Genomic DNA, 144,179 nt, shown 5'->3' with positions numbered 1-144,179 from the left:
CTTGGGCGTGCATGACTGCCAGTGGCACTGGGACACAAGTGTTTATCGATGATGTGACACAGGACAGAAGCAGCCGAATTAATTCTGAGGTGTTCAGAGACATACTGTCTGCTCAAATCCAGCTAAATGCAGTCAAATTGATTGGGAGGCGTTTCATAATACAGATGGACAATGACCCAAAACATACAGCCAAAGCAACCCAGGAGTTTATTAAAGCAAAGAAATGGAATATTCTTGAATGGCCAAGTCAGTCACCTGATTTAAACCCAATTGAGCATGCATTTCACTTGTTGAAGACTAAACTTTGGACAGCAAGGCCCACAAACAAACAGCAACTGAAAGCCGCGGCTGTAAAGGCCTGGCAGAGCATTAAAAAGGAGGAAACACAGAATCTGGTGATGTCCATGTGTTCAAGACTTCAGGCTGTCATTGCCAGCAAAGGGTTTTCAACCAAGTATTAGAAATTAACATTTTATTTTCAGTTTTTTAATTGGTCTAATTACTTTTGAGCCCCTGAAATTAAGTGATTGTGTTGAAAAAAAAGGCTTTAGCAGCGCCGGGCCAAGCCGACCGGGCGCCCTAGGCGACTCAGCTGGCCATCCTAGGCGGCTCGGCCGGTCACCACGCTCCCCCTCGACTATCTCCACGTGCATTCGCAGAGCGCGGGAGGGAGCCCAGAGGGGAGAGAGAACTGGAGGGGAGAGGAGAAAGCGTCGGAAGGGGATAGCACGTCGGAAGGGGGGGGAGAGAGAACGGGAGGGGAGAGAGCACCAGAGGGGTGGGAGGAAGGGGAAAGCAGAGATCATGGACTAGGTGTAGGCAGAAGACAGGTACCTGCCAAGCGCCCCCATTTCGTTGCGCCCTAGGCAGGTGCCTCTTCTGCCTACCCTTAGTTCCGACCCTGGGCTTTAGTTCCTCATATTTTTATGCAATCTTTTTGTTCAACCCACTGAATTAAAGATGAAAGTCTGCAGTTCAACTGCATCTGAGTTGTTTCATTTAAAATTCGTTGTGGTTATGTACAGAACCAAAATTAGAAAAAAGTGTCTCTGTCCAAATATTTATGGGCCTAACTGTATTTTGATAATATCATTATTGGGTTTTGCAGTAGCGTAACTAGATGATACTGGGCCCCACAGAAAATGTATTTTAGGGCCCCAAATATAGCCAGAGGCTGGCCTGTTTTACCACAATATGTTGAAATTGCTCATTAATTAGGGCCTCATGGGGCCCCCTATACCTCAGTGAACAAATGATATTGGAGAAGCTGTGTCAGTGACTGTGAATAAAGTTGTTACTGTGTTCATCTGAAAGATCCTGTAGATCTCTAGTTCATTCTTTTGTTTACCTAATGGTTGTTTGTTCCCTAAAGGGTTAATTCATTTTAACACATCGGCCACAGACGCAGCTCCCCCTGTAATTCTGACGCATTTTGTGGAAAAACATAGCGATTGCATCAAAAAATAGAATAAATTAACCGTAAATAGATACTTATATAAATTTTGAGAACCTGCTGCTCTAGGAAATTACCTTGAGTGGCAATTAACAGTTGTCTCACAATTGTCACTAAAGGTAGTTTCTTAGATATAATTAATACAGTAATGGGGTGGCAACATCTTTGGCAAGACTGGAAAACACATTTATACATCAAGAGCAAATGTTTGCTGAAATACACTAATTACGCCCACAAATTTATGGGTGGGGTGTTATTATGTGTGTGTGTGTCTACATTGATACACACTTGCATGTTTATTATGGTAGATTTCCCTAAAAATATACCACTTTAAAGGGGTGGTTCAGATTCAAGTTATCTTATAGTATGTTCTAGAATGGTCAATCCTAAGCAACTTTTTAGTTAGTCGTCATTATTTATTTTTTTATAGTTTTTAAATTATAAGCTTCTTCTTTTGACTCTTCTGAGCTTTCAAATGGGGGTTACTGACCCCATCTAAAAATCAAATGCCCTGCAAGGCTACAAATTCATTGTTATTGCTACTTTTTATTATTTATTATTATAAAGCAATAAGAATGTGTCATCCTCTGATCATATATGAGCCCATAATTCTAAGATGCAGAGTATTGTTGGATGTAGTGGAAAAAATGATATATTCCTTTGGAGAGAAAAGAAGGCTGACAATGACGTTTGTCCTTGTTATAGTGGTACATGCTTAATCCTTCACTACTGTAAAAAATAACATTATGTTTCCTTAACTGAGCAGTATTTACACTACAAGGAGATGTTATTTCCTGTCATGGGTTCACATTATGCAATCGCTGTAGAATTTACCATTAGAATCTTACAAATGCATTTTTGTACTTAAATTGAATCATATCCAGATAGGAACCCAGATAAAACAACAATAAATTGTCTTGTATAAATCATAAAATTGTATGTAACTATATATCTGTATTTACCTAAGATATTCCAAATAGAAATCTTAATTAAAACATAAATAAATTGCCACTTATGAGCATATTTGTACTTTGCAAAAAATTTGTAATAACGGCTCCGGCATTGGCTGGTGTTACCAGCTAAGCCTTGATGATGGTCAAGGAAAACTGATGGGGTGTACCAAAAAAATTCACAAAATAGTGCAATTACGCCAAAATACTTTGGAGTCAATAGGCAAAACCAAACAAATCCTTAAGTTCTCCCTTCCTCTCTAAGTGTAGATGATCCATCAGAATTCTCTTAGAGTTCCAGTGTTCTGACCCCTTAGCTTAAATTGTGCTGATTCACAATGATATTTATTTCATTTGGTTTACATTCCATGGATAAGTTAGTTCCGCATCAGTGTAAACCAGGGCAAAGTCTTACCAAGGTCCTTTATGTGTTTTGTCTTTCTACAAATTAATCAACTTATTGTGTAGCAAGAGGCAATGGGAATGATGTGAATAAGGTGTCATTTGCTATACATAGCATTACGTTAAGACTGAAAATAGCAAACTATTTGTATTGAGATCTGAGTGGGAGAATAAGTCAGGAAGTTTATGAATGCATACAATCAAGATCATAACCTTTGCTACTGGAGGATGACCATGCACTAGCATGACTCTAATCTCTGCTTCTCGTGGAGGTGGATGGGAATGCTATTCAGTTGTATTAGGCATAAAGGCATTTCTCTGAACAATTTTCCTCTACCAAATATTTAGATGTCAGTAGCACGCTTAATAAATAACACTATAAATGACAGTTTAAGGGAAAAGCGTAAAGCACTGAAAAATGTAGTAGAGAATGTAGATACAGTAGAACCCTGCTTTTACATTTTCCCCGCATTAAAACAGCGCAAATTCTGGAAAGAATCTGGAAAGAAAAAAATCTCAGCTTGCCTGAATAGGACAAAATGGCATAAATTCCAAAAAAACATAATATCCGGGATGTAAAATCAGGATTCTACTGTAGCAGATTCTATTTCAATTTACTATGACAAAAACAGCGTTACCGTGTATAAAATAAAGGTAATGGAACTAAAACATGACAGTTTTTAAAAATTATTATACTTCCTAAAATCGCACTTTGAATACATGTACCCTTCATGTCCCATTGGCTAAAATCATTAAAGGCCCCAGAACAAAATTAACTACCAGTGTAGAATAGTACAGTGGCAACATAAAAATGTCATATACTGTATATAGGTGTGTTAGTTTGTCCTTTCAGATAATAATAAAACACATTGCTAGGTGGAACTTAAAACTATATAAATTAGAAAAAAATCTTGTCACCCCTGGGCATTAGAGCTAGGAAGAAAATGTTTTTGGACTGGTTATTTTTCTTCTGGTTATTTTGTAGACCTTGAATGGGCAACATTGTCCTTCTTAACTAAAAATACAATTTTTAATCTGTTATATAGATTGGTTACCGCAAGATGGAAATCATTTATCATTCAAAATGTGTAGCGGAGTCAATCCTGATTTTATTTTATTATTTTTAGGTCTCCCTTTGTATTATATAACAAAGTAAGGATAAAGGAGAAGGCCTGTGTCACAGATACCCTAACTGGTACAACCAATGTTTCCATAGTTTGAGGTAGCATAACCTTTAGAGTGTAAGGGTTCACATATCTTGCTTAGCCCTGCTGGTAAGCAAAAGGCGAACAACATTGCAGTGTCAGTAAGGACCCTTACTCCACCAGCATTATCCTCCGTGAGCAAATAACTCTACAAATTGTAGCTATAGCTTTGACATAACCTCAATTTATAATCTACAAAATAATTTGGTGAGTATATTTTAAACAGACCATTATTATCTCTATGGTAGTGTGGGTAAAATAGTTTGCATATAAGAGGTGAATATATAATTAGTTTCCCAGCTACTGGCGGTCACAACATTCACTATAACAGCCCATACCGTTCCTGTGGTGCCCTAATTGCCTTGCAAAAAGCTAGAAGCAAATGTTGGCTGGAATCATTAAGGGAATTTTCAGCCAGTTGTATTAATTCATAACATCAGGTATTTCTTTCTTGTTCTGTACTCAATTCTACTTTTCCATCTTATTTTTACTTCATGTTATCACTTGCTTGCTTTCTCAGTTGCTTGCTCACTTATTAATCCACCCTTCCATATCAATATCATTAAGAATTCTAAACACAAAAGGGCTATTTATGGATTCCACTATGTCTACAATCTTTGTTTTTAAATGTGGTCCATTGACCACATTTGCTAATTGAGTGGTAGAGCCTAAACAGGTTTCCCAAACAATATGTTGAAACTAATATTGAAGGTAGCCAGTGCTCAAGTATTTTTTTCATGCAGGGTGCCTTCAAATAAGTAAGAGACGTCAAGAAATGACTCAGGGCATGAGCTCAGATGTCTTACTGACTGACAATGCTGAAGAACAAAAGTGAAAAAGATGAGTCGATGTTGACAGCCTAGGAGAGATGTCTGTAGTCTATAAAGAAATTATTCTACCATACATGAATAGGGGAAATATATGCATACCCAAAATTCCCATGTGAATGACCAAACAACATAGGCTTCCTAGCATTCTATACACAGGCTAAAAGAAAATGGGGCATTCAGTCAATGCTTTTATTGATTGCAAGGTGTCTCGGCTGCACCATGTTTAGTTGGAGTTTGCTGCTTTGCTATGATGCAAAACAAGAATAGTGTGAAGAAAATGCTCATTGTATTGAGATGCATTTTAAGACAAAAAGAGGCTCCACAAACCCACAAAGCTTTTTGATTCAGGTTTATATTGTATTTAGAAGCAGGCTGTTAATCCTGAAGCAGAAGGACTTATTATTATTATTTCACTGATTTTACGTCAAGGAGTCTTATTATAGCCATTGGGAATTATGTAGCTAGTGACAAGGATTTACGCTTAACCCATGTGAAAGAATAATGTCTTTAGGGTCGGAGTCAGTCTGGACCCTGTCACTTAGTCTGCAACCTACTATTTAAGGCTATAACAGGATGATGTTCGTGTTAAAGATGCATTCTATTTTAAGTGATGCAGTGCTGGGTAAGAATAATTGCAAAGTATGCTTGGTTATTCCTAATTATACTAATTAATTAGTATAAATCAATGCAAAAGCATATTACCTATGAATACTGAATTGTTTCTGTGGCATATTTAATCTACACTGCACATAAAATGCCAGTAACAGAAATGTCCATTAGCAAAAGCGCTCCTTTGGGGATTAGTTTAGTATGATTAATCTTAGGGATACATTCATTAATAAAAAGTGAAAAATTGGGTCACATTGACTCCAACAACAGAGGCAAAAACTAAACAGCATTTTACATGACTGAACAATTTAAATTTTAGTCAATCATTTGTAACACAAATAAATAGCATATGTTATGAATATTCTTAAATGCAAATAAAAATATTGTTAACTCCTAAATCCCTTGCGGACACAGAGATTGCAGCTGAGAGAGCTGAGAGAGTAAATAATAATCAGATGTACTCATTAGGTTTCATTTGGCGCCACCTGTTGATATTAAAAGGAAAAATGACTACTGGTACAGAACCATTACACCTTACACTACAGGTATGGGATCCGTTATCTGGAAACCAGAAAGTTCCAAATTACAGAAAGGCTATCTCCCATAGACTCCATATTATCCAAATAATCCAAATTTTTTAAAACTATTTCCTTTTTCTCTGTACTAATAAAACAGTTGCTTGTACTTGATCCAAACTAATTATAATTATATTTATATATAATTAATCCTTATTGGAAGCAAAACCAATTTAATTTAATGTTTACATGATTTTCTAGTAGTCTTAAGATATGAATATACAAATTACAGAATGACCCATTAGCCGGAAAGCCCCAGGTCCCGAGCATTCTGGATTATAGGTCCCATACCTGTTCTCTGTTAGAGCTGTACATGCATACATAATTAATGGAGTAATATGATTGTGTATTTGTGATATCCTATATGCATTAAATCTTACCAGCAAGAGAAAGAATTAATAATGAATATCCTGCAGTAAATTAGGCAAGGTAATCTAGAATGACATCCAAAAGATTTTCTTTAATTCTCACAGCTGTAGCTAAATGACTGATAAGTATATTTTTCATTACCGTAACTAGAGGGGGGCGGGCCCTGGTGCGTGACGCGCAGCCAGGCCCCCGCCCCCCTCCGTACAGCCCGATCGAATTGCACGGATTTTAGCGCAACTGCCGGGGGGCCCTGAGGGGGTACGGGCCCTGGCCTGCTCGCACCCCCTGCTCCCCCGGTAGTTCCGCCACTGATATTTTTATATACCAGTCATGGGTAAGTGTTGGACCGCAAGGTGCGATGAGGGTGCATGATGTCAGAAAATCTTATTTAGGCTTGAAATAATAACACTGTCCAATTTTGTTTAAATTTGCATCTAACAGCAAATAGTAAACAGGTTAAGAGAATCCTGTGAACAAAATATTTCTTTATGGCTTTTTTTCTAGCCAAATTATATATCATTTAACAATATGTTTTGTTAAAAAATTCTGCTAAATTTGTTCTCTACATCATTCTCTACTATTTTATATTTATTGTGGGCATCACAATAGTGTTGTTAAATAATAAGTAATGGGTTTTCCTTTACTGGGCCATTTTCTTTAAAATGTAGATAACTCTTTTACTTCAAACCATATAATAGTTATGTCCACACAGTGGCATAGCAACTAGATGTTACTGGGACCCACAGCAAAATAATTTGAGGGGCCCCCAAACTCTCAAGAGGTTGTCAGGTTTTACCAATATATATTAAAATTACTCATTATGGCCTCATGGGGTCCCTATACCTCCTGCCCCCCCCCTGCAGCCACAAGGTAGCCTTCCTCTGTAGTTACGTCCCTGTGTCCACAACTCACCCAGGTGCACTGCCCTGAGCCTTCAGTTAGGGGAGCGGAATCAACTCTTTCCCCATATGTAATAAAATGCACTAAGTTTGCCCAGAAGCAATAACCCATAGCAACCAATCAACTTGTAGCATTTACTGATCACCTCCGACAAGCAAACATCTCATTGAATGCTATGGGTTACTGTTCCTGGGCAAGCTTAGCACCTTTTATTACATATGGGGGTTTTACTTCCCATTTATTATAACGGACAATTTTCAACAATTTCTAGACTGCTCTGGATACTAAGGTGGCTCTGTGTTTTGAATTATAGTTTGTGAGTTTGAGCAAGCCAGGGTACTACCAGCATGCAGTTTTTGTGTTGCATGAGTGAAATCCCACTTTGGACTTCAGGGCCTCTTCACACATTTCAAAGATATTTAATTGGGTTTCCATATGACTAATGGCACATATTGCTTTTTTCCCCCAGCACATTTTAGTGACTGAAGAAACACCCAATAACCCCTGTGCCTCCTCATGGCAGGGGAGCAGTAACACGTTTATATTCCTGTCCTGACATGATATATCAAGCCTCCCTTCACTGTCTGAAATATGCTGGCATGAAATGATATGTGTGCCTTTAAACTAACAAAGAAATGCTGGCAGGGAGGCATGGAAAAAAGTAATCATTATCTGTAAAGCTCTACATAACATATTGGTGCTGTGTAGTAAAATGTAAGTTTAATTACAAACTAGTAAATTACAACCTAATAATTTAACAACAAGAGGTACATTATTTACTATATGTCAAAATGTGCTGAAAAGAATTCAGTATATACTGTATATACTGTAAATTGGGTACTACATGTTGCTGCTTGCTAAAGAGCTTTTGTATAGGGTGATACATGCCTGGTTACATTAGCGATCCTCTTTATTGCACAATTTTATAATTGTGTTACTATGGAAAGGTCTGTGCCAGACAGGTGGATATTGTAACTGAAATTAGTAATAGAATAAGTCAATATGCACAAGGTTGAAGGTCATAAATGACTTTTCAGCTGATTTTGAATTGATCTAGCAAGAAGGATATCCTGTTTTAACAAGCTACATAAAGAAACATAATTAAATCACTAACACAAACTTAAAACAAACATTACAAAGTCCAGGTCATCACTCAAATTATCACACAGCCATGACATTTTTAAAACTATTTTCCAATTTACACCAAATGGCAAAACACTGTGACGAGCACCCTATTTTCACTTTAAAAGATAGTAAATAAAAAAGTAACCTTGTGAAAGTGTTATCCTGAAACCCATTACCCAAAAAGCTCAGAATTACAGGAAGGCCATCTCCCATAAAATCTGTTTTATCCAAATAATCCAATTTTTTTAACAATATTTCCTTTTTCTCTGTAATAATAAAACAGTACCTTGTACTTGATCCCAATTAAAGGGAAAGGTAAGTCTAAAATAGAATAAGGCTAGAAATGCTGTATTTTGTATACTAAACATAAGCATGAACTTACTGCACCACAAAACCTAATCAAACAAATGATTTATGCTTTTAAAATTGGCCACAGGCGGCTGTCATCTTGTAACTTTGTTAAACATCTTTGAAAGACAAGACTGTGCACTTGCTCAGTGTGGTCTGGGCTGCTTAGGGATCATCATAAAAAGAGCACAAGTCAAATAATATCTGCCAGATGCTGATACAACAAGACTGATTAATAATCAGAATATACAGACTGCACTGGGTCCTGTGTTGTCATGTAATCTAATGTGGATTTATAGTTTTTGAATTGTTTAAATGACATGTAAACCCCCCATTAAAATTGAATCAGTGAACGGCCTCTTTCAAATCTTTAGATAACTGCCACTCTGGTTGTTAAAAGATTAACAGTAAGGATGTATGAGCCCACTCACTCATGCATAATCCGCTCACTCATGCATAATCCCACTCACTCATGCATAATCCTGCTCACTCATGCATAATCCCACACACTCATGCATACTCCCGCTCACTCATGCATAATCCCACTCACTCATGCATAATCCCGCTCACTCATGCATAAACCTGCTCACTTGTGCATAATACCACTCACTTATGCATAATCCCACTCACTCATGTATAATCCATCATAATCCCACTCACTCATGCATAATCCCACTCACTCATGCATAATCCCGCTCACTCATGCATAATCCCACTTACTCCCACTCACTCATGCATAATCCCACTCAATCATGTATAATCCGGCATAATACTGCTCACTTATGCATAATCCCGCTCACTCATGCATAATCCCACTCATATGCATAATTCCACTCATATGCATAATCCCACTCATTCCAGTAATCCCACTCATTCCAGTAATCCCACTCACTCACATGCATGATCCCACTCATAGTGGGATTGTGCATATGAGTGATCTGGATTATGCATGAGTGAGTGGGATTATGCATATGAGTGAGTGGGATTACATGTAGGAGTGAGTAGGATTACACATACTTGCTAATAAAGTTACATTACCAAAAAAAACTTCTGAGCAAGGTCATCAGGCGTGGCTGGATATGCAAATATAAATGATGATGTAGCCAATAGAAAATGGCCGCCTGGTTGAAGCACATGTCCTTTAATACAAACTTTCTCCAACTCTCCATAACCAGTGGTTGCAGCAAAGTATCCTCCAAATTGAATCCCAGTTTATTTGTTTAAATCTGGCTCCATGATCTTTGTCCCTGCAGCTGGAGTTGGAAACAGTAAAGGGGATGTAAAGGCAAAAATAAAATCCAATACAAATCTCTACATAGTCGCCAACTGCTCTACAGGGAAAAAAACCAAAGCTGCTTGAGTTCTGCATGGCTGGGAAGTAAGTGGGGGCTCCCCCTGCTGTTCATAATTATGATTGTTTCCCGTCTGACAATTCCTATCCACAGCAGTAAATGAAGGGGGAATTTCACTGCATACAGTCAGGTTTCTTATAAAAAGGGTACACATTTTTTTTATTAAAGTATATTGGAGATAGGTTTCTTTTTTATTAAAGAAAGTAAAAATGGGATTTTATTTTTTTGCCTTTCCTTGTCCTTTAAGATTGGGAATTTTTGAATTATCAAATGAAAACCCCAAATTTTTCAGATTATCCAGCGCAGATCGCAATGTCAAGAAACAACTTCAGGTTCATGTGATAATTCTACTGAACACCTTTCTGATGAAGGAAGGGCCCCCTGAAATGTGATACTGTTGGTAGCAAACTACAGTAAGCTCCCCAAATGCAAACAATTGTGTTTGTGCGTATCCGTTTAAATATGTTTGCTCTTGCTAAGAAACAACTTCAGGGACATCTGCCATTGACATCTACATGACCTAGAGATGGAGTATTTTCAGATTAGGATTTTTAGCAGCTTTGGGGTATGATAAATCTCTACAAATTTGAGGTTTTTTTCCACAAAATTTTTTTTCTCCTGAAAACCTCTACCAGAAAAAAATCAAGGTTTAATAAATGAGCCATTAGATTTTACCTGGTCAGATTTAGTAACCAAAACTTTTGACTAATTCAATAAATTTCTTTATTTTTGTTTTGCAAATCATGAGAGTGTTGTGCTTTTTTAACATGAGTATGAGATCACTTATCTGGAAACCTGTTATCCAGAATGCTCCGAATTATGGGAAAGCCATCGCCATAAAGTCTATTTCAATCAAATAATTATAATCTTAATACATTGTTTCATTTTTCTCCATAATAATAGAGTACCGTGTACTTTATCCTTACTAGTCTGCACGAATCCATATTGGTGGCAAAACAATCCTATTGGTTTTGTTTAATGTTTAAATTATTTTTAGAAGATTTAAAGAGATACTGACACCAGAAAATAAACTTTTTCAAATATCTATCATACCATTAATATAATGCTATTTATAATTTTGCCATAAAAGTATATGCCTAAATAAAACTCACTTGCACTATATACAGTTAGTTATTTACATCTTGTTTTTTAGACTTGGACTTCACAATTAAAATGAGCAGGCAGGTGCCATTTTGTTATTAGGACAAACCTTGCATCATGTCACAATCTTGTTTATGTGAATGGGGACCTGATGCTTATTCCCATGCACAGGCTACACAATTATACAGTGAGAAGGGAGAGAGAATGTGGGAAGGGCAGTGACATCTAGGAATTGCAGAATGGAAAGTGAAAGTAATTGCCTGCCCCGTCCGTACAGAAGGGGGAGCAATATGTGATTGAGAGCATTTGATGAGACAAAATTTAAACAGGCTTCAAAATAATATTTAAAAAGCAAAGTAAAACCCACCAATTAATATAACCATATGTTCTTCTCTTATTATCCTCATCAGACAAACACAATGAGAAATAATAAAAAAACATTTATGTGCCTCAATGGCACATGAACATTTTCTGGTTGTTTCCTATAATTCTGTATCAACTTCTGTATCATTACAGACATATATGTCTCATTATTATAATTTCACATTGCCACCTCTTTGACAACATAGAGATATTTTTGTATTATGCCTATTGCATGCCAGACCTTCATTCAGCTTCATGCAATGCCTTCAGTGGCCAATGTGGTATGGATTTCACATGAATGAAATCCCATGGCGTAGGTTTTGTGAACAGACTCCATAAAAGTATGACGAAATACAAAATACCATGAAAGTGAATGAGGCAGGTGTGGGCTTGCCTAGCTTGGCAAAGGTGTGTTCGATTAAAGGAAAATGCTTGTAGTTTTCATGTCTCCAGCTGACTAATGTGTTGTACTATCTCTCAGTTACAGAGGCAAGTGTTAAACAAACAGGTGAAAGGCACAGGCTTCCCACAAACTGCAAACATTGGATCATGTTCACACCACAAAAATGCAGGAAGAACCTTATATGGAATTTTGCCATTGACAGTTATCCTACCCAGTAATATATCCGTGGAATACTGAAAACACCCAGCTGCCGTGCAAAGTGGTTTTTAAGCTAAACGTCAATAGTAATAGTAAATATTAAATTTTTCCCCTGATACTATGGTGCTGGATTTTCTTTTTCTTTTTTTAAGCGGGTGTTGAACTGCTGTGACTGAAAGCCAACATGCAAATATGTAATGTAAGAAGCTGCATTCAGATTATATATGCTGTAATTTTCTTCTTTCATTCTATTAAGGCTCATTAAGATAATTACAGAACATGCTGTGTACCATTTATGTATCTATGATCTCATCAAAATACATTTATATTATACATATATATTTCTCAAAAGTTTTCTGTGAAAAAACAGTCAAGACAAAGCGAATCACTGTCATTGGTAAAATATGAATCTCTGAAAGCAAACTGGATGGTTTCTTGGAGCATTATTCTTCTACTAGCAATTAGTGCTTCATTTTATGTTTCTAATTATTAGTATCATTAAAGGGATCCTGTCATCGGAAAACGTTTTTTTCAAAACGCATCAGTTAATAGTGCTACTCCAGCACTCAAAAGAGCAAACAGTTTTTTTTATATTCAATTTTGAAATCTGTCTAGACATTTTGTCAATTTCCCAGCTGCCCCTGGTCATGTGACTTGTGCCTGCACTTTAGTAGAAAAATGCTTTCTGGCAGGCTGCTGTTTTTCCTTCTCAATGTAACTGAATGTGTCTCAGTGGGACATGGGTTTTTACTATTGAGTGCTGTTCTTAGATCTACGAGGCAGCTGTTATCTTGTGTTAGGTAGTGATGGGCGAATTTATCCGGCAGGCGCGAATTTGCAGCGAATTTGCGCGATTCGCCGCCAGCGAATAAATTTGCGAAACGCCCGTGAAAATTTGCCTGAAAAAATTTGCTGCCGTCAAAAATGGGTGCTGGCGTCATAAACGAGACACCGGCGCCATTTCGCGAATTTTTCGCCGTTTCGCAAAATTCGCTGATTTTTCGGCCAAACAAAATGGCGCAAATTCGCCCATCACTAGTGTTAGGGAGCTGCTATCTGGTTACCTTCCCATTGTTCTTTTGTTTCAAAATTGAATATAAAAATCTGTTTGCTCTTTTGAGAAATGGATTTCAATGCAGAATTCTGCTGGAGCAGCACTATTAACTGGTTCATTTTGAAATCATTTTGTCATGGGAAAAAAATTTTCCCATGACAGTATCCCTTTAAGGACTAAGGCTATCACTCTGAAAAAAGGAAAAGATGCTAGCATTTTTTGGGACTTAGAAAATGTTTCCACTAAAAATTGAGGAAGTTCTATGCACTCCATTGCACTTCGCCTTGTATGAGCTGGCGAAGGCAAGTCTGGTGAAAGAGGTAACGTTCAGTAAAATCCACATCTTAGTAAATTTGAGTTACGTCCATTCGCCAGAGCGAAAATTCGCCTGGCACTAGAGTGCGAAGCAGCACTAGCAACTATCTACTTCGCTAGCGAAGTGACACCTGTGCCCGTTAGTAAATCTGCAAAGTAATGAAATGACATCACACTGGCAAATCATCACCAGCATTTGTCTCTTCGCCCTTTAGTAAATGTGCATAACTGCTGTAAACTGTTTTACTGGGAAGCTCTCCTTTGCTTTAGCTTGAGAATATTCATATTCAGTTACTGCTTTTTGTTTAGGACCCCTAATCTCAAACATAAAGTGTTGTAAAGGATAGCGATAACTTTTTGACAATAAATCAGGGATAGGGTTTTGCAAAACACATGAATAGCTGCATGAGAAATCCTCCAGATGTGTAAACATATCTCATACATAAAACTTGTTTATACGAGTCCTCTATTCAGCTAAAAGTCTGACCTCTTTACATTTCAGCAGCTGGAAATTTGCAGTTATTATATATGCCTAGTTTCAGTCAGATACACAATAATAATAATGGAGGCCTCCGGCACTCAACTACATGAATGCTTGATCCGGTGTTTGAACTCCCCGAACTTGTAATACGTTCAATGAGATACCTACGTCAGTGAACAATGAAACATGGCTGAATGTTATCCTGCAGGACATTTGGAGTTTTCTGGCTAAAGTTCCCCTTAGAGCTTTAAACTTTGGTTGAACATGTTTACAGATACAGGAACATACTGGTGTATAAGTCATATTTTTGAGAATAACTGGGATAGTGGAAAAATGTACATCCTCACCAATTCACTCCGATAAACCTTCAAGCTGGGTTCTCATTCATTGGTGAGAACATAGAGAACATAGAGCAGTGGCAGGTAGAAGTTCAGTGAGACTTGAGGGAAAAAATTGTTCTTTTAATCCTATATATATAGGATTAAAAGAACAATTTTTCCCCCCAAGTCTCACTGAACTACTACCTGCCACTGCTCTATGTTCTCACCAATGAATGTTTTTGCAACCTCCTTTTTTAGAACTAAAGTTGCTTAGAAATTGCCAACCATAATGAATGTTTCAGACTGGGCTGCATCTTCTTTACATAATACTTCCCTTAATTATTGTGGTGTATAGAGGCTAAGAACATGAAAGTGATTACTACTGTATAATTGAACTTGTCATGTTATTAAGCTGTTTATATTTGTTGATAAGCCATTTATATATAGCCAGGCTTTGTACTCACAGACTTCTTTTGTGCTGTATCAGCATGATTACATTTGATATCCTATTATATCCTGACACCCCTCCTTGCACACATATAGGCATCACCAAAACATAACTTTGTTTATATCCATGCCCTGTTGCTTAGGAATAGATTTTCCAATTGCACAACGTACAAGCCGAAAGTGTATTTCTGATGACTGTATCAATCAAACTCTACAAAATATTTTAATTACTAAACCACAGTCCAATGAGTTGGACAATGACACGATACGTTTAAAAAAAATACTTTGTAAGAAAAAAAAACAGTTTGCTTGTAAAATAAAGAAATACAAATTATTTTATCATAAAAGAAAAAATCATTATAACTTGGGTATTTGGACTAATTTAGAAAACTCCTTTTAATAATTAAATTCAAACTACAACTGATGAAATATTTTTGTCTCCTAACACCTCTTCACTGACACCTTCTTAGGCATATTCAAAACTGCTCTTGTACATTGCCGTGAGCTTACCTTATTGCGCCTGAGGGGGTCTATGGGGGTCCACAAGGGCAGCAGAGAGGGTCAGTACGCTAGCGCAGAGAGACAAATTTCTGGTTTGAAAACTAAAAATTCGGCTCTTAAAGTACCAGGAGCAGCATTTTTGCTGCCCCTGATACCTAGTGGGGTGCTGCCATCTGATGCGACAGCCTCAACTCGCCTCATTGGTGAAGCGCCCCTGGGCATACAACTAATCAAGATCAAATAGCTTTAGCATATATACAAAGTATTAGTTTAGGGCTGAACAATCTCTTTATGTCATTGTCATTGGTTTAAGAAAAACAAATTTTTGATTTTTTCACTGATTAAGAAAAACAAATTTTTAACTCTAACACTTCAATGAGGAACACAATTGTGATTAAGAGCTTTTTGCTCTTTCAGGGAATAGAATTGGTGCATACCACTATGTTAAAAAGATGGGGATTTGAGAATTTTGCAAAGAGAACAACATAGAATTTTTGAAAGTGGTACAAAGTTTCCCTATGGTTTTAATGTGGCCATAGAATTGCACCTTTTTTTAAAAAGGTAAAGGGAAATGTTTTATTTGCTGAGAAATCAAGTATTTTTATAATTCTGTGTGTATATTTATTTAATATGTGTATTAAAAATCTTCCACTATGGAATGAGTTAATAACTTAATAACTAAATGGATTGCTTTTTAACGTGTTGTATTGGTGTAGTACCCCTTGACCTCCTGAGGAAATGCTATTGAGCTGAATGTTGAGGCTGAAGGGAATTTTCAGATGTTGATAAGTTATTTATTGATGAGTCATTTGTTGATGAGTTTTTTATTTATTCGCTTTGATGTGAGTGTATTTGTAACTTTTAATAAACACAATTTAATATTATTACACTTGCAGGCTTCCTCTTTTGCTGCTATAGAAGTTGAATTTCTTAAAATTGTCTGATATTAATCTAATTCAAACTTGAATATATGCCATAGTTTAATATATGTCAAGAAATATTGGCCTTGAACATACTATTTGTACTTGAATAAAAAACTGTAATACAGATTTTAAAGTGGTAAAAAGATAATTTTCTAATTGAACTAGTACTGCTAGTGGAGTACCACAATGGTCTGTTCTTGGTCCTTTTTAATATCTTTATTAATGACCTGGAGGTGGGGATTCTAACCACTATTTCTGTCATTGCATAATTGATGATGATACTAAATTGTGTAACACTATAAGTTTAATGCAGCATTTTTCCATTTTGCAGAATGATTTGACTAAATTGGAAAGTTGGGGAGCACATTGGCAGATGAAGTTCAATGTTTGTAAATGCAAGGTTATTGTCAGGACCCTGAGGTTGAAGTTAGCACCAAGGAGGAAGCTGTAGCTCATATAGGCTGAAATAGTCCAATGTGTGGTATCAGAAGCTCAAAGTCAAATTCCAGGTAAAAGCTAGGGCAGGCAACAATCATCAAACAGAGCTGGAAAGTCAGGAAAGAGGAGATCAAGTAAAAAATAGTAATTTAGAAGCACCCAGGAACTTTACAGAGAAAGAACTACAGTATATTCAGCCATTGAACCCAGGGTCTGTGGCATCTATTTATTAAAACGTTTTTCACCAAACGTAGTCTGTAAACTTTCTCTTCTGTAGAAAATACTACATCCATATAGAAATAACTCATCAAAAAAGGGTGCTAATAGTAGTAGTAGGCAGTACCACACATGAAACATTTATTTGGTGCACAAAACAATCATAGATTTATCCATAATTCAAAAAAATGACCCATACAAATAGGACAGAGGTACCTCAGTGCTCCATGATTCAATGGACAATTCAGCAGAGGGTTCTTTTTTATTGGATAAATCTATGATTGTTTTGTGCATCAAATAAACATTTCATGTGTGAGACTGCCTACTGCTTGTATTACTGTATTGTTTATTCTGGATTTAGGGCAGTTTACTCCTAATTACTTGCAATAATGGATTGATATTTAACCAAATCCAGTATTAACAATGTATGTGTATGCAGAAAAACTACCTGTATGCTACCTAAATACTGAAACATTTGTGTATTAATTGGCTGGAATATTTTGCCATATCAAGAGCACACTAGTGCCAACATTTAGGGGCCAATTCATTAACTTCGAGTGAAGGAATAGAAGAAAAAAAACTTTGAATTTCGAAGTGTTTTTTTGGCTATTTCGACCATCAAATGGGCTACTTCGACCTATGACTTCGAATCGAAGGATTCAAACTAAAAATCGTTCGACTATTCGACCATTCGATAGTCGAAGTACTGTCTCTTTAAGAAAAAACTTCGACCCCCTAGTTCGCCACCTAAAAGCTACCGAACCCAATGTTAGCCTATGGGGAAGGTCCCCATAGGCTTGGCTAAATTTTTTTGGTCGAAGGATAATCCTTCGATCGTTGGATTAAAATCCTTAGAATCGTTCGATTCGAAGGATTTAATTGTTCGATCGAACGATTATTCCTTCGATTGTTCGATCGAACTATTTGCGCAAAATCCTTCGACTTCGATATTCGAAGTCGAAGGATTTTCATTCCCAGTCGCATATCGAGGGTTAATTAACCATCGATATTCGACCCTTGATGCATCTGCCCCTTAATTGTGAAAATGGGGATCATGCACAGAGAATATTTATCATGCACAATAAGGGCAGTAAAAAAACAAAGTTACTGAAAGTCACCGGCGTCCAAACCATTTAGAAAGTGAATTAAAAATATGGTTGACTACCAGCATTCTATGAGGACTGGCTTATTATTTAAATACTTTTAGTGTCTAGCATTTGAGCATATGATCTTTTAGATCTTATTAAAATAACTTGTCATTCTGTGCATGTTTATTGTTAGGCTTTTTTTAAATGGCTGAAAATAGCAAGGCCCCTACTGAAGCATTCATGCACAAAGGAAGGAACATTTGTGATATGCTTGAATGTATGTGAAGAAAAACAGTTGCAGAGAGTATGCCAAGTCAACAGCTTTAAATCTGAGACATTGTTGCTGCTGAATTTCACTGGTGAAGCCTAATACACAGCACTAAGAGATAAATTCATCCACTTAGTATATTTCTGTTTCAATATGTTTATTGACAGAAATAAAAAGAAATTTGCGTAACATACAATGTAAAAGAATTTACATCACCTCTGTGGAAATACAATCAAATACTGGAATCATAATACAACGAGACGATGGTGTAAATAAAAACAAAAGATCAACATAAGTCAAATGACTGTCCATCAGTGAGCGTTAAAACAGAGCAAACTTGCATTACATATATTTATGAACGTGGTACAGAGAAATCAAAGACACTTGTCAACAAAAAAAAATAAGAAAGAAAAGAAAAAAATAAATAAATAAATAAATAAATAAAAAAAAGGGGAAGGGGAGAAAGGAAAATAAAAGGGTAGACCACCAGGTAATCACACAAATCAAACAATCAAGTGTATCAAATGTAAGTTACAGCATATATATGGGGAGTATAAGCAGAATCAAACATCAGCACAGCAGTTCCAAGCAATTGCCATACAAAGGAGCCATGTCAATTCAGTCAGAATATGGTACAAAATACTATGATGGGTCCCATGTTAAAGGGGTTGCCTGCCCAGACCTTATAAGGAAAGAGTAGAAACCGGTAGGGTTCCGTGGAATCTGTAATCTATCCAGGGTTGCCAGACGTCAACAAAGGCCTGATATTTATCTAGGTGGATACTAGTCAACTTTTCATTAATGAGAATCCAATCCAATTTCACTCTAACATTATTGTACTGCAGGGACGAAGATTTCCACGCCTTAGCAATAACCTGTCTGGCGGCCAAGAAAATATGATTAAGTAAGCGGACCTGTTTCCTGGGGACATCACGAGGGACAGCTCCCAATAAGGCAACATATGGGTCCCGTTTTAAGTTAAGATGTAACACAGAAAAAATAAGGGTATAAATCCGTATCCAGAATCTCACAGCTATGGGACATGTCCACCAGATATGGAACAGGGACCCTGATGCAGAACAACCCCTGTAACATGTATCGTTGCAATCGGGATAAAATTTAGCTAATCGTACTGGGGTCAAATACCAGCGAAATAATACCTTATAACCAGCCTCCAGCATAACTGTGTTGATAGAACTTTTGCGCGTATTGTCCCAAAGTCGGAACCAGTCCTGTTCAGGCAATGACTTTCCGATATCCTTTTCCCATTTAGTGATATAAGGTAGATCGAGCAAGCTGGCTGGCGTATTGAATTGCAAGTATAGAATTGAAATGGCTCCTTTAGGGGCTGTACCCTTTGTACACCAACGTTCATAAAACGAGCTAGATAAATCATGAGTTTTGGTAGAATTCCAACATTTCTGTACAAAATGTAAAACCTGATAAGCTCTGAATCTCTCCGAATCTGGAAGTTGATAGTGATCTAAAAGATATTGGATAGTGTAGGGACCTCTGGAGTGTATTAGGGATTTAACAAACACTAGCCCATTTAATATCCACCAATGAAAAAGGTGTTTTTGCAAACCAGCTAAGAAAGCAGGGTTCCCAAATATTGGTGCTGCAGGAGTATGAGGTGTAATAAATGGGTGCTTACGAGATACTATATCCCATACGTGTAAGGAACAAGCCAAGCAAGGGCTCATAGTTTTAGGACGGGATTTCCTGGGCAGCCAAAGCAATGAGGAGGCAGTACAGGGGGTAACAAAGGCATTCTCGATAGCAACCCACTGAGGAGGGTCAGAGGTGCTATGCAAATTCGGGAGTTGACACAATTGTGCTGACCAGTGATAGTATCTAAGATTAGGCAGACCTAAGCCGCCCACTTAGTATATTTCATGTGCTCACTTCATTCTTCGGTGCAATTAATCAATACTGTAGGGTTTTTAAACCATTGACAAATTACTGGCAAAGAAAAAAGGAATTTTATTATTTATGAATAATGTTTTGCGACTTTGCACACAACTCTTGTTGAGTACAAGAATTTGTATTCAATCCTTGAGAAGCACAATCTTCTGCAGACGTGGAAACATGTCATGGCTGTTTTATTGAAACATTATTAAAATATATTAAGACATTCCAGATCAAGTAAATACTATAGCATTATCCCTGTCACTGGTACTCTGTGAAATACAATGACAATATTAATATTATTTAGAGGATAGGGCCCCATTAGTTATTAAAAAATGTATGTCACTTTGGCACACTGCAGAAGAACCATTTGTTCCTATTCACTATGAAAGAATATTTTTAAAATAAATGAAACACCTTTCACCTTTAAGTTAACTTAGTATGTTATAAAATGGCTATTTTTAAGCAACTTTCCAGCAAATGGGGGTCACTGACCCCATCTACAAACAAATGCTGTGTAAGGCTGCACATTTATTGTTAGTGCTACTTTATTACTGATGTTTCTATTCAGTCCCTCTCTTATTCATACCCCAGTCTTTTATTCAAATCAGTGAATGGTTGCTAGGGTAATTTGCACCCTAACAAACAAATAGTTTTTGAGATTCCAAATTGGAGAGCTGCTGAATAAAAAGCTAAATAACTCAAAAACCACAAATATTAAAACATAAAACCCATTTGCAAATTGGCTCAGAATATCACTCTCTATATATATCATACTAAAAGTTAATTTAAAGGGGTAGTTCACCTTTAAATTTACTTTTAGCATGATGTAAACAATGATATGCTGAGTAGGGATGGGCGAATTTGACCCGTTTCGTTTCGACAAAAATTTGCCGCCGGCGTAATGTCGCCAACGCCCATTAAAGTCTATGGGTGTCAAAAAAATGTCCTGTAGATAAAGTACAGGTACATGCATAAACAGGTTTATAATACAGACAGGTTTATTGTTAATTTCATTCATGTCAAAGTGGACAGGTTAGGCGCATAATGCAGTTTATGAGATCTTACCAAATTATTTGCCTTAAATTGATATGCTGTTTAGAAGCCAGTGGTAATTTATTCCCCTGGCAGTCAACTGTGTCTGTATTTACTGAACTAGCAAAACCAAAGTAAAGGAATTGGTAAGCAGGTGGACAAAATCCCGGATATAAATATTGCAGAAAAGTGGTGGCCATTTTAAGTTGAACTCCATCCTATGGCAAAAGAGTAAACATTGCACTAAAGCCAAAACTATTTATCCATAACCAAAGAGTTTTTTTTCTTACTTTTTTACAATAAATGTACGGGAGTAATACATAACTATATAAACACATTTCAAAAATTATGTTTCAATATTGACAGCTATATATAAACCAAGGCTAATGAGTCAATATTTTATCAGATAGTTGTCTTTATAGTTGTTGAACCCTTGTGTAAACACTTATAAAAACATGCATTAGCATCACAAGTTGAACTGGGACCTAACCCTTCATTCTATGCATCTCCTGCTACACTTAACAAGAACAGTTTGTTTTATTCACAACCAGAGGTAGTTAGGTGCCAGAGAGCATAACTAAAATGTCAGAGGGACAAAGCTTTGATCTTTGACGTCACCACCCTTTCAACCCACTACAAAAGAAGTTAACCTGCCATGAATGAGGCTTAAAGGTTTAGTACTGAAGGAATAAATTAAATAATTGGTGTCTGAAGATTAGGTGCCTGCGAATACGTGCATCCATTATGACTTCTTATCCTAAAAGATTTAATGTAAGACTTGTGATATCATGAAACTCATCTATGAGGTCATATCATGGTCTCGATGCATGTTCCCATTTCTCTGCTACAAACAGCTTTCATGTTGTCATGGCAGTAAAGCAGAGTAAGCTCACAGATACCTTGCCCTGTAATCACTGCTAGCAGTTTATCTTTATTACTCATTCATAAGAGCAGAAAAAAAAGGTTTGTGCTTTGCATACACAAGATAATAATAACAGTGTAATGCTGTGGAATAAATGTTTGTGCATTGCAATATTTTTAGATGTTTCTGCAGTATCAGTGCTGTGGTTAAGCGATGGGTTCACATGCAATGTCCTCCAAAAAATGAAAACGTAATAAATGCGGGTTCCCAATGTGAACAGATGAAATGTTTTCAAATGGGCTTATTTTGCACATATTTTAATATTCTATAGGCACTAATTAGAAATAGATCTTTTCCAGTTGCCAATTGCCCCCTCTTTTTTAGAAAACACCATTTATTGCATTTGTCTTTCTCCCAATTCTCACTACTGCATTACTTGCAGATGTGGATATGCTTTAACATGTGTTAAAGGTATGTGTGTTACTATGATGGATGTAAGCTATAAAGAGATATTATTTGTTAGCGATGGACGTCATCCCTTGTTTCTGATTATTCACAACCTTGGAAGCAGATACATGAGGGTGGTAACCCGAAAACACTTTGATCAGCAGGATCAAAAAAACCTTAACCTGGTAATTCATCACTTTTAAAACACAGTCAATTACTTGTCATGATTTGGTTGCCTAAGGCGTAATTTCCTTTAGGGAAAATGATTCATTGTCAAGCAAAGGGTGGGGATTGTGCTCCTTCCATGCCACTGTGGGGCACTTCCTTTGGCTTCTGGTAAGCATTCCAGGGCATAGGAGACACTGGCACAACTACCAGCTGAAGGAATGAAATCAAATTCCAATTTCCTTTTTCTTGTTCCGTTCAAAACTCCACATGAATTAGTCTCATTGCTCACTTTAGAATTCTTAAATAAACAGGGAGAGGTTGACTCCATACCTACTGATCTTTAGTGAGATTATAAGGCTTTCAGGAAGCTTAAGAGAGAAGCAGTTGGCAGGGTCAAGACATTGTGTCTGCCAAAGTAATAATGTAAACAAAAAAACATTAAAGGGGAAGTTTATCCTAAAGGATAGCTCACCTTTGAGTTAGCTATTAGTATGATGTAGAGAGTGATATTCTAGCGCAATTTGCAATTGGTTTTCATTTTCTATTATTTGTGGTTTTTGAATTATTTAGCTTTTTATTCAGCAACTCTCCAGGTTGTCAGAAGAATCAATGGTTGTAATTAATCTGATTATCACTGTTATTAAAACAGATGCGTGAGGTGTAATTACTAATTCACAATTAAACCAATAAAGAGAAAGTAGTAACCCTACACTATCTGTTTACTTTAGTTGTCACAGTTACCGTACTATGAAACTAGGATTAACAAAGTGAAAAGGTGTAAAGTGCTTAGTGCTTAATATAAGTGCAAAAAATATATACTTCATTAATTGCTAATACACAATTTAAATTAATCTTTCAATAGTAGTTTCAATTAATTTGTGAATTCATTTTAACCACTTAATAATTATATTCCAATCAATAATTTCTCAATTCATTAAAGTGCCAGTACTTATAACAATATCAATTAGAATACAAATTCATCCATAAATTGATCAAATTACTAAAGACAAATCAAATGTTATTAGTTAAAAAGAACTTGTTAAAAATATTAAATAGCTAGCATTTCATGAATTAAAAGATTGAAAATGAAAATAGAGTAGAGGTGGAGTTGTCCCAAAATCTACTACCTATGTATTTTCTAGGCCCTGGGACACCACATGGGGAGAAAGACAAGACACTGTGGATGCTGTCTAGATTATTAACTAATTTGTTAAAGAGCTATCTAAAAAACCACAAACCCCCAGTGCCCTAGAGTAAAAGAGATTCGGAGAATGAAATGCTGCTTTTCGTATTAACCCAAGCAATTGCTGCTATCAAATATCGCTTAAGGAAACAGAGGCTTTTAAAATAATTACAAAAGAGCGGAGGTTTGCCAACCTGCGTTTCGCGTTATCTTTTTCAAGGCAGAAATTAAATTTTTTGGTTACTGTTCCTTTAACTGCTTAAGTATATCTGATAATACTTATGTGAAGAAGCACCAGTGAGCATCAAATTGTGGATTTGTTTTCTTTATTTTGGTAGTTATGAATGTATGCTTAAAACAGTTTTGAGATTACGGCATTCCAATGCATTGTTAATATAATTAAATCTTGCAACCATTGTAACTAAGGAACTAAGGCTTGACCCTACCCTCTCCAATCCTCAGGCTTTCTCAAGGTGGCACTAACATATATCATGTATTACCTCGGGAACAGACTGCCATTTCATTTAGCATGTGAAGATTCAGCTATTGAAGTTCAAATCTACAGTATGAATCAGTAAAGTGGCGTTCTTATAAGGTGATTCAACCTACAGTATAACTTCCTCAACCTGTTAAAGCCTGAAAGAAAGGGAAGCGGGTATAATTATGAGTCACTGGGTAAATACACCATTCAGAGTTTAGGTAAAGAACCTGTATTATCTGCCAGCATTTTATAATGTTACCAGTGAGTCCATTTAAGATCATATTAAATGGTTCCAATAAAAAGTGATCAGTGTATCATATTCAAAAAAGGTTTTTATTAGTTCCAAAATGCTCTTTATAGTATTTATTTTGTGTGCGTTTTTTAACCTCTAATACATTTTTCTAAACAGAAAAATAGTTATAAAAATATTCTTCAAGACTAACACTATAGTGGGTGTAAGAGTTAATTAAGATACTTAAGCCTCATTAAAGGGCAAGTCAACCACAAAATAAAAATGTGCCCAATAAAAGAAAACACAATTCAAAGCAATTTTCAAATATCTATTTATAAACATGTTAATTGCTTTTAAAGTTATTAGTAAAAACAACTGTCATGCCAATGTTAGTTCCCCAGCAAAGTCAGGTCTGTCAATCAGTTGGCTTGTCTTTCATTGTATCAACATTGTGAGCCACCAGGACAGAGAATAGAAAGGGACAAATGATGCTTTCAATAGCAATACATATACCAATAAATTAAAAATCATCTAAATTGTTTGAGAGTTATGGCTTCTTTTATTAGGCCAAAAATATTTTTTGGGTTGACCTTCCCTTTAAACAATTCTGTAAAATTATATTGGCTAACTAACTGTAGAAAAAAGTAGGGGTTTAAGGTCGCTCAACTGGGTTTCCCCTTCATGGCATATCAGATCTGTAAGCAGGGGCGGACTGCTTCCCCGATCGGCTGCCCTCTAAGAAAGGATCTTGTACAGCAGCGCATCAGCATTCGCTTGGCACAATGGAGTTTACTCATGCATGTGGCGGAAGTTTAGAAGTCAGGAGGAGGGCCCTTCATGTCACTGCCCCGGTGGGCCCCCAATGCTCCAGTCCAACAAGGGGCATAACAAGGGGCACAACTACAGAGGAAGCAGACCCTGTGGCTGCAAGGGGGCCCAGGAGGTAGAGGGGCCCCATGAGGCCCTAATTCATATTCAATTACAGTAAATATTGGTAAAACAGGTCAACCTGTAGACATTTTGAGGACCTGAAAAATGATTTGCTGTGGGGACCAGTAATATCTAGTTACGCCAACCAGTAGCTCGTGAGTAACATGTTGCTCTCCAACCCCTTGGATGTTGCTCCCAATGGCCTCAAAGCAGGTTCTTATTTTTGAATTCCAGGCTTGGAGGACAGTTTTGGTTTCATAAAAAACAGGTGCACTGCCAACCAGAGCCTCAATGTAGGTTGACAATCCACATAGGGGCTACCAAATGGCCAGTCACAGCACGTATTTGACATCCCAAGAAGATTTATTATGCTAGTGTTGCTCCCTAATAGTGATGGGCGAATTTATTCGCCAGGCGCGAATTCGCGGGGGAATTTGCCCGACTGCCGCCAGCGAATAAATTCGCAAAACAATTCGCCGGCGTCATAAAATGTTTTTTTTTCGAAAAAAACGGACCCCGGCGTCAAAAACGGGCGCCGGCGTCAAAAAACGGGCCGAAGCGAACTGGCACAAATTCGCCCATCACTATTCCCTAACTCATTTTACTTCTGAATGTTGCTCATGGGCTCAAAAGGTTGGGGATCCCTGGTATAGAGGAAGCAGACCCTGTGACTGCAGGGGGGCCCAGGAGGTATAGGGGCCCCACGAGGTCCTATTTCATATACGATTTAATTAAATATTGGTAAAACTAGTCAACCTGGGGGCCTGAAAAATAATCTGTTGGGCCCAGCAATATCCAGTTTCGCCACCCAGTCCGATCCTGTCTCTAAATCCCTCAGGCAGGAAAGCATGGGAAGTTCCATTTCAGATTAACTAGAGACTGCAGAGTAACTGAAACCAGGTGTAAATTTTATTGCATTGAGAATTCCATTTTTACAGCAACTGAAATCTTCTTTTGCAGGAGTTATTAGTCCTGTAAGAATGTAAAAAGGAAGACTGTATTTGCTAATGGCACACAATGCATTTCAGGGTCGAACTGGGCCAGCGGGACACTGGGAAAAAAACCCCAATGGGGCCCCGCCAGCCAAAACCCACTCCCCAAAGCTGGCTAAGCCATCGCTCCTTCCTGACCTCACCGCACAGGGGTGTGAAGGCCCCATGTGGCAGCCTCGATGGTCCCAGACCCCCCCCCAGCAATGTTCCCTCTAATCCCTTCTCCGCTATGAGCCAAAAAGATTCTTTTGTGAGCAAATTTTAAACTTGTGCGCGCAGTTTTAAAAAACTGTGTGTTCATGTGAGAATTAATACAAAATGTTGTGTTTTTTGTGCTGGTCTCAAAATGTGTGTGCACGGACACAATCACAAATTAGAGGGAACAGTGCCCTTCAGTCTCACACTGATGCATGTTCTCTTCCAATGGGAGCAGATACCGACCAGTAGAGAAATCACATTGTGCAACATTACACTTAGATGGGCACTATATCACCTTGATTGACATGAGTTCAGTGGCCAGGACTAGTGCTGAACATACTTTTTGTCTATTGTTTAAATCACAAAAAAGCTATGTTTCTGAGCTACCAATAAAGAGAGCAAACATAATGCTTCTCTGCTGGGTTCTCACAAAGATTATGGGAAGAATAGTTGGTTGCACTAGCAGCCTTTCAAAGGCCTGCTCTGCTGCTTTATTAGGATTAAACAGAAATAACACTGATCACTTTGTCTGTTGGCAGCTTTTTAAAATACAGTAAACCGGCAACCCCTGTTGTATCACCTATGCGGTTTAAGCTTTACAACCTCTGGCACACTCTTGTTTTAGCAAAACAAACAAAAGGCTATCCGCATAATCTACCGGAATTCCTCATTATATTAGTTATTGAGTGGCTGCACCTACTTTTGGGCATTGCTTAATACATGAAATGTGATCGTGCTCTTAGTTATCTGAACAGGTTGAAAAATTTGTGAATGGAAAAAAGAATGTTTATTCACTTCCTGCCCAGACTAGGAATGCACTTCTCCAGATAAGCAAAGAGTTATTTCATAATTCAATTGATTTAATTTCCCAAAACATATAATTTGGTTAAAATTCCATTGTTCAACAAGGAAATTACAGGGGATGTTCTGTCTATTCTGAGACAGTTTGCAATTGGTCTTTTTTATTTATTTATTTTTTAATTATTTAGCTTTTATGTTCTGCAGCTACCCACCCTTTTGGTCAGTGTCTCACCCCCCCCCACCCCCACCAAGCTGGAAATAGACTGAAGAGGACATTGTTGGGTAGAATGAATAAAATAAATAAAATGCATAAGGAAAAGGGGCATAACAGCAAAACAGGAGTTAAAGACAATGGAAAACAAAAACCTGTGACAATTCTGCTACCTTCTGGGTGACACATAAGTTAGGGGTAAGGCAAGGGCAGATACAGTATCTATGTGCCTCCTCCACCTGCCGCTCATGAATACAGTGCTGCCAAACCTAGGCAGCAGTGAATGTATGGGAGAACATAAGTCTACAGTATGTGCTTTAAAAGCGAGCACAGAGACCTGCAGGGAGCAAGTGCAAAAAACATGTCGGATTGCACCAGGCTTTTTTGACCCTGCCCTGCCAGTAGTAAATGTCCCTTATAGCCATGGCATAATCAAACCTCCCAATATTTTGGAAATAGAAAGAAGAACATGCCCATTTTGTGGTCACACCCCCTAATTACCATATTCATTTTACAAATTTGGCAGGTTATAAAAGTTTGAACACATTTCTGTGTTTTTTTCTGTGTTATTACAGTTTTGCTAATGAAGGATAATTACCCTTTAAGATGCAAGTCACACAATTGTTACAATTGTTTCTGGGACTGAGGGTTGAGCTGTCAAAATCAGGACTGTCATGCGAAAAATGGGACATTATGAATTACAGGGTTGAATTGGGGAGTCCAGGGTCCACCAGTAGTGTGGCACATACTTCCCTCCTTCATCATTTAGCTCTGTTATTGGGTCTGGCTTGGGGAGGGGGTTCCGGGTAGGGCATGGATCGACAGGCCCACCAAATTTTTTTCCCAGTGTACCATCAGCCCAGTCCAACACTGGTTAACTTCACTGCTCTATAAGCAGTTTTACAAAAAAACTTAAATACTAAGGGGATGCAATGCACCCTCTTAAGGCCAAAACATGAATCTTTATCAACAGAAAGCTAAAATCCAAAATCAAGTACAAAGCAGGTAAAGAAAAAGTTTATAATTAAAATCCCAACTATAATTAGTATTTCCTGCTGCTTATTAACAGACTGCTAAATAATCACCTTCCGTTTATTTCAGCAGATTAGATACACTCAGTAGAAAATTAAAGAAAACATAAATCCTTCAGTGTTTGTGCACTGTTGTTATTATTTTTTTCTATTCTTTATGAAACAACAGCACCACCTACTGTTAATTTGGAAAGAAAAAAGGAAATATTTGTGCTGTTCAATTTAGAACTAACCAGAGAAATGTCAGGTGACTCACTATCTTAAAGGGGTTGTTCACCTTCCAAACACTTTTTCCAATTCAGTTGTTTTTAGATTGTTCCCCAGAAATAAAGACTTTTTTCAATTACTTTCCATTATTTATTTTTTACTGTTTTTCCAAAATCTAAGTTTAAAGTTGAACGTTCCTGTCTCTGGTGTTTGAGTCTGGCAGCTCAGTAATTCAGTAATTCAGATGCAGACTCTAAACTGTTACAATTTTGCAACATTTAATTGATACATTTCTCAGCAGCATCTCTGGAGTATTAGCAACTATTGTATCAATTCTAACAGCTGCCTGTAATGAAACGCAGAGATTCTGATCAGCAGGGACTAAGATAAGAAATGTATCAACTAGGGTCAGTGACGCCCCGCCCAGAGCTGCTTCAGAAGGTGAAAAACACTTGACACTTCAATATTAGAAAAGCAGTTACACATAGAAAATAGAAAGTCATTGGAAAAAGCCATTATTTCTGGTGATCTATCTGAAACCAACTAGTTGTTTGAAGGTGAACCACCCCTTTAATTCTCTGAGCAGAACATCATCATAACTATTTCTTTTTTCAGTACAGTATTGGTGTAGAAACTGCTATTATCTTCAAAACAGGGTTGCTCAAAACATCACTCTGAGCAATTTTAAATTAATTTGTTCCAAGGGTTTATATTTCCTTTAAAGAGGTGGTTCACCTTCAGGTTAACTTTTGCGCATGCGCCATAATTAGAGAAGGGAGAGTAAAGAAAGGGAAGGGCAGGGAGGGAGGTAGGGGTCAGTGATGGAGGTAAGGGAGAGTGATAGAGGAGAGGGGAGGAGAAAGGGGAGCAGCAGGGGAGCAAACCACCCTGACTAGGTGTAGGCAGAAAACTTTTGTACCTACCCAGGGTCCCCACAACTAGGGGTCTACCCCTAGTTCTGGCCCTGACTAAGGGTGTCCCAAAATAGTCTATGAATTGGTGAGGTCCTCACTCACTCTGGTTTGTTGGCCTAGAAACTCTTGCAACACTATCACCATATATTTGTTTTAATGCATTTGTTACCTGTTTATAAATGAAAGGGGTCCTGAAAATTGCTTGTTAAAATGGGGCTTGAGCCAGAACACTGTGAATACCTCTGCTCTAAGATTCTTTTGCTTAGACTCTGCTGCTGTGAGGTTGCAGAGAATGGCTTTCCTTTGGAAGCTGTCCATTTTGAATTTATTATGAAAGATTTAATTCTGACATAGTACAGTTCCTAGTACAGACCTATACTTGGGCCTAAATAGTTGTCTGCTACTCTTTATCTGCTAGGTACAGGTATGGGACCTGTTATCCAGAATGCTTGGGACCTGGGGTTTTCCGGATAACAGATCTTTCCGTAATTTGGATCTTCATACCTTAAAGGGGACCAGTCACCCAAAAAAATATTCCAAATCCTATATTATCATGTTAGCCAAGCAAAATGAACTTTAATTACACTATAAACATTATTTGAATCTTGTTTCCTTCAGTCTGGGAATTCATAATTATAGCAAGCACATATAGCATATTGTGGACACTGTTATTAAGACAAGGTTTGCATCATCTCAGAATCTTGTTTGTGCACCAGAATGGGGGACCTGATGTCCATTCCCATGCACTGACTACACAATTAAATGGTTAAGAGAACTGGGGGAATGTGGGAAATGGAAAGTGCTGAAGTGCTGAATAGAAAGTGAAAGTAATTGCTTGCCCTAAGGCATAGAGGAGGGGCAGGCAATTTTTTATTGACAGCTGAGATTTTTAACAGCTATTAACACTTTAATTAAAAAAAAAATAATTCTGATTTCATGTTTAATTTGAAAAGGACTTTTATTATACAGCTTTTTACAGTTTGTCTGGGTAACAGGTCCACTTCAAGTCTACTAGAAAATCATTTAAACATTAAATAATCCCAATAGGCTGGTTTTGCTTCCGATAAGAATTAATTATATCTTAGTTTGTATCAAGTACAGGGTACTGTTAATATATTAATACAGAGAAAATGAAACTGATTTTTAAAAATTTGGATTATTTGGAGTCTATGGAAGATGGACCATAATTCAGACCACGCTGGAGAATCATTTTCATGGATCCCATTCCTGTATAGTATAATACTTCATCATGTCAGATTTGGGCTGTATGTATATTTAGATTTTTTATTGTTCCACTTCTGCACACTGTGCTACAATACAGTATAATCATGTTACAGATACTTGGGGTTATGTTTTTCAGTGTATCTACATTTGCAGTAGTAGAAGAGGTATATAAACTTCTGGACTGCCATCTATGGTTGCAAAATGAAACTGCAAAAAACAAAAATGTAAAGACATAAATCTTCTATAGCAGTACTGTTCCAGTTAAATGTTGCTAGACTACAACCAGAATTCTTGACTTTATTATCAAGGGTTTAAGAATGATGGGCCTTGTAATTCAGCAGCAGTATGTATACAGTATATTTTTAAAGCAACAACCATGATAAGTCTCCTTGCTCTTTACACTCTTTAATCTCCCATCCTGCGTTATATGAGGATTGCTGAAAGCAAGAAAAAAGGCTAATGTAGCTTTCGTAGGCATGATTCTCACCAGAAGATTCTCCTGTACCTCTAATTAATTTGGGAATGCTTTCTTGGAAATCTAAGGTTGCAAAAGAGTCAGTGTTAGGGAAGGTGTATAACCCTCTTTACCATACTTTAATGAAATGCATGGGCTACATACCACAGCCTACTCTAACATATTAATAAAAGAACTGTAAACCTACAAAATGTAAAATTGCTCAAAGCACTTTTGCAACTTACATAAAATACTATTTTTTTTGGCAAAAATTGCAAGATATAAGCAAATATATGATTGGTAATATAATAAAGTTTGCACCAACAATGCCACCTGCTGTTCAGTTGGAAGACTATGTCAGAAAGCGAACTGTTCTGATGTTGCCCTGCTAAGGAAAAACATCAAGAACCTTGTATCAATGGCGTAACTATAGAGGAAGCAGATCCCGCAGTTGCAGGGGGGCCCGGACTGCTGCCGGAGGTAGGGATCAGAGTGCGCTGGGCCCCTCTGAAGATTTTTTCAGGGGGGACGGCGCACTCTAGTTATGCCACTGCCTCGTGTTTTTCCTAAAAGATATTTGTTGTTAACATAGAATCTATTTATACAACCTTGGTCCCCTGCAGAGGCCTTCCTGCCTCCTCCCATAGATCAGGAGATGCACCGCAATATAGTTCTGCTCTCTGTACCTCATTATAACTGAGGGGTGTAGTGTGGGTCCAGAATAGGATTCAAAATAGGATTCAATGGCATTTCAAGTACACAGAGGCATCTTACAGCTGCATTTGCCAGAATCCACAGATTGCCAGCTCAGACCAGGTGTAGTGAGATAAATGGTTCCCATCTCTGACCGCTTGACTTTCTCTCCCAGACTTAAGTATACATGCTCCTAGCTGGCAATCTGTGCAAAAGAAGGAGGGAGAGAAAGTCAAGTGGCCAGAGATAGTGGCCTCCAATGCCGCTGCACAACTCCAGTGATCATGAGGTACAGGGGAACAGGGTAGTGATGTACGGGTCGAGGATTTTTCAACCCGCACCCAACCATAACCCGCCCCCTCCCAAACCGCATCCGGGCCGGGCCCGCTGCTGCCCTCTATTTATAGACCCGCACCCACCCTGCAGTGACGTCACAAAAGGGGCGGTCCGTGGAAGTCTATAAATCCAGAACTGCTAGGTCGCAGGCGGGGAGAGCAGGAGAAGAGCTTGACCCGGACATTATGTGCAGGAACCCGCCCGACCCATGGGTAAACTCGCGGGTGATAGAAAAACCTCTCTGGAAGCTAAGCAAAATAAAAGGCAGACAGACAGTCTCTGTGGTGTGGCTTTCTTACACAGCTATCAACAACAACTTTATTATAAAAGAACACAGCAAACACAGGGAACTTGTATGTCACATGACTATCCCTCACAACACTGCCATCTACTGACAATAAAGTATAACAGATGTTACATTGATATGGTTGTTGCTAATACATACAAACCTGTATTCCAACAGCGGGTCCCACAGGTATTGGGCTGGCCCGCAGATCATTAGAACAGGGCCATATTGGGGCATGTCAGTGGTGCAATGCAGGTTATGTAAATGGATTTTATTCGATTCGAAGTCGTAGTCATAGTCAAAGGTCGAAGTAGCCCATTCGATGGTCGAAGTAGCCCAAAAAAACCTTCGAAATTCGAAGTTTTTTTACTTCGAATCCTTCACTCGAAGTTAGTGAATTGGCCCCCTAATAGTCAGTGCTATTAAAACAAACAATTCTAATACATTGTCTATGCCTACAGTGCACATGTAACTAAACAGCACATGATTTATTTTTCAGCAAAATACTACAATACTTTGAACAGAATATTTCAAGTATGTACTGTACATAAACTGGGGTGATGTTTTGACAGATCGTTCTGGGCCTAATGGTTTTTGTGTTGTAAAGCATACATCTAGGTGTGGTCCTTGTGGCATATGCAATAATTTGTTTCAACCTTTGGCAGGAATTCTGTAGTGTTACAGGAAATAACATTGATTAATGCAGAAAATGTATGTACTGTGCATCAGAAAACTCATTTTTTAATGTGTAACTACATTATGTTAGATACTTCTAGCTGAAACAGTGTTCTGTGTGTTTTCCATCTACAGAGGGCAGCCAGTGGCAGATTAATGAGATGTAAAGCCCCTAGGCTACACTTTCCACAGGCCCCCCCTTCTAGGCTTCTCCCACTCTCAAAAGTTTAGAAATTCACAACAATTAATCATAGTTACAGGTGTACCTGGAGACACAAGGGACTCTTGATCTAGCTTTTTTTTATTATTATTTGTATTTTCTTTTCTTATGTATTTATATCTGTGCTGCTGGGCCTGGGTCTGTTCAGGACAGGTGCATGGTCGATACCTGCTGGAAGAAGATTAGTCATCCAGCCTAGGTTATAGCCTAGGGTAGCATATTCACTAATCTGCCCCTGAGAGCAGCTGCTTAGGGCAATGCTATTTTTGGAAAAGTAAGGGGGCACAATTCCAGAAAGTATATTTACTGTCACAGCAGCACACCACAATATTTAAGTGCATCATCATTAAACCAGCTCCTGTGTCCAGCATTAACTCTTCCAGACAGGCCTAGCTGGACTGTGTGGGATTGCACTGGCAATGAATGAAAAAACTAATAGAAGAAAGAGAAGCAGATATTTAGTTTAGTTATTTACAGAATATCATATTTATCTTAAATAAATCTAGCTTTCTGAGCTTAATGCCCCTTAAAGATATTTTAAAGAACTATATTAAAAGTTTTACACAAAACTTGGCTATAGCAGTGCTTTCTTCTTGGCACATAATTTATTTGCTCTGTGGCTGCCCTGGATATACTGTAGATGGAGCTGCTTATCTATGTGTGTAGGGCTAAGGCTTATTTCTCACTTTTATCTGATGACAAATAGTACATTTTCCTAACAGGAACATAGATTAAACCTAGGTAAGGATATGGAAAAATAGGTATCCCTATCAGAAGGTTTCCCTAGAATGTACAGTAGCCCCATCCAGTTTGGACACAGTAAATATTGGGAAAGGGTGATAATACTGTGTCAGAACCATAGAAAATGTAAAATTGTTACTGAGTTCATTTAGATTGTAAAAAAGGTATGCGTAGGCATACAAAGCTTATGTATTTGCCTTTCTGTAAAATCTGGTAACCAGAGAATAGCAAGCTGTGCAAAAAGGTACAGTCAAAAGGAGAATTAATGGAATATTATGCTTGCTTTTAATTGATATCTATCATCTATTGTCAAACAAATTGTGGTGTTCAGTGTGGCCATTACCTAAGGTTTGAAATAGTTACTGTATAAACGGATGTGTTTGTAATGTCAAATTAAATGTTTATCAGCTTGTGTAACAAAACTAAGTTAAGTCAACATGAACAAGGAAATATACAGTGGCGTACCTATAGAGTAAGCAAACTCTGCTGTTGCTGGACCACAGGGTCAGCTTTCTCTATAGTAGCAGAAATACCCCGTCCCCAGCAGCTCTTCTGAAAGGCAGAAGGCAGTGCAAGTTGGCGGGGAGAGGGGGGTTGCAAGCGACATGAGGCCACTGGAAATACGAGCCTGCATGTTTAAACAAAATAATAAAATAATTACATTCACAGAACATTCTTTGTAAATAAAATGTTTAATAAAATATTTTTAAAATATGTTCTACAAAAGTATCTTACAGAAATACACATTTAACAACATAGGAAATAGTAATCTTAGACCACATAAACATCTGGGTATTTGTTTCCATTTTGACTAGACAGACTATAATTGGATCAAACTGGTTCTGTATAATCAGGATTGCATAGTTAGAACTCACATGAGACAGCATAGCATATTAGTGTTACTAGTTTGATCCAATTTCACGTAGCGAGAATGAAATCAGATGAAACCAGTTGATAACAGATGGCCTCTGAGTAGAACTACATGGGGATATTTGTTGAATGTTGACAGATCTCCCCCTACAAATCAAATGTAGTAGTATATTTCTTAAAATAATATAACTGATCTGGAAATCTGATCTGTAAACTACATGAAATATTTGCCATGCAACAACTGTCAGAAAGAAATTCTACTTGACAGGCTGTAGGGTGTACAAGATTAAAAAAGAGAGCATCCCTTAAAATATGTGCTCTTGTCTTGATTTGCATGGCAACATTTTGGAGAACAGACAAAGGAGCACTATTATAACAACCAATAAGTAGTGATGGGAGAATAAATTTGGCCAATCAGATCTTTACTTTTGTTTTCTAACATTTAGGTGACTGTTTAAATCTAATTGCTGATTGGTTAGTAACATCGCTGATGATGTTTGTCTCCAATTTCTAATTCGATTTTCAAGATTTTTCATACAGAATTCGAATTCAACAATTCGCCTCCTAAAACTTGAATCGAGTTTGATTAAATTAAAATATGATTTGATTTTTCGGGTTGTTTAAATTTGTCCAAGTTAGAAAAATACTATTTTATTACTACATTTCGATTAGTTGAATTTCTAAGTTTCTAAGTGGGAGTTTAAGGGTCGAAATTCGACCCTTGATAAATGTGCCTCCCCATGTCTGCTCTAATTTTAGTTCTGTGTTATAATCATTATGGATTGCCAATAACTAAATGGAGGTTCAGGACATTTAATCTTCAATAATAATTGTCGTATACTGTGTTTCTATGTAATTATTATAAACCAAACACAAATGTATAAAGAACTACAGTAGCTTATAAAAAAACACAATATGTAGTTATCGGTGTTTCGAAAACAAAGCCTAGTATGAACAAGCCAAGACTGCAATGGTCTATTTAAAACACTCTGAACAATGACAAGTACGACATGCACGACATGCACAATAAAATGACTTGTCCTTCTTGTAGTATGAGAGACTGGAAATTTATATGAGAATAGGAATTAGTTTTAAATGGGTGATTCACCTGTAAGTTAACATTTAGGATGTTATAGAATGGCTAATTCTAAGCAACTTTTCAATTGGCCTTCACTTTTTCTTTTTTATAATTTTTATAATTTTATAATTTTTGAATTGGTTGCTAGGGTAATTTGGACCCTAACAACCATAATGCTGGCATTGCAAACTTGAGAGCTGCTGAATAAAAAGCTAGATAACTCAAAAACCACAAATAATAAAAAATGAAACCCAATTTCAATTAATTTCAGAATACCATTATTTAAATCAAACTAAACATTCATTTAAAGGTGAACAGCCCATTTAAGGCAGAGAAGCATAGTATCACCTATGTATTTATTTTCAAGAGAAGCTTAAAGGGCCACTATACCTTCATATTTTCCTTTGTGTTTTTCTAATGGCAGTACAGGAATGGGTCCTTGGGTTTTCTGGATAATGGATCTTTTCATAATTTGGATCTTTATACCTTAATCATGAATACAATTATGAAAATCCATAGTGATGGTTTTGCTTCCAACGAGGATTGATTATATCTTAGTTTGGATCAAGAACATGGTACTGTTTTATTACTGAGAAAAAGGAAATATTTTGAAAAATTTCATTATTTGGATAAAATGGAGTCTATGGGAAACAGCTTTTCCGTAATTCAGAGCTTTCTGGATAACGGGTTTCCCATACATATAAGAGGAGAATGTTTCTTGTGCTGGCAGTTTCAGACTTGTGTAACCAGCCCCAAGGGCAAAAAGCAAAAGGTCTTTCGCCACAGAAGAAATGGCTGCAGTATGGAAAGGCCAATGCACTATCCCTCAAGTTGCATATGAAACACAGCTCCCTTCCTCTCCATCCCATAGTCAATGAACAAGAAATGAGATGAAGCAACTGTGGTACTGCAGGTTTTTTCACAACTCTATTTGTCAACACAAACTGGTGACATTCCGTTGCAATGCAATAGGTCAAAAATATATTTTGAAAAAAATGACAACTGCATTCCACAAATTACTAAACACTTGTATTCTAATAAAAGACTCTGGCAGTGTTCTATTAAAAAAAGCAATGTAAGGACCTATTTTGCCAATATATCTCTATGATATATGCAACTATGTGGCATGCAGAAATTCTATACCTCTTTGGACATGCCTTGCTTAAAGGGGTTGTACCACCATTTTAATTTAAAATATTATGTTGTAGACATGTTTTTGCTAATTAAACAAAGGTTCTTCCAGTTTTGCCCTGTGCTTAATACAAAGGTTCAGGAGTATGTAATTAAAGATGCAAAGTTTGCACCAGGTCTATGTTATGTTGTGTATGTTATCACACAAGTGCCCAATAAGCACCATCTAGTATTGCAAATAACAAGTGTTTTAATGTTTTCCATAAATTTAAAATGCGAAAACATTATGAAAGTGAATGTGAGAACATGAAACACTTTGTTTTAATCAGCTTAAAGAGCATTACAGCGTGGCCATTTTAAGATTCAAATTAATAGCAGTGGGTAAATGGCTATACAGCTGTATAAGCACTCCTCACATGTTCAACTAAAGTTTAATAATTAATGAGCCTATTACAAGATTTATTGCTCACCACCTGTTTCCAAACAACATATTCTAAGATTCTAATTTTGGCAAGTGAAGTATTGCTTCTCTAAGAAGATTTGTAACAAACATAGCATGCAATGTTCAGGGTTTTGGCTGTTTTTTCAATAACATTCTTTTAAAGACTTCTGCCTATAAACTGAAAAATGTTCTATTTATCATATCTGGTGTATACCAATGTCATCATTAATACTGTTTCTATGCACATAATTTACAAATTGTGGGCTATCCGTAGTGTTTAAAAGCCTTGTACACAAACACATACACAAACATATACTGTACAGACAGACATGACTGGAAGAAGCTGCATCACTCATTAATGAAACAAGCTCTCTGATAGCTCATTCATTTTTCATTCTGAAAGTACAGAATCACTTATAGCCATTGGCCTGTACAACACACAGCATTCAGCAAGATTCAATGGGGATTTGCTCTCATCATTTACTCTATAGCAGCAGCATAAAACCTGCCCGCAGGTATCTTCTTTGTGACCTGTGTAAATATAAAGAATATGGTTTTTTTATTGGTATCCCAAACCAGTGAGGAACATAACAATTAAAATGAGACACTGGGCCACAGAAACATTAAACCTGTTCAAGGAATGGTTTACAGTTTACATTGGTAGACTCACTGAGACTAAGGTTAAAATATCTGTGACAGCAAATGTATTAATGCTTTGTGTTCTTGGGAAGGTCAGTTGATCTGTCAGTATCAGACAATTAAACTAGATTGTAAGATTCACATTCACTATGTCTGGATAACGGTACCCATACATAGGTAGGCACTAAATGCTGGCTCCCCCACCCTTAATATTTGTGTGGGTACCTTTACTTAAGCCCTCTTTAAATGTGACTTGTTTATCTATGATGGGAAGCCAGCACCAGACTATAGACACTGTCCATATTCAACAGGTCTTTACAGGACATTCTAAAGCAATCAAAACTTTGGTTTTGCATTGGTTTCAGGGATGAACAACCGGGTGGCCATATTGAGCAATGATCTACTCACTTCACTAGCCAATGGAGTGGATATTATTGTGTACATCTGCACACTCTGTGTATATGTGATTGATTGTGCTGTTCTAGAATAAAAATACTTTGAAAATATGCCACTTTACATACTGTAGATCTGAATATTGTGCTGGTCAAAAAAGTCATCCAGCAAATGTGAGTTTTGAGACAATACATGACATGAAGTCAGTTGGGCTATTGAGGGTCTGCCTTTTTCTTGGCGCTTTTATGTACTGTATATGACTTAGAAGAATTTGTCATGATAGTTCACAGATTAAATACATCTTCCTGTTATACAGCTCATTGTGTAGATATTTTGAATCGCTATTGCACAATCCCTGTTGCAAAAATTACTATTTTAGCAATTTAGACCAATATGTTTCATCATGCAGAATAAAATGCAATTACGGGTCAGATTTATCAAAAGGTAAGATTAGAGCTCATCACAAAAAAAACTCACCCCCTTTCTATTCATTCCTATTAGATTTTACAAATTTAATTTATCATTGGGCGAAAGAATTTAGCATTTGATAAATACAATTTTAAAAATCCCTTATGAATGAACAGAAAGTGGGTGAGTTTTTCTGTGATGAGGTCTAATCCCATTTTGATAAATCTCTGTCCAATTATGTTCTTCCATTTTACCCCACTAATATTAGCTATGTGGACCTATTCCTTTATTCCACTGATACATTCTATGTTTTTATTGTAAGTATTTACCTATACAAAATTAGTTTCTTCCATTTTGGTTGCAGAATCGTTATTCTGTCCTTCACTTTCTTTTTCTTTCCTTTTTCTCCTTTGAGTTTTTTGCCAATGACTGTCAATTAAAAAATACAAAATAAATCAAGAATGCTCTTAGGACACATTTTCAACATTAGTTTAATGATTAGGGCTTGTCTTGAACATACTTATTTAATGGTTTCAAATAAGAAAAATCAACCCCAGCAGATACAATTTAAATGACAATTTAACCCAGAACAGCACTGCAAAAATGCTTCTTGCAATAAGAAATCATTGCATATAAATTCACTACTTTATTTTGTGCCAGTTAGCACCTTGAATTTGATTGTCAAATGGCATCAAAACTATGAGTTATCCCATGGATATTGCAGGAGATTTTGCAAGAGAAAATAACTATGGAACTTACTGAGTACAGATGCATATGCCAACAATAAGTATGATGAGAGCCATCATAGCAACAATCAGCCCAATCACTATATAGTGCCGTCTATCCCCTTTCAAGTAAAATAAGTCCAAGTATTCACATCTTGCTCCAGTATAACCAAAGTCACATCTGCAAAGGAAAAATAACAAGAAACATTAGATACCCTGGGATTCATGTGAAAGAGGGCAAAGCACCACATGAAGACACATTTCTCCCATGAATAATGCTATTCCATTCCCACCCACAGATGTGAACACTATTTGTTATCCAAAATCTACTGAACTGAGCAAACTGCCCACAAGCCCAGGAGTATCGGTATCAAAAGTTAGGCACCCCCAAGTGATTGCATGTACTTACCTGAAACTCCGGATCAGTGCACTAACTTTAATGAAAAAGTCGGCTATTTTGTTCTACTGCGAATGCGTCTGCCGTGGTAAATTTGAAGATAGAAGAAGTCGGAAGATGATCTCTCCGTGGTGCTCGCTGGAAGAATCCTCGGACTGGTGTAGTTTTCTCCTAATAGGTGCACCAGCCCTGGGTTTCAGATAATTACATGTGACCACTTGGGGGTGCCTAAATTTTGCCACCCCCAAGTTAAAAGACTTTTCCTTTAAAGGGCTCCAGTTAAAACAGTGCCTTTCCACATGGAACACCCAATGCCTGCCTAGCTCCAACCACTTTGGTTATACTGATTAGCCAATCTTTGCATGGCCTACACACTGGGAAACCAAGTGCAGACTAGCTATCACACAAATGCACAGGAAAACCTGTACATATGTATATGCTACAACAAAGGGCTTAATTCTCCAAATTGTGCCCTAACTATATGATTTAATATTCATAAATGATGCAGAAAAAATTGTCACTAAACTTTGCATTTTCTTTCAGTTTTATAATTATATATGACTAAAGTCTAGAGGGCAAAAATATTTGCTAGTTTGCACCTGTTAAAATCACCTGTTAAAATACCATACACAAAGGGCTTTCATTTTCTTGGCACTGCACATGTCCAGTTTGCTCTGGTTTGCTGTTGAGAACATAAGCTCAGTACTGTATACCACTGTATTACAAGCTGATGCTACAGGGTGGATTATTAGTCAGTTAGTCAATTATAAAGCAGCAGTATACCGTATATACTCGAGTATAAGCCGACCCGAGTATAAGCCGAGGTACCTAATTTTACCTATGAAAACTAATTGACTCGAGTATAAGCCTAGACACAACTACAGCCCTGTCTCCCAGCAATGTACATTCCACCAAAGCGACCCCCCCCAGCGATCAACCGGACTTCTTTGCAAAGTTGATGGTGATAGAGAATTGCCAAACGGATTACTGTGTGCATTGTCCCACTGTCCCACTACCATGTGCAGAGGGTGCTGTGTGATATTGCCATCACTGTTAATCTTTCATATAACCAACAGAGGGCGCTGTTTGATATTGCCATCACTGTTAATCCTTCATATAACCAACAGAGGGGGCTGTGTGATATTGCAGTCACTGTTATTCTTTCATATAACCAACAGAGGGCGCTGTGTGATATCGCAGTCACTGTTATTCTTTCATATAACCAACAGAGGGCGCTGTGTGATATTGCAGTCACTGTTAATCTTTCATATAACCAACAGAGGGCGCACTGTTATTCTTTCATATAACCAACAGAGGGCGCACTGTTATTCTTTCATATAACCAACAGAGGGTGCTGTGTGATATTGCAGTCACTGTTATTCTTTCATATAACCAACAGATGGCGTTGTGTAATATTGCAGTCACTGTTATTCTTTCATATAACCAACAGAGGGCGCAATGTTATTCTTTCATATAACCAACAGAGGGTGCTGTGTGATATTGCAGTCACTGTTATTCTTTCATATAACCAACAGATGGCGCTGTGTGATATTGCAGTCTCTCCCCAAGCAAACTGTTGGTATAGGAATGATTAAAAGTGACTGAAATCTCAGCTACTGCCTGCTGACTCGAGTATAAGCCGAGGTAGACTTTTTCAGCACATTTTGGATGCTGAAAAACTCTGCTTATACTCGAGTATATACGGTACCACCTTCTTCAACATCATTTCAGTGAGCAGGGCTTCTGCTGAAGCTATTCCATGTTTGGTCCTTGCAATCCTCAGCATTCAGCTCAGATTCAAAAGCAAGTTATGGGCCATGTGGCCCCCCTCAAGTCACTGATTGGTTACTGCTTGGTCACCAGGGTAACCAGTTAGTGGAAACCAAGAGAGCTGCAAAGCAGGAAGTAGTGTTCTGTTCTGTTATGTTATGTTAGACATCCAGTCACTCCAGCCTTTCTTAATACATTACATTTTTGCCTAACTATATTAGAAACATTTTTTATTTTGCACAGCCTATCCATTTATCCCATTTTTATTTTTATACTGATATACAATTCCTTTTTATTTATTTATTCACTTCAGCTTATTTTTAACCAGCATAGGGGTCATGTATTGGGTTCCCTGAGCAGATCAACTTACATATCTAACCTATACCTTATTCAAAAAATAGAATTTTTAAGCCCCTGAATCAATTGAAAGAGTTGTATAACATTAATTGTTATAACATTAAGGGATTTATTTTGTATAACATTAATTATTGTATAACATTGTAGGGATTTATTTTCTAAAATTCAAATTCATCTAATTTTTTTATTAAACAAAGCTCGACCAAACTCCCATCCACAATTTTACCTTATTTGTCAATAAAAGAACTCAAAAAAGTTGGGTTGGGAAAAAAACTCTATAAAATCGAGCAAAAACTCGAGTTGTACGCATTTTTTGGACTTCACTCCCGAATCGTTTGATATTTTCAGGTTATTGCCTGATAACCCAAAATTTTTCGGATTATTGGGCTAAACCCAGCAAAGACCACAATATCTTCAAATTGGGATAGATATATCTCCCATTGACATTATACAGGTTTGAGTTGCCAGGTTTTTGGATTCGGGCTCTTTGCAGCATTGGGGTATAATAAATCTCGAAAAATTCCCAAAAAGCCCGACCAGAAATAGAGGTTTAGTAAATAAAACCCTAAATGTCTGCACTATCCACATTTTCAATAAAACATGTTTTTGTTGGAATGGAAGCCAATCACTTACATACATGCAGGCATATTTTCCGAAGTAACAAAGCGGCACTTCCCTTTAATGCAGTATTGTCTGTAAGTCTTGGGGCATCGTGAAAAATGACCACTCCATTTTGATTGCGAAGACAGTTCTAAAAAGCAAAAGCCAAAATGGGTTAGCAGATATTTTAAATGCAACTGTTTGTTATATTTTCACCACACATATCGATCTTAAGGATTACAAACAACACAAAAATAGATTTTGCCAATGCCTCAGAGAAGAGGACTCATACATACTCGTTTGTGTATAGCAGCCTTATACATAGCTACAGTTTACTTTACCAGCTAATAATCTTTTTGGGATCATGTTTTACAGGATAAATGTAATAAAATATATCAGACCATAATCAACCACTTAAATATTAAGTGTTACTTGTCCTTTAATTACCACCCCCCCCCCCCATTTGGCTAATTTTGTTACTTCATTTTACCTTAATTTCAAGCAAAACCAAGAGAAAGGGTCTAAACTATATAGCACTGATAAATACACATCATTATATCTGTTATATATATACAATATAAAGAGTGCTTCCATGGAAGAGTCATCGGCTCTATGATTCAGTAATTAAAACACAGTTTCCGAGGTAAATTCATTAATAATGTATAGCCCATTCAAACTTTGTTCAAAGCACCTAGAAATAAACTATTACTGCAAAAAATGCCTTATTTTGTCTTATTTTTCTCGAATGAATGACTTTTGATGCCTGGTTATCTTCCTTACGTTACTTATATTATTGTATTCTGCAAAGCTTATCTGCTATGTAAACATGTGCCATTTTGCTTTATGCAGCTTATAAATATAAAACACTCCCTGTTTTTAACAATGCATGGGAACAATCCATAAGTGCATATAAAACACCATTTTTTTTGTGCTACTGGTCCTTTAATACAGTAGCTTCAGAATTAATGTAAAAATTCCAGGGCTCATTTACCTAGTGCAGGAAATGGTGCAATGTGCCAAAAAACTTTCACAAAACAGCTTGTTTTGCACACGTTTGAACGTTCTCCAACACCTGGTATACCTTTGTATTCCAGAGAGAATATAAATAGCACATATTGCCAATTCACCTGCAAATATGCACAAACAGGGCAGTGGCACAAGATGAGATTTGTTGCTTGTGGGAGATCTGAGATACCCAGCGTAATGGATCGCCTAAAAATGCCTTTCCCTTGACTAACATTCAGATCGTCGTATGGAATATGTTTTTCACATGGCAATCTGAATGTTGGCCATGGGAAAGGCATGTTCACAAGACTGGTTATCTGTGGACTGGTTATCTGTGGACTGCGCTACTGTCTATAAGCTTCAAGTAGGAATCCTAGTTCCACTGTAGAGCAAAATAATGAGAGTTGTGTATCCTAGCACATCTCAACCTACCAGTCTCATGTCCTAATGTAGACTGGTGAGGAGGTTTTGCTGCTAAGAGCTTTCCAAGAAATGTCAGTTGGGAGATGACTATATTGTGAGATGAGTATGAAGGTACGGTGAATACAGAAAGCCTAGGTCATAGCCCCAAAGAATGTCTCCTATTTGGATACACTGTTAATACATTCCTCTAATTAATGGTGTGATAGCAATTCTCATGAAGGGTGGTAATTGCAACCTTCAGATACCATCAGCACATGCATACTGACATTTAGAGCATAAATGTTAACTTAGTTTTAGGTAAGCAGCATGTACCAATAACACTTCAGCTCAGAACTCTCCATACAGGTTTACTGCACATTTCATTTTAACATATTTATGCATAATAATATGTCAAGGCGGGACATATGATATAAAATAAGTTCTTACAAAATAAATTCAGTCATGTAATGTGAACAGGACTGGACTGGGGGTACACTGGCCCCACCCGCCCTCTGGGGCCCCTCCCGCTAACACCCCCCCTCCACTCGTACCTTTTGAGGCCAGGAGGAGAAGCGTCACAGCAGTGGTGGCAGGGAGCAGGTCTGGGCAGATGGGGCCCACAAGAGCCAGGGCCCATGGGGTTTTTTCCCAGATTCCCCCCAGCCCAGTCTGACCCTGAATGTGAATTAACATGTATATCAGTGCTTCTATACCACAGGTCAGACTGTTGTAATACAGAATGCTCAGAACCTGGGGTTTGCTAGGTAAAGAGTCTTTCTGTAATTTGGATCATCATACCTTAAAGGAAAACTATACCCCCAAAATGAACACTTAAGCAACAGATAGCTCATATCGTATTAAGTGGCATATTAAAGAATCTTACCAAACTGGAATATATATTTAAGTAAATATTGCCCTTTTACATCTCTTGCCTTGAACCACCATTTCGTGACTCTATCTGTGCTGCCTCAGAGATCACCTGACCAGAAATACTTCTTCTCTAACTGTAACAGGAAGAAGTGTGGAAGCAAAAGACACAACTCTGTCTGTTAATTGGCTCATTTGACCTAACATGTATGGTTTGTTGGTATGGTTGTGAGTACAGTGAATCCTATGATCCCAGGGGGAGGCCCTTATTTTTTTAAAATGGCAATTTTCTATTTATGATTACCCAATGGCACATACTACTAGAAAAGTATATTATTATGAAAATGGATTATTTACATGAAGATGGATTTTACATATGAGCTGTTTTATGCAATATCTTTTTATAGAGACCTACATTGTTGGGGGGATATAGTTTTCCTTTAAAGGGATACTGTCATGGGAAAAAAAAAATTTTTCAAAATGAATCAGTTAATAGTGCTGCTCCAGCAGAATTCTGCACTGAAATCCATTTCTCAAAAGAGCAAACAGATTTTTTTATATTCAATTTTGAAATCTGACATGGGGCTAGACATTTTGTCAATTTCCCAGCTGCCCCTGGTCATGTGACTTGTGCCTGCACTTTAGGAGAGAAATGCTTTCTGGCAGGCTGCTGTTTTTCCTTCTCAATGTAACTGAATGTGTCTCAGTGGGACATGGGTTTTTGCTATTGAGTGTTGTTCTTAGATCTACCAGGCAGCTGTTATCTTGTGTTAGGGAGCTGTTATCTGGTTACCGTCCCATTGTTCTTTTGTTTGGCTGCTGGGGGGGAATAGGGAGGGGGGTGATATCACTCCAACTTGCAGTACAGCAGTAAAGAGTGATTGAAGTTTATCAGAGCACAAGTCACATGACTTGGGGCAGCTGGGAAATTGACAAAATGTCTAGCCCCATGTCAGATTTCAAAATTGAATATAAAAAAATCTGTTTGCTCTTTTGAGAAATGGATTTCAGTGCAGAATTCTGCTGGAGCAGCACTATTAACTGATTCATTTTGAAAAAAAAAATTTTCCCCATGACAGTATCCCTTTAAGTCTGCTGAAAAATCACTCAAACCTTAAATAAACCTTATAGGCTGGTTCTCCCTCCAACAAAGATGAATTATATCTTAGTTGGGATCAAGTACAATATACTGTTTTATTATAACAGAGAAAAAGAAAATCATTTTTGAAAATGTGAATTAGTTGATTAAATTGAGTCTATGGGAGATGGCCATCCCATAGTTTGTAGCTTTCTGGATTACAGGTTTCCCATATTAGGTGCAAGTTTCACCAGATTTTTGGAAGGTAAATTCATCCATTAAAAACTGAAAAGAGTCTACTTTCCAACACTGGTGTATTGTGGTGAGTTAACATTAAATGGAAAAAGTCATCACCAGGAGAGGATAATATAACTTAGCTGAGCACATAAAGCTTCAAAAATTTGCTGCTCTTTTCCTGTAGAAGGAGGGTTGGCCCAGTGTGCTTTTCGCCTTTTAATATTCTCACCTGCATCCTGCTAGCATGCACAATGCATACATAGCCATTTCAGAACACTTGCAGTACTGTATAACACTAACATATCTATTTTACCTGTGCAGTCTTCTGTATACTGTGGGCAAGGTGGGCTTGTTGTTTCAGGATGTGCAGTGGAATTCCCATTTGGGCTCGTATATGGCAACACAGTAAAACCTAAAAGCAAAACAATGTTGAGATCAAACGTTATTTCCCCTTATATTTAAATGGTGTTTCAATGCTTTGACTTACTTTTCTGTCTATTTCCAGAAGGCAATTACAAAACTATCTGGTTATTGGGTGTCACTGACCACCCCAGAATAATTTTATGAGTGTTTATTTCCACTTCAAGACTACAAAATTCATTGTATTGACCTGTCTAGGGTTAATATTCATAAACATCATGACACTTTATTACCATACAGACTTATCTGGGGCAGGAACATTTGAACACACAGCCCTACCTATCTCATGCCCAGTATGTTAACCTCTGTTGGCAGGCTGTGTGTCATGTAAGCTGACTATGATATTTCAGATTGTGGGAATGTTTTCTAATAGTGATGGGCGAATTTGTGGCATTTTCTCGAAAATCACGAAACGGCAAAAAATTTGCGAAACGGCGCCGGTGCCATTTTTTTTCCGATGCGGGCGAAAATGTTTTTTTGACGCCGGCAAATTTTTTCGGGCAAATTTTCACGGGCATTTTGCGAATTCATTCGCTGGCGGCGAATCGCGCAAATTCGCTGCAAATTCGCGCCTGGAAATAAATTCGCCCCTCACGATTTTCTAAATGTTGATAGAAATAGTTGTGGGAAATGAAAAAAAAACGTATGTAACCACTTGTTTAAAAACAAATGTGTATTTATGTTCTCATGTTAATAACTTGGGATTTCCATGACTATGTCCATGCAGCAGTATGGCACACCTTAAAGGAGAACTAAACCCCTCTCCACTATAGCTAAAAGCCCCCATTTGCCTTCTCCACTGGCCCCCCTCCCTGCTTCCTCCCCACAAAGTGTTTAACAAGAATAAGTGTCCCATCCAGCCACACTGATGTAAATTTGCAGAGTAGAGCTGCAGAGCTCAGGAGCGCCATGTTCAGTCGCTTTGGTATATTCCAGACCCTCTTCTTTCTTTTAATTTTCTGAGCTTTCCGGCTCCAACTGTGCATGCACCAAAGGCTGTAGTGTCGGCGCTCAGTTCACGAAGACACCAAAGATACCAGACATGGCGCCCCGGACCTCTGCTGAGCTACTCTGCAAATTTAGGTCAGTGTGGTTGGATGGGACACTTGTTCTTGCTTAACACTATGCGGGGTGGAAGCAGAGAGCGGGCCAGTGAAGAAGGCAATGGGGGCTTTTAGCTGTAGGGGGTTTTAGTTCCCCTTTAAGTGTGTAAGCCAACTGAGCTTTTTTCCAAATATTCTTTATCCTCTCCTTTTAGAAACTTAAATAAACACATACCAAAATAAATAAATATATATTTTTTGACTTACATTTTAAAATCACTGAAAGGTTGTACTGAGTGTATTGGAAAGATGCTTAGAATTTTTTTTTCAATAGAGAAAAAATCCCCTTTAAAACTCTTTATTTTTTTTTATTCTTTGAAAGATTCACATGGACATATTAAGAGTAACAAATAACAATATCCTGTTACTCGACTTTCTGTAGTTCTATAAGGGCTTCTCAAATTTGCTTTCAGAATTTGCTTTATGTAATCTAATATCTGCAATATTGGTACCTGGGGTTTTCCTGATAAGGCATCACTATACTTAAAGAAAAATGAAACTGTAAACTACTGGGGGTGCCAAATGTTGGACACCCTCAGTGATTATAATCATTTACCTGATACGACGGGCCAGTGCTCCTATTATTAGAAAACTTCTTCTCATTGAGCAACATGCAGAAATCCTCTTTCTGCATCCTTTTTCTTCTTGCGTGTATGCATGTGCAGTAGAGTAAAAAGCTGAACTTTATTTAAAAAGCTGGCTGTTTCAGTCTACTGTGCATGTTTCTCCTTTGGCATTGAAGAAAGAAAAAGAGGATCGCTCTGTGGTGCTCTCTAAAAAGAACCCCAGGTTAGCAATTACAATTACTGGGACTGCCTAATATTTGGCACCCCAAGTTATTTACACTTTGCTTCTCCTTCAAGTTTGCTTAAAATCATTTAAATATTAAATAAACCCACTTGAAAAAGAGCTATGCTCGAAACATGTCGTGTGAAATAAAGCACTGAAGTTTGCAGCAACCCACTGCGTTTGAACAGTTCTTCACATCTTGTTTATCATGGTTTCATAATGCTTTTGTGGGTTCAAGTATAGTATACCTGTCTTATCATTACAGATAAAAAGGAAATCATTGTCACTATGGGCTGGTTTGGTAAAGATTTAGGCCCTAGCAAAACTGCCCCACTGCTTTTGGCTCAAGGATAATATCAATATAAGGAACACACATCTATAGTGGGTAAAACCTAAGTTAGTTCTCACAATGTCCTACCTCCACAATATAGCAAAAGGGATTTTGGTTCCAAAATAGAGCCTTTAGAAAAAGACATACACATACCCTAAGCGAGTTCTCACTCAGCCCTACTCAGCCCTGGATCTTAAAAAAAACCTAGCTTCTGAGGGTCCATACAGGGGGCTGCAAACCTTTTTAAAAATACAAAATTCTTTTCAACCCACTGCTTGAAAGTGTTAATTTTTTTTTTAAAGGGCGAGTTTCCAGATCTAAGCAGTTCATAAAATATAAATATGCGAGGGAAAGTAAGGAGAGAGTGGGGCCTGCACTGTGTTCACAGTATATTAACTTGCCATGGCATGGTTGTTTGTTATTGCCTGTAATGTTTCAGCTCCATGACTGCACAGGATGAGGTAACTTGACATAAGCTTGATACATCATTCCCCACGAAATCTATCCCATTGAGGCTGACGTATTAAAGTAAATTTCACATAGTTCATTAGGGATGTTTAGTTATGTTTTAGTGTGGATTTCTCTTAATACTCTTTTGGTAAATGTGCTTTATCTGATGCCAACAGTGAGCACTATAATTGCACGGTAAGTATTCATTATCTAGCATGACAGAGCATAAATAACTTCAGTCATTCAATATTATAAGAACACTATATGCCCTAAAGTTTATAGCTGTTAGTGCCAAAGGTACAAATAGAGTAAATAATAATACACTCCCAAGCACTTTTAGATGTTTTTCTGCACCAGTATAATATTGATGAATATCTTGCCATATGCAGCACCCTCTACCTATAACTCTTATAATTATAATGCAACTTTTACAGTACTGAAGAGTATGAATTACAGCATGTTTATAGCTTCAAACAAATGAATATGCACATTTGTATATTAAAAATACAATCTACTTTAATAATTCCAAATATTGGCACATATTTTATATTCTATATTTTATTCATATATTCTATAGGAAAATCCACTTTGACCATTCAGCTTATAACTAAAAGATTTTTATTCCAACATTATTCCAACTTTATCTCCAGTTTCCTTTACTTTACAATTTCAAATGTAGCAATAGCAGAGTGTAGGGTTAAAGGAGAACTAAAGCTTAACTAAAGAAGTAGCTGGACATGTTGTACATTATGTTTTTGGCCTTCTGTACCAGCCCAAGGCAACCACAGCTTCTTTTATGCTGATGCACTGCACATGTTCTGTGCCGCTGTCATTTACTGAGCATAGAGACCCACTCACAATATATAGTACATATAGAATATAAATGTCACAGTATAAGGCTGATTAGTAATTAATAGAGATAGTTACCAGATGGCAGGATAGAAACCAGTGTAATTTGCATCAGAATTTAATAATCAGCCCTGTAGCATCGGCTTTTATTACAGTCCAATCTAATTTGTGCTCCTAACTCCTAATCTTAGTTTCTCAACAGCTGATCAGTCGCAGACACTTTCCAAGATGGTGACCTCCTGTGACAAGTTTGAAGTCCTGGATTATTGCTGCTATTGAGAAGCTGAAACTTTAGGCTGGTACAAGAAGTTCAGTGTATAAAATATGGCATTTTTAGCCATATTCATTTTTAGAGTTTACTTCTCCTTTAACGGGTTAAATTGTGGGACCCTCACAATGAATTACTTAATAGGCCTTCTTAAAATGTAGTAGTGCTCCACCTACATATTTACATATACTCCAGATAAATTTCTCATGACCTGCCAGTCTGAAAGATGTGAAACTATGGGAAATGTAATTTGAACATATGGTTCTTAGAGGACCAATCACATTTTAACTGAATATAATCTCTGAGCCCTAAAAGGGGAAATGTAATTAAAATCACAAGCGTTGTTTAAAATTACATTTTTGCGCTAACAAAACATATTACATTCTCCAATTAGAGTTTTGTTTAAACAGAAGCTATATATACAGTAATATATACAGTATATATAATAAACTATTCCTAAAAGTAGGCAGAAATTCTGAATGTTCTTCTTATAATCAGAAAGCCAGGTAATACTAGTACTGTACAGTACTAGGTTGTGACCTCTTCAGTAATGCAATCTGCCTAGCTTGTGCTCAGCAAGGTTGTGAAGTCAGAGAACTAAAAATACATGGTACACATGCCTTCATTTGTTGCCAAATTTGTATTACAGGATATTACTGGATACATAAAATTGTAACCCCTACCTACCGGTTACTTTACAACTGATTCCAATGTTTTTAAAAATAATGTATGACATTAGTAACAGTGAGAATTCATGAGTCATTTGGAGTGCTACAAAGTAGGGTTGCAAAAATGTTTGCATGTATCCTGGCTTGGACCTTGATATAACCAAACATAAAAGTTTGACAGACAACAGTACTGATGTTAAAAGTCCCTAGGGGCCCTTGTATAAAGTCGTTTGTACTTGCATTTGTCAGCCAGTGGATTTTTTTATGCAGCTATAATTAATTACTTTTTCCACTATGGACCTGTACCCTTGAGCAGATATAAACAGCAGATATAAACAGCAAATATAACGCAAAGAAAACTGTGCTCTATGTGTTCAGTGTAGGGATGCACCGAATTCACTATTTTGGATTTGGCCGAACCCCCGAATCCTTTGTGAAAGATTTGCCCAAATCCCGAACCGAATCCTAATTTGCATATGCAAATTATGGGTGGGAAGGGAGAAAAATTGTACTTCTTTGTTTTGTGACTAAAACTCACACGATTTCCTCCCCATCCCTAATTTGCATATTAGGATTCCTGGATTCGGTGCATCCCTAGTTCAGTGCACTAGGGACAACCGTCTTTTGATGCAGGTCCCTGTCTATGGAAAGTTGTAACAAAATTATACTGAATGATGGTGTTCTATGTCTTTGCTAGAATACAGCCTGCAGTACGTTTTAACCCATGCAAATACATTTAAATGCTACCATTTTTTTAAAAATGTAAATAAATGAGTTCAGCTTGAACAATTTTCTAGCATTCAAAAACATTTTAATTGATATTGGAGGGCAGGGAAAAATATAACATTTGTTTACAAAAAAACTCATTATGGAAATATATTTTGGCTACATTGCTCCTTATATGCTCTTATGCTAGGGCTGTCACCAATGCAGTGGTCGGGCCAGTATTTCAAATTAACCAACAGTGTACTTGCCAGTAAATCTGTAATACCCTCTTGTTCTGTCCTACGACCTACCTTTACATTATTGCCTAGCCCCTTTATCATCATTCCACCCTCCTGCGACATCATCCTATCCCTCCTCTGTCATCAGCCTGCTCCTCCTACGTCACTGATGCCCCCAAGCACAGCCAGCCAGTATTCTTCAATTGAAAAAGTGGCAACCCTTATGCACTTATGCACTCGGGCTGACTCAGTTGCTCCGGGTGCAGACACACATCTGAGCAGATGTTGGTGGACTGGCTGCTTCTACAGCCTGCTTAGAGCACAGTCACATTTAACGTACGGTCCACTTCTCTCTGTCTGCATTTTGTAGGCAGGTGGAGAGAAGGGATCTGCTCCTATGCGCTCCTGTGTGTAGATCTACTGGCACCACGATAGCCTAGTGCAGCTACATGAAGCAGAGATAAGCCAAAAAAAATGCAAAAGCATGCATTTTAAGTGTGATCTCCAGGGATGGGAAAATTTGACCCGTTTAGTTTCGCCATAAATTCACCCCTGGCGAAATGTCACAGACGCCCATTAAAGTCTATGGAAGTCAAAAAAATGTTGTCGCGCGTCTTTTTTTTTTTTTTTTGACGCACGCCGCCATACAAGTTTATGGGCGTCATTTCGCCCATCCCTAGTGATCACCACTGCATATAGCTGCAGTCAAGCTGACTGAGGGAACACATGTGTGCCCTTAGCTCTATGTAATGGCAATAATATGATGAATAACTATCTCCTCACTGTCTCCTCACAATGTAACAGAGAAAGAATTGATTTTCTGTAGCATTTTTAAAAACGCACAGTAGAGTGTAAATACGCCAATGAAGCCACATACGCATGACAATATGCGTTTTTCAGCCTATAGTTTTCTTTTCCCAAAATGTATTTCTGCGTTTTATCTTTCCCCACAATTCCACTCGGAAGAATTTTAGTAAACTTTTGTAAAAAGCCAAGCGGAAAAGCAATTTACATGTAGCTGGACTGTCAATATGCAACATAAATACATCACCAGCATACAGCTACAGCCATATACGCATATGTGCAATCCATCTTGTGAGAGTTTGGCGCCATATTGAAAATATGTGGCGTATTTCAGCAAAAACCTGCGGATCCTGGAGTTCAATAATATGGTGTTTGCTTGGCATATAGTTGTTTCTGCTAAAGAAAGCGCAAATACAGGTGTTGGGTGGCAGATGTTGGCTTGCATAACTCCCTGTGGGAATTGCTATAGTGTGCATTCCACATTATTTTCAGTAGGGCTTCATTTTGTGCGGATTTAAAAACACCCCTTGTGACCTTGCCCTTAAACAAAAGCCCAATAAACACTTGAAACAAATGAAACAATAGACAGCCAAACTATTTATAAAGTAATTTGCTGTATTTTTCATTGTTTGCTGAGGACATAAAGGTTCTATTTTAAAATAAGGTAAATAGCAGGTGAAAAGGCTAATCCGGGTCTAGTAAATCCTACCAGATAATGGTTAATAGAACAGAAGCAAACTGATCTTCTGTTGTTCCACTGCCCCTTTGATCTCTTTGCAAGAGTGCTCTGTAGCAGTTTACTTATTCCTGTGGTTATACAGTGTGTGTATATATATATATATATATATATATATATATATATATATATATATATATATATATATATATATATATATATATATATATATATATATAGTTATCCCATTGCAAATAACTTATTTTACATAGATCTTTGTGATAAAAACAACAGGCAAAAAGCAAGTTCAGCTCAAACCTTATTCATTAAACACATGTAGAACAGGGGGGAAATTGCTAGTGTACTGCAACATTTATATCATGTTACGACTAATTCATCTCGATTTACAAACTTTCAGGAACATTTTTTTTTTAAGTTGACCCATGTTGGCAGTTTGTTTTGTTGAAATAAAGTATTTGTATTTTCAAAATTACATTACCCTAAAAATACAACCCAGGTTCACCACAAGTTGGGTTGCATCAGGTCCTGGAGTTGGCAATTCTGTACTAGTTAAAATGGAATATGTGTTGTCAGTATAGCTTTAAGGTTTCAAAAATGTTGACCCTTGGGGGCCCATTTACTTAGCTCGAGTGAAGGAATAGAATAAAAAAAACTTCTAATTTCAAATGTTTTTTTTGGCTACTTCGACCATCGAATTGGCGACTTCAACCTTCGACTACGACTTTGAATCGAATGATTCAAACTAAAAATCATTCGACTATTCGATAATCGAAGTACTGTCTCTTTAAAAAAAACTTCGACCCCCTACTTTGCCACCTAAAACCTACCGAGGTGCAATGTTAGCCTATGGGGAAGGTCCCCATAGGCTTTCTTAGCTTTTTTTAGTTGAAGAAAAATCGTTCTACTGATGGATTAAAATCCTTCGAATCGTTCAATCGCTCGATCGAACGAATTGCGGTAAATCCTTCGACTTTGATATTCGAAGTTGAAGGATTTACCTTCGGCAGTCGAATATTGAGAGTTAATTAACCCTCGATATTCGACCCTATGTAAATCTGCCCCTTGGTGTTGTCAAACTGCTGTATGTTTACATTAACATAAGCGATTCGTAATACCATAACACATGGGTGTCCAATTGTTTCCATACAGATTATTTACAATACTACATGTTCGGGACTAAATTATGATAAAACTGATCCAAAGAGGTCAGTGGAGATCTTGAGCACTCTGGAGGCCATAAAGGGCCACATCCAGTTCACAGGCCTGTAGCTTAGTAGCCCGTTGGTAACCAAATTTTTTGTGGTGGATTTGGTGTTCTACGTGTTGGAGCAAGAGTAAATCTGTACAGGATCTACATAGGAAAGCGGCAGAGTAAGATTTAATCAGATTTCTGTTTTTTTCTGGGGTATTTGTTGGTGTTATCTTAAGCCATCTTAAGACTTTTTATGCTTTTGCACATCATTAAGGCACAGTTTACAAAAGCCTACTTACAAGGGATTTCTGCACACATCTGCAATTAAAGCTTTTAAATCTGCAAGTTTTATATCAGATTCTTGAGAAATATTAACAAAATAACAGTTCATTTTTGCACTAGGTGTATTCTGCTGTTTAAGTTCTATAATGTTAAGGACTATGCTGCTTGTTAGGGGCCAATTATTACATCAACAAATCATATTTAAGTACAATTAAATTATACAACCCACTTGTGTAAGAAGCTGGATTCTTTTAGAGGTTTTTTTTACCTTATTTTAAGTTCTGTTTCAAGGACAAGATATATGTAAAATTAAAGTCTACAAATAATCGTTTCATTCACATACATATAAATTTACATTTTTATGCCTTTTGAGACTTTTCGCAACTAACCCTGCTGAGAACATATGTTCTGCACGATTCTCAATGTTGGCAATTGGCTTACCGTTCCATTGTACCTATTTCAACTGTCCTGTTTTTTTTACTGCACAGTCCCAATTTCCACAGCACAGCATCCTGACAACGTGGTGGAGTTTGGACAGGCCAAACATTTTTAAATGTTGGCAGGAATGCTTATGGGCAGATTTATCAAGGCTTCTACTCTAGTTTTTTCATGGTCAAAACTGTGAAATTCGACTAAGGAATTGTTAAAATTAAAATTAATCATACACTGGCCCTTTAAGAATTCAAATTTGACTATTCGCCACCTAAAACATGCCGAATTTCTGTTTTAGCCTATGGACAACGTCCTGGGATCAATTTGAAATAGTTTGCAGCCTTCTTGACATTCAATTTTTTTGCGCAGAAATCGAGTTTGGAAAACTAAACTTTGAAAAATTTAGTTTTTTTAATTAATTTTAATTTGTCGAATTTCGAGTTCAACTCGGAATTCGACCCTTAATTAATCTGCCCCTTAATATAGAGAGCAAAGCAGGAAGGCAAGAGCACATAAGAAACTTATCGTATGATTAGTGCATTTATTCATATAAAGGTACTGCAGTGTAATTTTCAATTACTTTAAATTGTTAAGTAAAGTATCTTGTACTTCTTATAAATAGTGTTGGTATTTGCTGAATCACAAACCAAAGACAAGTACTGGTACATGTCTGCTAAGCACTGGTGATATTTTAACTATTGATATTTGTATGTCCTCTGAGTAGATTGCGCTTCCTTTCTTAGTCAGGCATTGGAATAAACAATTGATAGATAATGATCCTGACAAAGCTCAAGTGACAGTTCCACAAATCAAAAAAGAATAGAGAAATATTAGTATTTTGCAGTAGAATGTGAATGGAACATAAAGTATAGCCTGTACATGAAACAGTTAGAGAAATATAAATAGGCTTAATATAAAATATTATCTTTAGTAATAATATGATACACCCACTTGTTAAACACTGACGTTTACTTTTGGCCGCCATACTTTATTTAATTGAAAACTTAACTGCCTGTCACATGTTAAATCAAACAATAAGCAAACAAGAGCTTCCTGTATCGAATAGCTTGATGTACTTTTTAAAATATACATGTAAATACCACTGTTCTTAACATGCAATGGCATTTAATATTTGTGTAAATATCACACAAATAGACAACACTTATTTATACAGGATAACTCTACTGTTTACAAAGCACAGCTGGAAATGCATAGAAGATATTGTGTTATTTTCTATTACTTCAATAATGCCTTCAGTTGTCATTGCCATGCCTGGCTAAGGAACATGAGGTCTGTAGTTTACAAATGCTAAAAGGCAATTTATTTGACAAAGAAATATTTAAAAAAATGCTTCTCTGAAAAGGATTTCAAGTTTCAATTGATCAGTGATTACAAAAAATGTATAATTCAGTATAATTATTTTCAGGTTTCTGTGTTTTTTTATATGAAATTTGAGCAGGCAAGGGAGTCAAAATTCAAAGATGATATGTATTTCCAAGCCAATCAATCATTAATCATTGGTTTATGTAAAGATTTCCAACTCTTTCATTTTAGGCCCTCCGCCTAGCATCTAGCACTTAGTAATAAGTAACATAATAGCTTGAATCATTACCAGTATACCCTACTAGGCCTTTCAAGTACAAAGAAAAACATCGGAAAAAGACAGTAAAATGCTGCAGAAGACCCATGTTAATACACAAAAGATTATCTATATAAATGAAGCAAGCATGTAAAATAATAATGGTATTAATTTGCTTATTGAAAATTGTTAACCTAAACTAAAGTGTGAAATTAAAGCTCACCATAGAAAAACTCACCCACTTTCAATGAATTCCATTAGAAATTTTAGAAGTGCTTTTATCATTTGGTAAACTATACCTTTCACCCATTGATAAATATGCAGATCTCCTTTTATTAAATTAAACAAATGCATAATTGTTATCCAAGTAGGCTGTTCTCTTGCTCCCTGGCTGGTAACTGATAGTGGCTTTTTGCAGGGCTTCATGTGTGCCTCTGCAAGGAAATAATTGAAGAAATCTGAAAAAAAAATGGCGTGGTGGTATGAATGAATGAATGAGAGTCATGGACTTAGTAATAGTGTAACCAGCATTGGTTAATTATTAACTGATGATTAAGACGTTACTTTCCAGATCTAAGAAAAGGTGTTTTTGAAATAAGTTTTGCAAGCTTGACTAGTAGACCATATCCAGACTGTAGCTGGGATCTGCTCACTTATCATGGCTGTGCTCCAAAAACCACAAAAATGGAAACAATTGAGGTAGGGGTGTTCCAAGACTCCATGTCACCCTGACCAACTCAGTGCCACCAACACGATGCTGTCCTCCCCTCGCTTAATTTTTTTGTGTTGGAACAGGTGGGGGGGAAGGCCACATCGCTAGTGCAGAGAGCACAAGTTGCTCAATTAGCCTCATGGCAGCGTCACCCCTGAATGGAGGCAGAAATATAACTTTTTTAGGGAAAGCAGTATTGCATACATATAGAGGGTAAACCTCTGGTTACAAAATATGATCTGAGAGCCTAAGGAAGTATAATAAATGCACACTGTTAAACATTCTTTCAAGTGCATATATTTTGTGGCAGATTTATTAAGGTAGAGAATTGTATTTAACCTGAAAATTTGAGTTTTCTAAAGGTATATTTCAGTCAAAACTCAAATTTCTGTTTTTGTTTTTTTTCTAAAACTCTTTTTCGAGATTTATTATACTCCGAAGCTGGAAATAGCTTGAATCTAAAAATACTCCAACTAAAACCTGTTGACATCACGTAGAAGACAATGGCAGAGGTTCTTTCAACCATTTGAAGATGTTTTTAGCCTTCACGATGTTCGAGTTTTGCTCGGTGGGTTTCACTCGAGAACTCAATCAGTTGAAGTTTTCGGGTTTTTCATCCTAAATTCACTTATTCGAGACCTTTGATAAATAACTCGAATGTGTTTTATAATATGGTAATAGGGTATAATAGGGTTATAATAGGGTAACAGGGATCAACCATATATATATATTATATATATATAAATATATACACACATATATAAGCTCCCATCACAAACATACACTGCATATGAAAGCCTGTGAATTGAGGTCATGTTTCTCAGTGGATCAATATCCACAGAAATGGAGGTCAGACTAAAAACTGAACAAGACCGATTGTTGTTGTTTTCAATGCTGATCTCTATTCCAGTGGGTACAGATCCAGTGGTAAATATGAGAATGGCATTGCAATACATTGCGCTCACAGAACCTCACCATACCATGACAACTGCAGAGGAAATGATACAGATGGTAATAGTAAAATCTATCTAAAATATGGCAACTCCCTGGATAGTATGGTTTTCCAAAAATTACAGCATTATTTTGCAGTCCAATGCAAGTATACTATTGTTTTTTCCCCAGATTTTGCACTTATTTATTGAGGCTCATGACAGAATGTAAAATTGAGATTCAACTTTATGTACACATGGGCAAAAGAAAATATGCATGTGCACAAAAAAATTGCTTTCCTACAAGGGAAATAAGCTTCCTATCAGAGAAGCAAAGGTATTTTTCAAGAAATAGGAATCCAACTTCAGAAATCTATTTGAATGTTTGCAAACAGCACAAGCTGTTTCACTAATTCAAAACAAATGTGAAGACTATTGCATATATATATACAGTCAGAAAGTTGGTTAATTAAAAATGACACTTATTTTGACCAACCATGCATTGCTTTAATTTGGCAAAGGCAAAAACAGGTTCTCAGCAGTTCCAGCACATAATAGAAGGACAGGCACAATGTCTGCTGCACCTTTACATTCTAACTTTAGAAGTAACAATGAAACAGCAATAGAATGCACCGCCCCCCAAACAATGGGATACATTTACATACATGACTGATTAAACAAACAGCAGCACGTTCTTATATACTTAAATCCAGACATGTTGTCAGAAATGTACTTTTCATATCAATGACTCTGTTTCTATATCTACTTTATGTAAGGCCCAGTACTTATGAAGGCATACTGGCAGTGTATTTTCATTATTTTGCTTCAGCTCTGTTAAGTATGCGGTAAGCAATCATATAAAAAATTGCAGCAGGGAGGAGGAAAAAAAAAGAAAAATGTGTGTAAATAAATTATCTATGGAAACGGATACAATTGTACCCAAAAATCTTGGCACCTTTGCACCTTTTTTTAACGATGTACCAGTACAAATGCTATGGTATTCACATAGGTATTTTTTTTTTTTTTGAAACATGAAATGTTCAAGTTGGTCATCAATTTTTTAAATTTAAGGGATAAAGTGTGAACTTCAAAAACCTCCTACACTTAACATCACACATTACGTTTTATCACATAGCGATAAACCAAATTTGGATCTGGTCAAGTGCCCAATTTGCTAGAAATTATTTTGCCAAATATCAAAGCAATCTAAATCTTAATTTGCATTTTAAAATTGTGCAAAATCTAAAAAAGCATCATCTAGTTTCCCAGTGCCTCAAAACTGCATGGTATTATGGGTTCAGTTTTTTATGTAAACAGAAAATAAAACCTCTATCATTCGTACTACAATAAAAGCAGATATTTGTTGTGATGGCACAAGGTGTGGTTTACTTGTTATGTACCTCTTAACATGCATACCGGAAAGGCCTTACCATCCTACTACTTTGTACGCCCAATATCTAAAAGTCTGCACAAGGCTGCCCAACCTTGTTGATAAAAATGACCCTATTCTACCCTATTCCAACACTGCAGGAAATAACCTTCCATGTAAATGATAGGGATCAGTAGAACAGATTTTATTTTAAATCCTGTGATGTTGTCAGATGAAGAACTCTTTTTCATACTTCAAGCCCCAATAATATGTAAATTAGGGTGACTGCTAGTTGAATCCAGGAAGCTGCTGACATAGCATTGTGGAGTCAGGTAGGATGCAAAGCACAGTTAGAGCAACAGGCAATAGAATAGTAACCCCACAACATAATAAACTGAAAACACTAATTAGCATTTCTAGCACATAACTCATTGAGAGGCAGTGGGTAATAACACCTCTCTGATTAATTAACCCTCGATATTCGCCTGCCGAATTGAAATCCTTCAACTTCGAATATCGTAGTCGAAGGATTTAGCGCAGCGATTAAATCCTTCGAATCGTTTGATTCGAAGGATTTTAATCCATTGATCAAGCAATTTTTCTTACCTAAAGATTGTTCCAAAGCCTATGGGGACCTTCCCCATAGGCTAACATTGACTTCGGTGGGTTTTAGGTGGCGAACTAGGGGGTCGTAGTTTTTTTTTAAAGAGACATTACTTCGACTATCGAATGGTCGAATAGTCGAACGATTTTTAGTTCGAATCGTTCGATTCAAAGTCGTAGTCGAAGGTCGAAGTAGCCCATTCAATGGTCGAAGTAGCCAAAAAAAACATTAGAAATTCAAGTTTTTTTATTCTATTCCTTCACTCGAGCTAAGTAAATGGGCCCCTTAGTTACTGCAGTAATTGCAGGAAAATCACTAGGACCAATGCCATATTACGGCACCTGTAATGCATTTGTTGCACTTCTGGCACACATTGGCAGCCTTTTTTGCTTCAGGGGAACCCTGCACACTGTAGACCAGTGATCCCCAACCAGTGGCTCATGAGCAACATGTTACTCACCAACTTATTGGATGTTGCTCCCAGTGGCCGCAAAGCAGGTGCTTATTTTTGAATTCCAGGCTTGGAGGCAAATTTTGGTTGCATAAAAACCAGATGTAATGCCAAACAGAGCCTCCTGTAGACTGCCAGTTCACATAGGGTGCACCATATAGCCAATCACGGGTCTTATTTTGTACCAACCGGGGACATTTTTCATGCCTGTGTTGCTCCCCAAATCTTTTAACATCTGGGTGTTGCTCACATGTAAAAATGTTTGGGGACCCCTGCTGTAGACTAACAGTCTAACAAGCAATAACAGCACAGGCTTCTCTCAGGATGGCCCCTTCTTATGCCTTCTGTTTACCCAAATAACAGCCCCCCAATCACCCGGTTTTTATTTCCCTTTTCACTTTTTCCTCTTGTTTCTCTTTCCATTTTTTCTCCTATCCCTAACCCACACTCTTTGTTTTTGCTATCCAATCAAGTTATCTTCTGCTTTCCCCCCACCCATGCATTTCTGATTTTTACCATTTTCTCTCATTTGTTTTATCATACACCCCATTGACATTCTCTTCTCTGTCCAGCCTTGCACTTTTCTCCCCCCTCATTTTTGCAATACTTTCATAGTGTAGGAGGCCACAGATGTTGGACCTGCACCTGCAGGCCTCTTCTGTCTTGCATTTAAACAACAGATTCATGCTGAAATGCAATGAATGGATGTTTCAAACATTCCTGAGGCAGCTCCCTTGTTGTTAAAGGCACTGCCTACAACAGAGAACAATATTTAACCAATTTACATGCCAGCAGGGAGTATTGAAAAGGAAGAGGAAACAAAGAAGGAATGAAGTATGGAGTGCTAATATGCAGAACATTAAAACTAAGGTAACTGGATGTTGCGAAAATCCACCAAAGACCCCAGTGAACCTGGGGCCATTTAGCTATTCTTTCTGAGATGGAAGCCTATATATATATATATTTTTTAACATGCAAAGCCAAATCCAAATGAGTGTGAAGCCCCTATCCGGCAGAAAACAATTTTCAAATGAAGGAACTGCAGACAAGAAGGAGTCTCTGTTGTAGGGGCATGACACAGCAGGTGAAATCAGGCTATACAGTTTTTTTCTTCTTAAACTCCATGTGCAGTCTAGTTATGTCATGGGTAAGTACAAGGTGATCAAACCTCTTGAATGCCTTCACTGTGTACACTGTTGTAGAACAATCAGGAAAGGGCATTGCACATTCACACACAACATAGAATGTTAAAAACAACAGCAAAGTAAAACTACATGCAATAGTTTAAAAAAAAAAAAAAAAAAATCCATAATATTAGTGAAAGTAGTATCAGCCTAATCCTGGGAAAGAAATATCTAACAGTATGCTAGCATGGCTCTGCTTTATTACAGAAGCCAAAGTCTCCTCTCCCTGTAACTGTAAGTATCCTTGACTCTAACACTCAGGCACTTTATATTTTTTTCTGCTCTTTTGTTAGTTCCACTGCCAGACGCTTTACAGAGCCCACCTCTCTCACTTAACCCCTCTCTAACAGGTTGGCTCTCCCCAGTGCACTCGTGTTTCTTACCTAGAAAAAGAGGCAGCAGCAGGTGCTTGCTGAGCGACAGCGAGTCCATCAATCAGTGTGCATCAGTCCCCTAACAGGCTGCTTAATTGGTCCCCAACCTGGGCAGCACTCATCAGGAGCCCCCGTCAGGATAATAGATACTGTCCCCAGAGCTGTTATACTCCTTACTGACTGCCACTGTGCGTTGAAAGTTTTGGGATTGATGGGCTGGGCTATTTGGAGAAACAGGGGTGGAGCCATTCTGGAGCTATTAGAAGCTGTGAGCTAAGATAACATTTTAAAGTGGTGTACATTTCAGGACATCCTTCCCCTTATTAATATTAATCATTTTACCACCCTCTTGTCAGAGGTCCAGTTCTACATACAGTATGAATGGCTGTGTGCTCTGAACTGGAACTACTAAGAACACCTGGAACATTTTCCCTGGAAAGCTACACAAATGCCAAAGAAATGCAACAGAAAGTGATGTACGTTGCAGACCTTGATTAAGAATCTGAATTGCCGAGGCTGCTCCCCTACAAATATGACGTGTACAGTGGCCATTTTAGGGCATCATTGCAAAAAATGAGAGTATGCCATTGCCATGCAATATCACACAGGTTGTACCTCCGCTCTGTCTTACTTCCTGAGTCTGTTGTCACAGAAATCTTCACTATGCACCTCAGCTCTCCTCCCTCAGTCATCCTCCCTCAATTATGCTCCCTCCAGCCCTCTTCCCTCAGCTATCACTGTTAGTGTTCAAAATAAATGATTTAAATGACAGAAATTTAATTAAACCTTTATTTAAGCATAACCCCAATACAAAATGTAATTAGTCCCATTTCCTTGTCTGTAAAGTAATGATTTTATTCACGTTGGAGTTATTAAACTTTGCCGTTTGTAGTGGTGTGTTTCATAGATCGCTTTCTATATGTGCCAAAATAAACTTCGTATATATGTGTAGGGCATACCTTCCAAGTGTCCAATTTTTCGCTGGACAGCCCCAATTTTGACAGCTCAACCCACAGTCCTGGATTGTTACTGAAATGTCCTGACTTTCGCTTTGATCTCCTGCACTGAACAGCCAGAAAAAGATATTGGCTTTTTTCAGAGAGCCCAGAATAGTGGCAGGCACACTTTTACTGATGATACTTCTGTAACAATTTAAGATAAGGAGAAAAAAAATTAGCAATTTAAGATAAGCAAGTCTTTTGGGGAAACTTGACTTGCAGATTAAAACACATACACATAATTTTATAATTTTATAAAAAAAAAACTTTTATGGCCCTGGCACCAATGTTTTCTTTAACTTATAGCAGGACTCTGGTCTCCAATTATTTTTTTTAATTTGCAGGGGGGGCCTGACCACCAATTTAAAAAAACAAAAACTTTTATGGGGGCCCTGGCACCACAGTGTTTTTTAACTTTTAAGGGGGCTATGAGGGAATTTCATTACTTGTGTGTGGGGGTATTTACTGTTTTTAGCACTGATGTCTGTTTGGTCTTTTAACTGTGGTGTGGGTGGGGCTTTGAGATGGGGTGGATGGCCCAAAAATTTTGTTGTACGGGCCCCATGATTTTTAATGGTGGCCCTGATTATTGGCCAAGAGGCACTGTGATCACTTCCTGTCACACTTTGGTATAGTGATTGTGAAGGGGTGGATCTTCCTTTTTGGCTTCTGGTTGCTGACCCAGCTGGATGTTTTCAGGGAGCCTGGGTACACCAATTTCCAGTAAAGCCATTCTGCCCTAGAGGGACCAATACCTCTAGAGAGTAAAGTCTGGGATCAGGGACCCCGTGAGGCCAGCTAGAGATAGGATACTACCTTTTATACTACTCTCTAGGAGAGTAAAATAGGTAGGTTAAGTAGCAAGAAGAGCTTGGCTCCAACTAGGAGGGATAGCAAGGAGGTAGCTCTCCCCTCCTATACTATAGGCCAAGACTGGCCTATAGTATAGGAACACAGCCTAATACGGAATTAGAGCTAATGAATTCCCTTATCCACTGTGTGGGGATCCAGGTCATGGTGATGAGATCCTGAGGGTGTATCTATCCAGGTGTTATCCTTTTGCCTCAGGGAGTTCCACTGTGCTTTCTCTGAGGGCATGTTATAGTCATGTCTTGATTATCTGCAATGGCCTCTGTGGATTGCAAGTACAAAACCTGTCAATCATTTGTCTTGGACAAATAATCTCTTCCATTTTTGTTGCAAGAACCTCCTGGTGCCCTTGTATTTTGTTTTTCATGCACAGTAGCATATGGGAGTTGTAGTTTTTACTACACCGTACCTGCATTTCTTCCATTTAGTGAAGGCCCCGCCAATAAAGCACATGCTCCCTTTTGGTCTAAAATTGTCCAAAAAACCTGTTACATATGCAATAAAATATAAAGAAGCATGAATAAAATAATTATTTTGGTGGGTAGTCTTACTGGGCCCCTCTGTTGCTGCCATTAGCCCACTTTGCACACTGATAATCAGATATAATTGCGTGCCCTTCTGTGCCCCTGCTCGATACCAGCTGCAGCTCCCAGCAATATCTACTTCTCCTTTAAGAGAAGATCTGCAGTCTTCTGTGTGAAGGAGCCTGCGAGATTATGTCACTAGCGTCGGCATCATTCACATGGGAGAATCGCAAAGAAAGGAGTGCACGAAGGAGAGGCCTCCGAATTTTTGTGCGACTCTGATGAGCCAATGAGGGGTGGACTTGGGAAGGGTGAATATTAGTGATGGGCGAATTTGCGACGTTTCGCTTCGCCGAAAAATTCGCGAATTTCGCGCGAAATTCGCGAAACGGCGAAAAATTCGCGAAACGGCGCCGGCGTCTCGTTTTTGACGCCGACGCCCGTTTTTCCGACGCCGGCGCCCGTTTTTGACGCCGGCGTCCGTTTTTCGAAAAAAAAATTTTGACGCCGGCGAATTTTTTCCGCGAATTTTCGCGGCAGTTTCGCGAATTTATTCGCTGGCGGCGAATCGCGCAAATTCGCCGCGAATTCGCGCCTGGCGAATAAATTCGCCCATCACTAGTGAATATCGAACAATTTAATAAGAAGCTGAGTGCAGTGAATACAAGAGATACCCCATAAGGGCTGTGTGTGTAATAAGTGAGATGACACCAGTTTGAGGTTATTTTTTTCTAAAACTATGGGCTGCTGGTAAAGGCAAATAAATCAGTCTGCGGGTTTCTTGTTTTCAAACAATGGGCTGGTTGCTGGAAAAGGTACTGAAACCAATCTGGGGGTTTTGTGTTTGAAATCAATAGGCTGCCGGAGAGGTGGAAAAATCTGGGGATGGGACTAGGATAACACGGGTACTAAAGATGGCCATACTCTATAAGATCCACTTGTTTGGCGAGGTCGCCAAACGAACGGATCTTTCCCCAATATGCTCACCAACAGCAGGGCGATATCTGGTTAATCTGATTGTTCGGCCCTAGGGCCAAACAATCACTTCATAACAATGGTAATTGGTGCTAATGGGTTGTAGGACCTCATCAACTAGTCAATGCGGTCCTCAATAGCAGGAAAATTCAAACCTGTCCGATCAATATCTATTTTTGACCTGATATCAATCGGGGAGACCTGTCAGAAGCCCCCATACACCCCCATACACTGAATTGGTCTAAAGGACCAATATCTGCAGCTTTAATCTGCCTGGGTATGACCACTTTTAGAGTGGTAGTACACAGAGGCATCACAACTAACATACAATTTTTCTCCTGCCCTCCGTCCATAAAGGTAACCAAACACTGAGAGATCCGCTTGTTTGGTGGGTGATATCGGGCTGGAACTTGAGGTGGGCGATATCGATCGGATCATAACGAAGGGCCCAACGATTGGATCATAACGAAGGGCCCAACGATAGGATCATAACGTAGGGCAGTCGGATCGTGGAACCGCATCAACAAACAGATGTGGCCACGATCCGACGGGATTTTTAGTCCTGTCCGATCTACATCTGGCGTTTCTGCCAGATATCGATCAGGGAAGCCCATTGGAGGGCCCCATACACAGGCCAATAAAGAATCCACCCAGCACTGATTCTGCTTTCCAGCCTTGTGGGTAAACCAGGCAAAGCCCATTCTAATGACAACCAATGAGGAGCTCACTGGAACTGGGTTTTCTTCTAGATTAAGGTGTACACCCAGTGCCGGGCCTACTCGCGGCCACAGCTTCTGAACATATAGGTTTGAGCAAGGGAAGGCTAGGGGAAGGCATTAAAAGAGGTACGTGCCTGGCACCCCTGTGCCTTTGCGCCCTAGGCAAGTGCCTCTTCTGCCTACCCCTAGTTCTGGCCCTGTGTAAACCTACAGGAGATGTCCCTTACATGTGTACTATGATGACTGGTGGTGGGCCTGGTCATTTGCAATGGTACAAAGTGTGTTATATGGGAATGCCAACCTATTTGTTAATGGTACATCGTCAATGCGGGCCCGATGTGGTGCTTAGCAGGCCCTGGAACTGTGTAGCAACCACTGAGAACAGGCCCGGACTGGCAATCTGTCCCGAGGGGCCACTCTATCTTTTGTTGAAGTGGGCTGCTCTTGAACAGATCAGCTGTGCGTGTTGTGTTTCCCCCTCCCAGGCACCTCCCTCTACTGCCTTGAATGGGAAAGGCAAAAAAAAAACCGGCACAACAAAATGCAGCCTGTGACTGGGACTTGATTACATCTAGATCTAGCTGCTGCTGCACGGAGCATGGGGACAGAGTCAGGGGAGGAGTCAGGGAAGCGAGCAGGAACTTTCTGCACAAATCACAGGGACTGTAGCTATGCCTGAAAATTTAAGAAACAGCAATCCTAAGGCTCACAGGTGGCAAACATCTCAATTTCTTTGGAGAGGAAGGGTGAATGTGTTTGTTTAAGTATGTTTGGGTAGTAAAGGTGTAACTTCTAGTGTGAAATAGAATGTCCTATTTATAGCAACTTTGCAATTGGTCTTTATTTTTTAAGTGCTAAATATATTTGCTGCCTCTTTCTGCTTTCATATGGATGATCACTTACCCCAGCAGCCAAAATACTACTGTTTGAGAGGCTACAATTTATTGTTATTTTATACAAATAATACATTTAATTATATTCTTATAATGCAGGATTTGTCCTGTGTTTAAATTAAGTAGATATCAAGGGAGGCATATACTAAAAGTGATTATTTAGGTGGACTTGGCTATCAAATCTTACGTTTATGGCATGTTGTCTTTGTTACTTATTAATACAACAGAATCTGATTGATTCTTTCAGGAGACACTTAAACAAGCTGAATACCTGTAAGTGGACTCTGGTGGGCTTTGTTCAGTTTATTTTTGTTTGTTTTGTGAGGTTGGGTCATGCGAGACTTTGCATTTAATTGAATTAATTAAAATTACACTATAGTGTTAATGTACCTTTACTATTTAATATAGGGATATTAGAGATCACTGAGGGGTTGTTCTGTGACCATATAAAGGCACGAGGCTGCAGGCTGAGTTATACAGGGAACTATGAGTATCACTAATGTATTATAAGGGATAATGTACCCCTACTGTAAATGATAAGGATATTAGAAGTCACTGAGGGGTTCTGTGACCATAGAAAGGCACAAGGCTGCAGACTGAGTTATACAGGGAACTGTGAGAATCACTTGCATGATATAAGAAGTAATGTACCCCCTACTGCAAATGGTAATTTATTGAATCCTTGTCATTTTTAAAGATGATGTTCGGGGTTTTAATAAATGGCAAATCAACCAAATGGTTAATGACACACTAGATTTGTGTGGTGCCAGTAAATGACAATAGTTAATTAATAACTAATATTTTACATTAATTACAGTTAAAGGAGAAGGAAATGCTAAAATTAAGTAAGATTTATCAGAAAGGTCTATATAAATACACCAGTAAACCCTCAAAGTAATTCTGCTCTGAGTCCTCTAACACAGCATTTCTTTCCTTCTATTGTGTACACATGGGCTTCTGTATCAGTCTTCCATCTTTCAGCAGAAATCTCCAGGGCAGGGCTTGAGCATGCTCAGTTTGCTCCTATCCCCCTCCGTTCTCCCCACCCTGCAGTAATCTGAGCCCAAAGCTATAAGCAAGCTTTGGTAGCTTTCCTTCTCCTTTAAGGGCAGGGGCACACGGGCAGATTCGGGGAGATTTAGTCAACTGGCGACTAATCGCCTCTTCTTCGGGGCGACAATCTCCCTGATCTGCCTTCCCCCGGCTATAATGAGAAAACACCAGCTCAATGGCACATGCAGCACTTCGATTTCCGAAGTTGAATCTTCGGGTGACTTCGGAAATCGAAGTGCTGCGAGTGCATTGCCACAGGCAATTTTTCATTTAGCAGGCAGAAGGCAGGGTGAAGGCAGTTCGGGGAGATTGTTGCCCCGAAGAAGAGGCAATTAGTCGCCAGGCGACTAAATCTCCACGAATCTGCCCGTGTGCCCCTGCCCTAAGGGTGTGGTGGAGGAAGAAGCAAGCAGCTAATGCAGGTAGACAGGGCAGGAACTAGGGGTATGCAGAAAAGGCACGTGCCTAGGGTGCAAATCAGGGGGGGGCACAGACACATATGTTCTCTGCCTCCTACCCCTAGTCTGGTCCCCTCTTTCTTCTCTGTCTCGTACACAAGCCTATTCGCGCATGTGCGCACTTATTCAGAGCCACAACCGCCAGGTTGCTTAGGGCCGGCCCAGCGCTGCACATAGGCTTTGTCTTCTAGATTTGACTACCCCATAACCAACACAGACTGTTTGTTCCTGACTGGCCAGCTGCTATAAAATAAATGAAATGGCGTAATGGTGTTTATAAAATGTGTGTGTGTCTGAGTATAAAATAGAACCCCAATTTAAAATTTTTCAGGGGACCATAAAAAATCATGTAAAATCATGTAAAATCCTGCAAATGTTCTAAAAGGAAATAAGTACAGGAGTCAATTTTAATTTGTAATACAATATTTACTAGTTAATGACAAATGTTAAGCAGACATGTACAAGGCCTCTCTGTCACATGTACAACCTAAAGCAATAAGTGAATTGTGCATGACTGTATGAAGTGCCGGCTAATTGGAATTGAGAATTTACAGTAAGAATCATGGCAAAATATGCATCTGGTTCAGTGGCGTAACTAGATGTTGCTGGGCCCCACATCAAATTAATTTTAGGGCCCCCAACATATCCAGTGTTTGTCCTGTTTTACCAATATATGTTCAAATTGCTCATCAATGAGAGCCTCATGGGGCCCCCTGTACCTCCTGGGCCCCCCTGCAGCCGCAGGGTCTGCTTCCTCTGTAGTTACGCCCCTGATCTGGTTAGTATTTCACATGTCTATTCTTTTACAAATTAATATAATAGCAATAAATATTTGGTTTGGTAAAATTTTATTTTGGCAAAATTTTGCTTTCTGGGCTTTCCTGAGTAAAGGGTGTCCTCAAGGTCAGGTTTTCTGGTGGACCTCAGGTGCCCACCAGAGGGAGGATGTCCAGTAACCGAAGAGGATGTTTGATGGTTGAGGGCGGTTACCTGAGGGCAGTGTCAGACACCACCCCCTGGGAACACAAAGGGGTTAATAATGCACAACATATGTTAGAAATTGTGACAGCTGCTACAGTGCCAGACACAATATGAAAAAAAGGATTACAAGCAACAGACTGCGTTTTAGAAGGTTGTGAGTTTTGGTGAGAGAATGAGGAATGAGAAATGGACCAAATTATACATCTCACTTTTCTGGATTATGTGACAATATATATTATTGTTAGATCTTACTCAAAAGTGACATTTGTTGGGTTGAACAAAATGCAGCTGTGTTGCTAACCCAGGAGCCTACTCAACATCCCTACACGTGAGAGACAAAAATTAGCCTGTAATTGCAGAGACTGGACTTTAGGTGGCACTACTGTAACACTTGGTTAAAATGTAGATGTCAACTGTTCCATTTTAGCAAGCTATGATGTGTCTGGTTGTGCTCAGGAGTCTCCTAACAAGAGTATTTGAAACTAAAATGCTTTTAAATTATGCAAAAGTAAAATGCAAATTTATATGTTACTTGACATTTCTTTTTCCAGGATGCCATTGTACTAGGGTAGACATTAGGAGAGGCTACTGATACTGAAGCCCCACTGAGGTGGCTTGTTCAGGTTGGTTCCTCGTGACATGCAGAGACTCAAGTGAGTAGGGGAATCACATGGTAAGATTTGTTGCTTGTAGTTAAAATTCTGCTACAGCAGGACATATCTCCCGAAAAACCTATTACTAGCTGCAATCTGGCTGAATCACAGGAAAATTCATAGGGAGGCAAGAAAATGTACACCTAAATATCTAAAACACTACACAACATTAAAAAGATTTATGTAATGTGACATATTAAAAAATTGCAGTATTTTTCCATTTTATTTACTTTTATTTCCTTTTAATTTGGCTCTGATTTCTTCTACCACTTCACTTCCACTGCCAGATGAATGAAGGCTATGGCTGAACACTGATTCAGAAGCTTCCCAGACTGAAAGAAACAAGATTCTAATAATTTATGTAGTGTTATTAAAGTTTAATGACCCCTGACCCGGCGCAGCCACTCTATTTATAGACTTGCACACAACGGCCCATTTCTGATGTCACAAAAGGTGGTGGGGCAGGCACACACCTATAAATAGAGGCTGCCAGAGGCGGAAGCACACACATCACAAGGAGAATACGGGCACTCGAACTAAGGACTGTGTCAACAAACCAATGCAGTCTTCAATAACAAAAGTAAAGATATGATTGGTAGCTATGGCCAATATTACCAGAGATCTCCAGAGATATTTATCACTAATGTTAGTATACATGCCCCTATAATCTAGTATTACTTCCCCCCCCCTTTTCTCAGTTCAAATATAAAGTACATGTATGTACTTTGCATGTCAACCTGCATATTCTCTTGTGACAGTCACAAGACAGTGTGCTTTTGATTTATATTGTAAGTGTCTCTATGCATATATTGCATGGCTTGTGTTCTGTTGAAAGGCTTTTTTTTATACATTTGAAATAAATAATCAGTATTATTTTCTTTGAAGTGTTGTGTAAAGACTTCTCTGAATGCCAACAGTATAACTAATATGTTTCTTTGACATTGTAATACGCTGCACTATGCTCCCTGTAAGTTCTGCATTTGTGCTGTGCAGAGCTGCACCTAGTTAAAGTCCAAACTAAAAGAAAAGGCATAATGATTCAGTATTGTTTGATCAGAAATATTGACATTCAGGTTTTTCAGATTTCATTTCTTACATTTCCAGCTGCAACTCTTGAACAGAAACTGAAAGTACAAATGGAACCCTACCACTCTAGCTTATTTGTTGCCATATCTACTTCCTTATACTAACACAGTGTTCATGTTTACTTTTATTTTTAAGCCCTGGTAACTCTGTGCCTGTCATCCTTTTGTCATGAGGCCCATGGGGAGCATATTTTTACATGTATGTTGACCACCTTCCAGTGGTTAAGAACAGTTTGTGCCAATTGGCTTATGCTCCATACTTTGTCTAAAGCTGATCCCCATCTTCTCATTTGAGTATCAGTGACACTGGACTGCACTTCTTGCAGATAGTTTTCTGACACTGAATTAGTTTTCAGTCCACTGATGGCAAAATAACTACTGAACATGCACTAGGACAAACTAATGAAGAATCAGATCATTTCACTTTTACTGTACATGACTTCAAATGGAAGCAGTGGGGAAAAATAGTAACCCATATTACTTGTATTGTGTTAAAATGAATAAAAAATTTTTGGGCAAGCTTTTGATTTTTTTAGAGCATTATGGTTCGGTGTAGTTGTTGCACTATAATGCCCAGTTGATAGGTTAAAGTAGTCAATTTAATTCCAAAAATAGGCTATGTATCATTTGTATTTCAAGTTGCAAAATTCAACAGCTGCCTCTTCCCCTTTATGCTGGTTGCCGTTATATACTAATGTGTGAGGTTAGAAGTGAGTATAATAGTTCCCAGATGTCCATGGATTTCTCTCTGTCCCCATTTTTTTTTTTGGACTAGTAAACTGCGCAAACCTCTTTGAGGCACAGTGAGCCATGGATTGGAAGCAGCACTCAAATAATAATATTATAATAAATATTTTAGTTTTACTGTGAAATAGGGGCATGGGCAAAATCACTGATTTATACTGTATAATTAGTAGTTAAGAGCCTGACTCCACTGATGCCTCCAATTAATTTCTGTGGTAAATGTGGGGTAGCACTGGTACTGGTGCTTTTCAGCTCAAGTGGCGGGAGTACAATTCTGTCATTTCACTGACTGAATGAACTATGTAGGCAGAAAACACCTACATTACTCATTATTTTTACATCACATCTGCCCACTTAAATTTCCTTTAATCACATATGTGGTGACCTGAACCAAATAAAAACATACAGTTGGTCAATATATTTATTTATAATACTCAAGAACCTTGAATATCCTGTAAATTATATCCTTATAATACACAAAAGCTACGATTATATCCTTATAAACGGTGAGTTCTGATGTCACCAGTTAAACGGTGAGTAGTGATGTCATTTTTGTCACATGACTCACTGAAACTTGTGTATTATAATAAATAAAGTACCCCCTGTAGCAAAATATGAGGATATTAGAAGTCACCTCAGAGTTACATGACCTGTATAAAAACACGAGGCCGAACGATCATGAAACTCCTCCGTAACATTATAACATCCATATACTTTACAAGAGGGTGCACTTTATTCACTATATTTCTGATTTAATTAAGCCACCATGAATGTAGAATTACAATTAATATTTCAGTCAATAACGTATCAAAGTAGCTAAAATGTAGGGACTAGTTAAAATAGCAATGACAGCGTTGTTTCACTGTGTTTGCGTTGGCCAGAATTGTATTATATTTAAGGGACAACAATATCTTCAAAGGTGGGGTCCAAAAATAATAAAACTGACGCAGCCACACGTGTGTTTATTAAGTCACTGACGACTGTACAAATGAAGGCATTCTTGTTATGGGTGTGACAGTTTTTGTATTGTGAGGTGAGTGAGCGGCACCATCCCTCGCGTTCAGCACTAGACACCTGCTATCCAGTGCATAAACTACAGCCGCACGTTCCGCACAGTCTCCAGCAGAGGTCGCTGTAACTAAGCACTTGCTCATTACGGGCTGAGTTTCGCTAGAGACGTGGGAAGGTGCAGGCGTGTCCGTGACACAGGAGAGGCATGACTCTCCCTGACAAGCAGAATAAAGAATAACCTGTGGGCGCTCAGACACCTGCTGCACCTGATGCATTTACCAAGGACACACTGGTTCGCTTCTGCTTCAGGATAGTAGCCGAGTCGTTACTGAAAGGCTTTGGATAACTGGGATAGATACTGCTTCCCTCCTTTTATTTTCTGGTGGTCCAGCAAGAAAACGGAATGGGGCTGAAAACTCGGTGGCTGCAGAGTTCCCTAAGGAACGTGGTGTGCCAGGGTGTCATCACGTGCTTGTTGCTCTCAACAGGTAAACTCAACTTTTACCCTCAACTTCCTCCTTATTGTGAAACCTTAGCGCCTGACCTCAATGTACAGACTGAAGGGAACAGGTGGCTTCTACTCATGGGTCTGGCTGGGGAGTGGGCTTGGTATTGATTCCTTTGATGTGGATAGAAATCTGTGTAGTAGTACTGCACTGTTTATCACTGTATCAATCCCTGATCAAGGCTTGTGTATAACTGCATGGAGGCATACCAGTTGGGATACAGTATTGTGTATTTACCTGGGTCCCACATCATGCACTTCCTGTCACAATGTTAGAAAATACATGTACTTTCTGGAGGGACAAGCATTGGGGTGCTGGGGGACTATATATAGTGAATAAAGTACCCCCTCTTGTAAAATATAAGGATATTATAAGTTACCGAGGAGTTTCATGACCATATAAAAACACGAGGCCGAAGGCCGAGTGTTTTTATACAGGTCATGGAACTCCGAGGTAACTTCTAATATCCTCATATTTTACAACTGGGGGTACTTTATTTATTATAATACACACATTTCAGCAAGACATGTGACAGAAATGACATCAGAACTCACCGTTTATAACTGATGACATCAGAACTCACCGTTTATAAGGATATAATTTACAGGATATTCATGGCTTTTGTGTATTATACAGTATATACAGTATATAGGAAAGCCAGTGGTTGGTGCATAATATTTAGTACATCATATTACTGAACATAAGCTCCCAAGTGTGTCAAGTCTGTACATTTCTGATGGCAGCCCTGCTGTTTTGCATTAGCATAGATGGGAATTGCTCTAATGCAGTGATTATTCACTTTCTGTGATGAATCTGATGAAAAGGGTCAGTATTACAGTAGGCGCTCTTGTCTGCGATCTGAGCAAATGGCTGTAATACAGTGAGCATGCATTTTCTGGCTTCACAATGATGGCAATACTTCACTGATCATAGTATTACTAGGATGTGAGTCATGGAAAGGGCCGTTATACTTTCTGCAGTCTCCTTCTGCAATCTTGAGAAGTGACGGAACGGTATGTAATACAGTCACTGTGTCCTTGTTATGCTGCCTGGAGAGCTGGAGAGACTGTAATGCAGGTATCATATCACTTACCACCTTGTAAATGAGTCCTTCTATATCTCTCTCTTGCTACAATCACCTCACTGAAAGGGGTTTTCCAAATTTAAATCAACTTTTTGCATGATGTGGTATTCTGAGATCATTTGCAGTTTGTTTTTATTTTTTTATTATTTGTGGTTTTTGAGTTATTTAGGTTTTTATTCAGCAGCTCTTCAGTTTGCAATTTTGGCAATATGGCTGCTAGGGTCCAAATTACCCTAGCAACCATGCATTCATTTGAATGAGAGGTTGGAATATGAATAGGAGAGGGCCTGAGTAGAAAGATGAGTAATAAAAAGTAGCAATAACAATATATATATCTTCTCTACTGCGGGCGACTAATCTCCCCAAAATGCCTTCCCGGCGCCAAGAATGTGAATCGCAGGCAGGTTGGCATACATTTCACGTCAAAATCCTGAAGTCGGCCAAAGTTTCCATGTGAGGCAGATTTGTGGCTGGGCAACTAATCTCCCCCCGTCTGCCACCAACCTTGCAAAGCATTTTTTAAGATGAGAACACTGACCCCCATTTGAAACCTTGAAAGAGTCAATGAAAAAGGGAAATAATTCAAAAACTATAAAAAGAAAATGAAGACCAATTGAAAAGTTGCTTACAAATCATCATGCTATAACATACTAAAAGTTAACTTAAAGGTGAACCACCCCTTTAATATATTTTCTGTTTCAACAGACTTTATATTAGCCACCACCCCTTTAATATATTTTCTGTTTCAACAGACTTTATATTAGCTTAGGAGTTTTTGGCTTAGTGTTATTTGCCAAGTGTAGTAACCCTTAGCTACCAACCAGTAATCAGCTTGTATTAGTTTAATGCAGTTAGAATCATGAAATCAAATATCTAATTGGTAACCATGAGTAATGCCATATATTTACAGTGTTTGTTTGTGTGCTAAGATCTTTCTCAGTGTTTATATTTGTATGTGTGCTGCAACTTGCACATGAGTATGTGTTTGCTTGCAGTATAAGTATTGCAGGATAACTGAAACCACACAGCTTATTCTTGTAACACATTGACTGTCGTTTGTGCCAAAACCAGCTCTAGTTCAGCCTATCACAGTACAGCTCTCAATAATGAATACAGTGCATGACTTTCCAAAGGAAACAGCATTCAGTTTAGCATTTAGCTATCACCTCTTTGCAGACCCTAAACCTCATCCGCTTTGGGAGGATTTTTGCATCTTCTGGCTTATGTACAAAATGTTAGCAGGAACCTTTTTGTGTTGTGGTGGCTTTAAACCACATAGTCCTATATATTTCCATTGCAAATTCTAATGTTCTTAACTAAGTAACCCAGAATAAAAGTTGGCTGCTCTACCCTAACTTTCGGCATGTTAAAGACCTATTCTTTGCTACTTTTTTCACTTTTTTTTTAAGGCTCGGATTTTTAGGTATCATTGTTAATAAAGATGACTCACCTTTCTATTCATCTTCCATTCAAAATGTATGGTTAGTTGCTAGGAATAGTGGTCTAGCATTAAGATGGTGGCTCAGATTCCAAACCATAGAGCTGTAGAGCAAGCAATTTAAAAAAAAATCAAAAAGCAACTGCAGCTATGTTCAAAAAAGCCAAGTAAATAGATATTGCACAGGTATGGGATCTAATATCCAGAAACCCATTATCCAGAAAGCTGTGGATTACAGAATGGCCATTTCCCATAGACTCAATTTTAATGAAATAATCCAAATTGTTAAAAATGATTTCCTTTTTGTCTGTAATAATTAAACAGTACTTTGTACTTGATCCCAACTAAGGTATAATTAATCCTGATTGAAGGCAATACAATCCTTTTGGGTTTATCTGATGTTTAAATAGTTTTTTTAGTAGACTTAAAGTATGGAGATCCAAATTACAGAATCCTTATCCGGTAAACCCCAGCTTCTGAGCAGTCTTCATAACAGGTCCAATACCTGCATTGAAAATGCATTTTAAAAATCAATTTTTTAACATTATAACATATAAATGTTAAATTTTCCTTTGCGTGTCCTCAACTTAGTGTATAAGAGATATAATGTGCCACTCTTGATTGCTGCCTGTGTCTCGTGCTGGTAGATAATGAGGAGTTCATTAAACAAGGGTTGGGTAAACTGGAAAATGTCATTTCATAAATAAACTGTTATTATCTATTTAGTATCTAGCTTTTAGTAGCCTATAGATGGACCTAGGCTACAAAACTTTTTAATCAGTCTTCTTATTTATTGTTATTTCATTTAATTTTATATTTATAGCTTTAGACTTCCTCCGCTTTCTGGCCACTTCTCCGGATGTTGGCCCTGGCAACTTCAAGTTTTTTATACTTCGAATGAACTCACAACTGGAATGGTTTCTAATTTAAGAAAAAACTTGAATGGAAAAAACTTGAATCAGCGAGTTCGGGGTTAACAATCCAAAAACTCTCTTAACTTGATCAAGTTTTCAGGCAAAACCCTTTGAAAAAAACACAAACATCATGAAGGCTATTAAAGGGGTGGTTCACCATTAAGTTAACTTTTAGTATGTAACAGTATGGTCAATTCAAAGCAACTTTTGGTCTTCATTATTTATTTGTTATAGTTTTTCAATTATTTGCCTTCTTCTTCTGACTCTTTCAAGCTTTCAAATGGGGGTCACTACTCTATCTAAAAACAAATGTTCTGAAATGCCACTCAATAATTGTTATTGCAACTTTCTATTACTCCTCTTTCTAATTCAGGCCCTCATCTATTCATATTCCAATCTCTTATTCAAATTAATATATGGTTGATAAGGTATTTGGGAGCCTAGCAATCAGATTGCTGAAATTGCAACCTAGAGAGCTGCTGAATAAAACACAAAATAACTCAAAAAACACAAATAATAAAAAAATAAAACCCAATTGCAAATTGACTCAGAATATCACTCTCTACATCATACTGAAAGTTAACTCAAAGGTGAACAACCCCCTTTAACATCTTCAAGTGGTTCAAGGGACCTCTGCAATTGACTCCTACATGACCTCGACAGGCTATTTCAAGGGTCGGGGTATAATACATCTTGAAAAATTCAAGTTTTAAAAAATAAAACGAGAAATTTAGTGAAAAACACAACTCAATCCTTAATAAATCTGCTCCTCAATGTAAAATTTCAATGTTATTATTCTCATTTTTCATTGCTTATCTTTCTGTTCAGGCATTCTGCTATTCATTCATTTTCCATTCTGACTTACATGCTGCTGCATGACTGCTAGTGTAAATAAACTCTAGCAACCAGATAGCAGTTAAGAAGCCTTGCCTGTTAGATGAAAAACAAAAATAACCAAAAAAATCACAAAAAAGCCAATTGCAAATTCTCGAACACAGTCTACGATATACTAACAGTTAATTTTAAGGTTATCTACCCAATTAATTATGTCATCCAGCTCCCAAAATTGACCTGGGGTTTTTCGAATAAGGGACCTTTCCATAAGCCATGCGTTGTCTACTAAAAAAATAATTTAAGCATTAAATAAACCTAATAGGCTGGTTTTGCCCCCAATAAGGATTAATTATATCTTAGTTTGGATCAAGTACAAGGTACTGTTTTACTATTACAGAGAAAAAGGAAACCATTAAAAAAAAATCAGAATTATTTTATTACAATGGAGTGATGATGGGAGATGGTCTTTCTGAGCATTCTGGATAATGGGCTTGAATCTAAATCGCCTGCAGGATGGCACTCGTAGTGCTTCGTTTTCCGAAGTCACCCAAAGTTGCCCCACGAGGAAACTTCGGGCAACTGCAAAACTAAGCACTCCGAGTTCCATGCCCCAGTAGCTTTGTGTGCCCCTGTCCTTAAACAGGATTTTGCAATAAAGGTTTTATGTGTTTTAGAAAATATTACTCCACAATGTTTTTTTTTACTTGCCTCAGGTATTTCTCTATTTTGCTTGCTATATGATTATTTAAATTATAGAGAAACCTTTCTCAATATGTGGGTGTTATAATCTCCAAACCCATAACAGCCAATTCATCCGATATGATATTCACATGTCATTTACATGTCCTTTACATACAAGTGTTGTTTATGCTATGCATACTTTATATGATTATGCTAGTTGCATGAAGGTCAGGGGTAGAAATATGCCCATGTTACCTATAGTGTTGTACAGGGATGGGACCTGTTATCCAGAATGCTCGGGACCTGGAGTTTTCCGGTTAACGGATCTTTCCATAATTTGAATCTTCATGCCCTAAATCTACTAGAATTTCATGTAAACATTAGATAAACCCAACAGCCGGTTTGGATCAAGTACAAGGTACTGTTTTATTATTACAGAGAAAAAGGAAATCATTTTTAAAATTTGGATTATTTGGATAAAATGGAGTCAATGTGAGGCAGCCTTTTTGTAATTTGGAGCCTTCTGGATAACGGGTTTCCAGATAATGGATCCTATACCTATACATGTATGTTCTGCATGTTTAAAAAGACATCAGGAAAGACATAAAAAAATACTTTTAGCTCATACATATCAGGTGATGATTTCTTAAAGCATTAATCCAGATCAAGCACATGCTTTTTTCTTGGCCTGTTTAACTAGTAAGGAGGTTTGACATTAGGCGTGACAACCAGAATACCTGGTTTTCATTATTGTTTGCGTATGCTGGTTGGCAAACTTTAGGTTCCCAGTAAAACCCACACCTGCCAGCGTGGAAATGAATATTACACATAAAACAATTTAATTTGCAAATGTTTTTCTATAACATTTTCTTATATTATTGGTGTTTTGCATAACCTTAAAAACAACATTTATTTCTGCCTACCTTTCTGTAGAGATGACATATAATTCCCTAAAATAATGCAAACTTATACTTATGGCAGATGTGAACCAGAGCTATGGAGTCGGAAGCAATTTTGATTAAAGGTATTTGACCTGTTATCCAGAATGCTCAGGACCTGGAGTTTTCCAGATACGGGATCTTTCCATAATTTGGATCTACCTTAAGTCTACTAAAAATCAACCCAATAGGATTGTTTTGCCTCCAATAAGTATTCGTTATTTCCTAGTTGGGATCAAGTACAAGGTACTGTTTTATTATTATAGTGAAAAAGGAAATCATTTTTAAAAATGTAAATGATTTGATTAAAATGGTGTCTATGGGAGATTGCTTTCCTGTAATTTGGAGCTTTCTGGATAACGGGTTTCCTAATAACAGATCCTGTACCTGGAGTCAGAGTCTGCAAAAATGGACCAACTCTGACTCCTAATACATTTAAATTAAATTATTTTGAAACAAGGTCCTGTTTTACAGATAACAGGTATAATAAAGTACTTCACTGCTGTAATAAAAAAACACAGCAAGTAGTTGTTTTTACTAGTGTGAAGTCCAGCTGAGCTACAATAACTTTATTGTTTTCATTTGTTTCTCCTTTTTAAGGTGTAAGGAATGTTTGTAGTTTCTTTAATAAATAAAATGGAAAAAAAAACCAGAATGGCATAGACTTAGTTATAAATTTAGACCCAATCTTGAACAGTATCCTCATTCATGCTTTAAAAACAGAGGAGTCAGAGTGGGAGTTATCATAAACTGAGTAGTCAGAGTCAAATGATTTATGTACCCACTCCACAGCCCTTATGTGAACTATAGGGAGTCCTCAAATGACATACACCCAACTTACATACAACTCATACTTACATACAGAGGCTATTACAGTACTGTGGTTTGCTTGGCCTTTAGCCTTTAGCTTTAATAAAACATCTGCCCCAATCCCCTCAGACATGTGTTGTCTACCGCAGAGCACAAAAAAGTAATAATAAATACTATGTTAAAGGGATACTGTCATGGGAAAAAAAATTTTTTTTCAAAATGAATCAGTTAATAGTGCTGCTCCAGCAGAATTCTGCACTGAAATCCATTTCTCAAAAGAGCAAACAGATTTTTTTATATTCAATTTTGAAATCTGACATGGGGCTAGACATTTTGTCAATTTCCCAGCTGCCCCAAGTCATGTGACTTGTGCTCTGATAAACTTCAATCACTCTTTACTGCTGTACTGCAAGTTGGAGTGATATCACCCCCTCCCTTTCCCCCCCCCCCAGCAGCCTAATAACAGAACAATGGGAAGGTAACCAGATAGCAGCTCCCTAACACAAGATAACAGCTGCCTGGTAGATCTAAGAACAACACTCAATAGTAAAAACCCATGTCCCACTGGGACACATTCAGTTACATTGAGAAGGAAAAACAGCAGCCTGCCAAAAACCATTTCTCTCCTGAAGTGCAGGCACAAGTCACATGACATGGGGCAGCTGGGAAATTGACAAAATGTCTAGCCCCATGTCAGATTTCAAAATTGAATATAAAAAAATCTGTTTGCTCTTTTGAGAAATGGATTTCAGTGCAGAATTCTGCTGGAGCAGCACTATTAACTGATTCATTTTGAAAAATTTTTTTTTTCCCATGACAGTATCCCTTTAAGACAAACATCTGTCTTGTTGCATTTAATAAGTAAATGTATATGTTTCAATTTACATACAAATTCAACTTGAGAACAAACCTACAGACCCTAACCTGCCTGTATTTTATTTGTGAGATAATGCTCTCTGGCAGTATCCAGGTACTCACATCTAGGCAAAAGTATGGCAACTCTGTGGTTAGCACTGCTTACATCTGTAATGTGCTGTGTAACATGTTAGCACTATACCAGTAAAGATAATAATCTAATATAGGGTTATTCCAGTAGGTAAGCCTTTAAACCTCATTTGTGACCACAAGTGTAATAAATGCTAATATTGGTTGCGCATGTATCAACCCCATTCATAAAAAGCACCCAAACATTCTCCTTGCACATCCGTGTACTTTTGGGAGCACCGATTAGTGCGCAAGCACATGCATTGATGCAATAAACACCATGCACTGACCTGGTTATTGAGCCTTTTTATGTTCAAAGTGCTGAAAGAACTATTATTTGCTTACATATTTTACTCTGTTTGCACGTGTTCATTTGGTTTGAGCAAATGGTAGAATCCTTTGAATCTAAGAAATGTTCCATCTAAACTGAAACATTTGTTTGCTGACATTTCTTCACTCTTTTTACCATAGTAACTAGAGCGACCAGAGTTTATGGAAAATGTTCTTCGATTATCAAGTACCATCAATTTGCGTGACACGTCCTGATATTTGTAATCCCAGAAAATCTGAAAACAATTTGTCTGAACCTCTGCAAACATGCTGCATAAGAACACACGGTAGACAACTAGATCAGTGGAATCGTTTACATTGTCTGGGGGTGAGGATAGATGTTAGTGCATCTCTGTCAGGGTTGCCCAAAAGGTGGATCAAAATATACCAAGAGATTACATAGAGAGTTCAATTAGATCACCCAACTTCTGTTTTAAAACAATTGTTTTCTATGTTGGTTTACACGCAGGTTAATTGGAATTGATAATACTGACCCTAATGTGTGTGTGTATGAATGTAATAGGGACTGATTTTATTGTAAGATTCACTGGGGCAGGGACTGATGTGAATGATGTATATTCTCTGTAGTGTAGTGTAAGCAATATAAAATAAAGGGTAATAATAACAATAATAATTCAACATTGTGCATGAAATAAGGTTCCACAGCAGTGCATCACTAAAGGTGCTATACTCTTATGCAATAACTTCAGAAAAAGTACACCCCACATTGGTTTAATCTAGGAACCTACCAAATCTACTTATACTATGTTATGGCATCGCTGTTGCTCAGGAACATCAATTTAGATATCATAACATATGCTCTACTGGGCTTGGTACAATGATCTCTGACAGATGTCTACTGCATTACATACAACTACAGATGCTGAATCCCAACACTAATGTTTTGGGGCATCCCTGGACTGCATTATTCATCCCCAGATTAAATACTTAAATTCATAGATGTAGGGCTGGACATTTTAAGAAAAATAGATGATAGATCCATAAGTATTTCCATTAGTATCACCCACTGCCAATCATGGCTCTCAAGCACCCAGATTAAACAGAGTGCTTGATGGGGAAGAGATTCATATGGGCTGAACATTATTTCCTCAATCAAGTATCACTATTTCTAAACATGGAAGTGTAAGCAGACATTATTTATAGTTTACCACAAAAAAATTTACTTTCATCATTCAATTAAGGACACATGCTGGTACTGTAAAAACAGCTTAAAATGTGAACAGATTGATTCTCTGTTGAAAATCTGGCAGGAGCAGCTTTGTTTGTTCTCATTTTCTTTATATTTACTGTAAATGTTTCTGCTAGGAACATAGTGAAGAGCAAAAGGTGAGACCTGCTTCTGAGAAGTTTAGCAGGAGTCTCTCAGCCGGTCGGGGTTGAATGTATAAGCTAACACTGAGCTGGAAGTACAACTAACATGTAACAGCACATTTCAACACTCTATAATAGCCAGCCTGTCAATTTGGATATTAATTATTATCAGCTCCTAGGTTCAAAAAGTGACAGAAGGGACCGCCATACTTTAGTTTTCCAATGAACAGTAATTCAGACCTTCAGCTGTCACTCAGGGTTATAGTTAGTGAAATGGAAAACTTAATAAACTATTGAACTCGTTTAGTCATGCTTGTTTTGCAGGCCTTGACTTTGTAAACAAAGCAAGTTTCTCCTTGTATGTCACACACTGCCCTGTGGTGTTGCTTGTAAAATGGATAATGCACACCATGCTATTAAATATAAGAATATAAGATGTCACCTAGTAGTTCTGTGGCCATATAAAAGCACAAGCTAAGCTTAGTAACTTTATGTATGTCACAGAAAACTCTATTCAAATTTTCAAGCTTGCATTCTTTCATATAACACCGACTGACAGGTACAGTTGCGTTTGTCAAAGCTTACTGCAGTCGATGCACAAAGAAATTAATTTATTAACGGTACTTGCATACAAAGCTGCTCTGTGCACTTGCACTATAGTTCAGCTCTGTTGCCCTTATCCCTGCATACATTGACACAGGGACACCCTGGAGTTACTGCTATCTCTGAAATCGGACTCCTTGATTATTACTCGAGTATTTCAGAAATGGTCTGTATTTTTGAGAATTTTTATGTAATTTGTATGTTTGATTTATGCACATACTGTTGTATAGCACTGCAGAATATTTTGGCACTTCATAAATATATGCTAATTGTAGTAACCTGCTTGTGAAGACATTCTGGTTAAGGGCATTCTGCTGTTTTGCCATTGCTTGATGATCATATTCCTGTTCCTGTTTTTGTGCTTCCTGTTAAGCTGAGAGCAAGCATGGAGCAGGCCAGATCTACCTGCCATGTTCTAATAAATATACCAAAAGTTCCAGGGTGTATCTGACTACTTACCTGAACTAACACAGTAGAATCATTAACCCACTGCTAGCCAGCAGTTTATTACAGTGGCGACGAGGATTTGTGTTACTGAACTCAGAAACAGACTCAGCTGCAGAGCAAACAGGCTGCACAGGCTGCATAATTCTTCTCTGCACAGTGAGTAACTTCTTACAATGTCTGCCATTGGGAAAGTCCCAGAGTTTTCAGAATCTGCTGAAGAATTTGAGCCTTATTTGGAAAGATTTGAGAGATGGCTGTCTGCAAATGATGTTAGTCAGGAAAAGAAAGCAGATATTTTACTTGCTACACTACCAGCAAAAACCTACAGTCTCCTTAAAACTCTTATAACTCCTGCAAAGGCCACTGAATTGTCATATGAGAGAATAACAGAGACCCTCTCTCAGCATTATAAACCCCAGCGTATCATCATTGCTGAACGCTTTAGATTTTATGGGAGAAATCACAACATAGAGAGCCTTGCAGACTATATTTTGGATTTAAAACGGCTATCTGCCTCCTGTGAATTTGGTACATTCCTGGATCAGGCTTTGCGAGATAAGTTTGTGTGTGGCCTCCATGACGAGTTCTACCTGCATAAGCTGCTAAATGAAACAGATATCTATAGAATTGGCTATAGAATTAACCAGGAGTGACTCTCAGCAATTCAAAGAGCTAAATAGTTGTTCATTTACAGAGCTCCCTAAACTAATTACATGGTCTAAACCCACTTCACCAAATTCACCACAGCCACTTACAGTGTCAGTTACAGGCGAGCAAGCATTTCAGACACAAAGGGTCAATTCATGCTACCGCTGTGGGGGCCTGCATCAGAAACAAAACTGCAGATATAAATCAGAAACCTGAAGAAATTGTGGGAAGTTAGGTTACATTGCTCGTGTCTGCAGGAGCAAACCAGGCAGGCGCAGGGCGCAATACGTGACTAATTGTGACCGTCAGGAAAGTGACTGCACAGACTTATTAAGCTGGAAATTGATGGGCATCCAGTAAACATGTTACTGGACACAGGTGCATCTGTATCACTAATATCAGAGTTTGTTTACAAGAACTGTTTAGGTGGAATTGTATTGCAGAACTCACTTTTACACCTCACGTCTTATACTGGAGAGAAGATTCCTGTACTTGGACAGATCCAAGCGCCAGTGACATATGAAGGTCAGTCATTTATATTGCCTTTAGTGATTGTGAAGGGTGACAGGCCCACTCTTTTGGGCAGAAATTGGTTGAAGCACTTAAAGCTGAATTGGGCTAAAATATTTACTATCAAACAAACTGAAGCTACCTTTCACAAAAATCTGGAACAGGTCCTGAGTAAACATGACTCTCTCTTTAAGGAAGACTTTGGCAGTATTAAGGGGCTAAAGGCAACTATCACTGTAAATTCAGGTGCAAAGCCCATTTTTCACAAGCCACGTCCCTTGCCATATGCCCTTAAAGAACCTGTGGAGAAAGAACTAGAAAGAATGGAACATTATGGTATTGTGTCACGTGTCAAATACAGCAGCTGGGCTGCCCCAATTGTAGTGGTCCCCAAAAAGGACAAAACTATTAGACTTTGTGGTGACTACAAGGTCACTGTCAATCGCTGTATTGAACCAGAACCTTACCCACTACCAAATGTAGAGGACTTGTTTGCTACACTTGCTGGAGGTAAATATTTTAGCAAGATTGATTTATCAAATGCCTATCAACAGCTAGAGCTGGACCCAGATTCAAAGACATTCCTTACCATCAACACACACAAGGGTTTATTCCATTACCAGCGCTTACCATTTGGAGTATCTACAGCACCAGCAATTTTTCAGCATGCAATGGATCAGATTCTTCAAGGAATCGATCATGTGGTCTGTTTTCTGGATGACATTTTAATTACAGGTTCATCTGTTGAAGAGCATTTGGCATTGTTAGATAAGGTTTTATCAAAATTAAAAGCATCTGGGGTGCGAGTAAAATTGTCCAAGTGTCACTTTCTCCAGGAGTCTGTAGAATACTTAGGATACCGCATAGATGCACAAGGTCTTCACCCAACAGAAACAAAGTTAACTGCTATTGTTAATGCACCTTCACCTTCAAATGTGTCTGAACTACGCTCTTTCTTAGGACTGCTAAATTACTATGGACGATTCCTTCCAAATCTGTCAACATTGTTGCAACCCTTACATGAACTTTTGCAGAAAGATACCAAGTGGGTTTGGTCAGCACAGTGTGAAAAAGCATTTCAGGATGCAAAGCAAAGACTAACCAACAGCAAGGGGCGCTAGCACACTATGACTCTAGTAAGCCACTTAGATTAGCATGTGATGCCTCACCCTATGGAGTTGGAGCAGTTATATCACATATACTGCCTAATGGAGAAGAACATCCAATTGCTTTTGCGTCTAGAACCCTAACACAAACAGAGCGCAACTATGCTCAAATAGAGCGGGAGGCACTAAGTATTATTTTTGGAATAAAAAAATTTCATAAATATCTTTATGGAAGGAAGTTTTCACTGGTCACTGATCACAAACCACTTCTGGCCATTCTTGGGCCAAAATCAGCAATTCCAACACTGGCAGTACTTCGAATGCAAAGGTGGGCACTACTCCTATTGGCATATGATTATGATATTGTATATAGATGTTCTCAGGATCATGGGAATGCAGATGCTCTATCGCGGCTTCCATGCCCATATACAACAGATGTTCAGGACGAAAGTGTCATTTTTCAAGTTTCATTTGCAGAAGAACTACCTATTTCTTGTAAAGATATTGCAGCTGCTACAAGTCGTGATCCTCTTCTGGCGAAGGTTAGGGACTTTACTTCCACAGGCTGGCCAAACTACAGCTCTGACAAAATCCTTAAGCCATATTTTGAAAAGAGAGATGAGCTTTCCATGGATCAAGGTTGCTTACTGTGGGGGATAGGGGTTGTCATTCCCCCAAAATATCGTCAGAGGCTCTTGCATGAACTTCACGAAGGCCATCCAGGTGTAAACAGGATGAAAGCACGAGCTCGTGGTTACCTGTGGTGGCCAGGCCTGGATCAAGATATAGAAAATTTTGTAAGTCAGTGTACTGCCTGTGCTTCTGTACAAAATCAGCCACCCACTGCACCCCTTCACCCTTGGACATGGGCCACATCACCGTGGGAAAGAATCCATATTAACTATGCTGAAATAAACCAGCAAACATTTCTTTTGGTTATCGACAGCTATTCTAGTGGTTGAAGGTGTTACCCACTAAAATAAGTACAAGCGAGAAAACGATTACTTTGCTGCGTAATTTGTTTGCATCCTATGGTTTGCCAAAGGAATTGGTTTCGGATAATGGACCTCAGTTCACATCTCAGGAATTCTCAGTATTTCTTGAAACAAAATGGTATCAAGCACAAATTAACCCCACCTTATCACCCAGCTTCAAATGGTGCTGCTGAACGGGCGGTTCAGACATTTAAAAAAGCGTGGATGAAACACTCAGTAGCCAGTGAGTCCGCTGGCACTACAGGAGAGTTGAGACTTTGTCGATTTCTGTTTAGTTATAGGAACATTCCACATTCAGTTACTGAAAGTACCCCAGCGGAACTATTTTTAAAGAGGCACCTCCGAAGCAGGTTGGATTTGCTTAAACCCTCTTTAGCTGATACAGTGGAGAAACATCAGAAGCAACAAGTCAGAGCACATAATAGCTCAAGACAAAGACACAAAGACTTTTACCCAGGTGATAAGGTCTTGGTTCGAGATTTCCGCCACTCAGGGCGCCTTTGGTCTCCAGGGACCATTTGTCATAGAAGGGGTCCCCTGACGTATGAGGTGCAAATTGGTAACCGTCACGTTCACGTCCATGTGGAGCATCTGGTTCCAGATAAGAGTGTGTCACCCATACCTCCTTCATTTTCTACAATTGACTTTCAAGTACCTGTAGGGCCCTTACAGGAATTACCAGATGTCAACAATCGCTCTAATCCAATCAGTGCTACAGCCTCTGAGTGTGAACGGAGGTATCTGATACGAGCACGCAAACCTCCTGAGAGACTGGACTTATAATGTCACTATGTTATTGTTAACTTGGACATTTCAGCCTTAAAATGTTTTCAACTGAGTTATAACTGTTGGTTAAATATATATAAGATATATATATATATATATATATATATATATATATATATATATATATATATATATATATATTGTGGAGATTACTTTTTGCTAAAAGGGGAGGAATGTAGTAACCTGCTTGTGAAGACATTCTGGTTAAGGGCATTCTGCTGTTTTGCCATTGCTTGATGATCATATTCCTGTTCCTGTTTTTGTGCTTCCTGTTAAGCTGAGAGCAAGCATGGAGCAGGCCAGATCTACCTGCCATGTTCTAATAAATATACCAAAAGTTCCAGGGTGTATCTGACTACTTACCTGAACTAACACAGTAGAATGATTAACCCACTGCTAGCCAGCAGTTTATTACACTAATAATATTAACAGGGACTCCAGCCTTCCTGCATGGTGACCCTCACTTGTGTATCCCCAGCCCTGTGGAATAAATCTGTTTGTACATCTGTAGCAGCATCCAGGGCTTTAACTGAGACAGAGACAGATGAGAGGATAGTTCAGGCTCCCATATAAATGGAATCTTGTAAGCCCTATTGTGCCATGGGCCTTGCAAATTATACTGGGCACTAAACTTCTTTCATAAAATAGAAACAGCACACATAGTAAGGGGCTAATATGCTTTTCTGATTTTTATTTTTTGTAATAAAGTACTGATATTACCAAAATTTCACCATTTTACCTTGCTTACCATAAGTGTCTTTTTGCAGCTATTTATCCATTAAATCTTAGTCACTCCTTTCCACTGCCAGGCTTTTTGCTATGCTTCTTTTAACAGGTAGTTCCCGCACATAGAATTCCAATCTATTTGCAGTGTGCTACAGTGGCCCCCCTAGATTTCTGGCAGGGCATTTATCATACAATACTGAGATAGAAATAGGAGCCATACACTTCTAGAGTATTACAACAGTATCATATTATGGCTAGGCTTGCCATCTGGACAGTAAAATTATGTTTAGTGCCAACAAAAAAGCCCTAACAGATAAAGATGGGGATTTTACAGAAAGGTAGCAAAACTTTTTAAATGGCTAGTAACTATAAAAGTTAAGTGGGGAAAAATGAGTCAAGACTAAATTACCTCTATTCACCATTTCACACTGTTGTTAATTCTTCTCGATAACTACATACTCAGAGCAGAATACAGTACAGTGGAGGTGGGAGTTTTTTTTTTCAGAAAGTACATTACTGTTCAACTTTAGGCCCTGCTCACAGAGAGCATTGACTCTGCTTCTCTCCACCTGAGTTTTGTAGGCAGACAGAGTGAAGTCCGCACTCTTCTGCGGTTCCATATAGTTGCACTGACAGACACAGCTGGAGCCCAAGTGCAGGTACATGGAGCAGAGATCATCCAGGAAAACATAAAAGCAGGAATTTTAAAGCAACTGCTTCACTACAGTTACACATCTAAAACATACAAAATTTACATAACATCTGCACAAACCGCCCTGACTTACCTAGGAAATTATTGTAACTTACATAGATACTTGATTAAGTTAAATATAAAGCAATGGCAATCAAGAGAAGCTTAGCAGGAGCAGCAGGTGCAAATTCCACTGACCACCACATAAAAAAACTTAAAGGAAAACTATACCCCCAAAATTAATACTTATGCAACAGATAGTTTATACCATATTAAGTGGCATATTAAAATACAACTACTGTATAATATTATTTAATCCTTATTGAAGGCAAAACAAGCCTAATGGGTTTATTTAAAAGAAAACATAATAAGCAACTTTCCAATATACATTTACAGGTACAGGATATGTTATCCGGAAACCTGTTATCCAGAAAGCTCCAAATTAGGGGAAGGCCATCTCCCATAGACTCCATTATAATCAAATAATCCAAATTTTAAAAACAATTTCCTTTTTATCTGTAAAAATAAAGCAATACCTTGTACTTGATTCAAAGTAAGATATAATTAATCCTTATTGAAAGTAAAGTCAGCCTATTGGATTTATTTAATATTTCAATGATTTTCTAGCAGGCTTAAAGGAGAAGGAAACCCCCTGGGCGCAAAAATCCCTCCCCCCTCCCCTGTGTTGCCCCCCCTCCCTCCTCCCCCCTGTCCCACCGGGCAAATGCCCCTAACTTGTTACTTACCCGTCTGCGCTGGTCCACAGTTCACAGGCGCCATCTTCTCCCAAGCGGTCTTCTTCCTGCTTTGACCGGCGTTTTTGGCGCATGCGCAGTAGGAGCATTTTACCGGTACGGATCTACTGCGCATGCGCCAAAAGTCACGAAAACTTTGTGACTTTTGGCGCATGCATGTCGAATTTGGGTATTCTGCAGTCGAAGTAAAATTGTTCGATCGAACGATTAAATCCTTCGAATCGAACGATTCGAATGATTTTATCATACGATCGAACGATTTTACTTTGACTTCAAAAAACTTAGAAAAATGCTGTAGAAGGTCCCCATAGGCTAACATAGCACTTCGGCAGGTTTAATTTGGCGAGTATAGAAGTCAAAGTTTTTTTTAAAGAGACAGTACTTCAATTATTGAATATTTGAATATTCAAACTATTTTACTTCAAATCGAATTTGAAGTAAATTCGAAGTCGTAGTATCCTATTCGATGGTCGAAGTATCCAAAAAATTACTTTACATGTCGAATTTTTTTACTTCGAAAATTCCCACGATTTCACTTACACCCTTGATAAATCTGCCCCTAGTTGTCACAGCAACAGTTTGAAAAAGTATAGTTTTCGGATCGTCACGCTATTGTGCCACAATGTTTATTCACACATGCTAGTAGAATTATTGGTAAATTAATGGGATTCAACACAATTGTTATCTTTGGCCCTGTTGAGCAGAATTGATTGCAATAGTTGCAATATTCCACAGATGCTGCTGAGAAATATATCAACTAATGTAGCAAATTGTAACAGTTCAGAATCTTCACCTGGATTACTGAGTTGCCAGACTAAAATACCAGGGACAGGAACATTAATTTTCAATTTTGGATAAATGGTAAATAATAGAAAGTAGGAAAGTAATTGGAAAAATACTTTATTTCTGGCGAAGAATCTGAAAACAACTAAACACAGAAGTGTGTAACATGCAGCTCTGTATTTTGATCCGGTGCCACCCTATACATCGGGCCCATCCACAAGCCCCAATGCTATTGTGCAGAAAGTGATGTAGCGCAAATGCATTGTAGGAAGTGATGTTATACGCATGCACATAACGTCACTTTCTACTAGGCATGCTATGGCCCTTTAGGTACACCCTCTACTGCTGGATATTTGCCTACAAATTCTGACGTCAGCGCAGAGAATTTTGGGGTTTTTTGGACATTTTTTTTAAATATATCGGCACCTTCTTAAAGCTGCTACTCAAGACTCTACCTGCGCCTATTTAAATGAAGGCAATGTCCCCTGTGATTTCACTCTGGCAGCAGTATTTGTCCTTTAAACACATTTCCTGCTAAAGTATCTAATAGGATCAGAAGCTTACAACCAGATACCCCAAACTGGAAAAACTAGAATTTACAGACAACACAAATTATTTGTTATTAACATATTCAAGTTCGAGTTTGGCGAGTTTTCAGGGGCAGGGGGTTTCGTTGGGAAAAAAAAAACAATATTTGAAATTAGGTTTTTGATAAATTGTTCTCTACAAGAACAGGATTTTCAGAAAGAAAAGAGCAGATTAAGGATAAATGGATTTGTTGTTTTATCCAGAGGATAACAAAAGTTAGGTGAGGCTGGGTTTGGTATTTTGCTGTACCATACTGCATACATCAATTTATTGACATGCCACTTTTCTCATACTTATGAATTCAGCCTTTTGAATTTATTTGGCAATAACCTGTAATGTAAAAAGGAAAAAACAAAGCTTTAAATGCATTTGGGAGTTTAGCAAGTTTGCCTAGTAAAAGATAGAATAAAGTTTGAGGGGGTTAATTACTAAAACTGAATTTTATGTCATATTTTTATTAAACCAAGCTTGTCCAAAATCCTATTTTTTTTTTTTTTTATCTCAAAATAACTAGAAAAAGTTGGGTGTGGAAAAAACTCGCTAAAAGCGAGCGAAAACACGAATAGTACAAATTTATTCCATTTACTGACAGAGGTCAGACAACTTTCATGTTAGCTTTCTTACATTTTTATTCCCACTTATTTATATTTACACTTAGGGGGTTATGTACGAAACCTTGATTTTTTTTCTGGTCGAGGTTTTTTGGGCAAAAACTCAAATGTTTTAGAGGGAAAAAAAACCTTGAATTCATTATACCCATCACTAACCTAGCGAGCTCATGTAGAAGTCAATGGCAGATGTCCCTTTTACAATTTGAAGATATGATCTGCACTGGGTTTCATCTGATAATCCAAAAAAACTTTGGGTTTCACTTGATTGTATCGAGTTTTTTCCCAACACAAATTTTTTGGAATTATTTTATTGATAAAGAAGATAAAAAAGAAGATAAAATCGGGGATGGGAGTTTGGTCAAGCTTGTTTTAATAAAATAAATACATTTGAGTTGTAGTAAATAACCCCCTTAAAGGAGAAGGAAAGTCTTCTTCCACTTACCAAACCAAATGTTAGGCACCTCCATGTGATTGTATATATTTACCTGAAACCCTGGGCTGTTGTCCTATCAGCAGAAAACTGCACCGACCCCGGGTTCTTCCAATGAGCATCATGGAGCGATCCTCCTCCGGCTTCTTCTTTCTTCAAATTTCCCAGGGCAGATGCATGCACAGTAGAACAAAATAGCCAACTTTTTAGTTAAAGTTTGGCTTTTCAATCTACTGCTCATGCGAAGCTGCTAGAAGAAAGAAGAAGCCGGAAGAGGATCGATTCGGTGTGTTCGTTGGAAGAACCTGGGCCTGTCCAGTTCTCTGCTGATAGGAGCACCGGCCCGGGGTTTCAGGTAAGTATATACAATCCCTTGGGTTGCCTAACATTTGGCACCCCTGAGTGGAAGAAGGCTTTCCTTCTCCTTTAAAGTATGTCTGTTGCTGGGTAGTTTTTTATTGAATCTCTATTTTAAAGGTACAGTTAACCCAAAATGAAAAGTAAAGTAAACTGATCTAATTATCTGTTTCACTTCAGGAAAGTGCTTTTTTCAAAACTAAGGGAATGAGCAGGGCTGGAACGAGGGGTAGACAAAAGAGCCGCAATGACAGGGGGGTGCTGAGCAGGTACCTGTTAAAGGGTCTTCTGCTTACCTCTAGTTTGTGTTTGCTCCCTTCTGCAGTTCTCCCCTCTGTCACTCTCTCCTCCCTCCCCTCTGTCACTCTCTCTCTCTCCCCCCCCCTCCCATCTGTCAGTCTCTCCCCTCCCTCCCCTCTGTCGCTCTACTCTCCCTACTCATCCCATCTCTCTTCAGCTCTTTGCCCTACCCTCTGCCACTCTCCTGTCGCTCATGTGCATGCACATGGGGGTAGGGTCAGCACTGGGAGCGTGGTGGACGGCCAGATTGCCCAGGGCGCCTAGTCGGCTTGTCCCAACTATGTGAATGAGAGCTTATGGTCACTGTCAGATTGCTGATAGGGTCAAGTCACAAATAAGAGGGGGATTTATGAATTGTGCAGGGCTAGAATTAAATGACCTCCTTCCTTAATGGCTGTTAATTTAGCCATTAAAGGTGGCATATGCCATTTCATTCTGTAAGCTGAATGCATGGTATATGCTATGGCATGGCAAGAAAAGGGCTCAAAATTCTCTCATGATGTAAAAAATGGGTTTTTGAAAGGGTCACAAATGACTACATACAATGGCATAACTATAAAGGAGGTCTGCTTCCTCTATAGCCTCCAAGGAACCCCCCCTTCCCCAGCTGCTCTTTTACATACGGCGGGGAAGTAAAGCACCTCGGCATGGGGCACATAGTGGGCGTGGTCCAGGGTAGGGTAGGAGGATGGGAATTGGAGTGTGCTGGGCGACTCTAAAGGTTTTTTTGCAGGGGAGACCAGCTCACTCTATTTACGCCACTGAATAGATAGATGGCATCCTAGCTATCAACCTTGACAGAACTGGTGTTAAGGGAAAGAAAGGCAGGTGCCTTTACCATGTATTTGCACTTCCTCACACAAGTATAAAACTAAAAACTATATTTGACTATATTTGTTTAAAACATATATTTCATGCAATAAATTATACAGGTATTTTATTTCTAAGCACTAACCCACAGCAACTGATCAGACTTTTGCTTCCATTATCGCAGTTGACCATTTATAGCACTCCTGGTAAACAATTATTTGTCATACACTCACAGAGCTAAATGTATCTATGCGAAAAAGTGTATTTTGTATGTGAGGTTGCATTTTCAGTACAGTCAATGTTATTACAGCTGTTTTTTTTTGCCGCAAATGGGCCAACAGCCAACACTGGGAAACACTTTTAACCATGCAGTCTAAACATTACAGTATAGTGAACAGATATTTATAACAAGCTTCAGTGATTTTAAATTCTCTCTACCCCCTCACTTCTCATGTTGTAATTGTTTTATTTTTAGCCATAAAGGTAGTTTACAGTATATAGCTATTTATCTGAATTTACGTACACCTCATGATGTTTGCACAGTCTGGTGATAAACAGAATCTAGAAGCTTAATTCAGGAATGAATTTTGTAGACACACCATAACAGATTCCTTCTGTTCATGAGCAATATGTGGTAGATGGTGCCTGTGTTTCTGATGCACTTAACTATGAAGTAACATTTCATACTAAAATCAATAATTACAGTAGTTATATAAAATAACAGGCTAGATCAGGGGTCCACAACCTTTTTCACCTGTGAGCCGCATTCAAATGTATAAAGAGATAGGGAGCAATACAAGCATGAAAAAAATCATTGGGGATGCCAAATAAGGGCTGTGACTGACTATTTTCTAGCCCCTCTGTATACTACAGGAGGCTCTGTTTGGCAGTACACCTCGTTTTTATGCAACCAAAAGTCTGGAATCCAAAAATAAGCACCTGCCTTGAGGACAATTAGAGCAATGTCCAAGAGGTCAGTGAGCAACATGTTGCTCGTGAGCCACTGGTTGGGGATCACTACGCTGAAGTATCGAGTTAAAAAAGTTATTGCAATCAGTTATGTCATTTATGTAACTTGCTGCAGCACAGCCTTCAGCATTGTGGAGTCACTTACTATCTGCAGAGCAGGTTGCAAGTGTAGAAAACTTTGCTCCCAGCTAGGTTTGTGCCTGCCTATTAAGCTATTAACCTATTCTGCCTACCCCTATTCCGTGCCTCGGGCACCCGGTCGGCTTGGCCCGGCCCTGGATACAAGCCAAGGCTGGGACGGTAATACAAATTAAATGCCCTCTGAATACATCATTCATTAGAATGAGTACAACCAGCCCACCACCCTGCAGTACATCACTGATTTGAAGCCCATAATCCACAAATATGGATTCATACAGCTTAGTAACCATCAAGCACAAAATACTGATTTATTATTAAAGATAAAAAAGGAAGCTCATTTTAAATATTACATTTTTTTCTTAAAATGGACTCTATGGGGCAAATTCACTAAGATGCGAAGTTGCGCCAGGCGCAACTTCGCCGCACTTCGCCAGGCGTAGTTTCGCCAGGGCTCCGCAAATTCACTAAAATCCGAAGTTGCGCACAGGGGTAGCGTAAGGTTGCGAAGTTGCGCTAGCGTTGATTCGCTATATAAAGCGAAGTTACGCTAGCGAAGGCTAATTTGCATACGGCGCGAAATTCAAATTTCAATGGAGGAACACGTATCTGCACTACAAATGCCTAGAAAACCTTCAAATCAGCAAATAAAAATGTTATTTTGCCCTACACATGTGCCCACTGTCTAGGTAAGTTGCCATGAGTCAGGAAATGTAGGGGGGAGGAAGGGGAGCCCCAAAAAAGTTTCGATCTTTTTCAGCCTATCAGCCATCAGGTAGAAAACACGCCAGCGTTTTTTTGGGACTTAGAAAAAAAATTGACTTTTTTTTAAACAATCCCTATCTACTCTATTGCGCTTCGCCAGGTCTGAGGTGGCGAAGGAAGTCTAGCGTAAAAGGTAGCGTTCAGTACACTGCGCAAGTTAGTGAATTTGCGTAGTTTCGTCGCTAGCGAAACTTCGCCTGGCGTAAGGTTGCGAAGTAACACTAGCGAAACTATGCCAGCGTTCGTTAGTGAATTTGCGCAGTAGCGAAAATGCCAAACGCTAGCGAATTAACGCTAGCGTTCGGCGCTTTGCGGCTTAGTGAATTTGCCCCTATGAGTGATGGCTTTCCTGTAATTTGGAACTTTCTGGTTAAAAGGTTTCCATATAACGGATAGCATACCTTTAATATTTTCTATTGCAGCAAGCAGCTGCACTTTAAAATAGATCTTGGGGACCCACTTTAACAGAATATGGACCTACTAATGGGTCACAATCTTTACATTAAGAATCCCTGCCATGTTCTGTTAGTTTTGAGTTCTTCTGACTGTGATGTCTGCACTAAGAATTAATCATAACATATCTGCCTTATTATTTCAATGGCTAAAGAGAAACTCTAAAGAATAAATTCAAGTATCGTGTTCTAGTGTACTTTTCATATTTTAACCATACTGTATGAGTGAGGTTACCATAGTAATCTACATTTTTTTTGTATAAGACATATTGAAAAACAGTTATTTAATGGCTACTGCATAGCATTTGATAGCATTCTTTCTTTTAATTCTATATCTTTAATGTCATTAAAACATTTATTGTGTCATGAGAAGCACAAAGCCTGTGTGCCAAGTCATTTGCAGTAATTATAATTGTCCTTTCAATATCATTGGTTTTTTTACATTCTTAAAATATTTTAGAGAACTTTAAGTCAAGGAAAAATACCCTATTATTAAATATGGCTTACATGCACTATGCTTTATAAAAACCTGTCACAGTACTTTCTCCGTTTGTTTGTTATATCTGCCATGCTTAGATTTAACAGAAGTCACACTTTTTAATTAAACGTCAGTAACAGATTCAGAGTTTGGTATAAAAGAAATTGTGGACGCTATTTATAAAGCTTGGGAGCAGGTGAAAACTTGTTTTTGGCAAAGTGAGAGAAAAAAAATAATCTTTTATTTTGTAATCTCTATTGAGCCAAGGGCTCCATTTTACCTCTTGTATTGGCTATCATTTGCATTTTTGTATGTCTGTTCAGTGTATACATCCATTTATTGTACAGGGCTGCAGAATATTTTGGTCCTTTAAAGTTGATAAAAATAATCATCATATTTATTCTAGAAGTGGATCATTTTCTTGAAGTCATTGATATGCTGTAACTGTCATGGGATAAATGGCTACTTCAGTGACACTTTCATTGTGAATTTCACTTTTCTGTGATTTTGATTAAAAAACTTCCTGGTGCTTTTAAAAACAGACACTAAGGGGCAAATTCCCTAAGCGGCACAAATTCGCTAGGGACCGATTCTCCCACTTTGCAACACTTCGCCAGACATAAATTCGCCAGGACAATGCTAATACCCTAAGATGCCAACCGGTTACCCCAAAAAATTTACGGTCTTTTGCAGGCTGTCACTCAGAAAAAATGAAAAGACGCCAGCATTTTTTGGGACTCTTTGGGAAATTTTTCAACAAAAAATTGAGGAAGTCCCATCCACTCCATTGCACTTTGCCTGGTCTGAGATGGCAAAGGCAAGTCAGGTGCAAGAGGTAACGTTCAGTAAAATCCACCTCTTACTGAATTTGCGGTGATACGTGCATTCGCCAGAGCGAAAATTTGGCTGGCGTTAGAGTGCGAAGCAACGCTAGCGTCTATCTCCTTCGCTAGTGAAGTGATGCCTGCGCTCGTTAGGGAATCGGCGATTTGTGAGGTTTTTTTATACCTCGAATGAACTCACAACTCAAAATGGTTTCTAAATTGTAGTCAAGGTAAAAAACACTTGAATTGATCAAGACCTGAATCGCTCGAATCTAAGTCGAGTCGAATCGAGTTTTTAAGCGAAACCCACCGAAAAAACTACAAACATTTCCAAATGGTTGAAGGGATTTCTGCCATTGACTTCTACATGACTTCAACAGTATTTTCTGATTAAGGCTATTTCCAGCTTTGGGGTATAATATATCTCGAAAAATGTATTACCATATTTTTTAATTGAAAAATACCCTAGAAAAATCTTAATTTTTCAGGTAAAAATCGACCTTAAATTCGACCTTTAATAACCCCTTAATAGCATTTTGCAAACTGAAGTTCTTTAAAGGACAAGGCTACAGTTGATATACTGGAGCTATTACTTAGTCCCTCCTGAACTACAGTACATACTTTTAGTTGGGAAAAAAATCTGCTCCTGGACACAGAGGACATAGAGATCTGCAGTGTTTCTCCATTATAATAAAATAGTATCATGTACTAAGATATAATTAATACTTGTAAGAGGTAAAACAATCCTACTGGGTTTTATTAATGTTTAAATTAATGTTTCAATTGTTTTTAGTTTTTTTTAGTTTTTGTTCAGTTGTTCACCTCCCAAAACTTTCTTCAGTTCAGTTGGTTTCAGATAGTTTACCAGAAATTTTTCAGTTTACCAGACTTTTTCCAATTACTTTCCATTTTCGTATTTTTTACCGTTTTTCAGAAATCTAAATTTAAAATGCAATACCCCTGTACCAGGTGTGTTTCAATCTGACAGCTCAGTAATTCAGGTGCAGACTCTAAACTCTAAATTTTGCAACATTTAGTTGATACATTTCTCAGCAGCATCTCTGGAGTATTAGCAACTATTGTATCAATTCTAACATCTGCCTTTAATGAAACCCAGAGATTCTGCTCAGCAGGGACAAAGATAAGAATTGTATCAATTTAGAACAGTTTGCAGGGTCGGTGACCCCTCCTACCAGAGCTTCTATAGAAGGTGAAAAATGAAACACACATAGAAAATATAAAGTAATTGGAAAAGGTCTTTATTTCTGGTAAACTATCTGAACCCAACTGAACTAAAATAAAGTGTTGGAAGGTGGATCAACGGGCTGATGCTACAATGGTGTTGGAGGCCACAGTGTAGTGGAATTCTACCAATTGCAATTTATTTAAAAAAAAAAAAAATCGAAATTTTACAAACTCGGGTGAATAGGATCGACCCGGCAAATTTTCTCCGAAAAAAACTTGAATGTTGGGAAAGCTGCACACAACTTCAAATTAATCCCAGGACATCTTCCATAGGGTAAAACAGCAATTTGGCAGGTGGTGGCTAATAGTCGAGTTCTTAAAGGGAAAACTATACCCCCCAAACAATGTAGGTCTCTATAGAAAGATATCGCATAAAACAGCTCATATGTAAAATCCTGCCTCATGTAAATAAACCATTTTCATAATAATATACTTTTCTAGTAGTATGTGCCATTGGGTAATCATAAATAGAAAATTGCCATTTTAAAAAATAAGGGCCGCCCCCTGGGATCGTACGATTCACTGTGCACACAAACAAAACAAACAAACCATACTTGTTAGGTCACATGAGTCAATTAACAGACAGAGTTGTGTCTTTTGCTTCCACACTTCTTCCGGTTACAGTTAGAGTTGTAGTATTTCTGGTCAGTTGATCTCTGAGGCAGGACACAGACCATCACGAAATGGGGGTTCAAGGCAAGAGATGTAAAAGGGCAATATTTACTTAAATATATATTCCAGTTTGGTAAGATTTTTTAATATGCCACTTAATATGATATAAACTATCTGTTGCTTAAGTATTCATTTTGGGGGTATAGTTTCCTTTAAAGGGCCAGTGTATGATACATTTTGAAAATCGAATTCAAATTTTAAAAAAAACTTGAATTGCATTGTAACAATTCCCTAGTTGAATTTGACAGTTTTGGCCATAAAAAAACTCAAAAATTTGATTTTTCACTTCAACCCTTGATAAATCTGCCCCTAGGTGTTCATGAGTGACACAGGTTACACGTTGCTCTTTAAGACTGTTGGGGTTTTCCTCAACTAAGTCATTTTAAAAGCTTTTTCTTATCCTTTCTTATAACATTGAACAAATGAACAGCATTTGCTGGAATAATAACACAACATTTTATTAAACCTTGGGGTGATATTGTTTGGAAAGTTTGAATTGACCACTATATTTATATTTAATGACATGGGGCTTGACATATTGTCAGTTTCCCAGCTGCCCCCAGTCATGTGACTTGTGCTCTGATAAACTTCAGTCATGCTGTACTGCAAGTTGGAGTGATTTCACCCCCTCCCTTTCCACCCCCCAGCAGCCTAACAAAAGAACAATGGGACGGTAACCAGATAGCAGGTCCCTAACACAAGATAACAGCTCCCTAACACAAAATAACAGCTACCTGTTAGATCTAAGAACAGCACTTTATAGTAAAAGCCAAGTTCCACTGAGACTGATTTAGTTACATTAAGTAGGAGAAATAACAGCTTGCCAGAAAGTAGTTCTATCCTAAGGGCTATTCCACACGGGGAGATAGCCACGCGTTTGCGGTCGCCGCGACCGGCGCAGGCGACAGTTTTGTATGGGCGCCTATGTAAAAACGCCTGTGCTAACCACACGAGGCGATGCGCTTTTCAACAGTCGCCTGAAAATGCCTCGCCAGGCTTTTTCAGGCGACTGTTGAAAAGCGCATCGCCTCGTGTGGTTAGCACAGGCGTTTTTACATAGGCGCCCATACAAAACTGTCGCCTGCGCCGGTCGCGTCGACTGGCGCAGCGCTTTGTCGCCGCAAACGCATGGCTATCTCCCCGTGTGGACTAGCCCTAAAGTGCTGGCACAAGTCACATGACTGGGGCAGCTGGGATACTGACAATATGTCTAGCCCCATGTCAAATTTCAAAATTGAATATATAAAAATCTGTTTGCTCTTTTGAAAAATGGATTTCAGTGCAGAATTCTGCTGGAGCAGCACTATTAACTGATGTGTTTTGAAAAAAACTTGTTTTCCCACAACAGTATCCCTTTAAAGAGCAACGTGTAACCTGTTTTCTCTTTTGAGTAATGGATTTCAGTGCAGATTTCTGCTGAAGCAGCACTATTAACTGATGCATTTTGACAGTATCCCTTTAAGGTCAGGGTGTAACTGAAATAACAGAGTACTGTTAGATTCTGTCTGCCTCTGTCAAGTGGTAAAATGGAATCCTGGCACAGCCTGCTTTGTGAGTTACTGTAAAGCACAACATCAAACATATCCAAAAGTTTCCTATTAGTCCTTCAGAGAGTGGTCTGTCTTTTTAAAGTGATGTATAATAAACTATTGGATGCATTAGAATTTTTTCTTTTATTGTATAGCAAGTGATTAGTTGAATTGATAATAAAGAAAATAGCATAGGAGGTTAGGTGCCAGTCTGGCTACAATAATAACTAAGCAACCAGAAATACATAATAGCACAAACAAGTGTCACTTCTGGTATGACTCCAGTAGTAAAAAACAAATATCTACAACGTGGGGAAAGAAAAGCAAAAGTTACAATTGCCCTTTAGCTATAGCTGTTATTAAAGGACAAGACATTTGAAATTAACTATGGGTACCAACTATTTAGACGCCTCCTCAATGAATACAACCTATATGCTATATTACCTCCATAGTTAAGGTACAAAGCATTTTGAACAGTATGGTGAATGGATTCAGTGGGATTCTGGGGTATTCATGATTGCATTTAAAAAACACAACATGGTAATAAAGATGCTTATGGTTCTATTTTCCTGTCATTTATATAATGTTTTTCCTATATAATATATTTTGTTTTGATTTTTTTTTTGCTGTACAGTACATACATCAGAGATCATAAAATGAACCTTGCAACAAAATCAGGAAGGTTCTGATAAATTATAGCATACAGTCAGCTAGTAGCACTTATTAGTCTGTCTAGAGCAAATGTTGCCCCTTTTAATACATTGCTTTAACAAATATTTTAAGATTATCAAGGAAAATATTACTACTACGTTACATTTGAAAATCTACTTTATTTCCCCTTTAAATTTTTGTTGAACTGTTACAGCACCAGAGGATGTCTACATCTTTCTAATAGCGCTGCTCAAGGGATCAATAGAGCACTTCATTGTGTTCCGTGACTTTTTCCTTCGATGAAAAATGCATACCGGCAGCACAGCGGTGAGACTTCAGAAGAGCTTTGTGTTATGATTTACTGCATATAAGTTGTCATTGCTGAAAAATGGCCATATAAATAGCTATAGCATTCTTTTTTTCATCTAATCCTGAGAGCAGTTGTCTGCTGTTGTGCAGCTGTCCTCATGATAAATATATATTTCCTATTTTGGCAAGGATTTTATTGACTGGTGTCTAGTTTTCAGTGTTACAATGCGCTTTTTATATTGGCTTTTTATTATAAAGAATGAATCATGCAGTCACAGCTTCCACTGTAGTGCTGTCTTGTTTAAAATCTAAAATGAGCACTAGGAGTTGTATAAAATTTGCCATCCACCAGCTGTCAGTTGCGAAGCATGCCATGCAGCAGAATATTTTAGAAGTATTATAGAGAAACTTTGGCTTAATCTTTTTTATTTTGATATCATTAGTCTTTTCCAAAGGAGTGGTCTGGTCTTTTAGCTTGTTCTTTGTTATAACTCTGGTGTGACCTATGAGTCTTCTTTCTTTTGTGTACCTTTAATTGCCTACAGCAATATTCAAATAGTGAATAATGATCCGTTCCTATTATGGAGATATCTTTTGGTTGAACATACCTTAGCAAGCTGAGCCAAGGAATTTCCAGACGATATATCGTTCTATGATCCTTACAGTCATTAGTGCGGATTGGAGAAGAGCTGTTTCTAATTGGTGTTGTTGAACGTAGAAGATATAATTGCTACAGTTATCATTTAAATTGAAAGCTATGGTACATTTCTCAGGGAAGCATAATGGAACGTGAAAGACAATATTAATTCAATTACATAATTAATACCCACTAATGCTTCAGAAAAGAAGACCTTGCTGCAGTTGTAAATGAAGGTCATAGAGCTGCCCGGTTGGGCTGAGTATTGCTTTTTGTAAAACAAAATTGAATATTGCAACTATTGCAATGCTACAAGTTCCAAAGCCCAGCTCACTTGGACCAACAAACTGATGTGACAGCACTTTGCTGAGAAACTGTATACAGCAAATATGTTTAAAATATAAGCAGAGTAATATATAAACCTGTATAATTAAACTGTCACTTTGAAAAATGATACTTGTTGACTTTTCAGGGGTAATCAGTATAACAACATGTAGGGGCACATTTACTTAGGGTCGAATATCGAGGGTTAAGTAACCCTTGATATTCGACCGTCGAAGTCGAAGGATTTAGCGATATTCGTTCGATCAAACGATCGAAGGAATAATTGTTCGATCGAACATTAAATCCTTAACAATTTGAAGGATTTTAATCCATCGATCGAACGATTTTCATTCGATCAGAAATTGGCTAGAAAGCCTATGGGGACCTTGCCCATAGGCTAACATAGGTGCTCAGTAGGTTTTAGGTGGTTGAAGTTTTTTTTAAAGAGACAGTACTTCGTCTATCGAATGGTCGAATAGTCGAACGATTTTTAGTTTGAATCGTTCAATTCAAAGTCGTAGTTGAAGGTCGAAGTAGCCAATTTGATGGTCGAAGTAGACAAAAAAATACTTCGAAATTCGAAGTATTTTCTATTCTATTCCTTCACTCGAGCTAAGTAAATGTGCCCCTGAGCGTGCTCATCATGTTGGGGCTATCATAGGGCTGCAGATTTGTGTTATAGGTTCCTTGTGTTATTTCAAGCACTATCCACCCCTTCACAACTCCCTATACTGCTTGTTCAATTGTTCAATTTACACTGAGCAGTGACTGTTCAGGATGGGTATCTCATTATTAAACAAAGCAAACAAGATGAAATATTAATTATAGGATTAAAATAGTGCTAGACAAAATACCTGAAAAATATATAAATTAAGTTGCCTTGACACATTCTTTGTATGAACTACAACCGAGGTATAATATTTATAGAATGCTCGGGACTGGGGATTTTCCAGATAAGGGATCTTTCCATGATTTGGATCACCATACCTTATGACTGCTACAAAACATTTAATCATCAAATAAACCCAAAATAACTTTTTGCCACTACTGTGGATATATGCAGCTTATTTACCAACAAGTACAAGGGGCAGATTTATTATTACAGAGAAAAGGGAAATATTTTTTACAAATTAGCATGTTTTGCTTATAATGGATTCTATGAGAGCTTCCTGGATAACGGGTTTGCCCTTTTGTCATATAATTCTAGCCACAGCTGCCCTTACCCCATGCTATGGTTCCAGGTATAACAAAAAATACATTTTTTAAATTGCAACTTAGTCAGCCATCGGACTTGTTTCCAAAAATATCTAGGACAGCAAATACTGAATTTACCTGCTTAAAGCAGTAACATCAGTTTTGAAGAATCATTTAAAACCATCAAAAGTTTTTGGAAAATGTGCCACTTTTACTGGCAAAAAATCGTTAATAACAATGATACCATTGAGAGTGCTTGGAATATTTTAGGATTCCCCAGTTCCACGCATTTGATTTTGGAGTGTTTCCATCCCCGGTTTCAAAATCACTAGAGGCAAATGTCTATTAACACCAATGACATAACTACTGGGGGTGTGATTGTACCAGGGGCCGCAATTCTTAAAAAGTATTTGTGTGTTTGCATGTCCATGGCATATGGGGACCCTGGGTGCAAATCCTGGTCCTGGACCTGGCCCAAATGACGCTAATTATGCCACTAACTATGCATCTCTAACTACCAGAGACAGTTGATTAATGACACTTCTTATCCAATCACGAAAACCTTAGAAATTCACTTTGCCTGCTGATTGAAGTAATACCAGTTAGTGCCGAACTGCACATTTCACCCATTTACTCCAATTCTGGCTGTGGAAAGCTCACACCTGGAGAGGGGGAATGATGCCAAGACGCCATGTTAAATTTAATCTCAGCCAATGAACATATTGCGCGTACCCTTTTTCTGGTTCTGCTTTAGATTGAGTCTAAAGCCTTCTTGACTTTGTCTGAAAGTATTTCCCAATTTTAGCCCATTCTAGTATAATCCATGTAACAATTTTAAGTCTGATAAAAGTATATAGTGCACTAATTAATAATTTCTTTATTCTATTCACTTGCACAAGTGACCAACACAGCAACAATTATGTCTTAACCGTGATATCCACCTCACAAAAAAACTGATTAGCACTGTTCTGGATTGTTTCTTAATCAGGGCTGGATTGTGGGGAGTAATTGTCAGTGCTTACATTATGTCATTTAAAAAGCCATTGAAGTAATTATTGATAATTATCTGTTTGCTGAAGGTGCTTATTTGTTACCTTGAAATTAGTACTTACTATTTAATCAAGTTAATTAAAGGGAGGCTTAATAGTATTTTAAAGCCAAAATGATATCCAGGCTCTAGCATATGAAGTCCCATGCATCCCTTCAGAACACCAGGCATCAAGTGTGTTGCTAGGGATTAATGTTTTTTATATGGTTGACATTGAGGGTATATATCTGATGCTCTATATTTACTACCTCAAAGTAGCATTTAGGGATGGAATTTCTCTTAACAACAGTATGTTCTTTTATGTTTTTTCAGTGGCAGAATCATTTAATCAATAGAGATTTTTTTCTAAAACCTGTTGCACAAGTAACAACAACATTTCTCATGTTATAGCATCCAGTGTGATGGAGACCTGAAGGGTCATTTAGTTATGGAGGCACAGTGTGCAAAGAGAAATTGTGGACACACTTCACCATGGTTGTTAGCCAGTATAACCATTATCAGAAAAATATTCCTTTTTAGTAGTGTGTGGCAATGGATAATCCTGAACAGCCATTTAGAATACTATGGGGGTGACTCCTGTTTCATACGATTCACTCACACACAAACCATGGGCACACATACATAATTACATAGTAGATACAAAGACATCAAGTTCAACCCCTTAATAAATCCCAGGCACATAGTTACATATTTAATTAGATGCTAGGTTACATTAGCCAATGACTTTACAGAGATCTGTCTTTTACCCTCACATTTCTTCCAGTTACAGACTGCATTATTTCTATTCAAGTTATTGCTTATTATTATAGGAAATATCTTTAATTTTGAAGGTACAGTTTTCCTTCAACTGATAACATTTACGTTTGTCTGTAAATGTTGCTAATCTTCCATTTGTCCATGTCCAGTTGGGATTTTTTTTTATAGATTCTGGTTAAAGTGTTCCCTCCATATACTTGAATCTTAGGCCAAAGCTGACATTAAAACAAAGCTGTCAAGAGAGTAACAGAATTTTTCCTATCCCCCCCCCACAAAAGTTTTGTACAGGTATAGGATCCCTTATCCGGAAACCTGATATCCAGAAAGCTCCGAATTACGGAATGGCTGTCTCCCATAGACTCCATTTTATCCAAATAATTCAAATTTTTAAAAATGATTTCCTTTTTCTCTGTAATAATAAAACAGTAGTTTGTGCTTGATCCCAACTAAGATATAATTAATCCTTATAAGAAACAAAACCAGCCTATTGGGTTTATTTAATGTTTAAATGAATTTCTAGTAGACTTAAGGCATGAAGACCCAAATTACGGAAAGATCCATTATCCGGAAAACCCCAGGTCCCGAGCATTCTGGATAACAGGTCCCATACCTGTATATGTAAGGTGACATTCTCGAACCCTAGGACAGTCCCATCTAAACTATATTGTATCCATGCATTCATTGATCAGATATGTAGGTTTTTCTGAAAAGATCGAGGGTGGGATAATGAAACATCATGGGAGGGCCAATCCATGTCCTCTAGTTGGGCAGCATTGACCTGAATACACTTGCATCTGTATAGTTCCATCAGTTTGAGAGCACAGGGTGTTCTTACACTAGATTTGTATTATGCTAAATGTACTGATTAGAATTAAACTGTATCACTTCATTTTTTCTTTGTTTTTAACCAAACGAAAAATAAATAAATGTTTTAGGGAAACACGTAAACAGAACAAAACTCTCAGTTAACTAAGAGAAGGGGCATTAGGCAGTGAGTAGTAATGCTAAAAATTATAATAACTTGACAACTGCAAAGTCAGAACCAGTGGTGTAATGAGAGCATGCAGGTCTCCCCACCAGAAAAATCTTGAGAGGGGCCTGGCATGCATAGCTTGACCCCCAAATGCTTGCATCGTTACAAGCACGAAAATTTAAGGAAGAAAAGTGTTGGGAATTACACCACTGGTCAGAACTAGAACAATCGTGTCACAGAAGCTGTGCAACTAGGAGACAGGAGTGCCTCCAGAAACCCAAGTTCTTACATTTGAACCCCATATAAGTATATAATTTGGGGCCCCCATTATTGTACTCACCTCTTAAAAAGCATATACATCTTATTGGTTGCTATGGGTTACTGCTCCTGTGCAAACTTTGTGCCTTTTATTACATATGTGGGATTGTACATTATTTTATATATGTATATATTATTCCCATTCCTATATTACTTTGCTTTATTGGGTATATGACAAGAATACTATTTTAACACTCAGTTTCGTAATATAAATGTCACCTAAATAAATATGGAATAGCTCTAATCCAACCAATTGCCCGACATACTATTGTATACTGTATAATTTGGTTAGAATGCTTGGAACACACAAATACATTATGCTTAAAATATGATGCTCTTTGTAGCCTCTATGCAGTGCCTTATTAAATGCTGGAGCAGCATGAAACAAAGGTGCACCAGTGTGGGGTGCAGGAGATTTATATTCTTAGAATGGTGCAAATGTTAGTTTATGTCATTATTTGCAATATATATATATATATATATATATATATATATATATATATATATATATATATATATATATATATATAATTTAGTTTAGTTACTAGTTTAGTTTAGTTACTATTCATTTTTTTACAGTTGCCACATATTTTTCCCTATTGAACATGAGCTCAATGAATATGGTCTTTGTTTCTTGAGCTAAACAGAGAGAGATTGAAGCTACTTCATGTTTTGGTCCTTGTGGGGCAGTTAATTAGATTACCAGAGCAGAGGTAATCTCCTTGCACAATGGACTCATGCTTATGGGTGTTGGCATACAAGGCTACTGAGAGGGAGATTAGTCACCCATCGGCTTTCCGAAGTCGCCCGAAGCTTCCTCATGAGGCAACTTCAGGCGACTTTGGAAAATGAAGAGTTCCTAGTGCCATCCCACCAGCGATTTACATTCTAGCCGTTGGAGAGGAATTTATGGGAGATTAGTTGCCCCATGAAGAGGTGATTTGTCGCTGGGCGACTAATCTCCCCCAGTAGTCTCGTCTGCCACCACACTAGCTGTGAGCCAAAACAGTGGGTGAAGGGAGACAATTGTGTGCTAGTTTTATCCATTACACTTATCTTGAACAGTGGGTATTCTGCCCTTATAAGTTTAGATTACATTACATGTTTATAAATCTTTTTAACTCTATCCTTCTAATGTATTCTTTATCTGTTACACAGCTACAGCATATACTGAAACTGGTCCAACTACAGATGACTCTTTACATACTACTCTTCCCCAAATGCCCAGTGCATCAACTTCTGTTGCAACATCCATTGCCACATACTCCACTGAAATGGCTACGTCACTTACATCAGCAGTGAACTCTACAAGTAAACCAGTAGTTGACACCACATCTTCAAGCAATACAACTGTTTTATCAGCAAATTCCACTGTCAAAGAAACTACATTATCAAATACTACTTCAGCAGTTACATCTACAAATTCAACAGGCGAAACAGAACTTTCGGTGCCAATGTTAAGTACAACGTCTCCAATGACTCAAAGTGCTGCACCAAACATCACAGACACAACCACAAGTACAAATCTTACTACGGTATCTTCTTCAAATTCAACAGAGCATGCAACTGGAAGTGAACTGACATCAGCACCTACAGCAACAGATCCAAATCCATCTACAGTGAATGTCACCTCCTCATTTACAGAGATAACAAAAGAAACCCAAAATCCATCTGAAACAAGTAGTACTGTAGATAATAAAGAAACAACTGTACATGAAGCAGTTAGTGAAGCAACAACATCACCATTCACTATAAGCACAAGCCAAACATCAACATCCAAGAAAGTAACAGATACAAGTGAGGCTACTACTGTTGTTGGCGTCGGAGAACCAAGAGCATTGAGTTCAGGTAAGTCAGACCATTTGTTAATTAGAAGTAGATTAAAAAGAGCATAATTCATTTGTCATGCTATGAGGTGGAAAAATATACAAGTCAATGGATATAATACATATTACAAGAAACAGAATAATTACCATATTTTTTTATAATTTGAGGGGTTTGGTTTTATATAATGGAATGACACTTTTCCATTAAAGTTTATAATGCTGTACAATTATATATGCTGATCGCCAGTCTGACCTATGTGATCTGGTGTAAGCAAATGTACACATATCTTTTAGCCTAGCACTGCAGCTGCCAATCAAATGAGTTCTTCAGGGTCATAAAGTCACTTACTTTCTACATGACCTCTACAGGTTTTAGCTGGAGTACTTTCAGATTCTAACTATTTCCAGCTTTAGGGTATAATAAATCTTGGAAAATTCACTCTTTTTTAAAAAAAAAGGAACAAAAAAAGTTAGTTTTTTTTTAACCAGAAAATTCCAGTTATGGTTGAAAACTGTCATGGAAAAACTCAAATGTTTTGGGAAAACACAACTCGACCTTTGATAAATCTGCCCCTTAATCAGTAGTAAATATAAGTGGGAGCAGGCCTGGACTGGCAATCTGTGGGTTCTGGCAAATGCCAGATGGGCTGCTATAAGGTGCCATAGAAAGTCAGTATTTAGTGGGCTGGTGGGGAGCTGTTTGGGCCTCTGTGTGGGCTGATTGGGCCTCTGTGTACCTGAAATGGCGTATTTTAATTCTCAGTCCGGACCTGAGTGGGAGCTACCACCCAACAGTAAACCTAAAATACAAAAATGTGATTACTGAATGTCATAAAAAGGTCACTGAAGTGAAGGCAGAAAGCATGTACGTGTATAATTATCATACAGAGAAGACATATCCACAAACATAAAAACAAGATCCATCTCTTTGGCTAAAACTCCTAAAAAAGGGTGTAAAATTTAGCATTTTTAGATAGTATTTGTTTATCTATAATGCTGTACTATTTATATAGTCATCGTGTCATGATTTTCTTTATTGCTGGATCAGGGTCACATTTATATGGATGGCATTAACCGATACCAACTACAATTTCGAAACATGCCTTAATGATGTAGTCTGTAAGCAACCTTGGGGAAAAAGGATGTGTTTTATATAGTCTGAGAAAAATTTCATAGCTTGACATTCATATCTGCACGTGGGAGCTCATGAAACCTTAAAAGTCATTTATGTGTATTTTACTTTTCTCCTGGGCATTTTCTTGGCACAACCAAATATCAGCTCACTTGAGCATTCACATATATCATAGGGAATCTTATACATTATTTTTATTAAGGAATTTCTTTGTGCAGTGATACACATAAAAAAGGTACAATAGCTTAAAATAGTTTTCATCTTAGGACCCTATGAATAAGTATTTACTTTTCCATAGAATATAAGTAGGACATGACTTATTACTTGCAAATATGTTTTATCTGTGTGCTTCTATAGGGGAAAATTCACTAACCTGTAGAAATTCGGCAGCAACGGCTTCGCTCATATCGCCACACTTCGCCAGGCGAGAATTCGCTAATTCACAAAAATGCAAAGTTGCATCCAGGGTGCCCAACGATGGCAAAGTTTCGCTAGCGTTAATTCGGCAAGCAAAGTTACGCTAGCTTTGGCTAATTTGCATACAGAGGAAAGTTAAATTTCAATGGACGTTTTTGTTGCAGCAAATACATTACACAACACAAGAGTTGTTATAATGCCCTACACATGAGCCCAGTGTATAGTTTATGTGCCATATGTAAGGAAATGTAGGGGGGGAAGCCGAGTACCCTAAAAAAAAAATTATGATTATTTGCAGCCTATCGCCCTGAAAAACTGAAAAGTCTCCAGCGTTTTTTGGGACTTAGAAACATTTTAAATTTTTTTTTGAAGAACTGCTATTTACTATATTGCACTTCGCCTGGTCTGAGGTGACGAAGGCAAGTCTGGCGCAAGAGGTAACGTTCATTAAGATCTGAATCTTAGTGAATTTGCGTAGTTACATTCATTCGCCAGAGCGAAAATTGGCCTGAAGGTAGAGTTCGAAGTAGCGATAGAGTCTATCTCCTTCACTAGCAAAGTAACGCCAATTTTCGCCAGCGTTAGTCACTTCGCCCTTTAGTAAATTTGCCCCATAGTGTTTATACATATCACTGTACACACAGCAACATTATAGCTTAAGTAAAATGCCTGTGGTGAAACCAAGCAGCATGGCAGCCTCATGTGATATGTTGTGACAGTGTACTATTAGGTATTACTGTCTAATGGACTGGATGCAGGCCTTGAAGGCATTTGTATGGCTGTCCATAGACTTTGGATGTTATAATATTGATATTTTGATATTGCATACTTGGCACATAAAGAGGTCTATACACTAATTTTTGAGGTTGAGAAAAAAAAGTGAGCACCAAAAAAAATCCTGACAAAACTTTTTCTTGTGACTTTTTTTCTTGAATGTGACAGAATATTCCTGCATGCATTCTTCATAGTTGCACATCTACAAAAATCACATTGACCATTCCCATTGAACCAATTCCAATTTATTGCCAGTTCTTTACTAAACCCCCACTATTTGAAATTTCATAATAGAATATTAGTCCAAAGAATATTCTCAATTCAAGTTCAAATTTTTTCTCGTGAAGAAAATAAAACTTGAATTATGATAAATCAGACTATATATATATATATATATATATATATATATATACACATATTGTCTCCTTGTCTCCCCCTTATGTGTACCATATGCCACTCCCTCCCCACACCAGCAAAACCCAGCTATCAGAAGGGCTGTCCCGGTGAAAACTGCCTGTGTGGATTTCCAAATTAGGAAACACAGACTGGACTCGAGATAGAATGACATATAGATTATCCAATCACCTGCTCATCATAGTTTGGCCCCCATGAACTCAAGTCCCCATCCACTAAATAGCCCTTCCCACCCGTGGCACCACACATACTTCTCCTGCTCAAAAGATAGCAACCTCCTAGGTACTAACCTCTTTTCCCTACCCCTAGTTCCAGCCTTGAGTCCAAATATAATACTTAAAAAAGAGCACAAAAAGAACTGAATCCTTGGTAGAGATCAGGGGAATAATTTAGTTCAATTCTCAAATCCCGTTCAAGAAGGAGTAATGAGTTTGGGATCCATTATTAGGAAACCCGTTATCCCGAAAGCTCCGAATTACGGAAAGCCTGTCTCCTATAGACTCCATTTTATACAAATAATTAAAATTTTTAAAGATGATTTCCTTTTTCTCTGTAATAATAAAACAGTAGCTTCTACTTGATCCAAACTAAGATATAATTAATCCTTATTGGAAGCAAAACCAGCCTATTGAGTTTATTGAATGTTTACATGATTTTCTAGTAGACTTAAGGTATGAAGATCCAAATTACAGCAAGATCCATTATCCTGAAAACCCCAGGTCCCATACCTGTATACTTACTTTATCTGTACTTCCTTGTTGTCTGTGCTATTTAGTCTAATAAATAAAACGGCATCAGTTATACAAATTGTGACATAATTGTGGCATAATAAATAAAATGGTGTCCATTATAAATATAATGAACTGTAAGGTAAAGTTGAACTAAATCCCTTCTCTCTCATTTTATGGGTGGGACAAGGAAAAAAAACAACAAACCATATTTATCAGAATAATGATGTCATTAAAAGGAGTGAACCCTATTTTAATCCACTGGCCTCTGCATAATTTTTTGTATTTTTTATATAGTATACCATGGGTGCTACATCTAAACTACATCTAAACAGGTCGCATATGTATTTCAGCATAGGTAGAAAAGTACATTCAAACTATTTCCCACTTCACAGTCAGATATCATCTTGCAGTTTGTTTAACCGGATACATCATGTAAGGTGATCCAGGGCAGGAAGTCCATGTGTTCACTAGCAGAGCACAAGGTAAGATCACCGAGTACTAAAGCACAGCAATATGGAGCAATAAAAAGCAGAATATGTGACAAAAAATATAACATTCTGTTGCAATGAAAGCAGATCCAGACATTCCAGTTCAAATTAATCCTGCTTTGTAGGGAACAGTGTGTTTTAATGCAGAGTGATGCTAAGTAGAATTGATTATGTACTTATGATAAAGTGTGTGTGTACTTGTGTAGAACATCTCTATATTTATCTTTTATAAATATATATATATGAAGCTTGCTTATCTTTGTTCATAAATCTTTAGGCCACAAACTCATTGTAAATTTGTTATGTACTGGATAATCTTCCAGTGTTATTCTACTGAAGAAAGTCAAAGACAAAAGGGCTACACTATAATTGACATAAATGCTGTGCTAATCGACGTCACTCCGTAAAGGAACATGAAAGTGTCCAAACAAGCACCCTACACTTCTGTATAGATACATTAAATTGGGGTTTCCAGCTTTAAAATAACTTTTAGTATGATGTAGAGAATGATTATCTTAGGCAATTTGCAATTTTTTTATTTTTCAATATTTGTGTTTTTTTGTTATTTAGCTTCATATTCAGCAGCTCTCCAGTTTGCAGTTTCAGTAATCTGGTTGCTAGGATTCAAATTACCCTAGCAACCATGCTTTTATTTTAATTAGAGACTGGAATATGATGAGCAGATGTAGCCTTACAGACCATTTGTTTTTCAGATGAGGTCAATGACCCCCATTTGAAAGCTGAGTCAGAAGAAAAAGGCAAATAATTCCCAAACTATAAAAAATAAATAATGAAGGCCAGTTGAAACGTTGCTTAGAATTAGCCATTCTGTAACATACTAAGAAAGATGAAAGAGTAACTTAGAGCATTTGTTTTTTAGATGAAGTCAATGACCCCCATTTGAAAGCTGGAAAGTGTCAGAAGAAGAAGGCAAATAATTCCAAAACTATAAAAAATGGCCAATTGAAAAGTTGCTTAGACATACTAAGTTACCTGAAAGGTGAACCACCCCTTTGTGGGCCTATTCAACCGTGGCAACCTGAAGTTGCCAGTTGTTGAGTAAATAGCCAAATCTCTCTGAATTTTAAAGGGCACCTGTTGGGTAAAAATGTTATCCCCAACCAAAGGTGCGGGCTAATATAGCTCGCATTCCGGTTGGGGATAACAGTAGCTTTTTTATTTAAATGCCCCCCACCAGCGCTAGGCTCCCTGCACCGGGAGCGCCCATGTTGTGTCACTCGCATGCGCATAACGCGCATGTGACGTTACGTGCATGAACATAATGAGCAATTCAGGGCAGCTTTACATTATGCGGATGCAAGTGAACGGACATGGCTGCTCGCACAGGGAGCTCCCTCTCTGTGCGGGTAGCCAAGCGCTGGCCGGGGCAATTTTTTTAAGCAAAAACTACGGTTATTCCCAACCGGAATGCCGGCTCTACTAGCCCTCCCCTTTGGTTGGGGATAACATTTTTACCCAACAGATGCCCTTTAAGTAAGCAGATCTGGCTAATTTATCTACACAGACCAGTATCTGATCAGATTGTTCACCGTTGACCTGAACCATCGTCAGGTTAGTCCATAAGTTCATTCAACCGCTGAGAACATTTGCACCATTGCTATAGTAGGGAACCACTAGGATTTGGAGCCAGGGAAGCATAGGCAGAATTTTTTCCCCCAGTTCTAAAAAATGTATGGCAGTAGGCGGCCAGAAGCAACAAAAAGTTTTGCACTCGCCCAACAAAATAATTTTCAGTGGCACCTGAGGGTTTTTCCATGTTTTTATTTAATGCGAGCATTGTACAGTATACAAGCCGAACTAATCAAAGAGAAATGCATTTCTTTAAGGCTAGCTATAACTGTTCACAAGCAATATATTGTGGTAAAACATTCAAGGGGGTGGTGGGTGGCACTGTATAATCTTGAAAGGAAACTTGGCACTACAGAGCTACATCAGTTGCAAAAGCCAGGCTATGTATTATTGATAAGAGTTTAACGCCAGCTGACCTAAGGTTGACTGGAGCTGCTGTATATTTAGGAGATGCAGGAAATGTAATAGTTTCTAATTTGTAGAAACACATGGCAAACTATAAATGGCAAGGCAAGCACAAAGAGCAAAAGTGCATAAATACTTCTATTGTTCTCAATGAACGGCATCAGAAGGATCATTCGTGCTTATCCTGAAAGAAACTTCCCCCGAATAGTTTGTTCTGTGTGACGTCTGTTACATTTCCTTATTGAAAACTTGGTAGAAAGGTGTGTGTCAGTGTGAAGTATAAAGGAGGCCTTTAATTGCATCACCCATAGCATTCTATAGTATCAAACATTAAAAATAATACAGCAACAGCAGATTCAGATTCATTCATATTTCAAGTATGGTATATTGCTTAAAGGGGTTGTTCATTTTTAATTTCACTTTCACTGTGATGTAGAGAGTGATATTTTGAGATCATTTGTATTTGGTTTTAATGTTTTATCATTTGTAGTTTTTGAATTATTTTGCTTTCTGTGCAGCAGCTTTCCAGCATGGAATTTCACCAGTTATCTGGGTCCAATTTAACTTAGCAAACAGGCAGTGGTTTGAAAGAGAGACAGAAATATGAATAGAAATAAAGGTAATACAAAGTAGAAATAACAATAAAATTGCGGCCTCACTGAGCCATTTTATGTTTTTGCTGCCGGGTACCCAAAAAAATACTTTGAAATTCTAATTTTTTTTCATTCGAATTCTTCACTCAAGCTTAGTAAATCTGCCCCTAACTGTGTAAAAAATTCATTATGGTGCAATCTGTGTCTTCTGTGCAGAATAAGCTAAACCAAATGAGTGTATACATAGTTCCTAATCATAATGTCAGGAGCTTAGAAGCCATATATATTTGTTTCTAATTGACTCCCTTTGCCAGTGTTTAATGTATGATAGATTGCTAGGGGTTACTGCCTAGGTGCAAATTTGCACAGTGTTAGTGAATAAGCCCTAGACATGCACTTTGTATAGCCCAAAAATATCTTAATATCAAGTCTTAAATAAAGAAGAATGTTGAGAACACTCTTGAGTAGACTAATAACAGTCAAGTTTTATTCTGGTCAAAACCCAAAGGCTTTTTATTTACTCATTTTTATTTACCGTATATACTCGCGTATAAGCCGAGTTTTTCAGCACCCAAAATGTGCTGAAAAACTCAAACTCGGCTTATACGCGGGTCATACCTTTCCGCGGCCCCAGCAGGACTGCCTGTGACTGCCTGTGTCGCCGCCCGGAGCAGGTCCAGGAGCTCCGGGCGGCGCGTCCTTCCCTGCCGGCGTTCGCTTTCAAAATGGCGGCGCCCATGGCCGCCACGTGGGTAGCGGCGCCGGCCGCTACCCACGTGGCGGCCATGGGCGCCGCCATTTTGAAAGCGAACGCCGGCAGGGAAGGACGCGCCGCCCGGAGCTCCTGGACCTGCTCCGGGCGGCGACACAGGCAGTCACAGGCAGTCCTGCTGGGGCCGGGTCACGTTTTACTGTGACAGAGGGAAGGACAGAGGGAAGAGCAGCAGACGTGAGTGCCGGGGTGGGGAGAGCGACGGGGTGGGGAGAGCGACAGATGGGGAGGGCAGGGGGGGGAAGTGGCAGAGGGAAGCAAACATGAAATGGGGGTGGCAGAGGGAAGCAAACATGAAATCCGGGCGGCGACACAGTCAGTCACAGACAGTAACAGGTACCTGCCCAGTGTCCCCCAATTGTTGCGGCCGGGTCACATTCACATTTTGAAATCTGACATGGGGCCCCTAGGCTTATACACGAGTCAATACATTTTTCCAGTTTTCTTAGGTAAATTAGGTACCTCGGCTTATACACGGGTCGGCTTATACACGAGTATATACGGTACTCAACAAAAATTGTAATTAGATCTGAGATGGCAAAAGCTATTATAACCTATGGGTCAAGGTTAAAAAAAGGCACAACAAATCTTGTCTTGTGCTAGATACTGTACATTTCCATAATAGATTCCTAATTTAGGCTCCAACTTAGACCCTAAATTGTTCTGAATAAAAGTAAATGCCTAAAAAACTACACACAGAAAAGGAGCGTGGGATAATGGAATGAAAAGATATTTTTCCACTTTTTGATCTACCACTCTGTGTGTGGTGGAATTTTAATGATCTGAGATTTTAGCAGCTGCTTCAGTAACAAATATACAAGCTGAATTCTTCAGATTCACTTTCAGGCATATTTGCAGCAAAACATCTACAAATAAAGAAACACTGCATATAGTTGTAATTGTGTGTTCTTTTGCCGTGTTCATTTTTATGTAATTATAGCTGTGGCTGGTACTAGTTACCAACACCTGCCTTTGATTAAGTGCCCTATGACTGCTGGAGTCCCTGACCCTGACAACCTGCTGAAATGCACTTATGCAGAGACATTTGGTAACTGATAGCAGTCATAGTTATACCAGCCATAAAAGGATAATAATAAATAGAAAATACAAGACCAGAAGACCAGTGGATGTTTACCCTTTCTGCTTAAATAATTCATTAACAAAAGTTAACATTTTCAGTATATCATATACTCATATAGCTCACCATACCTGTACCTACATACATGAACTCATTTACAAAGCCCCACAGTGCAGAATTTAAAAAAGGCTGTAATAGGCCTTGCACTTTTTGCATTCAAAAAGAGACCTCTTCTTTCACTTTTGCCCAGGGGACTGGTAAATGACCCCTACCTTTCATTTGTACTGCCCCACAAAGAATGACAGAATTACAAAAGTAGACTTTTTTAAGTATATGTTACATTAAGGGGCTGATTCACTAAGCTCGAGTGAAGGATTCGAATGAAAAATACTTCGAATTTCGAAGTATTTTTTGGGTACTTCGACCATCGAATTGGTTAAATTCGTTCGAATTCGAACGAAATCGAACGAAAAATCGTTCGACTATTCGACCATTCGATAGTCGAAGTACTTCCCCTTTAAAAAAAACTTCGACCCCCTACTTCGGCAGCTAAAAGCTACCGAAGTCAATGTTAGCCTATGGGGAAGGTCCCCATAGGCTTGCCTGTGATTTTTTGATCGAAGGATTTTCCTTCGATCGTTGGATTAAAATCCTTCGAATCGTTCGATTCGAAGGATTTAATCGTTCGATCGAACGGAAAATCCTTCGATCGATCGATCGCAGGATTAGCGCTAAATCCTTCGACTTCAATATTCGAAGTCGAAGGATTTCAATCCGAGGGTCGAATTTCGAAGTATTTTTAACTTCGAAATTCGACCCTTAGTGAATCAGCCCCTAAAAGTGGTTACGCAGCATATATACCAGTCCCCAACTTTTTTACCCATGAGCCACATTGAAATGTAAACAGAGCAAAACAAGCATGAAAACATTTTCTGAGGGGTGCCAAATAAGGGTATTGATTGCCTATTTATTAGCCCCTATATGGACTGGCCATCTACAGGAGGCTCAGTTTGGCTGTAAACCTGGTTATTAACCACAACTTGCCTCCAAGACAGTAATTCAAAAATAAACACCCGCTTTGAGGCCACTGGGAGGACAATCCAAGGGTTTGGTGAGCAACATGTTGCTTAAGAGCTACTGGTTTAGGACCACTGATATATACAAACACGGCTCCAAATAAAATCCTGCCCCAGAATCTATTTTCCCATTATAGGTGTCTGAAGGTTGAAGGTACAATATCTTATTTGTAACCTAATAGAAGGGGGTAAAATGAAATCCCTTCTAACCCTAGTTGCTGTAGGATAGAGCACAGTGTTATTGCAGAGGTGTTGGGAAAAGGGGTTTAGTATAACATTCAACACTTGTTCCTTACTATGCAATAACTAGAGCAAGGTAGTTTTGTGTACAACAATAATGAGACAGGGTAACATTTTCCCTGCTTTGTGGCTTCACTAAGGTACCTTATGGCTCAAAGCTTGGTTTTGGGGCCATCTGCCTCAAGCTCCCCAGTATATCCACCTCCTGATACCAGGTGGAGGCCAAAAGAGCGTGAGCAATATACAGTACTCCTCCCTTATATAAACTAGGGACAGGTATTAGTCACACTACTCCTGGGCTTATTGGGAAACTTCTAGTCCTAACGGGAATAGGTTTTACACTTGAAACTTCCAAAGGAGCAGGGGAAGTTAACCCTTTGGGCTCCCTAAATTATCTAATAGAGTCATATACTGTTAGGGAGTGTAGAAAAATAATTTCATAAAATTACAATTATGCATAAAATCCAAATGCACAGTGTTCATTTATGTGAATAATGATAATTAAACAATTTTTTTGAAAGGGAAGAAAAAGCCACAAAAAGCTTAAAAGTTTTTCTAGGAATAATGTTTTAGATAAATATTTGCTATAAGTGGCTACTGAAGGATTGTGTTACAGGAAAACCAACAAACCACCTGAGATTAATGATGTATAATCTTTGTAAAACTATGTGGAATATGTCACCGCTGTCTAAATAAAGAATAATAGCAGTTACATTGCCCCTAGTTTGGTGAATTTTCACAAATGATTAATAATTATAGGGAAAGCTGTATGTGCAAAATATGGTACATCAATAACTTCACAGGAGGCAGTAGATAAAAAGGGAATCATAATTGGAGTCGTTCATTATCCAATAGTAAAATATGTTTTGTAATATGCTGTGTAATCAAAATGTTGGCATAAATCATATTAAAATGTTTATACTTAGTGGAATTTTAAGATTTTTATTTTGATGTAATTTTTTTTATTCTCTGCAGGAAGTGTTGCTGCCATCACAATAATTGTAATTTTATTAGTATTATTGGTGTTTGGAGGAGCAGCCTTTTGGAAGATCAGGTGAGTGACAAATGCGTCCATTATTTTTAATGAATGCATAAACTGGAGTAAAAAATAAAGTAGGGATGCACCAAATCCAGGATTCGGTTCAGAATTTGGCCAGAATTCTTCTTTTTTCAGCAGGATTCCAAATCTGAATCCTAATTTGCATATGCAAGGAAGTAAAAAAAATGTTTTTTCCACTTTTTCCTTTCCCGTCCCTACTTTGCATACTCAAATTTGTTTAGGTATTCAGCTGAATCTTTCCTGAAGGATTCAGGGATGTGGCCAAATCCCAAAAAGTGGATTTGGTGCATTCCTAGAATAAAGTAAAGTAAAATGGAAACAAATAATTTTGCCAGCAATGATTTTCAGCATAAAAAATGAATTTTATCTCTTCATAGCAAAAGCAAACGTGATGTTTCAGGACACATGTCTTTTTTCTCAGCCATAATAATCCTTTGTGCCCTGCTGCTTTTCTTCTTTGGATCACAGCAGTAGCAAAAACAATACATTGTCACTACATTGATTCATAAACCAGACTGACTGATATCATTATGAAAGCTTAGTCTTTGTTCTAGGTGTATCTTTGTATCTTAACTCTCATAACAACCATGAAAAGAGGGGGCAAAGCATAAATTGTGGATTAGTGCCTAGCCTTTTTGGTACACCTTTTTTATAATCCATCTACCAGAGTATTTTTCTTCCATATGACTCTTCTTCTGTGTCCCTTCTATAGCTGCCTCTCTCCTCCATGTATCTCTGTTTCTTTTTCCAACCCTATTTTCGGAACCCACTCTACAGTTGACTGGTACAGATTGCCATCTGCCCTGCTTGGCACAGTACCAACGTGCTGAGAGCAAAAACAACCAGGAATGTCACATGGGAACTTTTATTTTAAAACGAAACTTTGCAGAGGGAAACAAATATATGCACTTTGTTCTTATTTGTAGTAGAAAAAAAGCGACATTTCTTCTAAAGGGCATTAGCAAAGAGAAATCTAAAGGAACTGACATTTAGTTCACTTAAGTTCACAAAGGAACAACCTCATCTGCTATCTCCTCAGAATGTTCTAGTCGTTACTTTTGAAACAGTGATGCAAACTATTATTAGAGCCTTTGGAATCCTGACAGAGGAACTGGTGAATGCTATTTCATGTCTGTCTAGACAAAATATATTTAAATTAAAGAATAGATACAATTTACATTCTATTATTAAACAAGTAGTTAGTGGACTATATAATACTGTATATAGATGATTTGTATTTATGTATTAAAAACATAGGATCCAAAGTTTTTCTCATCTTATAACATATTTCCACCTATTTTTCTAAAATATTACACCAGTAGACTTTGTTTTTTATTTTTACTGGAACAGAGCTGCACCAGGGAATAGGCATGAGTTTTAAGCAGCTATCAATATCTCTTGTTAGTAAAAGTGGGTTGCTGGGGGGGGGTGTTGCTTGAGAGGTGGGGGGTTGAGTAGGTACCATATGGAAATCCAGTCTCTGTTTTCTGGTAATCAGTGGCTATTTTAAACTGGCCTGGCTTTTGTGTTGTTGCACTGTTTATTGTTTGGTTCATCAAATCTCCAGTTTTGAATTTAAACTGTTACATGGCAGCCATGCCATTCGAAATCGGAGGATTTTATACATCGTACGATCGTGTCACGATCGTACTTCGAATCAAGCGATTCAAACGATTTTATTTTACGATTTTCCCAAAAAATCCTTCGACTTAAAAAAACTTAGCAAAACACACAGGAGGTCCCCCATAGGCTAAACAGCAATTCGACAGGTTTAACTTGACGAAGTATTGAAGTCGAAGGTTTTTTTAAAGAGACAGTACTTCGATTATCGAATAGACGAACGATTTTTACTTCGAATCCAAGTCGAAATTAATGCGAGGTCATAGGGGCAGATTTACATATGGTCGAATATCGAGGGTTAATTAACCCTCGATATTCGACTGCCGAATGTAAATCCTTCGACTTCGAAGTCAAAGAAACAGTACTTAGACTATCGAATGGTCAAATATTCTAAAGATTTTTAGTTCGAGTCGTAGTCGAAGGTCGAAGTAGCCAATTCGATGGTTGAAGTAGCCAAAAATAAATTCGAAGTTTTTTTCTGTTCCTTCACTCAAACAAAGTAAATGTGCCCCGTAGTATCCTATTCGATGGTCGAAGTATCCAAAAAATGACTTCGAATTTCAAATTTTTCTACTTTGAAAATTCCCTCTAATTCACTTCGACCCTTGATAAATCTGCTCCTTAGTTGATACATTTCTCAGCAGCATCTCTGGAGTATTAGCAACTATTGTATCAATTTTAACAGCTGCCTTTAATGAAACCCAGAGATTCTGCTCAGCAGGGATAAAGATAAAAAATGTATCAATTTAGAACAGTTTACAGGGTCGGCGACCCCCCTCCCAGGGCTGCTTTAGAAGGTGAAAAATGACACTTTACACTTCAATATGAGAAAAATGGTGACACATAGAAAATGGAAAGTCATTGGAAAAAGTTGTTATTTCTGGTGATCTATCTGAAAACAACTAGTTGTTTGAACATGAACAACCCCTTTAAGAGAGAGATATAAGAAATGGATTATCAGAGCAAGAAGTTGCTTATCAGAAGCAACCTGTTTGGTGGAGTGTGGGTGCAGCTCAGTTCGCTAATTCCCAGAAATTACACTTTCTGTAATTACAGTTCTCATTTGTTTCCATAGCACTAACCACAGTAGGCACTACTAAACATATTTCCCATATTTACATATATACGTAAGTTTTTTTAAAACATTCAGATAACATCATATTAACATCATGCACTCATATCCACAGTCAGTTCACAAGGAAATATTTTGTTTTTCACAATATTAAGTTAACTATTCTATTCTGCCTAATTATCCTCCTCTCCTATAGTAGAAAATAACTCTTGCCTCACTTAAGGTCAATATGGAAGGCTTGAGATATATTTCCTCTTCCCCTACCACCAGGGTGATAATAACAATACAGAAGAAACATGTTGTGTTAAATGGCACAATAAATGTATGTCTGCAAGGCATGATATCCTGCTGTTGATCCCGTCGTTACTTGTTGGTTTTGATAATTTAAAATCGTAAAGTCTGTGCAAAATAATGCCCATTAAAATACTGAACACAATTTTCTTGTGCCTATTTGTCTATATATATTTTAACAGTAGCCCCTACGTGGTTGCATTAGGTGTAAGATGTAGTGTAGGTTGGGGAAGAATAGCCCTGTCGATAATAACTCTCTTGACTAGATGCATGTACTTGTCAAGATGGTGAAGCTACACTAAAGTTGGGGAAATATAGTGGTAAAAATATAGGGAATTGCGGTTCTTTTTCCACATGAAATTGACTTAATGTTTTTCTTTGTAGGCGTTCATCCTATGGAAGACTACTTGAAGACCAAGATTATGGCTCCTTGGGAAACTACAACAATCCCCTTTATGATGACTCTTAAAATCATGGACGCTGCCTATATCTGCTACATGTTGTTTGTATTGTTTTTCTGAACAAAAAAAAAAGCAGCTTAGATTATTTTCCCCTTTAAATTTTCATACCAGTGAAATGCCTTCTTTGCTTGATACCTTCTGTGCAATGAACAAAACACAAGTATTAACTGCAATTACACGTAACATTTCTGTAATAAAGGAGGAGCTTATTATAACTACAGAGTTCTAGTCCAAAAATCCCAGTGTTCTAATTCTGTTTTTTTTCTTTGTCTTTTCATCAATATACACAAATAAATTTCAATTTCTATTTATTGAAATAATTATTACAAAATGTATAGTCTACAGATCAATCACCGACAAAAGCATTGTATGTATTAATGTGTTTTAAGGTCTCCAGATGCAAGAGACATAATTTTTGCACTATATTGCACACAATACTTATGTAAATGTATGTTTGTTTAAATCCAGTATGTCTAACAGAAATCCCAAGGACCTTATGTGGCTTTTCAAGGATTTTTATGATTCCAGCCTTTTTTATAAGGCCGCAGACTTCTTAGCACAAATATTTGAAATAGCAACTAGCTAACAGATGTGATTTATTACTCCTGTTATATGAATGGAGTTAGACATCACTGGTAGATGATATAAAAGTTCTCTATTGCAAATTATAATATACATTAAGGAAGTTATTTATTGAAGGTCGAGTTGTGTTTTCCCAAAAATTCAAGTTTTTCAAGGGTAGTTTCACTCGGGGGGCTAGATTTATCAAGGGTCGAATTTCAAGTTCATGGGACTTATTTTAAACTCCCATGAACTCCCATGAACTTGAAATTCGACCAACTGAAGTTTATTTAAAAAATTAAATTTTTTTAGTATCGGGTGAATAGTAATTGGAATTTAATTTGATTCAAGTTTTTTCTCTTTTTTCGGAAAACTTGATTTTCAGAAAGGCAGCAAACAACTCCAAGGGACTCCCAGGACGTCCCCCATAGGCTAAAACAGCAATTCAGCAGGTTTAAGGTGGTGAATAGTCGAATTCAAATTCTTAAAAGGCCAGTGTATGATAAATTTCGAAAATCTAATTTGAATTTTTTAAAAAACTCAACTAATCTTAACAATTCCCTAGTCGATTTTGACAATTTTAGCCAAAAAAAACTCAAAAATTTTAATTTGAAATTAGAATTTTCACTTCGACCCTTGATAAATCTGCCCCTAAGTATGAAGAATTTTTTGAGATTTAATATGCTCCTAAAGATAAGGCTTGAATCTGGAAATACTCCAGATAAAACATGTCATGGTCATGTAGAAGTCAATGGCAGAGGTCCCTTTATCCACTTAAAGAGTTTTTTGCCTTCAGTATTCAAGGTTTTTATTTCATTCAATCCAGTTTTTTTGCATTGGGGTTTCTTTCATAAATAACATTCAAGTTGTAAGTGTATTCAAGGTAGAAAAAACTCATAAACTCGACCTTTGATAAATAACCCCCTAAGTGCAAACCACTCTAGTGATTTCTTATAGGTATTTCTTTTATATTAATTAATATGGTGGAAATTAATGGGTTTGTGTTCTTTATAAAAGCAGATTAGAATTCCCCCACTTTTACATGTCCATAGTATTTATGATGATGATGATTATGAAAAGAATTAATATTCCTCTTGAGCAATACAAAATATATGTCACCCTATAACTCCCTTAGTTCAAGAGTTATACCCCATACCTTCTATTCTGGTGGGGAAAACAGTGAGACTTTTTTTTATAAAGTATTTAGATTTAATTCAATGGGGAAAAAAAACATTCTCCTATTTTAATTCCAGATTTCACTTTAGTTTAGCAAAGTATCCATATCCCTCTTTTCATATTGGCACCTTATGCCTAACCCTTAACCAGGACCAGGGCCTGTCTCTTTTTATAATCTTTTTTTTTCATGTCATGGTATTGTTGCTACTACAAAGTTCATTTTTAGAGTGTATTTCTGAATGGAACCCCAATATAATTTATATGACTAAAAATTAAAAAAAAAAAGCAGAATATACCATTGTAATTTTGTGCAGTTTTCCTGCATACCTGCAAGAATTATGGTTTAAAAAATATAATGCATGTAAGATGGTAGTTAAGCGTGTGATCACTTTAGAAATTCCAATCTAAGATGTTCTCTGTTTAGCCAAGGAGATAGTGTTTAGGTTCAACCTAAGACCTTCTGGAAGAAGTGGGTTCAGCAATGGAATTCATAGAGCTAGGATGTTCAACCCTGCTTTATAAATTAAAATCACAAATAGCGGTGAGAACATTTTTCCCATATTTATTTTTTACTAATTTAGTTTATGAGGTTTCTGATAAAATTATTTCTTTGGGTGCTGCAGACTTTGTTTTGCTTAGATAACTGTTAAAACAGAGACAGAGTCAGAACTAATGTTCCCCTGTCCATGGCTATTTTTATAACCTAATAAGGATGTATAGTTGACAAAGACAAATTACTATAGACCCAGTTAACAATGTATTGCTTTGGCAACATTCACACAGTCATGGCATAATAGAGGGGGTTATTTCAAACCCAATCAAGGAATCTCAGTTCATTACAAAGACTGATATGTTCCTATACCTTTTCCCATGCTGGTACTACTTGTTGAAAATGCTTTTTTTTACGCTTCTCTTGACTGGCTGCTAAGAATTTTCCTTTGCCATTTATTGTAACCATCTGCAGACTTTGCACATTGTATATATTTGAAGCAAAGACAATATGTGTACATCCATGGAGTTTTTAAAATAAGTCACTATATAGTTGTTCCTTGCGCATTGAACGATACCTTACATTAAGGTTTTATTTTTAAGTGCAAGTATGATCTGCATCAGTGCCTCCCTCATATTTTCTGAACAAAGAACATTGCTCGCAACTTTTGGAAGAGGAAAACGAACTTGGGGCTGCTAAACACCATGTATGTGTTTGTGGTTCATTAGCCAGGGCCAAAACTATGTTACTATTTAACTCAATGTTAAAGGGAAAATGTACCCCTGAACAATGTTAGTCTCTATAAAACATATATAGCATAAAACAGCGAGTATAAAACCCTGCTTGATGTAAATAACCAGTGTTCATAAAAATATACCTTTTTAGTAGTATGTGCCATTGGTTAATTCCAAATATAAAATTGTCGTTTTAAGTACTAATGTCCGCCCCCTGGGATCAAACAATTCCCAGTGCACACAAACAAACCAAGGACACACAAACTTGTTAGGTCACATGAGCCAATTAACGGACAAAGTTCTGTTTCTTACTCTGCTTCTTGTTACAGCCAGAGCTGTATTATTTCTGACCAGGTGATCTCTGAAGGAGCACACAGACAATCACAAAATGGTGGCTCAAGGTAAAAGATGTAAAAGGCAATATTTACTGATATATATATAGTCCAGTTTGGTAAGATTCTTTGATAGGCCACTTCATATGCTATAAACTGTTGTTAGTTAAGTATTCATTCTGTAGGTATAGTTTTCCTTTAAGCATAGGAACATTATTATATTTTTAATCATCAATTGCACTTGTCTGCTCATCACTGACCAGTAGATATATTTTCTAGCTACACATATATATGTCCATAATTATGGAGATTAATTGGAAGAACAATCTATGTTCAAAGAGTATGCCAACAGAAAGAGATTTTATTCTATAAAACACTTGTTTATAACGGCACAAGCTCAGGTTGTTTGGTCCTGCTCATCGAAACAATTGTAATGAATATTTAAAATTAAGACTGAAACCAGTTGATATGTTTGATAATTCAAGCAAATAAAGCGTTAAGGCTTTTGATGTGAACACTTTAATTTTTTTCCGCTGTCTGCTTTATTTTTATGGATAAACAAATGGTCTCCAGTAGGAAGATAATGTACTGTAAGAGGCTTGAAAAATATTGCTCAAATTGAGGGGGAATTATGGAAACTAAAATTAAATGTCTTGTATTATATAAAATGGGAAAAAATAAAATCTATTATAGATAGAGATTCCTTACCTGCATAGATACTTAGCAACATAAAGAATGTTTTGCTCTATAAGAGGCTTCCCTAATTGTAACAACTAGCAGATTGATTCAGTTGCCCTTAATCAAAAAATCACAGCTGTTGTTCAGAAAATACACTTTGATGAAAAAATCTTTTATTGAAACTCATGCTTTCTGTAAACCTTTTTAAAAAAATCACTTAAAGGAACAAACAGGAAAAAGTGTGATGTTCCATTTGCATAATTGCTGTCTTAGAACGTTCCATTCTCAAATAAAGAGTGCTTACCATTGTAATGGAGGAGCTTTCCTGATCACATAAAGATGACAGCTGTCTGAAAGGCCGAAAGATAAAATGTTTGCTGCAATTTTAGCAAACAATAGAGCTCCATTGCATGACTCATCTTTGTCATTTTGTTTTCTCTACATACATATTAATCTGCCATTGTATTTGTCTGGAATTTATTTTCTGCGGTGGGTGCTGAAGTTATATCAATACCTGCTGAGTGCTATTATTGATTTTTATTTACAATAACATGACATGGAGGGGATTCTTTTTTGCTGCTTAAGCTTGGAATGATAGTGTAAAAGTTAAGCAGTGTTACATTAGATTTTTCACAAAAACACCAGTCATTTAATTACACAACATTCATCTTTGATTTTACCTCTATATGCATCATGGAAAGCTCATTGTTTATTTTAACTGCAGAGAGGGTTGGACTGGGGAGCCCCTGCCGCAACCCAGCTCCAACCCCCACCCCTTCTTCCTGCTTGTGAGCACACATAGCTTTTTCTTGTGGCGACCGGGGCAGGAGAGGGAGGTCAGGGTAACAGTGACGGGATTTGGACAGGGAGCGTGTCTGGGCCAGAGGGGGCCACAAGAGGTTTTTTCCTGGTGCCCAGCCAGGCCAGTCTGACCCTGGTTTCAGAAGTTTGGATCAAAATACTAAAACCCTTCATGACACAATTCTCTGAAAGGGATGCCACTTGGCTGGTCCAGCGTGTAAAAATGAGACTTGGGAAAACAGAAGCAAAGAACGTTTTTTTCGGTTGGCCGATTTCTCGTGTGGACTCACTCTACCTCACCACAACGTTTCCTTTTTCTCCAATTTACAAAGTATCAGCCAGGAGATTTAGCAAATGCAGCTTTCAATAGCTTTTACAAATAACTTTATTGCACTGAAAATATTTAATAAATAGGAAAGATGCCTAGAATTATGTTTTCTTTTATTTTTGGGTTGTCTTGCCCTTTAAATGGGAACTAGAGTACATACAGATTACTATATTTGCATTTTTGCATCTAGCAAACAATTTGCATGCGGTAAAATTTCCATGTCTTATTACATGCATAAGGTGAGATTTGGAGTTTTAATTTGGATAATTTTGAAATGATTTTGGTTATGTAATGAGCTGATCCATTTATACCAACTAAAACTGCTTTTTAAACAGCAGCAAGATCTAAAAAAAAAAGGCCTGTGGATCATGTTATGATATTTCTCCTTAGAGAAGTGAGATTAGGGCTCCCAGAATTATTTTGAGACAGATAAGTCATTACTGAAGAAAAGAACAGCAAACGATTACTTCTTTAATCCCCTTTCTGTTCCTTAAACTGTTACAGTTGACTGTTTCCGGGCTTCTGGCTGAATGTGAAATTTACAGCCAAATGGCAGGGAACTTAAAATAAAATCTTGTCTCACACTATATCAAATAATAACACATCCTTGTAATTTACTGAGAGGCCTTATCCCCTCGGAGGGATATTGAACAAGTGGGATCATGAGAGGTCATAAATCACGAGTAAATTTATGGATATATTAACCTATGGAGCAAAAGTGCCTCTGCATGGAAGAAGACTATTGATAAATACAGTAAGCTAGGTTTCAGATTATGTGGGTCAAATGAGGTTATCTATTTCATAAATAATTTTCGAGAAAAAGTATTACTGATTTTTTTTTTTGTTTCAATTGGTACTAGTTTAAATAAAGAGGCCAGTGTACAAAACTATTGCTGTAAGCTAATGGCACATTTAAGTTTGGTTGTATGTTGTTTTTGGGGCCTCCTGCACCTAAATGACAAAGCCTTTATCACATGTTGACTAACAAGGTTAGTTCCTTCCTCCACTTCTTGTACAGAAGACAAATCGTTTATACAAAAACTTACGTTTTCTCAAAGGTCTGCCACTTTATAAATACAAAGTCAGTAGACATTCGGTCATTTTGGTTTGTGTTCCCTGATTTAATGTGATTTGCGTCATTCCTGACTCCTGGAACAAATAACAATGTTATAAAAGAAGAAAACTTGTTTGTTCCATTTGTGTTGAGACACGACTGAGCATATGACTGAATGCAACAAAACTTCTCGGATAATTTCCTCATCCGTTAGGATGTCAACAGGTATATTTGGTTTAAAAAACTAAGAGGCCCCACATGCAAAGGTTTTGTATATCTTGGGCCCCTTGCACTTGTAACAAAATTAGGGAGGTCAATGACTACTTTACAAAATTTCAGTCCCTCCACCCACAACGGTCCAACATTGTCTCTGATCAATCAGATTTCAATATTCCATAAGGCACAACTAAATGCAACAAAACATATACAGTACACGTGGTTTGCAAATGCGTTGAACTTCAGTCATGTACCTAAAAATCACACATCTAACCAGTCAGACTGCACTGTCCCATAGTATCAGAGAAGTAATCAGCAGGGCATTTTGGTAAAGGACCAATTCACTAAATTTGCCAACTTTCCAGTTTTTTAAAATGTAATTGTGGCTTTAAGGTGGGAGTGGATGGTATGGGGTGGAAGGTGGATATCAAGGGGCTGACAATGGCTTTGGTAAAGAGTGGTGCTGTCGTGGGTGTGGCAAAGATGGGCAGATTGAGGAATGGAAGTATGGAACTCAGGGTCCAGAGATTCATGGTGGTTTAGTAGTATGTCCAGTTGCATTACTCATTTGTGCTTAGATAGCAAGGTTCTAGATCAATGTAAAAAAACAGGGACTCATCTAGAAAATCCTGATAGAAGAATTATGTTGATTGCATTGAATTTAGACACAGTTTACATTCAGTTTAGCTGCATTCATTGTCAGTGTGTCAGTACTCCTCTGGTAACCTTAGTGGCCCGTGACATATGTCTGAGTTGATTTCTTATAAACCATGCAATCAACCTGATCAGTTTACCAGCCAATGCTGGGTATGGTCCTGCCTAACTACATATGCAGCATGCCACATTAAAATTTGGAGAGCAACATAAACATGCAAAAAGTTCCTGGGGGTGCCAAATATGAGCTGTGATTTGCTATTGGTAGCCTTGTGGACTGCCAGCCTACAAGAGGTTATGTTTGGCAGAAGACATGGGTTTTATGCAACCAGAACTTGCTTTCAAGCCTGGAATTCAAAAAGAAGCACCTGCTTTGTAATCACGGGAAGCAACCTGTTGCTAGAGACCTACTGGTTGGAGATCATTGTTCTTGATGACTGAAGACATCTAGACTACACAGCTTCACACTAGGAGAATTACTAATCAAAGTCTGAATGCCAAAAACTCAAAAAATCTGAGGTTCTTTTTACTATAAAATCTGAATTTTTAGTGGGAAAAAAAAAACTTGAATTTTTCAGGATTTACAGTATTAAAGCCAGAGAATGGAAAAATTCAGAATCAGAGAATCCGGCATCTCAGACCTGCAAAGGTTGTATATAACTCAATGGGAGAGATCCCTTCCTAATTGGAAGTTTGTGGCCTGCGCTGGAATTAGCCCGTTAAGCCGACTTTTTCTGGCAAGAATCCAGAAAAATCACGAAAAAAAATAGTACAATTTTGGAAAATCATACAATATGATGTTTTCATTTGATTTGGGGGTTTCCCCAAACTAATTCATTTGTGCTTTTTAATAATAAATAAGGTGAAATCATGGATTCTAGTTTGGTCTGACTTTTTAATTTAAAAATCAGAAAAAATTGGATTTTGATAAATAACCCCCCAGTTGTAATTCAGCAATGGTTGAAGGGTCTCAAGATAAAAGAGCCTACTTTGCATACTAATTAGTATAGCTTGATATAAAAATCTGCTGTAAAGCAGGAGTCAGACGCAAAATATTTTGCTAGTAAGAAATAGGAATTCCTGTCTAGTAAATAGTCAAACCAAATACCTCTAAATGCTGAAGTCCCCACATGTATGAACAGATGTAGTTTACAATAAGGCAGACAGATAAAACAGAGCAGGATAATTGAATGTCCTTCCTACTGCCCTCTAATTAAATTCATTCTGGCTGAGAAGATGAATAGTATGTGTGCTAAACACAGGCCTCGCTGTCCAAGCTGCGAACACAAATCAAAATGGAGCTACAATTATGGGATCTGTTATCCAGAATGCTGGGGTTTTCCTGATAATGGATTTTTCTGTAATTTTGATCTTCATACGTTGTCTACTAGAAAATTATGTAAACATTAAATAACCCCAATAAGCTGGTTTTGCTTCCAATAAGGATTAATTATATCTTAGTTTGGATCAAGTACAAGGTACTGTTTTAGTATTATAGAGAAAAATGAAATCTTTTTTAAAAATTTGGATAAAATGTTGGCCTTTCTGGATAACAGGTTTTCGGATACCATACCTGTACTTCTATATATTTTTACTTAGCAATGCGGGTGCTCCCACAACCCCCCTTGTGTATTCTGCCAGTAAACGCTACATGCCAGCTAAGCATCACAGCAGCTTTAATTCACTGGGGTAGTGTTTCAAACCCTTCCTGTTGTAACAGTGGGAACCAGTGCCTAACATTGTGCAAGAACAAACAGTAACTAAAGGAGTCACTGGGGCTGATCAACTACTACTGGCGCACATAATTGTACCAGAGCAATTACCTAACTGCAAGTAGGTTTGACCAGATCAGTCATGGATCAGGTGGTAAATCAGTTGCTAGGGTGTCATTTATGGTCCTAAATACCTCTTCCACAGCTGTTTAGGCTAAGGCCACACTAGGCGATAGCGCCGCGATTTGACTCGCAATCGCTGGGGAAACTTTTGCGCTGGCGTCTATGGGGAATCGCGAAAAATCGCCAGCGTAAAAACACACGCGGCGATCTTTTCTCTACTGTCGCTCGAAATTGCCTCGCTAGGCGATTTCGAGCGACAATAGAAAAAAGATCGCCGCGTGTGTTTTTACGCTGGCGATTTTTCGCGATTCCCCATAGACGCCAGCGCAAAAGTTTCCCCAGCGATTGCGGCTTAAAAGTCGCGGCGAAAAGTCGCCGCGAGTCAAATCGCGGCGCTATCGCCTAGTGTGGCCTTAGCCTTAATCATGGTGCAAGTCCACCACATGTGCATTTCATCTGCTGTCTCCCGCATCCTCATGGAAATAGACCCGTAGTATGAAATTGTTTTTGTAGTTTATTAGGGGTATGATACCAGTCATGGTATAACTGATGTACATTTTCTTTTATACTGTAAGGGTGTAAATAAAGGCTGTTACCATGCTTCTATGTATTTTCTCCCACTCTTCTTCGTCTTGGGATCCATCTAGTCTTAACTCCCATTTGAGCACTGCTTTAGTTTTCTCCATTTGTGTTATGGTGTAAAGGAGTTCTGAGTATAGTAGGCTTATTTTATGTTTGCAATTGGGGTTGTAGCAACGATGTTAAAAAAATGAGGTATCTGGGTAAGATTGCCCCAGAGTCTTTGTTACAACCCATTTTAGAAGTTCAGCTCAGCACTATATATATGGTAGGGGTAGGGCATGTACCAATTTGGCACTTTGCAGGTTTATTTGCACATATGTCTTCTCTTCTTTTTGTAAGTAATTGCAGTTTTATTTTGCATGAAAGGTCAGAAATTACTGCCAAGTATTTTATAGCAGTCATTCTGTACTGTCAAAATGGGTTATACAGAAACAGGCATTTTAAATTTTAAATAGTTTTCATTAATAGAGCTCATCTGACTGCATGCCAGCGGAAGGATCAGGTGCAACTGGTACTGAATACTGATGCCATTTCAGAAAAATGCCTTGGCTTACAGTTGGAAGCTTCCCATTCCTGAACTATTAAATCTATCTCTTCCGAGCTATGTGAAATGTATCCTGGAATCATAAGGAGGTTATAAAAGCAAGCGAGCTGACATTACATGGTACCTGAGTTAAGAAATATATTCCTCAGCTACATAAACCTTCTCATCTTATACATACATACACATAATGATTATTTTACTGTAAACAGAGTTGTATAGTTGCAGGGGATGCAGAAAGACACACAAATTAGGTTTAGCCATACACAGAATCCACGTATACTATTTCATATTGACTGCTCATTAGTCTCCATTTTTGGCTTATATAGACATAGACCAAAAGCCATGTGATGCTGGTTGACTTTTATAGACTGCAACAAAATAATATAGATAGAAGCATTATTTAGTTATAGAAATACAGGTATGGGATCCATTATCCTGAAACCCAATATCAAGAAAGCTTCGAATTACGGAATGTCCATTTCCCATAGACTTCATTTTAATCACATAATCCGAAATTTTCTCTGTAATACTAAAACAGTACCTTGTATTGAGCCAAACTATAATTATATATAACATTATTATATAATTAATCCTTATCGAAGGCAAAACAATCCTATCCTATATAGTATATAATATAATAGGTGTCGTTAGAGCAAAAAACAGTCGCAAATATGCTTGAGATCGTTAGTGACCATGTTTGCCCCATTTGTGACTGATTAAAGACCTGAACAATTTTCTCACAAAGTTTGCAACCGAATTGCTTTTGCAAACGTTCTCAGTGTATGTAATAAAAATATATAACGAAACTCCAGAGCAGGTGTAAAGGTTCGCAATGCAACAAAAGCCTAATGAAGCCTACATTGCGATGTGAATTTTTTCCTTGTGAATTTGAAACCTTAGGGGTTATTTACTAAACCTCGATTTTTTCTGGTCAAGGTTTTTTGGGCAAAAGTTTTTTTCTTAAAACCCAAAAAATAGATTTTTAACCAAAAAAATAATTTAGAAAACAAATTTTTGTGTAAAACACAACTTGATCATTAATAAATCTGCCCCTAAGTGCATACATTAAAATTCATATCTTAAGATGAATTTAAAATCTGGCTTCATTTAGAATCCTTGAGATTGTAAAGGCAAGGCAATGGCATAAAATACATTTTTTTCTTTGTTCAAAAAGAAAAAAAGCAGAAAATGAGCTAGTTAAGGCTATGCACATAGCTGGTTTGCATCTACTTGTAAAGTATGTATCAAATTCTATCAAGCTCTTGCAAGAATGTAGATAGTCTGCGGGCTAATGTATTACTTTAGAAAGGAGACCTGTGTATTTAGCTTCCCAAATCTACATGTTCTCCTCCCTGTGCAGAGAACTGTGCTATTTCTGTTAAAATCCCGAATCAGGTTTTATGGAGAAGCATTTGATTAATATTTTACCGGATACAAGCAATACCGAAGCTCAAATGGCACTGTCATTTGTTTCTATAACAGATTTGAATACACTCTGATGCAAATCTTCTATTACAAATTAAATAGGCTCTATGCCAAGAGCTCTATTCGGGGTCTTTGCTAGTTATTCTAGTGTTCTGGATCCCTGTACTATTCTGGACATGTTTATGCTACCCTGTGGCTTATTTCTACATTTATTACTGTATTGCTTTATGGATCTCTATAACAACAAATACAGTTTGTTTGTACATTTCACTTATATTAATCTAGGGGTATAGCAAAGGGTTCTTGGAAAACTGTAAGCAAAAAATTGGGGTTGTGTTGCACATCTCCCTGTCTGAGTGCATGTGGTGCAGCTTTAGGGCTTTTCCTGATTTTACCTAGTCCCAGCCAATGATCTACCAAACTACTTTTCAGTATGCTAAATCCTAGCACCCAATAACTAAGATATTATTAAAGTGGGACTATAATTTATATAAACATACTCCCAAACTGTAACAGACATTTTATGATTCTTTTAAGCAAAAAAATATTTAATATATTTTTCTTGTAGGCAAAAAAATATTTAATATATTTTTCTTGTAGGCATTGAAATAGAAATGGTTTATTAGTGCTTCCTTAAACTAAGGCTGTGGGCACATGGGCTGAAGGCTCCGCTGCTCTCAGCAGTGTCAGATTGGGATGCCAGGGGCCCATTCTCTAAACTAAGTCTCCTCTTCCCCTTCCTCACCTCACTCAACCTCTATTTTTCAAGTCTCTTTTCTTTTTATTCTGTTATTTATTATTCTTTATCTATTTAGCCTCTCAGAAGCCCATATAGAAGTAGGTATTGACCATGAAACAGGTCAAATGGTTAAAAGCAGGAGGGCCCACTGACACTTGGGCTCACCAGGAGTTTTTCTGGTGGGCCAGTCCGGCACTGGCTCTCAGAGAGAGAAGCGGATCCGCTCAGTGGCCACCTTCATTAATTTGAATGTCTGCCAGAAAATGTCTGCCTTTACATATCTGGGGTGACGGCAATTCAAATCAATTTGTGACTCCCTCAGAAACTGTGTTTGTCTAAGCTGGAGGGACCTGAATAGCATACAATTGTACAGTAATTCTATGTCTAGGTGGCTAAGGAAATACTCTTAATGAGGCAAATTTAGTTCCATGAGATTCTCAGCTGTAAATCTAGAATGGAGTGAAGTTGTTGTAGACTGGGGTTGTGCTATAGGTATTTAAGATAAAACCTATTTCATTTTATGCATCTAGGGGGTTGTGCACCAGGTCCATGGGTCTGCATGGAATAATTTTACCTAAACGTGTATCTTGTCTCATTATGTACAAGGTTTTTGAATTTCCCCAGGGAGCCCAGTACTGAAGTAACATGTTTTTAGTAGAATGGTTGGGATCAGTAGAAGAATGCCACAACTACATGGAAAGCCAGATATAGATTTGGTGGCAACAAACCACCCCATCTGTAATTGGAGAGCAGAATTTGGATACCAGGGAGCTTCACACTTTTAAGGGAATCCAGTCAGTATCTGGTTATTTTATAAAACTTTGCTAGATGGAATTATTTTACTTTGCCTCACAGCAGAAGCAGTTCTGACAACCGCACACAAGATGTACACTCTTTTAAAAACCAAAGGGCAGCACCTTAAACAGTAACATACACTGACCTAAAAACTTAGGGTTGTATGTAAATAACAGTTGTTTTAAAACTAGACTTTTTTTGCCCTTCAATTACCTTAATTATATAGATGTGTTTGTTGCTTGTTATTGCTCTCGCTTTGTTGGCAAAATATTTGCAGAATCTGATTATTACATTATGCTAATCCCTTTAAAGAATGTCACACTGCTTTTCTGCTCAGTTATTTTAACACTGAACATGTTTTTTTCTCAGTGACAACATGACAAAAAGGTTCTGAAAGTATGTCTTGTAGCTATAACAATAAACGTGTAGCTATACAGAGCTTTTGTTTTTTTAGAAAGGGTCAGTGACCCCCATTTGAAAGCTTAAAAGAGTCAGAAGAAGACAAATAATTCAAAAACTATAAAAAAAAAAAAATAATGAAGACCAGTTGAAAGGTTGTGATTTTCACAACATGTGAGTCTCACTGCAGTTAATTTAAACACTTTTTAAACAAAACTAAAAGGGTCAATGTAGGCAGTAACAATCATTTTTTTGAAATGGTTGAAATTTATGACTTACGGTAACTGTGTGATGCATAATTTCTATGTACAAATACTTTGTAGCTAAGCACCACATGGCCTCCTTGCTGTTGGCTCACTAATTAAATTATACAAATGTTCCTTTTGACGTTATATTGGAATGCCAATTCCATGCCTCAAAGGTTCAAAATTCAGATTGCAGATACATGTTAGAATATTGGCCATGCATAGGCTGAAAAGGTAATATTCTTAGGTTCTCTCAATTAGCACTGGAAAATATCTGAAATTGTAAAGAAAACCTTTTGAAAAAGAATTGTCGTGACTTGAACTACGCTTTCCCACAAAGAGCAAGGGGGAAAAAGATTTAAATGAGAATATGTTAAATGAATAGAAGATAAATCTGAGAACAGGTAGTCTTGTTGTTTTAGACAATACACAACAGGTAGCACTCAGTATTTAAATGTTACTGGTAACTTGTAGTAAATATATTTAATTTCATTTTCTTATTACAAAGGTCATAACTGTGTATCACAGGAGAGCTGCAACATTTTTAACAATAGTAGTTTCCCTATACGGTTTAGGCTGCCCCTGCCTTGTATTTCTTGGGATATACCATTCCATATAGGCCCATATAGGCTGATCTCACACTCTCACTAAGACAGGACACATAACCCTTGCTTACTTTGGTTAGGGTTAAGGTTATAGCTGCCTAGTTTTCTATAACTACTCATTAGCCAAATCTTAATAGTAATAATGTATTGTGTTTTGCACCCATCTTTAACAGTGAAGAATAATCTCACCATATACTCGTGAGACTTGTGAGAGTTTTAAACAACGAGTTATACAAAAGGTTTTCAATATTCTTTGGTTCAAGCCCCTTAGGCAAGCCTATGGTCAAAACCAAGTTAGGCTGTCCTAGTTATCAACAAGAACAATCTTCAAAAAGGTTAAAGGGGATACTAGAAAGTGGGTAGGGTTTTGGACTGGCAGCTTAGTATAGGCCAAAATGTAATTTTTTTCTACATTACGGGTTGTAGGTATAGGATCAGTTTATGCGGAGAGCCAATTTTAATCAGATAATTACAATTTTTTTCACTGTAATAATAAAAGAGTACTTTATACTTAATCCAAACTAAGATATAATTTAACTTATTGAAAGCAAAACCAGCCTGAACATTCTGGATAACAGGTTCCATACCTGTAAAATACAACAAATAGAGATACATTTGAAATAATTTCATTATCACCTGATAAAGACATGACCTGGTAGTACCACAATCAACTGCCATTGCTCTTGCTAAGTAATTTTTAAAACCATAAACTGATGGGTAAACAATTTCATGAAAACACATGACAGGTTACTTAGATTTCACTTAACTAGATGTTACAAAGGTTAACTAAAAGCTGACAATGGCTGTTTTATTACCACATACAGTAAATAATTAAAGGCAATATATTTCTTCCCTGGTAACTTCTGTCCTGCTCATTATTCATAGCTGCATAACCAGTGATGTTGTAAATTATATTCATTATGACAATGAAAATAAATATATTTTTTTTAAGTTTTCTGAAAAGATATTTTTAAAGATGAATTATGTATGTAGATTTTACTCGATTTAATGTGATACTGTACAAAGGTTTGGTTTTTTTACCATTGGTAATGCTAAGCAAAGTTATATAGATTTGTGAAAAGTATTTGCTTTAGTTATTAAAAGTTGCTATGGATGTTTGCTCACATGGGACAGTCTGTCTACTTCAGGCTAATAAAATCCTGACAAAAATAAACCAGAAATGTTGGCATCAAGTACAAAATACTGATTTATTATTAAAGATAAAAAGGAACTCATTTTTCAAAAATTACAATTATATGATTAAAATGGAGTTTATGGGAGATGACTGTCCCGTAATTTGGAGCTTTCTGAATAATGGGATAATGGGACCTGTAGTATCAAATTGTAGGCCATGCAAATCTAGTTGTCCTAGCACCATTTTCTCTAGGCTGGTATTTTAATGACCTCATCGAGGCTTTTACAGTATGTGCAACGTGGGTGTTTGATGTAACAAAATTACTCACAGCATGAAATAATGACTTTTGACCATTGGTATAAGTAAATAGCAATTCCTCTTAAAGATCAAGGATAAGCAACAAATACTCTTAGGACTACAGATCTACTACTCCCACTATCCCTTATACCAGTCAATGTGATAGCATCACTAGTGGCAGAACAGGTGTTGAGATTATGGTTGTGTAACAGGAAATAAAAGTACATGGGTAGGGTTGCCCTTTGCCCCATTATGGGGGGGGGAAATTGCATAACATGGAAAGTTACATTTACATATATGTGTCTCTAGAGCAGGGTTATATTCAAGTTCCTGGAATGCCATCTCCCATAGACTCCATTACATTCAAATGACTCAAACTTTTAAAAACAGGTTCCTTTTTCTCTGTAATAATAAAACAATGCCTTGATCCCACCTAATACAACATTATATATATAATAAATCCTTATTGGAAACACATACATACATTTATGTATGATCCAGATAATGGATCTATCTGTAATTTGGACTTTCATACCTTAAGGGGCAGATTTACATATGGTCGAATATCGAGGGTTAATTAACCCTCGATATTCGACTGCCGAATATAAATCCTTCGACTTCGAATATCGAAGTCGAAGGATTTACCGCAAATAGTTCTATCAAATGAACTATTAAATCCTTCGAATTGTTCAATTCTTCGACCTAAAAATTGTTAGAAAGCCTATGGGGACCTTCCCCATAGGCTAACATTGCACCTCGTAGGTTTTAGGTGGCGAAGTATGGGTTCTAAGTTTTTTTTAAAGAGACAGTACTTTGACTATCGAATATTCGAACGGTTTTTAGTTCGAATCGTTTGATTCGAAGTAGCCAATTCGATGGTCGAAGTAGCCAAAAAAAACATTCGAAATTCGAAGTTTTATTTATTCTATTCCTTCACTCGAGCAAAGTAAATGGTCCCCCAAGTCTACTAGAAAATCATTTAAACATTAAATAAACCCAATAGGCTGGTTTTGCTTCCAATAAGGATTAATTATATCTTAGATTGAAATCAGTACAATGTACTGTTTTACTATTACAGAAAAAAAGGAAATCATTTTTAAAAATTTTGATTATTTGGATAAAATGGCGTCTATGGGAGATGACCTTTCCATAATTCAGAGTTTTCTGGATAACGGGTTTCTGAATAACGGATCCCATACCTGTGTTTAAATTATTTTTAAGTAGACTTAAGGTATGAATAATAACAGAAAAAATAAATAATTTATTACATGTGCAAAAATATAATAGAATTAGCCCGAACCTTGAAAACCAACACAAGACTTAGAGGGTCTACTCCACATCTGACCAATAATAATAATGATTATTCAGATAACACTGACTAATGGGTAATGGTGAACTGTCATATCACAGGTATAGAACATTTTTTACGTCGTGTTTCTGTTTACAGATGAGCCCCCTGGGTTGCTGCTTTCTGTGCTGAGTGCCAAAAATCCAGCTCTCAGTGCAAAAAGCAATGTCAGTAATCACAGCTCAGCCCTGCAGACTGCGCCTCCTGTTGCTCCCTACCATGTGCCTCTGAATGACACGCAAGGTAGGGAATGGAAGGTTGGGTGCCATCATGCTTTTGCACTTTACACAATGCAGGGCTTATTTATCAAAATCCAAATTTTTCTCATGTTTTAAATAAAAAAAGTCTGACCAAACTAAAATCCATGATTTACCCTTATTTACCATTAAAAAACCACGCAAAAAGATCGGATGGGAAAAAACTGCAATTTTTTGGGATTGTCGGACAAAACCATAACTTTTTCAGATTATCACGCGAAAAAAATCCAAATTTTTCAGATTTGACTCTCGAAAAGTCAGAATTTTTTGTGAAATTGGCGGAAAAGATTATCGTACAAAACCCAGCGCAGACCATAATGCCTTCAAATTGCAAATAGGACCTCTGTCATTGACTTCTACAGGACCTCAACAGTTTGAAGATGGAGTATTTTCGGATTCTGACTTTCTGCATCTTCGTGGTATATTAAATCTCAAAAAAATCGAGTTTTTTGTTTTCCACTAAAAATTCGGATTTTATAGTGAAAAAAGTTTTTACCATTCGAACCTTAATAAATAACCCTCTGCGTGTTGCATTTTAAATGAGCTCTATAGTTTGCTTGTCTAACAGAACAGATTACAGCAGTGAGCTATAAGGAGAAAAATACCATAATTTGCTTTTAGTGCCCCTTTAAACCCTCTGTGTATCTTACTTTCAATTGCTTAATTGTTTATATATTTTCCTTTACTTTACAAGGTATCATTTGGTTTGATGATTTTCAGCCACCACTTACCTTTTATATTTCTCTTATTACTTTTTCTCAGCACCATATACATCATGAGATTAATTTGTACATTTACCCCTTTGTTATTGATATGTATCTTCTAATAAAATTCACGTTTTAACAATGATATTTCTCAAAACAGAAAATATTCTCTCTAAACCAAACCCCTAATTATGTTATTGCTCTATTATGGTAACAGTGTTTAACAGAAAGTAAAGCAGGCAGAACCTGTACTGAGCTGCACTGACTGTAAAGTCACTTAAAAATATAATCAGAAACAACACACAACTCCCAAATAAAGCCTGGGGATGACGAACAGAAAACAAAATATAGTTGCATGTATAGATAGTATCTTTTAAACCCTTGAGCTCCCAGTGCCATCTCTTTTTCCTATAATAGGGAGGTTGTGATCATACACAGTCCTCTGGTCATAGTATAAAAAGTCTTACTTCTCTGCATAGTAGCATTATTTGTAATCAGTGTCTGTTGAACCCCTTTAAACTAATGTGGCCCTATACTTTTATGCCTTAAAAGCCGCATACTGGCGGAGGAGGATAGATCCTTCATACTGAAACCAAGGTTCAACAGACACTGATTACAGATAATGCTACTATGCAGAGAAGTAAGACTTTTTATACTATGGCAAGAGATAAACAAGTTAGGGGCCGTCATATGGGGTTTTCCTTGACATGGTATGGTGGCTTTTCAACTTTATGATCATAACTTTGTAACTAAAAACCCCTGTTTTGTAAACTTACTTTTGAGACAGGGGACCAGGGAATGTGCATTAAAACTAGCACTTCCATTATACTTAAATATACTATTACTTAGACTTTAGAGTGCTTCCACCCCCCCCCCTCCATTTATGTACAAAAAAATCAAAACAAGACAGAATCACACCCAGATTCTAATGAATTAGACCTAACAATGGGCAATGTTTACAAGCCCGAAGGTCCCTTAAATAGCTTTGAATTTCGTTCCACAGACGCAATGACGTCATGTGCACAGCACGAAAAACCTGGAAGTGCACACCGCGCGTGCCCTAGGAATCACAAGGAGAAGAGGCAGATGCTGTAAGGTTCCTGTAACTGCAGCGTGTTCTCGGCGTCTGCCGTCCGCGCGTGCGTCTTTGCGCGGGCGCGCGTCCGTTCATTCGGGTGCGCGCGCGTTAACGCTGCGTCGTTACGCTTTGGCGCCAAACTTGTCCCTGTAAATAGACGTCAGCAAGAGCAAACAGTGCTTGGTGATTTCCCTTGCTTGTACTCGTTTTTGTGTTTCCTGATTACTCTTGGATTTGCTTTTCTCGTTACCGACCTCGGCCTGACTTTGGACTTCGATTCTCTTCTGCCTGCCTACCGACCCTCTGCCTGATTATCGATACGACTATCTTCTGCCTGCCTCTGACCTCGGCCTGTCCCTGACTACGTTTTACTTGCTGCCTGCCTACTGACCCTTTGCCTGAGATTCGACCACGCTTTTGTAACTTGCACTCGTTTCATCGTGTCAAACCCTGCGAGCTATACACTAACAGCAGTTTTAACTGCTCTTCCTATTAAGTCTCCAAAAGAGCCTGACAGAATCACCAAGCCAAGATGGAGCCTTCGGAAGAGCTGCCTACCCTAGTCGACTTGTCCCAACAAATTGCTTCACT

General features: G+C 37.8%; 2 protein-coding genes across 4 annotated transcripts; one reads left to right on the top strand and one right to left on the bottom strand.

Annotated features, from left to right (window-relative positions):
* Positions 1-35,136: 35,136 nt before the first annotated feature.
* btc.L (betacellulin L homeolog) lies at positions 35,137-63,507 on the bottom strand. Of its 2 annotated transcripts, XM_041590962.1 has the most exons (7): positions 63,303-63,507; positions 57,970-58,128; positions 47,176-47,274; positions 43,307-43,424; positions 40,184-40,330; positions 39,754-39,853; positions 35,137-38,515 (listed from the first exon to the last, which is right to left on the bottom strand). In XM_041590962.1, exons 1-6 carry the CDS (start codon positions 63,349-63,351, stop codon positions 39,754-39,756), a joined length of 672 nt encoding a protein of 223 aa, XP_041446896.1. In that variant the 5' UTR covers positions 63,352-63,507; the 3' UTR covers positions 35,137-38,515. The 2 variants fall into 2 exon arrangements, with proteins under 2 accessions (XP_041446896.1, XP_018107877.1); XM_018252388.2 differs by lacking the exon at positions 57,970-58,128 and having other exon boundaries at positions 63,303-63,503.
* A 10,934-nt stretch (positions 63,508-74,441) lies between these two features.
* LOC108711048 (prostate androgen-regulated mucin-like protein 1 homolog) lies at positions 74,442-124,883 on the top strand. Of its 2 annotated transcripts, none has more exons than XM_018252377.2 (4): positions 74,442-74,745; positions 109,695-110,384; positions 121,048-121,126; positions 124,500-124,883. In XM_018252377.2, exons 1-4 carry the CDS (start codon positions 74,661-74,663, stop codon positions 124,582-124,584), a joined length of 939 nt encoding a protein of 312 aa, XP_018107866.1. In that variant the 5' UTR covers positions 74,442-74,660; the 3' UTR covers positions 124,585-124,883. The 2 variants fall into 2 exon arrangements, with proteins under 2 accessions (XP_018107866.1, XP_041446887.1); XM_041590953.1 differs by lacking the exon at positions 74,442-74,745 and adding an exon at positions 103,262-103,304.
* Positions 124,884-144,179: the final 19,296 nt, after the last annotated feature.

The sequence above is a fragment of the Xenopus laevis genome, chromosome 1L, assembly GCF_017654675.1.
Source record: "Xenopus laevis strain J_2021 chromosome 1L, Xenopus_laevis_v10.1, whole genome shotgun sequence".
Taxonomy (NCBI): Eukaryota; Metazoa; Chordata; class Amphibia; order Anura; family Pipidae; genus Xenopus; species Xenopus laevis.
Note: the sequence above shows the minus strand (reverse complement) of the source record. Positions and strands in the feature narration are given on the sequence as shown.

Bases quoted from the DNA above. Each gene is read 5' to 3' on its own strand.
- LOC108711048 (XM_018252377.2), top strand. From the start codon at position 74,661: ATGGGGCTGAAAACTCGGTGGCTGCAGAGTTCCCTAAGGAACGTGGTG. The intron at 110,385-121,047 runs GTAAGTCAGACC...TATTCTCTGCAG, and splicing joins ACCAAGAGCATTGAGTTCAG to GAAGTGTTGCTGCCATCACA. The intron at 121,127-124,499 runs GTGAGTGACAAA...TTTTCTTTGTAG, and splicing joins GCAGCCTTTTGGAAGATCAG to GCGTTCATCCTATGGAAGAC.
- btc.L (XM_041590962.1), bottom strand. From the start codon at position 63,351: ATGGACTCGCTGTCGCTCAGCAAGCACCTGCTGCTGCCTCTTTTTCTA. The intron at 58,129-63,302 runs GTAAGAAACACG...TTTTTTTTTCAG, and splicing joins GCTGCTGCCTCTTTTTCTAG to ATTTCTTCAATTATTTCCTT. The intron at 40,331-43,306 runs GTAAGTGATTGG...TTTCCTTTGCAG, and splicing joins GAAAATATGCCTGCATGTAT to ATGTGACTTTGGTTATACTG.